The 121,896-nt window shown below is 42.9% G+C and overlaps 2 protein-coding genes across 2 annotated transcripts; both read right to left on the reverse strand.

Moving 5' to 3' along the window:
• Positions 1-12,302: 12,302 nt before the first annotated feature.
• On the reverse strand, positions 12,303-20,781 carry LOC120055126 (adhesion G-protein coupled receptor D2-like). Its single transcript, XM_039003054.1, has 8 exons — positions 20,741-20,781; positions 19,875-20,001; positions 17,649-17,752; positions 16,387-16,489; positions 16,045-16,198; positions 14,960-15,093; positions 14,332-14,447; positions 12,303-12,922 (listed from the first exon to the last, which is right to left on the reverse strand). Exons 1-8 carry the CDS (start codon positions 20,779-20,781, stop codon positions 12,616-12,618), a joined length of 1,086 nt encoding a protein of 361 aa, XP_038858982.1. The 3' UTR covers positions 12,303-12,615.
• Positions 20,782-69,773: 48,992 nt separating this feature from the next.
• On the reverse strand, positions 69,774-114,372 carry LOC120054602 (kinesin-like protein KIF14). Its single transcript, XM_039002073.1, has 29 exons — positions 114,324-114,372; positions 112,834-114,017; positions 112,385-112,639; positions 111,958-112,045; positions 111,752-111,850; positions 111,543-111,595; positions 111,414-111,444; positions 110,604-110,711; positions 109,730-109,846; positions 107,320-107,438; positions 106,762-106,934; positions 106,177-106,324; positions 105,969-106,032; positions 105,334-105,518; positions 104,364-104,466; positions 104,079-104,236; positions 103,760-103,907; positions 102,797-103,088; positions 102,239-102,332; positions 101,826-101,967; positions 101,366-101,472; positions 98,599-98,702; positions 96,533-96,763; positions 87,706-87,893; positions 83,537-83,689; positions 83,105-83,227; positions 74,420-74,494; positions 71,044-71,185; positions 69,774-70,733 (listed from the first exon to the last, which is right to left on the reverse strand). The coding sequence occupies exons 2-29, from the start codon at positions 113,901-113,903 to the stop codon at positions 70,345-70,347; spliced, it is 4,959 nt and encodes a 1,652-aa protein (XP_038858001.1). The 5' UTR covers positions 113,904-114,017; positions 114,324-114,372; the 3' UTR covers positions 69,774-70,344.
• Between the last annotated feature and the right edge of the window lie 7,524 nt (positions 114,373-121,896).

The raw sequence follows: 121,896 nt of genomic DNA on the forward strand, positions 1-121,896 counted from the left end.
ATTTGGAATAGTTTTTTGTGTATATTTATTTCTCTACTTTTAAGGAGTAATTATCTAAGAGGTCTTTCTTTTTTTTTTTAAGGGATTAAAAAAGGCGCATATGGCTTTTCGGCCTTTTCATGTGATTGAGCGTGGCAAAGTGTTAAACGTGATAATCATAAAATTTATCAACCACTAGAAAGTGAAACGAGCCGCAATAACGTCGCTGCCTCAGCCTCTCGTTCCGCGCGACTCTCTCAACTCCTGGTCGGCTAACCCCTTTAATCTAGCCTACTAATGAGTCCAAATGACACAGGCTTGACGTTTTCGAGATGGTGTTAGGGCGATTTTCTGCCCCGGCCGGGGCCCTTCTCAAAGGCATTTGATTGGCACATGCTTTCACTTAATGAGGATAATTACTAGGAATAACAACTGGGGAACCACATCTGCTCAGTGTAACGTCGGAGCAAAGGGAGGTGGTGGTGCCCCGATCTGTCAGAGAGAGAGAGAGAGAGAGCGCACTCTTTTTCCCACCTTCAGCGGCATGGGCCCATTCTAACACAAACCCTACCTCCTCCCTTCTCCTTCCTTCCCTACCTCCTTCCACCCCTCCCTTCTTCTTCCCTCCCTCCAGTCGACAATAACCAGATTAATAGGAATCAGCATGTCGTTGTAAACACTCATTAGGGCCAGGCGGCGCGGCGGCGCGCGGAGGAAATGACACAAGATGCCGGGTTGTGTCTGTGTGTGTGGCTCACCCTGTCCTGTGTGTGTGAGAAAGCACAGCATGGCCATGGGAGGAAGGGCAAAAGGCCAAAGGGGCTGAGGCTGAGTGACATCCCCTTGCCTGCCGTTGTTCTCTCTGTCCGCGACTCCACGCCGTGCTTGCTTTACACAATGCTGCTGTAACATTGAAACAACAATGCTGTAACGTTTGAAATAGCCAGGTAGTTCCCTGGGCAATCTTTATGCGGGAAAAAATTCTAAATGCATAGCATCCCTTTTCAGTGTAAATTCTTAGATAAACCGACAGACTGAATTTTCCTTTCTCTGTTCAATAATAGCTGTGACATACAATTAAGCTTTCTTTCGAAAAGGAATAATGATTTACAAAGTCAAGGACCCTGAATAATACATTGGTGTTTATTTTGGTTTAATTCACATGCGAGAAAATAAGCGAATAGCTCACTTGCAAATTGGCATGTGTATTTGACGGCCTTTACCCCCCACCCCACTCAGCCCTACAAAATATTTAAAAGATGCCGCTGCCTTGCCCCATGCTGACCCAGTTCTCACTAATTATCTGCAAAGTAGGCATCAAAGCAGGCCAAACAGTCTGCAGCACTTAGATAGATTCAAACCCATTTAAAATATATGACTGCGATGTGGTCGGGCTGAGGGCTCCCCTTTCTAACTAACTAATCCACCAAACCTACCCCATCTTGCTGTCACAGCCAGACGAGCACGTCTGTGTGAACTGTGAGCTCACAACAGGTCGGAGAAGGCAAAGAAGTGGTTGAACTTATAAATAGAATGGTCATTGTTCTGAATGTGTTATTTCAGTGTTGGAGTCGTCGGAGTGGTTCCTGACACTGCTAGGTGGGTGGTTGGCAGGGGGAGGGCAGAGGAGGGGGGGGGGGGTGTTATTATAAAAAGGGTCATGAAGTCAGAGTCAGCTGATCATGTGTTTCGGGTCATGGGCTTGCACTATGGTTTGCTTTCATATGACATAGGCTATTACTAAATTGAGCTGGCAGGTAAATTCTTAAGCAAATAAATGCTAGTGGGCTTAATACAAGAAAGGGTATTTTTTGAGGTGGTGGTGTCGTGAGTAACGGCAGGAATTTAGAATTCTCTCTCCTTTTGACAGGAAGCATATCATTCTCCCCGGCTTATTTTCCCAGCAGCAGCGATATAGAGTCAGGTTTTGGGGTTTTCGCTCGGATGGCGTTTGGTTCAAAATGAGGCCCTTCTTTATTCTTAAATACCACACATTGCTCACTTATGCGCTGCTGGTCTATTGGACTTAAAAAATATATTTTTATGGAATTAACCCAAATGTCATTTTTCAATTGTCAATTGTATTTGTGAGACTTTGACAAGGGTTTTAAGGAGTTGATATTTTATTGCTAACGTTCATTCATAAAACATTCATTTCTTTCCGTAAGAAGTTGTGGAAATGCTATATGAAATGTGTCAGTGTTCTCCTTAGACATAGTGTACAACACTTATCTACTTCCAAAGTTAAGTAACATGAAATGAGACAGAAAAAATTAACAAGAACAAGTTTGAGGCAAATGCACAAAAAATATACTACCGAAAAAAAGCACACTATGACCTAATTGCAAATGCCATCTTCTTAGGAATTCATAGTAAGAGACAACACTGACCTTGAAATCTTGTTTAACATTGTTTTGTGCCGGTAAATAAGAATTTGTTATTAACTGACTCGCCTGGATAAATAAAGAAGCAAGGAATTGACTTTTTCCTCCGTGCCCTTTACCCTGTCCTCTCAGGCACCCTGGATTTTTTGGGATTTATGAACACATTTATGAATACAGTTATTGGACTGATATACGCATGCCCTGTTATTAATGTGCTTGTATGTATTTGACACTACAAGTTCCCTATTACCTGTTGCTACAAAGTGATACCCTAGTACCTGATGCAACATAGTGATACCCTAGTACCTGATGCTACAGAGTGTCTAATGAATGTATACCTATTCAACTATTTATAAATACTTTTTTTTTTTAACTATAATTTGGACCCAGAACTACATATTCATCAATAGTTTATCAAATGCATTATTAATGCTTATTCATGAAAGCTATCATGAAGTGTTACCAAAGGTTTTAGTTTACCCTGAAAAAGTACAGTTGTGGGAAAACAGAAAATATTAGCATTATTAGCATTATTTAAGTTAGCATGTGATGCGAGATATCTCCACACTGAGTAGGGGCTGTGTCTTTGAACTTTACAAAGGCACTGGATACCTAGGGGGATAGTGTTCCTGCCTGCTGCCGTCTCAAACAATTCAACATGAAAAACATTTCCCTGGTAATCTGACCATTGGGCTGTGTGTGTGTTTTTAAATACAACCTTTATTTAACTAGATGTAGATCTAGTTTATTAGACAATTTCTTTAATATTCAGAAAGGATGTTTGCTAAAAAAAAATACATTATGACACCTTTCAGTTTTCTCAATGACATTCAATTCAGCATTGAAAAAAAGGCGCAAGTTAAAGTTTGTTCCACCTGAGCGAGTCTGACCACAAGTCAGAGACCACTATGATGACACACCAAAGGCATTTGATTAATTATTTTTGTCTTATTCTAATGCAGGGGTGTCAAACTCATTCCACGGCGGGCCGAGTGTCTGCGGGTTTTTGATTTTCAATTAAGACCTAGACAACCAGGTGAGTGAAGTTCCTTACTAATTTGTGACCTTAATTCATCAATTAAGGACACTCGGCCCTCTGTAGAATAGGTTTGACACATGTATTCTAATGCCCCTTAAGTGGAAAGTTATTCAAAAGTAACTGAAAGTAATCAGATTACGTTACTGGGTTAGGTAATCTAAACTTTTGGACCGGTAACTAGTAACTGTAACGGATCACATTTAGAAAGTAACCTACCCAACCCTGTGTGTGTGTCTACGCAGGGGAGACAGAGGAAAGGTGTGTGTGTGTGTGTGTGTGTGTGTGTGTGTGTGTGTGTGTGTGTGTGTGTGTGTGTGTGTGTGTGTGTGTGTGTGTGTGTGTGTGTGTGAGACACTGCCCCGGAGAGGCTGGAGAGTTCATGTGAGTTGACTGACTGGACAACTGCCTGGAAAGCTGGACTCCTGTTTTTGTTCCTTGTCGTGCGCTGGGATTTAAAATAACCAGTCTCCCCTTTGTCTGAGGTGGGAAACGGGGAGTTGACGGGAGTTGGACACACACACACACACACACACAGAGAGAGAGAACATGACCCAGGCCCACTCCCAGGGCGCCCCCGATGGAGGTATCTTGGCATCCACACGAGTGAGCGTACGCATGGCCCAAAAATTCCGGGCGGATCGGGGATTGCTAGTGTGGGGGGGACTGAAGCATGACACACAGCTGCGACAGCTGAAAGGAGTGTAAACGGCCCCCTGATCTCCTCCTGGGCCACAACCACCATTAATCAGAGACAATCACCAGCCAGTGGACTGGGGGGTCAACTCAATTGAATCCATTTGAATCCACTCAATTCAGAGACATGGCACCAAATTCACTTCATGACTAGAAAATTATTAGAAATATCTTGTTTATGAGTTGTATTTCAAGTTCATGTCAAGGGCAGAAATCAGAGGATGACACAAAATTCTGTCCGTGACTAGAAAATCCTGAGCAATGGTCCATTGTGACTATGCATTTTTAGTTAATATCGGAAAAGTGGGCAGAATTTAAGACGGAACCTACCCCGATCCTGCACAAGTGTAACTCCTAGAGATACAGGCCCAGGGCCCACTGAGTAACAATGCCACAAGCAATGTCCAGTTCTTTCAGTAGGCATTCAGAGGCTTCATAAGCACTAAATATAATTAATAAGCAAAGTTAAACTACATAAGGGATGATAAAAAAGTTCATTCCACCTGGTGCTTTGCCCAATGTGGCATTATGACCCTTCTGCCACACTTAATAGACTATATCATGACGTTTGCGTATGAATGAAAAATCATTATATGCCTTATAAAGGGTTTATAAAGCCTTAACACTTATTTAAAGTGTCAAGTCTCTTTCGACAGCCCTAGAAGTCGGGCAGAAGGGAAAGTTATCATCCCTGCCTACAATTACCCCAGTCAAAGGCTTAGCTCAAAGGGCCTGTCAAAACAGCCACAATGAGTCAAACAATCAGTCAAAACAATGTCAAAACAACCCGTCAAAGGAAAACGTGAAAAAAGTCACATTCAATAAATAGAGAAACATTCTTGAAGTTTTGAGTTTTAGAGTTTTAGTTAGAACCTCTTGAGTGTCTAAAAACGCTATGCTCTTATGACTATGTCTTTGGCCCAGGTAGACACTCTCTCACACACACAAAATAAAAAAAGTCCTTCCAAAAAGCCCAAAGCCCTGATTCCTTACTACTAAGACTGTGTTTATACAGGCAGCCAATTCTGATATTTTTTTCCACTAATTGGTCTTTTGACGAGTCACATCAGATCTTTTCACATCAGATCTTTTCAGAGCTGATCTGATTGGACAAAAGACCAACTGGTTAAAAATTTATCAGAATTGGACTGCCTGTGTAAATGCTAAATTGGCTAAAATTCATATTTAAAAATAAAAAATAAAAAAAATGTAATTTGTTCCATTGGCTTCTAAAATGCCATTTGGACAGCCAATGTGTATAGAACCAGTATTGATGAATTGATTGGGTGTCATCTTTGACTGAGCAACAATCATGTTATGGTAAAGCACAAATGATATTGATTCTTTCGACACCATATGGCTATTCAGAAACCTCATCATGACAAATGACAATATATTATATATGACACCACATATTAAATTAAATATAATTTTGACAGAACGCCCAGGGAATACAACATATTTTAATCAGAAAAATAAGATGTTAGGTTTAGGAAATATCTATTATCTCAAATATCAGAAAGTAGCCTTTTTAAACATGCTAAAACTTAATTCCACAATGAATCAATTACATCTCATAATTAGATGAGTTTATCAAATCTATTCCTTCAGCATTAAACACGATTAAAAAAAGTAAACCGTTTCTGAAGTGCTGTTGAATGCGTTTGGAATTACATTTCTATCCAGAAACAGACTATTAATTTCAAAGGAAATGTAAATGCTATTGTCATCATCAGCAACTTCTAATTAAAAAGCTTGACAAGAAAGTGCACAAGTAAAAACAGTTACTGATTTCATCATATTCTCCCCACTATAATAGTAAGAACTTGAAGGACTGAAATTACACTGCCCTCTTGTGGTTCAAAACCAGACATTTTAAATGCCTTATAACCTCTGCTGCACAAAAACAAAACCTTAAAACACCAACAACTTTAAAAGCAACAACTATTCTTTAACTAATATTGTAGTTTCCTCTACACTTATTAACAATGAGCAAACTCACAAAGTTCCAACTTCCAAACCCCAGCCCATTTGTTTTCTCTCTCCCTTCCTCCCCTCTCTCTCTCGCTCCCACTGCACTCAAAAAGTTATTGATAGTTAGAAGTTATGGGCTAATAATACGACGGACAATGCATGGCCAGGAGCCCATTATGCCCAGGTAATGGATAGCAGGGAGCTATTGAATGACATTGCACGGAGATTGGATGACGGAGGGTCGGCGATTTATGGCCAAGTGAAGCCCCCCCTCCATGCTATTTATTTCCAGCTTGATAAGAGAACAGATGAGGCATGGTGGTATTTATGGTCCACAAGTTCATAAAGACGGCCAGGAAGGAGTTAAAATCCTCTCATATTCTAGGGATATACACTACATGACCAAAAGTATGTGGACACCTGCTCACCAAACATCTCATTCTAAAATCTTTGGCATTAATATGGAGTTGGTCCCCCCTTTGCTGCTTTAACAGCCTCCACCCTTCTCGGAAGGCTTTACACTAAATGTTGTAACATTGCTGCAGGGACTTGCTTCCATTCAGCCACAAGAGCATTAGTGAGGTCAGGAACGGATGTTAGGCGATTAGGCCTGGCTCGCAGTCAGCATTCCAATTCATCCCAAAGGTGTTCAATGGGGTTGAGGTCAGGGCTCTGTGCAGGCCAGTCAAGTTCTTCCACACCGATCTTGACAAACCATTTCTGTATGGACCTCGCTTTGTGCACAGGGGCATTGCCATGCCGAAACAGGAAAGGGCCTTCCCCAAACCAACAAAGTTGGAAGCACAGAATCGTCTACAATGTCATTGTATGCTGTAGCATTAAGATTTCCCTTCACTGGAACTAAGGGGCCTAGCCCGAACCATGAAAAACAGCCCCAGACCATTATTACCACCAAATGTTATCATTGGCACTCTGCATTCGGGCAGGTAGCGTTCTCCTGGCATCCACCAAACCCAGATTCATCCATCAGACTGCCAGATGGTGAAGCGTGACTCAACTCCAGAGAATGTGTTTCCACTGCTCCAGAGTCCAATGTTGGCAAACTTTACACCACTCCAGCTGACGCATGGCGATTTTACGCTTGTGTGCGGAAGCTCGGCCATGGAAACGAATTTCATGAAGCTCCCGACGAACAGTTCTTGTGCTGACATTGCTTCCAGAGGCAGTTTGGAACTTAGTCGTGAGTGTTGCAACCGATGACAGACGATTTTTACACGCTGCGTGATTCAGCACTTGGCAGTCCCATTTTGTGAGCTTGTGTGGCCTACCACTTCGCGACTGAGCCGTTGTTGCTCCTATACGTTTCCACTTCACAATAACAGCATTTACAGTTGACCAGGGCAGCTCTAGCAGGGCAGAAATTTGACTAACTGACTTGTTGGAAAGGTGGCATCCTATGACAGTGCCACGTCGAAAGTCACTGAGCTCTTCAGTAAGAACATTCTACTGCCAATGTTTGTCTATGGAGATTGCATGGCTGTGTGCTCGATTGTGGACACCTGTCAGCAACGGGTGTGGCTGAAATAGCCGAATCCACTAATTTGAAGGGGTGTCCACATACTTTTGTATATATAGTGTATGAGGGAGTTTGGTGGCCAATTGATACTTTTTTGTCTTTATGTGTAATTTGGTTATTGTAGGACTCTCCCACTACCTTAATTCAGATGAATGGGACATAATGAAATATCGATGAAACTATTCGATATACTGTACTGTAAAAGTAAATGTACAGTTAACCAATTTTGTCCCATGTTTCATGAGCTGAAATAAAATATCCTAGAAGTGTTCCACACGCACAAAAAGCTTATTTCTCTAACATGTTGTACACAAATGTGTTCACATCCCAGTTAGTGAGCATTTCTCCTTTACCAAGATAATCCATCCACCTGACAAGTGTGGCATATCAAGAAGCTGATTAAACAGCATGATCATTACACAGGTGAACCTTGTTTCTCTACTATAAACCACCTCCAATGTCAATTTAGAGAATCTGGCAGTATGTCCAACCGGCCTCACAACCGCAGACCACGTGTATGGCGTTGTGTGGGCGAGCGGTTAGCTGATGTCAACGTTGTGAATAGATTGCCCCATGGTGGCGGTGGGGTTATGGTATTATGGACAATGAACACAATTGCATTTTATCGATGGCAATTTTAATGCACAGAGATAACGTGATGAGATCCTCAGGCCCATTGTCGTGCCATTCATCCACGGCTTTCACCTTATGTTTTAGCATGTCGCAAGGATCTGTACACAATCCGTATAAGCTGAAAATGTCCCAGTTCTTCCATGGCCTGCATACTCACCAGACATGTCACCCATTGAGCATGTTTGGAATGCTCTGGATCGACGTGTACGACAGCGTGTTCCAGTTCCCACCAATATCCAACAACTTCGCACAGCCATTGAAGAGGAGTGGGACAACATTCCACAGGCCACAATCAACAGCCTGATCAACTCTATGCGAAGGAGCTGTGTCACGCTGCATGAGGCAAATGGTGGTTACACCAGATACTGACTGGTTTTCTGATCCCCGCGCCTTCCTTTTTTAAAGGTATCTATGACAACAGATGCATATCTTTATTCCCAGTCATGTGAAATCCATAGATTAGGGCATAATTCATTTATTTAAATTGACTGATTTCCTTATATGAACTGATAAAATAGAATCTGAAATTGTGGCATGTTGCGTTTATGTTTTAGTTCAGTAGATTATAATATATACCAAGGACCAATTACATGGTATAGTAAATACAATCGGAACCAATGGGTGCTTCCAAAAATGGAGCAAATTTAGAATCTACCAAACAATGTTCTGTTGCTCTTAATGCAAAACATCAAACGAGTCAAAAAGAACAACAACAAAACTGACATATCAGGAAATGCTAGGGTATAAAACCACACAAAGATACACACATATATGCGCACATGCACACAAACACACACGCACACACTCCCAGATGTTGCAGTGAAAAAAGAACAAAAAAATGGTCTGTGAGCTAGTTTTTGGTGTGGAAGAAAATGCATGATCGCGTTTGCTCGTTTGTTTATCACGGTCGGTTAATGTCTGTCAACAACAACAAAAAAAGAGAGAACAACAACACTGTAAATACTCAAACAATCTTGTCAAGCACCCAATAGGGGGGAGAAGTGCGATGAAAAAGGCTTGTCAACATTATCTGTTTTATTGATTTAACAGTAAAGGCAAGCAGCTTAAGCGTTACGTTGCTTTGGCCACCCCACTGAAAATACAATAGCCACAAATAAAAAAACGTCCTTAAAACGTCCCTTTTTATCACATGCCGGAATCACTTGAGGTTTTGCGTGCATTATTATGTATTTCCTGCATTTCATCATCTTTATGGGAGGCCATTAGAATTTCATAATGTTCAAGTAGGTTTTTCCTCGCCAAGAAATCAATGTCATTTGAACGAGGATATACTGTAGTTAGATACATCTCCAGCAGAACTGGAGAGCAATATAGGCCTATGTTATGCATCAAGTAGTCACTGATGACACCAAATTAAAATGTATCACAAAAAGTGGGTGCAAAAAACGTGGAAGATACATCGAAAAACTTGCAAAAACAAGATAAATGGTTTGGCTCCCAAGATTTTTCTCCAAAGCCTGAGCCTTGCTTGCATTACGAGAGAGAGAGAGAGAGAGAGAGAGAGAGAGAGAGAGAGAAAGAGAGAGAGAGCTATGCAAGAGAGAAGAGAGGAAAGGGGGCACCACATGGGCCTGGAAATCATCAGGAAAACAGATGAATCCATTTTAAATTGTACACAGGGGACGTCTATTTTCTTCATGTTCCAGTGGAAAAGACCGGGCCGAAAAGACTCTCAGTACAATTAGAAGATCACAGAAAGCACTCAGGATGTTTCCTCTGCACTGGGCCTAGTGCTGAGAACCGTCTCTGTGACTCACCGAAATTGTGTTGACTTCCGTCCCCTCGCCCATCAAACAAATACGATACTTCCTAAAAGACTAAAAACAGAGCGATGGCGACAATCGAATCAAAGACTCAACTCTAGCCTCGGATTCCAAACAGCTTACATCAATAGCTGGCATTCCAGCTGGATACGCAAATTCCCAACAAAGCAATTAATACTTTCAAAAATGCTTTCTATATGTATGATAACTTCTTGTTTCACCGGATGTCCACCCTCTGAAGTCGTAATTCTTTGATAAGAATTCAAAGCATACGGAGAAAATATCTAGTATATAGTGATCTATGACATTTTCAGCTTTAACAGTCCCAAAATACTGAACAATATACTTGAAAGACATACTTGAGGAATTATGCAATGCATGAGTGACACTCTAGTTGAAGAGCAATAATCGAATAAGTGATTAGGCCTGTATACCGAATAACAAGGTATATCTAATAAGGGACAACACGCTGAATGCCAGGTCACGGTTAGCAACGGGGGACTAGTTTTCTGCATAGCAGGGGTGGTCTGGCCCTATTCTCTACAGTCAAAGCCTTTAAAGCAGGGACGATTACGGAATTCAGGAGCAGCTGGCTATTATAGGGCCCCAATCGCCACACCAACTGACACAGAGTGCCCCGTCACTTCATTAATTCCTCCTCAGGCGAGGGTTGTTGACCAGTCTGACCCCACACAATAAGCAGTCATTTGAAAAATGTATATATTCCCATTTGGATGGCCATTTCATTTATTTAGTTTCATTTCTTTATTTAGCATTGATAGAAGTTGTTCAAAAGGTACTCACTCACACGGTCACATAAAAAAATCTGTACTTGACTGGTGAATTACAAAAAGGTGCAGGTTAGTGCTATTTATTGCCGTATTTAAGATAGACACGATAAACATGGGCTGGGACTTTTGGTGCGATAAATACAGACAGTGATTATGTGTAGGATGATTTTCTCAAGGCATGATGACCGCTAACATTGAATCTAAACCGCAAACATGCCTATTTTAATATTACACAGGCAGTTAAAAACACTGTCCTGACCAGAAAGTTGTGCATTTGTTACCTGTACCTGAGCAATTCAACTGTATATGTTATCTTGGTAATGCTCCAATTATGTCACGAATATAGACATAAAAATATTATAATTACTCTGCTATGCGGTCACGTGAATAATACGATGTTAAAGGAGTCATGTTGCATGTTAGTGAGGTGAACGAAGCTTGAAGGACTCGAATTCATTTCTTCATTCAGTTTGCTCTATTGCTTATAGCAGGGCTCAGAGGAAAAACTATGAGGAAAAGTTGTTTCTATGGCTCTACTTTACTGTTAAAGTTGAAGCCGTCCATCAAAGCTATGTTACTCCACCCCAACTACTAAGATAGCCTGCATTAATTATTGTTATGATAAAAAATGTAATTAGATGTGGGAGAAACATAACTATTTATAGTTAGAAAGAGAGAGGGCTTTCTTAATGATCTGACTCGGGCTAAATCTCTATTGATTTCTTGTTAAATATACGGCTCAATTAAAGATACAACTGATTAAAGATGACTACAAATTGCCAAGCGGGATGTGAGTAGTGTGAGTACTGCACACCAGGGTAGACCGCATTCTGAGCATTACATTATTCTCCCTCTCTCTGTCCTATTTTCACAGGCAAGCAAGATAATTAAGTTACACTGGAATTAATGTTTTCATGTGAAAACCGATATTTCTCAAGTTGATGTTAATTATGGGTCGGAAGTAAAATGTAGGCTAACTCCTGGGTACACTGCTGAGATAAAACATAAGAAAATACGTATTCATGTTTTCAGAATGTTGTATGTGTCATATTTATGAAATGTAATGAGAAAAATACCTTATTTCACTGTTTAAAAAAATATTTGATTTACATGACTACTGAATCCAATATCAAAAACATGATACGATGGTGTAAATTTGACTGAAATTATGTAAATTGTTCACTGTAAATAAAATACTTAAATAAAATAACATAAACATGTTTTTTTACAGCTGAATTTTTTTTTTTTTTTTTTTTAAACATTAACACAATTGACAATCAAGATGCCATCCTGTAAATTCTGTAGTAGCTCATGAAACCATTTTGTAACTTTCACTGAAAAACAGAAGCACCTGTTTAACACAAGCAGAGTGCTACTCATTTCCTGTCAAAGTCAAGCTTGTCTACAACAAACACAAACTGAAACCTTGAGAGTTTGTTGCTCTCTTTCAGAGTCAGAATAAGAGAATCACGAGAATGCATAATAGTCAAATGCTTTCCGATAAAAAAAATTAAACGATGGGGGTGTTTTTTATGGTAAAATGAGAGTCCCTAAAAAAAAAACGTATTTGCCACAAATACTGATTGTGTCCCCTTTTTAATCTCTGAGATTGGTTCTAATACACCACTCCATTCACTCATAGCAAAACCAGAGGCCTTTCAAAGAACAACGGTCTCAACTGAAACTTGAGCCACTTCCATCTCTATTGGTGGTTAGTGGTCTTGCAATCCTTGTTAATTCTCCAATCAACATCTACAAATCAGTATGTCCCTCTACTGGGTAGGCCTCCATTGAAATAGGCCTATAGCGAATAATCTACACATCCGAATACGGTCATACGTGTATAACACCGAATTGAGGGAGAGGAAGAGAGAGAAAGAGGACAACAGAAAGACAAAGAATGAATGAAAGAGTGAGAGGAAGAGAGAGAACACAAAGAGACAGAATGATACGTTTTTTTAGATAAGTGAAAGTATGTGGCCAGTACCTGCAGTGAATTGAGAAAGATGAAGATGTAGGCCATGACTATGGAGAAGGGCACCAGGACGCCACAGAGCCAGGTCAGGCCCAGGATTGGCAGTAGCACCAGCACCGCTTTCACTGCAGCCCTGAGAGAAAGCAACCACAAGCCAATCGACACAAATTGAAGGACTGGGCACCATGCTAGTAGACAGTTTCCCCATTACCCACCCTATCCAGGCACCTCACACTGAAACTCCCCGTCCATTCTGGATCGGATCAGTGCGCAACGCTATGGGCTTGGTTGGACGTGGTTGGCTCCCTACTGGGCCAAATAGGGCAGGTTGGCAGGAGGGTCGACCCAAGCACAACAGGGGCGGCTGGTTAGTCTCATATTGTGACAATTTCCACACTAAATCGCTCCCTAATTCTGTTTAGGATGAAATTACCTTCCAGTTCAGGTGACCGCTAAACCGCACCAGCTGTGGGGCTGGCGAGGGCTCTAGTTTATTCAGCGGAGGAATGTGTTTAAGTTTCCACTCTGGCTGCCATCGGGCTGGCCCGGCTGACGCTCAACACCAACATTGATATTCCTCCTCCACAGAGTTGTTATTGTGACCAGCGCAGCTGAATTGCAGGAAAAACATTTACACGTTGAAATGATTTCCACTGATAGATTGTAAACAGCACTTCAGTGAATGAATAATTCCACTCAAATTTCACACACTGTATCCTATACAAAGGGAAAAGGAAACAACAAAGGGAAATACCAACACACCATACACTTTACTCTACCTCACCTCTTGCAGTTTAGTTCAAATCTTGCAAACGCAGTTAATACACTGAGTATATCAAACATTAGGAACACCGTGCTAATATTGAGTTGCACCCCCGCCCCTTTTGCCCTCAGAACAGCCTCAATTCGTCAGGGAATTGGACTCTACAAGGTGTTGAAAGCGTTCCACAGGGATACTGGTCCATTTTGACTCCAATGCTTCCCACTATTGTGTCAAGTTGGCTGGATGTCCTTGTTTTTGATACACACAGGAAACTGTTGAGCGCCTTGAACCTACTACCATACCCCGTTCAAAGGCACTTACATCTTTTGTCTTGCCCATTCACCTTCTGAATGGCACACATACACAATCCATGTTTCAATTGTCTCCTCCCCTTTATCTACACTGATTGAAGTGGATTTAACAAGTGACATCAATAAGGGATTATAGCTTTCACCTGGTCAGTCCATGTCATGGAAAGAGCAGATGTCCATAATGTTTTGTAAGACAAAAAAAATGCAGGGAGGCATCATATACATAGAGTTATTTGCATAAGAGATTATAATGCCTCATACATGCTTATAACAAGTAATAAAGTATTATACCTGCTGGCTTTATGCACAATGTTAAAAACTAATTCTAACCAGATTACAAAACCAACCTCAAACCATGGAACTTCTGCAAAGACATAGAACAACTACATTAGTATTGTCTACCACCTAGTAGTAGTCCATTCCAGTGGCGGTGACTGTAATGAAAGTACGCCCCTGTGTGGCGCATACCTGATCTGCTCGTAGGCCTGCTCCACAGGACTAATATCCATTGCCAGCATGACGGACCTCCTCTTGGCTGTGGAGATGGTGATGACCACCACCCGCATCAGAACCATGATATTCACCTGATGAGAGGACACACACACACTGTCGGTTAGACAGAGACATACAATATATTCACATACATTTCGACAGTGTAAACGCAGTACATAATTGGTTAGAACGTGCAAGTCATGTGAGAGGTCACTGTTTGTATTCAGAAGGCCTACTGTATCTAAGACATTGTTTTGTCATCTGTTAGAGTTAAATTAGTCGAATTTTGGGGGGGGGTAATAATTAGGGCTGGCAAACGATAAAAACATTAAACATTGCGTTAACTCGCAGGATTTTCTCAAAGTGAGCTATAATTCAAGATTTTTCATGACGACTTCTTGATTTTGTCTAATGTAACGGTTAGCAAAATTAGGTCAATTGAGAAAGAACAATTTATTTAACCTTAATGTCAACTTGTTTTTACATGGCATTGTAGATTTTAGCTGCATAGATTATGTATTTGGGATGTTTTCGGTGTATTTTCAATGCTTTCAGACAATGCAATGCGAGCAAAAAAAATGTGTGTGTGTACACGTGTTCTCACCATAATTATGAAAATGACAGGGCCTGCGAAGCCCCAGATGACCCCGTTCTGCACACTGAGCCAACAGTGGCCATCAGCAGAGTACTTCCCTGAGGCAGAGGCCAGGGTGATGGTGACTATCAGCACTGGCAGACCTGGTAGGGAGGGAGGGAATGAGAGCTAGAGCAAGAGAGATCAGTTCTTCCTGTGTGTGTGTGTGTGTGTGTGTGTGTATATTTTCTGTATGTGTGTGTTTGTGTATGTACAGTCAGGTACATCATTATTTGCTCTATAAAATAAATAATACAAACACTGAGCTATATTGTATGCTAAAACAAATGGGAAATTATATTATTTTAAACTATTACAATTGCTCAGAGAAAGATATTTTGTTTAACAAGTAAAATCTCAAACGATGGGGGTCAAAATTATTTGCACCCGTTTTTAATACTCCTGCACCCTCCCCTTGCGAGGATAATGGCACAGACTTTTTCATGAGATTGGAGAACACGTTGGGAGGGATCTTAGACTATTCCTCCATACAGAATCTTTCCAGATCCTTGATATCCTTCGTCTGCACTTATGGACTGCCCTCTTCAATTCAAGGACATTTTAGCCAAACACCTGGTTGCCTCTGCCAGGAGGCTGACACATGGCCACAAGTGGATTTTCCAGCAAGACAATAACCCCAAGTATTAATCAAAATCCACAAGGAAATGGTTAATTTACCACAAAATCAACATTCAGTCTCCGGACTTGAACCCCATTGAAAACCTGTGGTTTAAACTGAAGAGGGCAGTCCATAACAGCAGATGAAGGATAGGAAGAATCTGGAAAGAAATATATATTTCTCAGAGAAATTGTGTTAGTATAAAATAATATAATTTCCCCATACAATATAGCTCAGTATTTGTATAATTTATTTTATACAGTCTTTTTTGCTCATATTTATCAAGGGTACCAATAATTATGGAACTGACTGTACAGTATATGTACAGTGTATGTGTACAGTATGTCTGCTGGGGAGAATGGGATATGGAAAAGACATTGTTGCTCAATGGACGAATAAGAGTAATCTTCTTCTCTCTTGTTCTTCTGTGTCATACCCCAGCCAATGAGGTAGTAGTACTTCATGTGTTGGTCCTCGCTCAGGTTGACCGCCACCACTTTGCTCCAGAGAAGCAGTCCTTCCACCAGCATCCAGCTGAAGGCAGCCATGAAGAAAAGGTGCAGCAGGGCCGCCACCAGGGTGCAGGCCACCTGACAGGGTCAAGGGTCAGATAAACAACACGGCAAACCAATACGCTTTGTAAGAGGATACGTCACAAAATGTGGAGCCACCCTATCCGTTTCAGAGGTAGCGGTTTCCTAGCAAAGAGAGGTGCCGTAGCTAACTGACTGTAACGTTAATTATTTTGCACCACAGTTAGCCAAGATGGTTAGCCTACCTTGTTGTTGACAGCTGAGCCACTGCAGAGAAGGACTATCTGGGCACAGGTTAGCGCAATGAACAGGTTCCTGTGGATAGACGTCCTATCCGATTTGGGAATGCTGGACAGAATCAAAAGATTTAGTGTTGAAAACATTTATATTTTAACAGGACGGCATAACAATAAAACCCCAATCAACTATCTTTGCAATAATTACACATTTCACATGTATACTTTCAAAATGTCTGAGAAAGAAAGTAATAGCAGCAATAGAATGGCTTTAAAGGCTCACTCTGTGATTTCTCCAACCACATCCACAGCTTTATAGCAAACCAAGTGTGGGTCTGTCATTTTGTTGTTATTCAAATGAAGTAGGGGCGAATAACCAGCCATCTCTTGTTTTCATCTGTGTGCCATCGGGTGTGTCTGGGATGATTTAGGTGTGACTGGCTCATAAATCTCCTTGTCTAGTAGCCTATTCCCGCTATTCCCAACAACAGCCGATTGACCAATCGGCTATTCCAAATCCCATGCTGATTTGGATCTCCATTGATGAGTTAATTTGCTGCCCTTTAATGCCACCATAAACCTTCAGTGTGTGCTCACACACAGACACTACTAATAACTAGATTAGCACTGTTAAATACTTCTAAAAACAAAGCATCAGTGATGACTAGGCAGGATTCCGACCATATAAATATAATTACTAGAAGGGACAAAGTCCTTGAGATCATGACAATTTTACTTGAAACAAATGACATTGACTTGAATGGGAAATCCCATTCTAGTAATTGTATCTCTATGATTCCAATGGTATGTTGTTGGCTGGTTTTACCAGGGTTGGGGTCGATTCCATTTCAATTCAGACAACTCTTCATTGGAAATAATGAGAAAGTTGTTCAATGAATCTCCTGAATTTAATAAATTCAAATGGAGTTAGAAGCCCGAACTCTGGATGTGGCAACTTACTGTTGAGAAGTTCTGCTGTTAAATCAGGTTTAATTGTGAATGTAGCTACTGATGGATTGCTTTTAATGGGGCTTGCTTACAATGTTTGTTTTCTCTTACTGTCTTTAAGTAAATGTTGTTTGCTTTTGCATGGCTAAAATATCATATTCCAGTGAGTGCTGACTAAGAAATGGGCCATGCTGGCTTTGGAGGATGAAGCTAAGTTAGAGACCAAATGTCTCCAATGAGGCCATGTCAAATTCTTCCCAGTTTCACAGTGGTGGTGTTTTTTCTAAAGTAGCAGCTAGGCGACTGGCTAATAAAACACTCACTCCAGCACGGTGAACAGCATCAAGGTCACCACCAGCGCGCACAGAGAGGCCCCAGAGCCGATAAACGTCAGCTTCGTCAAAATATCCTCCTCCTCCTGAGTCCACTGGGGAGAGAAAGGGAGAAAAGCACACACACGCATACACACAGTAGGACAAGCCAGTCAAAACACAGTCAACACACAAGTCTTGTTATCATCCACTGAGTACTGATCACTAGGAACGAGTCTATATTATAGCTGATTAACTCCTACATGGCCTGAGGCCTATGGTTCTCCATACTAACAGTGACATCTACTGGGCAATGTGGCACAATACGAGTTTGCAACAGTCTGATGGCAATAAGTGCAAGTGACTGACATTAGATGAGCTTGATTTGAGGAATACTTGACACAACAAATAATACCCTACTAAGCAGAGCAGAGCTGAACTAAGCTGGCCTGGCTACAAATCCACCAGTTGCTGGAGTTGTGCGTGCATGCATGCATGCGTGTGTGTGCATGTGTACAAAATTCTTTGATGAGATATCAGAACTGAAACATAACACTACCACAAAGTGTGCAAAGCTCTCATCAAGGAAAAGGGTGGCTACTTTGAAGAATCTCAAATATAAAATATGTTTTGATTTGTTTAACAGTTTTTTGTTTACTACATGATTCCATATGTGTTATTTCATAGTTTTTACGTATTCACTATTATTCTACAATGTAGAAAATAGTAAAAATAAAGAAAAACCCTTGAATGAGTAGGTGTGTCCAAACTTTTGACTGATACTGTAGTGTATGTTGTTGCTTTGACAAAGTCTTTCTGAAGATTATTATTTATACTGAACAAAAATATAAATGCAACACGCAACAATTTCAAAGATTTTCCAGAGTTACAGTTCATATATTGAAATCAGTCCATTTAAATAAATAAATTAGTGCCCAATCTATGGATTTCACATGATTGGGCAGGGGTGCAGCCATGGTTGGGCATAGGTCCACCCACTTGGCAGCCAGGCCCACCCACTGGGGAGCCAGGCCCAGCCAATCAGAATTAGTTTTTCCCCACAAAAGGGCTTTATTACAGAGAGAAATACTCCTCAGCACCTCCTCTCCACCCACCCTCAGACGATTCCACAAGTGAAGAAGCCGGATATGGAGGTCCTGGGCTGGCGTGGCTACACGTGGTTTGTGGTTTTGAGGCCGCTTGGACGTACAGCCAAATTCCCTAACACTACGTTGGAGGCAGTTTATGATATTAAAATGAACATTCAAATATCTGGCAACAGCTCTGGTGGACATTCCTGCAGTCAGCATGCCAATTGCACGCTCTCTCAAAACTTCTAACATTTTTGGCATTGTGTTGTTCGACAAAACAGCACATTTTAAAGTGGCCTTTTATTGTACCCAGCACAAGGTGCAACTGTGTAATGATCATGCTGTTTAACCAGCTTCTTGATATACCACACCTGTCAGGTGGATGGATTATTTTGGCAAAGGAGAAATGCTCACTAACAAGGATATAAACAAAATTTGAGAGAAATATTTGAGAGAAATAAGCTTTCTTGTACGTATGAAACATTTCTGGGATTTTTTATTTCAGCTCATGAAACATGGGACCAACACTTTACATGTTACGTTTATATTTTTGTTCAGTGTATTTGATGTGATTAGGGATTAATTTCAAGAGAACAAAAAAAAAGTCAACCCTGTTACATAAACTGAACTGAAACTGTTCCTTTTAAAATATATTTTTTCTAAAGAAACATTGAACATCTAGTAGTCAAATCACAGTGTAAAAACAGGTGAGCTGGTTCTACTCTTTTTGACAGTTTTCTGGTGTTTTGTGGTGGAAAACTGAGTGGGTTGAGCGTAACACATCAACCCTATTACCCATAGATCGACAGGCTAGAAATGTTTTAACAATAACAAAAATAATGTGAAGCTTGCATTCAATTGCCCTTCCCTGATTCACACAACAAGCTTCCATTCTGCCTGTCAAAAGGGGATTTATGGCTGATTTAAGATGAAATCGTCAACACTGTTACGGTCAATATTGTTACGGTCAACCCTGTTATTTTATTTATTTTATGTTATTTATTTTACCATCTTGAGATGGTAAAACATGTTTTTTATAAAGTTGAACGTACTCTTTTTGCCAGAATGTTAAAATATTTTTTTTTCCTCACCAAGTTACACTACTCAAATGGCATGTAATTGGTGGAACAACCATGCTATTCATTACCTTGGACTCCATGTAATTCATCAGGACGGCGAAGTTGGTGGTGTGGTTACAATAGCAGGAAGTGACATCAGAGCTCGTGTGAGTCACCCTGCAACCTTCGCTGGACCAGCCGTTGGAATTCCCAATCCTGTGGCACAAAAACCCAGAAATCAATATGACACAAACACGCACGCACACACACATACATACATATAAAACACTACGCAACGTTATGTTATGACTTATCGCTACTGACATGTACTCTAGGGACGTCTGATTTAGCTGCACTGTGTGGTCATACTTACATTAGGGTGAAATTCCAAAACACGCAAACAGGCGTGACTCGCTGCGAATACTCCACCTAGAACAAGAAACAGATGTTTCTCACCCTCTTTCTCTCTCAGTCTCTCTCCTCGCACCCTTCGACAGGACGCGCCAAAAGCAACACGGAATCGGGCCAGGGAACTTACTAGAAAGACCTGGGCCAACTCTTTACTTTGTGAATAGATGTCAAATCAAAGACACGTACTGTATTGTAGAGTTTCTATAACAATGTTATGTTTCCCTCAACCATTACTTCACCCTGTTCCCAACCACCTCCAACCACTGTAAAAATGACCATGATTGGTTTGAATTGCACCATTTGTTAGTGAAACCCAAAGATTCTGGGGTTCTTGAGAATCTGGCAACCCCGCCTAAGAAAAACTGTAGGAGGAGAACCACCCACTAGACACAATATATACACATCAACGTTACACCACACACCCATACTTAAGCTCTTACAAAATCGGAACATATTGTACGGATTGGAATTCGTTACATCCTAAGAATTGCAGGAAATATTTATTTTTTTGCAGGACATAACATTTCACACTACTGAGCCGAACCAAGCCAAGCCGCACTGGCTGGCCTGGTTACTCATCACCATAGTTGCTGGAACAGAGCTGGAAAGGACAATGTGAAATGAAAATATCCAAGCCAGTAAGTACTCTATGGTTCAGGTTGGCCCTATAGTGTGAATCAGCATGCAGGCAGTAGTCTAGTGTGTAGCAGTGGGCTTTATCCCCTTCATATATAGTAATGTGTATGTCCCAAATGGCAACCTATTCCCTATAGAGCAGTACTTTTGACATGGGCACATAGGACTATAAAGGTGCACTATAAAATAAATAGGGTGCCATTTGGGATACGGGATACAGACATTGATCTTACCACGTGCGAGGAGGACAAAGTATAGTGGATGGCCACTGGGATGTTCTGGGCCTTGGAGGGGTCTCGAACCGTGGCTGAGATGACTGCAGTGGCCAGGCGACCAGGGAGGACACTGCGGGGAGCAATAATAGAGTAGATGTTACCTTTAGGCCTTTCCTTTCATGTGAGCTTGTTGGCAACCAAAATCAGATCTTATCCGATTAAGATCAGATCTTATCCGATTAAGATCAGACTACCTGAAGTGTAAAGTATAAACATTTTATACATTTGTGGGAATACATATGATCCAATAATGTATTCCCTTTGTATTCTCCATACTGTATGTAGGTGTAGCATTTTAATTCCCCAAAAGATCTGGAGGATCTGAAAAGTTGACCATAATTATGTCAAAGCATGGTCATTCATTGTATTGGATGACATTCTCTACTATGTCAAATTGGAGGTGTAAGGAAACCATACCCTGTGTTTTCACTCTGGTCTTCTGGAGAAATGTCCTGCTCCATCCTAGACTGGATCTCCATGAGATGGCTGTAGTACGTATGGATGAACATCACTTCCTTGTGACCTGCCAAACAAAATGGGTGATAAAATAAATGTCATCATAAAATACAACACTGATAACACTGATGCGAGTGTTAGTTAAATGAGTCTCCCGCTATTCCCGTTCAAACCGGAAGACCAGTGAAAAAAAATCTGACATGATTACACCACTATAAATGGAGAAATATACACATTAATCTAACGATTTCTTGTTGTATTTGTCGCAATTTAACCAACTCAAAGTGCTCTCGAAGTCACCACACTATTTCGTTGATGTAGCCTAGTTTTAACAGGCCTTTGAAGCATTGTTGTCCAACTAATAAAATATTATGGGGTTAATACGGTCTAGTGAAAATTACATTCGCTGTAGCCTAGCTTTGACTGAACGATGCAGCTTGGTCCTTTTCTCTCTCCTTGTTCATTGCTATTGGGAGAATTTGGGAAGGTTGTGGCTGTTTTTACTTTGCTTACTGTGGTGATTTTGTCAGAGGGAACATATTTGATTTTCCGCTAATCAAAGAGATAAGCTGTAGCGGATAGCACCATGGATAGCACTACGGTTAATCAATTGCCCGCAAATCTAAACCCGCCGCGAATCATGTGCCATTCTAAGGTAGGCTATGTTTTACATAAAATCTAACAATTTACTTATTACCATTCTTTATCATTCGTTAGCCTAAAAATCTATGGTAGGCCTTTTCTAGCAATAAAGTATATGATCATCTCTGAAGGTTTTGTTTTTAAAAACGCATTTAGTCACAGCATAAAATAAATGAAATGTGAGCTCTTGGCTACACAAACATTGACTATATAATAAAATTCAATAAACAAGTGAAGACCCAGCCATTATTCTTTTCCATTCTGACTTTTATTCAGGACAGAAAAACGAACATTTTCATAAAACTTGCTTCTTCAATTTGAGGTTTTTGCGTTATTTTTCAACATGACAAACAGACTTGGTCAGAAACAGAGTAAGCCTAACTATGTGTAAGTAGGCCCAACTGTAATTGTAGCTGACTGATTCTCAAGACCAGCCAAACAAACGCAGAATAACAATCTACACACAAACTTGAACTATAGGCTACGTAAAATAACCTGGTGGCCCTACCCTGTAGCAAACAAACAAACAAAACAATTTGCATAGGATATAGGCCGCACCTGTTCAACTAAAAAGTGTTCTGCTGAAATGGGCTCTCAAAAAGCACAGACTGAGAAAGCACTCTCGGCCTCCTCAGAGGTGGCCTAGATTGTGGCTATCGTGACCGGTTGATTGTTGGTTCAAACAGGCTACATTTCTTGACTGGATTTTCAGCGGCTTGGTTTTGCATGCGGCCTCGTTGGCATAAATTTTTGTAAAGCTTTGCCACACAGACGGTCTTTTTTTAATTAATAAAAGAAGGTAGACCTATGAGAAGGGTGTAATTGCTAGAGGTCGACCGATTAATCGGAATGGCCGATTAATCGGGGCCGATTTGAAGTTTTCATAACAATCGGAAATCTGTATTTTTGGGCGCCGATTTGCCGATTTCTTTTTTTTTACACCTTTATTTAATCTTTATTTAACTAGGCAAGTCAGTTAAGAACACATTCTTATTTTCAATGACGGCCTAGGAACGTTCTGCCTTGCAGAACGACAGATTTTTAACCTTGTCAGCTCGGGGGATCCAATCTTGCAACCTTACAGTTAACTAGTCCAATGCTCTAACACCTGATTACATTGCACTCCACGAGGAGCCTGCCTGTTGGCGAATGCAGTAAGCTAAGGTAAGTTGCTAGCTAGCATTAAACTTATCTTATAAAAAAACAATCAATCAATGACTGTCATTGCTCCAATGTGTACTTAACCATAAACATCAATGCCTTTCTTAAAATCAATACACAAGTATATATTTTTAAACCTGCATATTTAGCTAATAGAAATCCAGGTTAGCAGGCAATATTAACCAGGTGAAATTGTGTCATTTCTCTTGCGTTCATTGCATGCAGAGTCAGGGTATATGCAACAGTTTGGGCCGCCTGGCTCTTTGCGAACTAATTTGCCAGAATTTTACGTAATTATGACAACATTGAAGGTTGTGCAATGTAACAGGAATATTCAGACTCATGGATGCCACCCGTTAGATAAAATACGGAACGGAATAAACTTTTTGTTTTCGAGGTGATAGTTTCCGGATTAGTCAAAGGTATATGGTTTAGAGAGAAATAGTCGACGCGTTATAATTCCTGTAACTACTTGCGGCTGAATTTGAAAGGGGTTCCTTCGTTATTTTACCGTTCATGTCTTCCATAGAGAATGTCTTGATCTACTTCAAATAAGGTCTGTGTTTCGTGCAGGCTTAAACCGCGTCGACGTTTTGATACCCGTGTAAATCTCACTAGGATAAGGTAACGTTTGTCAACATATTTTCATAAATCGACTCTACAATTTTTTAAATCTTTGCTTATATTTAGCCAATATTGATCAGAGTTACCTTGTCCTATGGATATCTACACAGTTATAAAATTGGCACGGTGATGTAAGCCTACACGAAACACAGACCTTATTTTAAGTGAATCTAAACATATCCTATGCAATAAATGAAGGAACCGCTTTTCAGATTTTGCTAGGTGTCATGGGAATTATGACTCGCACTTTGGTTGTCAATTCTTACCATGCCCATTATTAAAATAGGATTTCCTGCATATAAAAATTAAGGTTTTTGTTTTCAACATTCATCACAGGTAACTTAAACTCTATTTTTACTCAAACAGTTGAGAGTATTTGTCTCCTAAGCAGACTCTTCAGTATCATTGTCACTTCAGAGCTGTGTGAGTGTATTTATGTATTATATTAAGTTAAAACAAAAGTGTTCATTGTTCATTCAGTATTGTTGCAATTGTTATTATTACAAAAATGTGTGTGTGTATGATATATATATATATTAAAAAAAATTAAAAATAAAAATTAGAAATCGGCCGATTAATCGGGATCGGCTTTTTTTGTCCTCCAATAATCGGTATCGGTATCGGCATTGAAAAATCATAATCGGTCGACCTCTAGTAATTGCATCTCACAATTCGGAGCGTTACTGCATGTGGTCATTCCTACATCTGCAGGAACCCCTCTTTATACTTGTCACGAGAATTTTCAATGCCAATGATGATAACAATCACTATAGCTTTGACCAATTGCCCCTAGGTTGTAAAGCTAGGGTTAATAAGAATTAGGCAAAGACTCAGATTCTGCAAAAGGTTCGTTGTAGTTTATTCATGAGAGCTCTAAAAATCATATAATGCGCATAGGCTTTTATATAACTCCTACAAGCGCCTACAAGTCTACAAGCGCATCTGTTCCTCCCTGGGTGGAGGAACTTTATCTCCTGTCCTTGGTCTCACAGTACCAAAACATGTCTGTTGTCAGTTCCTCTTTATCACACACAAACATAATGTTCCCACTGTCTCACAATATTCTAGTATTATGTCTAAACACATTGTCTAAGCTTCTGTAACTATTAGGGTGAAATACTTTTGTCATTACTCTTAATGTCATTCAGATTCTCTTATTATTACTTTAAACATATAAATTCCCTTATCAATACTTCTATTGGTCCATTTTTAACTTCTCTAGGACAGGAGGCAGCATTTTCACATTTGGATGAAAAGCATACCCAAATTCAACTAAGATATGAGTATTGTTAGTAGATTTGGATAGAAAACACTCTGACGTTTCTAAAACTGTTTGAATCATGTCTGTGAGTATAACAGAACTTATTTAGCAGGCGAAACCCCGAGGACAAACCTTTCAGATAATTCTTTTTTTGAGGTCACTCTCTTTTCAATGGATTTTCATTGGGAATACAGATTTCTAATTGACCTGCTTGCAGTTCCTACCGCTTCCACTGGATGTCAACAGTCTTTAGAAATTAGTTGAGGGTTTTTCCTTTGTGTAATGAAGAAGTACGGCCATTTTGAATCAGGGTCACTTAAAGTGTCCTGTTAGATAGAGGCGCGTGACCAGAAAGCATGCTACAGATTGTTTTAATCCTGTATTGAACACAGATCATCCCGTCGTCAATTTTATCGATTATTTACGTTAAAAAATACCTAAAGTTGTATTACAAAAGTAGTTTGAAATGTTTTGGCAAAGTTTACAGGTAACTTTTAAGATATTTTGTTGATGTCAAATAAAATGTCAAATAAATTGACATTTTGGATATATATCGACGGAATTAATCGAACAAAATGACCATTTGTGATGTTTATGGGACATATTAGAGTGCCAACAACAGAAGCTCGTCAAAGGTAAAGCATGAATTATATTTTTATTCCTGCGTTTTGTGTCGCGCCTACAGGGTTGAAATATGCTTATCTCTCTTTGTTTACAATGGTGCTAACTCAGATAATAGCATCGTTTGCTTTCGCCGAAAAGCCTATTTGAATTCTGACATGTTGGCTGGATTCACAACCAGTGTAGCTTCAATTTGGTATCTTTCATGTGTGATTTAATGAAAGTTTGATTTTTATAGTAATTTGAATTTGGCGCTCTGCATTTTCTCTGGCTTTTTGCCAAGTGAGACAGATTTTTGGATATAAATATGAACTTTACTGAACAAAACAAAACATACATGTATTGTGTAACATGAAGTCCTATGAGTGTCATCTGATGAAGATCATCAAAGGTTAGTGATTCATTTTATCTCTATTTCTGCTTTTTGTTACTCCTCTCTTTGGCTGGAAAAATGGCTGTGTTTTTCTGTGGCTATGTACTGACCTAACATAATCGTTTGGTGTGCTTTCGCCGTAAATCCTTTTTGAAATCAGACATGTTGGCTGGATTCACAACAAGTGTAGCTTTAATTTGGTGTCTTTCATGTGTGATTTCATGAAAGTTTGATTTTTATAGTAATATATTTGAATTTGGCGCTCTGCATTTTTACTGGCTTTTGGCCAAGTGGGACGTTAGCGTCCCACATATCCCAGAGAAGTACACAAAGGGAGGCGGGGGCGCTCCAGTACAGTAGGTGGCGGTAATGCACCGTAACGTTGGATGCCAACCGTCGATAAACCCCACAGAAGATAAGTCGGAATGACAACAGTAGCAGTCACAGTAACAACAGGTAGACAGTGTCCTTCGCCCCCAGAAAACTCAGATAATACTTTTATTTCCCCTTGGACCCACATTTTAATCGTATTGACAATCAGGGGAAATCCAGAAAATCAAAAGTGTCACACAAGCATGAAGATGGCGTGCTCAAAGGGGGGGGGGTGTTCATGCAGGAACCAATGGGATGCACAGGCCGCAATCACACTATTGAGGCTTACCGATAGCTCAAAAGTTGGAGCCAATTTTGTTACCGTATTAACTGTATTTCACGGTCGTGTGTACAGTTTCAGCATAAACAATGCGTGAGCTTTGAATTCATGGTGACTTTGTGTAAGTATATACGGTAGGCTACAATAACACACACACCCCTACCCTGAGCGTTTATTATTAATCATGCAGATAGCAGAGCAGAGAAGGCTGTATGAAGACAGATTTAGACATTACATAGTTCCATTTCACGTCACGCTGTTCATAGAAATAATTTATTATAGTTAACTGGTTTCGCACAATTATTTATCCCAGAAAAAGGGAGTGGGTTTGGGCGGGAAATCCCAGTAAATCTCGATAAACCGGTTCTCGCCATTGACATTAGAACCGCCATAGGCCAATGACCACTGACGTTTGATTTTGTAAATAAAATAAAAACGCCCTCCAAAAAATGTCCTGCTCCTTCCCTGAATTGTCCTGTTTGTATTTTACACTGCTCATTTGTCAGAATTTTGATATCACAAACAGAAAGGTATTTAGAGCCATTTTACACTCATCAAAAATATAAACACAACGTGCAACAATTTCAAAGATTTTACTGAGTTACAGTTCATATTAGGAAATCAGTTAATTGAAATTAATTAGGCCCTAATTTATAGATTGCACATGACTGGGCAGGAGTGCAGCCATGGGTGGGCCTAGGAGGGCACCCTCTTCGGAGCCAGACCCACCCACCCAGGCCCAGCCAATCAGAATTAGTTTTCCCTCACAAAAGGGCTTGATTACAGACAGAAATACTCCTCAGCAGCCCCCCCCCCCTGCACGTGGTTTGCGGTTGTGAGGCCGGTTGGACGTACTTCCAAATGTCCTAAAACGACGTTGGAGGCAGCTTATGGTAGAGAAATTAATATTCAATTATCTGGCAACAGCTCTGGTGGAAATTTCTGCACGGCCCCTCATTTTTTTTATTGTCCCCAGCACAAGGTGCACCTGTGTAATGATCATGCTGTTTAATCAGCTTCTTGATATGCCACACCTATCAGGTGGATGGATTATATTGGCAAAGGAAAAATGCTCACTTATGACCCACAGGGAATATGATGAAAGAAATAAAAGCTGAAATAAATAATTCTCTCTACTATTATTCTGACATTTCATATTCTTAAAATAAAGTGGTGATCCTAACTGACCTAAGACTGGGAACTTTGACTAGGATTAAATGTCAGGAATTGTGGAAAAACTGAGTTTAAATGTATTTGGCTAAGGTGTATGTAAACTTCCGACTTCAACTGTACATTTTACTTTGTAAAGAAGCTGTTATGGAACTGTTTTATTTACTATAACTCTATTACTAATCAAATGTATTGTAAGGGAAACGAAAACATGCTACATGTTGCAGTAGGCCTTTAGAATAAAGCTAAACATATCCTTGACTCTATCCAGCGAAGCAAACGATGCCAGCCCACTGAATGAATGACAAATGGATGGAATGGGAGATAATTGTGCAAGTTACTTCACAATCTGATTTAAATAAGGCCTACCTGAATGATGAGGGTGAAGAGGTTGATTAAATTTAGAACAACAATAGTGTAATAATGAGTTTGTGTTATGCCTATTTATCAGCGTTGGCACTCATGTTAATAATTTGACCGCGCGCCTTGCGGGTTGATACCATTCTCTTTCACGTTTTGACAGCATTGAAAATACTGCAGAATTTAGATTTGGAGCCGGATGGAGGATCAGATATTGAGCTTGAAAACGACCTTGCTGATGAAGAGTCTTCATCTGATTCTGATTTTGACTTCGGTGAGACAGGAGTCTGGGAGGGATGGCACGGTTTGGGTGGAAAAGAGTGATGAGTTTATGTGACATGCAAATGTCGCAGTGCATCAGAGATTGTACTGTTGCTCATGTGCACAAAAAAGGAAACAGTATGTGGGACATGTCTAAGGATGAACTGTAAGCATGTATTGCACTCTTGTATGCCCAGGGAGCGTACGGCGGAAAGAGCATGGATGTAGAGGAATTTTGTTCTGATAGTTTTGGGGTGGACTTGTTTTGGGAGAGACCATGCCACACAACCGCTACAGAGAGGTTATGCGACACCTGCAGCAGGGGCACACAAAACAAGGCCCATGAAAACTGTGTGCAGTGCAACCGATTTGTTTGTGGGGCTTGCTCACACAAAGCCTCGAAGCTGTGTGCTGACTGTGGAAACGAAGCATAAAGAGAAGACGAGATTGATTAACGCGAAAAAGGCACGCAAGTGTCCGATACAATCCAAAAAATTGTGTTTTTATATCTTGTCATGAATATACAGTATTTCCACAAATATTAATTCATGCAATTCCTCCTTCACAATTGTTCATGCACTGGTGCTTTTGTTTAGGAATACTGCAAATCATTTCACCTGTGTACCTGGCTGGTTATATTATTATTATATTTTTAACTTCTACTTTGTCAAAAGAAGCTGTAATTGGACTTTATTAATTACTATAACTCTATTACTAATCGAATCTACAAATAAAGTTGATCAAATGGATTACACTGTAATATTTTTATTGTAAGGGAAACAAAAATAGGCTATAGGCAACGTTCTCTAGCGGTTCTAGAGTTAAACCTTAGTGTGAGTGTCTGTGTGTGTGTGTTCATCCGCATGAATGAGTGTTACCCAAGTCATGTAGTCTCTGGACCTCCGTGTCGGGGATGAGCAGCTCGTCCTGGCCACTACCGCTACTGTGGCCGCCAAACACTGACGGTTTAAACACACAGCTGCAGCTCATCTGGGACAGCTTCCGTGCCTCCACGTGAACATCTGGGGACAAAGGACATACAGGGAAATTGGACTCCTATAAAGTAATACAGGAACATTACAGACAAATTGGACTCGTGCTAAAATATGGAATTGTTTTAAGATGATCATAACAAGGATCATTTAGCTATTTGAGGTATCAAAAATATACAGTGCCAGTCAAACGTTTGGACACACCTACTCGTTCATGGGTTTTTCTTTATTTGTACTATTTTCTACATTGAAGAATAATAGTGAAGACATCCAAACTATGAAATAACACATATGGACTCATGCAGTAACCCAAAAAACTGTTAAAACAACTCAAAATCTATTTTAGATTTTCGATTCTTCAAAGTAGCCACCCTTTGCCTTCATGACAGCTTGCAAACTTTTGGCATTCTCTCAACCAGCTTCATGAGGTATTCTATCGTGTTGTCGTTTCTATTGTAGCATACAGTATGTATGTATGGAGCATAAATTATTAACAGTTTTATTCACAGTACTGGTGAAAAATAATACTTTCCGATAATTGCATAGATTTTAATGGACACCTATGATGTGTGTAAAATACTTTTTTGAAGGTTGTACTGATTATGATGAGATAAGGCTCAGCTATTTGCCAGCTATGTGTTGCTCCATGTAACGTCCTGACCAGAGTTCTTATGTGTTTTGCTTGTTTAGTGTTGGTCAGGACGTGAGCTGGGTGGAAATTCTATGTTGTGTGTCTAGTTCGTCTGTTTCTATGTTCAGCCTGATATGGTTCTCAATCAGAGACAGCTGTCAATCGTTGTCCCTGATTGAGAATCATATATAGGTGGCTTGTTTTGTGTTGGGGATTGTGGGTGGTTGTTTCCTGTCTCTGTGTTTGTGTTCTGCACCAGCTAGGACTGTGACGGTATGTTCTTTTGTTATTTTGTATAGTGTTTTTGTTTTGTCCATTAAATTCATTATGTCAAATTACCACGCTGCACATTGGTCCTCTGATCCTTCTCGCCTCTCCTCGTCTGAGGAGGAGGACGAAGTAGACTGCCGTTACAGAACCACCCACCAAACCCGGATCAAGCAGCGTGAGAACGGGCAGCAGCGACAGCAGCAGCGGTACCAGGAGGAATGGTCATGGGAGCAAATATTGAACGGAGAAGGACCCTGGGCTAAGGTTGGAGAATATCGCCGCTCTCGGGAAGAGATGGAGGCAGCTAAAGCCCAGGAGCGGTGGTATGAGGAGGCAGCACGGAAGCGTGGCTGGAAGCCCGTGAAGAAACCCCAAAAATTTCTTGGGGGGAAGCTAAAGGGTAGTGTGGCGAAGGTAGGTAGGAAACCTGCGCCCACTTCCCATGCTTACCGTGGAGAGCGGGAGTACGGGCAGACACCGTGTTATGCGGAAGAGCGCACAGTGTCTCCTGTACGGGTGCATAGCCCGGTGCGGGTTATTCCACCTCCCCGCACTGGGCGGGCTAGAGTGAGCATTGAGCCAAGTGCCATGAAGCCGGCTCTACATATCTGGCCTCCAGTACGTCTCCTCGGGCCGGTGTACATGGCACCAGCCTTACGCATGGTGTCCCCGGTTCGCCAACACAGCCCAGTGCGGGTTATTCCACCTCCCCGCACTGGACGGGCTACGGGGAGCATGCAACCAGGTAAGGTTGGGCAGGCTCAGTGCTCAAGGGAGCCAGTACGCCTGCACGGTCCGGTATATCCGGCGCTACCTTCCCGCTCCAGCCCAGTACCACCAGTGCCTACACCACGCACCAGGCTTCCAGTGCGTCTCCAGAGCCCTGTTCCTCCTCCACGCACTCTCTCTGTGGTGCGTGTCTCCAGCCCAGTACCTCCAGTTCCGGCACCACGCACCAAGCCTCCTGTGCGTCTCCAGAGCCCTGTACGCACTGTTCCTTCTCCCCGCACTCGCCCTGAGGTGCGTGCCCTCAGCCCGGTACCACCAGTGCCGGTACCACGCACCAGGCCTATAGTGCGCATCGAGAGTCCAGTGTGCCCTGTTCCTGCTCCCCGCACTAGCCTTGAGGTGCGTGTCTCCAGTCCGGTACCACCAGTTCCGGCACCACGCACCAGGCCTACTGTGCGCCTCAGCAGGTCAGAGTCGGCCGTCTGCCCAACGCCGCCTGCACTGCTCGTCTGTCCAGCGTCGTCTGAGCTGCCTGCCTGCCCAGCGCCGTCTGAACTGCCTGCACTGCTCGTCTGTTCAACGCCGCCGGCACTGCTCGTCTGTCCAGCGCCGTCTGAGCTGCCTGCCTGCCCAGCGCCGTCTGAACTGCCTGCACTGCTCGTCTGCTCAACGCCGCCTGCACTGCTCGTCTGCCCAGCGTCGTCTGAGCTGCCTGCACTGCCTGCCTGCCCAGCGCCGTCTGAGCTGCCTGCCTGCCCAGCGCCGTCTGAGCTGCCTGCCTGCCCAGCGCCGTCTGAGCTGCCTGCCTGCCCAGCGCCGTCTGAGCCATCCGTCTGCCCAGCGCCGTCTGAGCCATCCGTCTGCCCAGCGCCGTCTGAGCCATCCGTCTGCCCAGCGCCGTCTGAGCCATCCGTCTGCCCAGCGCCGTCTGAGCCATCCGTCTGCCCAGCGCCGTCTGAGCCATCCGTCTGCCCAGCGCCATCTGAGCCATCCGTCTGCCCCGAGCCATCAGAGCCGTCCGTCAGTCAGGAGCCGCTAGAGCCGTCCGTCAGTCAGGAGCTGCCAGAGCCGCCAGCCAGTCAGGAGCTGCCAGAGCCGCCAGCCAGTCAGGAGCTGCCAGAGCCGCCAGCCAGTCAGGAGCTGCCAGAGCCGCCAGCCAGTCAGGAGCTGCCAGAGCCGCCAGCCAGTCAGGAGCTGCCAGAGCCGCCAGCCAGTCAGGAGCTGCCAGAGCCGCCAGCCAGTCAGGAGCTGCCAGAGCTGCCCTACAGTCATGAGCTGCCCTACAGTCATGAGCTGCCCTCCAGTCATGAGCTGCCCTCCAGTCATGAGCTGCCCTCCAGTCATGAGCTGCCCTCCAGTCATGAGCTGCCCTCCAGTCATGAGCTGCCCTCCAGTCATGAGCTGCCACCCAGTCATGAGCTGCCACCCAGTCCGGAGCTGCCACCCAGTCCGGAGCTGCCACTCAGTCCGGAGCTGCCACTCATCCTGAGCTACCTCTCTGTCCTGAGCTACCTCTGTCCTGAGCTACCTCTCTGTCCTGAGCTACCTCTCTGTCCTGAGCTACCTCTCTGTCCTGAGCTACCTCCTAAATCATGTGGGGGCCTTGGGGAGGATTCTTAGGCCAAGGTCGTGGGCGAGGGTCGCCACTCAAAGGACGCTAAGGAGGGGGACAAAGACAGTGGTGGAGTGGTGTCCTCGTCCACCGCCGGAGCCGCCACCGCGGACAGATGCCCACCCAGACCCTCCCCTTGAGTTTTAGGGGTGCGTTCAGGGGGCCGCACCTAAGGGGGGGGGGGGTACTGTAACGTCCTGACCAGAGTTCTTATGTGTTTTGCTTGTTTAGTGTTGGTCAGGACGTGAGCTGGGTGGGAATTCTATGTTGTGTGTCTAGTTCGTCTGTTTCTATGTTCAGCCTGATATGGTTCTCAATCAGAGACAGCTGTCAATCGTTGTCCCTGATTGAGAATCATATATAGGTGGCTTGTTTTGTGTTGGGGATTGTGGGTGGTCGTTTCCTGTCTCTGTGTTTGTGTTCTGCACCAGCTAGGACTGTGACGGTATGTTCTTTTGTTATTTTGTATAGTGTTTTTGTTTTGTCCATTAAATTCATTATGTCAAATTACCACGCTGCACATTGGTCCTCTGATCCTTCTCGCCTCTCCTCGTCTGAGGAGGAGGACGAAGTAGACTGCCGTTACACTCCATGTTTGTTGACATTATACAATGCATTCTGGGTGTCACATAAACGTCTGTTAGACCAAAGATGTTATATAACGAGGTGAAGTAGACAACACACCCCCTTCAAAACAGACCAAACTCATCTTGTCTCCTCTTCTTGTCTCCCAAAGGCACTGCATCTCAGTGCAAGAGGCGTCACTGCAGTCCCTAGTTCGAATCCAGGCTACATCACGTCCAATAGGGTAGCGCACAATTGGCCCAGCGTCCTCCGGGTTTGGCCGGGGTAGGCAGTCATTGTAAATAAGAATTTGCTCTTAACTGACTTGCCTAGTTAAATAAAGGTTAAATAAAAATTTAGAAACCTTATCTTTGGTTGACGCAAAAAAACTAAACATGGTGGCACCCACACACTACCCTTCATCGGATTACTTTTGTTTTTATAAAGTGTTTTACTCAATTATTTCGATCAGTACTCTGAGCTCACCCGTGATATGATGAATTGTAAATAGTAATTGCTATTAGCTAATTCATATTGGGGTTTCTGTCAGCCGAGAGTTAGCTAAATATGAACGCTTGTGTTACGTCAATCTTTCCTAAATTAGCACTAGGACTAATGTAGCCTACATTTTCTGGTTTGGATGATTGTGAATGTCTGAACATTACATCCAAAAATAACCTGGTCACAATCAGGACATAACTTTGTGAGGACTGTGTTTGTGCAAAATGTTTCTGTGAAAAAACAGTGTGGCCAGCTCAAACGCGGACTGTTGCGTCAATCGAAACTGGACGTTCTAAATAAGCATTCTAAATCACACTGGTTTGAGCGTACGCAGCAGGGACCACTAGGGTTGCACATTTTGGGAAATACTAAGAGGTGGAAACTTTCTGTGGAAATTAACGGGAATAAATGGGAATTAACGGGTATATATGGGAATTAACGGAAATAGTTGCAACTTAATATGAATACCATTTAAATGTTATGTTTTTTGCATTGGATATATTTACCATATCATATGGAGACAGAAACATAAACATTTTACCTTATCATAAGTAGACATATTTGCAAATAATTAAATCCTTCTAATAGAAATTTTAAAAACGATTTAGTTATGAATTGAACTTTAATGAAATGAGTTGACTCTTCACATGGGATGATTTCACTGAACAACAATAGAAAGGGAATATTGAATGATCCGCAATGATCCATCGCATTTCCCAAAAACGTTTTCAACATACATCTGTCTAGAAACTAAAGCTTTGGTTGTCTTCCTCTCAGGCTTCCATATCTTCTCCCTGGACCTCCTCAATGTCTACCTCTTGAACATCAGACTCTGAGGCCTCATCTTCACTGTCACTTTCCAACCTTGTTGGGATGGCTCGTTGTCAGGCTCAAAAAGCCTCAGATCCACAAAGTCCCTTCCACCAGGTGGCTGAGGAGATATGTTGGCACGACTGCCATATTGCATCTCCATCCCAAAGCCCTTGCTTGGAAGTGTACTTCGCCAGACTGCCAAGAAGCTTGCCCTCATCCAGGCCAAGGTGGCGAGACACGGTAGTGATGGCACCATAGGCCTTGTTGATCTCTGCACCAGACAGGATGCTCTTGCCAGCATACTTGGGGTCCAACATGTACGCTGCGGCGTGTATGGGCTTCAGGCAGAAGTCTTCACGCTTTTTGATGTATTTCAGAACTGCAGTTTCCTCTGCTTGGAGCAACAGTGAAGTGGGCAGGGCAGTATGGATTTATTCTCATACATCTGCAAGCAGAGTGAACATCAGACAGGATGGCATTGTCTCCCTCAATCTGTGCAATGGCTACTGCTATAGGTTTCAGGAGTTTCAGGCTGCTTACCACTTTCTCCCAAAATACATCATCCAGGAGGATCCTCCTGATGGGGCTGTCCATATCGGCAGACTGTGACATACATGACCATTTCTTGGAGAGACTCCTTCCCCTCCAGGAGACTGTCAAACATTCACTGTTATAAGCTAACTTTTTGACGAATTTAAGCAAAATTCCCCAAATTCCTGGGCTTAACTTCCCATGGAAATATTCCGGAAATTTACCAGAAAGTTTCCGACACTTTGGACCACAATAGAATGATCACACCCGTTTGTTGGTACGTGTCAAGAGAGTTTATCTATACTTTCCATAGCTGTCTATTTACCAACACAAACTGACGCTGGCACTAAGACCGCACTCAATGAGCTGTAAAGGGCCAAACGCAAATAGGAAAATGCTCATCCAGAGGTGGCGCTCCTAGTGGCTGGTGATTTTAATGCAGGGAAACTGATATCCATCTTACCTCATTTCTACAAGCATGTCACCTGCGCAACTAGATGCAAAAAAACTCTAGATCACCATCACTCCACACACAGAAACACATGCAAAGCTCTCCCTCGCCCTCCATTTGGCAAATCTGCCAAATAATACTGTCATCCTGATTCATGCTTACAAGCAAAAAATCTAACAGGAAGTACCAATGATGCGCCCAATGTGGAAGTGGTCCGATGAAGTGGATGCTAAGCTACAGGACTGTTTTGCTAGCACAGACTGGAATATGTTCCGGGATTCATTTGACGGCATTGAGGAATTTACCACACCAGTCACCAACTTCATTAACAAGCATGCCCACATTCACATCGACGGGGATGTAATGGAGCGTGTCGAGAGATTCAAGTTTCTTGGTTTCTACATCACTAAGGATCTATCACGGTCCACACACACCAACACAGTCATTAAGAGGGCACGAAACACCTCTTCCCCCTAAGGAGGCTGAAAAAATTTGGTATGGGCCCTCAGATCCTCAAAAAGTTATACAGCTGCACCATTGAGAGCATCTTGACTGACTGCATCACCACTTGGTATGACAACAACTTGGCATCATTCCGCAAGGCGCTAGTGAGTACGGCAAAGTAAATCACTGGGGCCGAGCTTCCTGCCATCTTGGACCTCTACAACAGGCGGTGCCAGAGGAAGGCCCAGAAAATTGTCAAAGACTCCAGCCACCCAAGTCATAGACCAGGGGTTAGCAAACATTCTTGGCCCACAACCCCATTTTGATATCTAAAACTTCTCTGAACCCCAACCATGTGAAAAATGGTACACTTTACGTACAAAGGTTAGTGGACACCCTTTCAAATTAATGGATACGCCAATTTCAACCACAAACAGGTATATAAAATCAAGCACACAGCCATGCAATCTCCATAGACAAACATTGGCAGTAGAATGGCCTTACTGAAGAGCCCACCTTTGCAACAAGTCAATTCGTGGTGGAAATGTCTAGGCATAACAACGGCTCAGCCGCAAAGTGGTAAGCCACACAATTCCACAGAACGAGACCGCCGAGTGCTGAAGTGCATAAAAATCGTGTCCTCAGTTGCAACACTTACTACCGAGTTCCAAACTGCCATTGGAAGCAACATCAGCACAATAACTGTTCGTCGGGAGCTTCATGAAATGGGTTTCCATGGCCGAGCATCTCGCACACAAGCTTAAGATCACCATGTGCAATGTAAAGCGTCAGCTGGAGTGGTGTAAAGCTTGCCGCTATTGGACTCTTGAGCAGTGGAAACAGGTTCTCTGGAGTGATGAATCACGCATCACCATCTGGCAGTCCAACGGACAAATCTGGGTTTGGCGGATGCCAGGAGAACGCTACCTGCCCCAAAGCATAGTGACAACGGTAAAGTTTGGTGGAGAAGGAATAATTTCTGGGGTTGTTTTTCATGGTTCGGGCTCGGCCCCTTAGTTCCAGTGAAGGGAAGTCTTAACACTACAGCATACAATGACAATCTAGAAGATTCTGTGCTTCCAACTTTGTGGGAACAGTTTGGGGAAGGCCCTTTCCTGTTTCTGCATGACAATGCCCCCGTGCACAAAGCGAGGTCCATACAGAAACGGTTTGTCGAGATCGGTGTGCAAGAACTTGACTGGCCTGCACAGAGCTCTGACTTCAACCCCATCGAACACCTTTGGGATGAATTGGAACGCCGACTGCGAGCCAGGCCTAATTGCCCAACATCTGTGCTCGACCTCACTAATGCTCGTGGCTGAATGGAAGCAAGTCCCCGCAGCAATGTTCCAACATCTAGGGGAAAGCCTTCCCAGAAGGCTCTGAAAAATGTGAGGTCAAATCATGATGCCAGTGACCTTTAGGTCAGAAAGTCGGAGCTCTAGAAAGAGGTCCAAGTTCCCGAGTCGGAGTTCTCGGAGTTCCCAGTTGTTTTGAATGCAGCATTAATGCTCAGAGGGAGACGGCAGGGTATTCCCTTTGAGTCAGGAACCAAAAATCCTCCATAGTGACCAGTGAATGCATTCGGTCACATGACAGCTCGATCAGCTGTTCGTTTTCACTTACCTGCATGTCAACTGAGCCAGGATCACAATTAAACGGATTGGGAAGTAGGTCCCAAAGTTCTGTTCCAAGCATTGGAAGTGAGCAGTCATCACTCGTGTGGGACACTTACTGATGCTGTTGTCCGTTAGAAACATGCACAGCCTAGGGAAGGGGGCATGGTTCGCTTTTGAAATACTCTCTCCAATAAGAATTCTTCCCTCTGAATCCACTGATTCGGTCACTCATCAGTATAATATTTTTGTCTTTCCCCTGCATGCTTGTGTTCAGTTCGTTCAGTTTTCCAAATATGTCTGTTACATAGTCAAGGAAACACATTTTTTTTCATTACACAAAAAGTGTTTTTTTGGGGGGGGTTTTTTACATCTATTTTGAATGACAACAGTTCCTCTCTCAATGCGAAAAATCTTTCAAACACTCTCCCTCAATAATCACCAAGCCTCAGTGTGCAATAGAACACTGTCATGCTCTGATGCCATATCTCCACATAGTTTAGCTAACAGGCGTGCGCGCAGGGGATGTGGTTTGATGAGTTTAATAATCAAAGTTACCTGCTGCAGTACAGCGGCAAGAAAAAGTATGTGAACCCTTTGGAATTTCCTGGATTTCTGCATAAATTGTACATAAAATTTGATCTGATCTTCATCTAAGTCACAACAATAGACAAACACAGTGTGCTTAAACTAATAACACACACATTATTGTATTTTTCATGTCTATATTGAATACATAATTTAAACATTCAGTGTAGGTTTGAAAAAGTATGTGAACCCCTAGGCTAATGACTCCAAAAGCTGGAGTCGAATCAATGAGACGAGATTGGAGATTTTGGATAGAGCTGCCCTGCCCCATGAAAAAAAACTCACAACATTTTTGTTTTCTATTCACAAAGAAGCATTGCCTGATGTGAACCATGCCTCGAACAAAAGAGATCTCAGAAGACCTAAGATTAAGAATTGATTCCTTGCATAAAGCTGGAAAGGGTGACAAAATTATCTCTAAAAGTCAGTCCACAGTAAGACAAATTGTCTATAAATTGAGAAATTTCAGCACTGTTGCTGCTCTCCCTAGGAGTGGCCGTCCTACAAAGATGACTGCGAGAGCACAGCGCAGAATGCTCAATGAGTGTCAGCTAAAGACATACAGAAATCTCTGAAACATGCTAACATCTCTGTTGACGAGTCTACAATACGTAAAAACACTAAACAAGAATGATCACAGGTCCAGGAATGGCTGAAGAATTGCAACATTTCCCTAGAACTAACGTTGCAGATAGCAATACTGGGTGATTTGAAAAGTCATAGTCAATTGATCAATATTTAATTTACAATCTGTAGATGACAATAGAAAGGTTCAGTTCTTTTGTGAAGCATTACAGCACAGTTGAAAAATATATGGCAAATAGAAAGAGATAGATGGGAGGGGTTGAATGGAGCTGAAGTGTGGGACTAATAACAAAAAGAAAACAAATGTAAAACATACAGGGTCTGTAAAATGTATATAGGTTCAGAAATGTTGTGAAATAGCACAGTTACAAATAGAAATTAAACTGGACAGACATCAGAAAGGAAGGCCAGGACTAAAAACAAACAAAATATATTTATATTGTAAAATAGATTGTGTCTGTAAAATGTGTATAGTATGCAAACTCAACAAAAAAAGAAAAGTCCTCTCACTGTCAACTATGTTTATTTCCTGCAAGACAGGAATGTCAGTGTTATGCCATGGCCAGCGAAGAGCCCGGATCTCAATCCCATTGAGCAAGTCTGGGACCTGTTGGATCAGAGGGTGAGGGCTAGGGCCATTCCCCCCAGAAATGTCCGGGAACTTGCAGGTGCCTTGGTAGAAGAGTGGGGTAACATCTCACAGCAAGAACTGGCAAATCTGGTGCAGTCCATGAGGAGGAGATGCACTGCAGTACTTAATGCAGCTGGTGGCCACACCAGATACTGATGTTACTTTTGATTTTGACCCACCCTTTGTTCAGGAACACATTATTCCATTTCTGTTTGTCACATGTCTGCGGAACTTGTTCAGTTTATGTCTCAGTTGTTGAATCTTGTTATGTTCATACATATATTTACACATGTTGAGTTTGCTGAAAATAAACGCAGTTGTCACGCCCTGACCTTAGAGAGACGTTTTATTTCTCTATTTGGTTAGGTCAGGGTGTGATTTGGGGTGGGCATTCTATGTTGTCTATTTCTTTGTTTTTGGCCGAGTATGGTTCCCAATCAGAGGCAGCTGTCTATCATTGTCTCTGATTGGGAATCATACTTAGGCAGCCCTTTTCCCACTTTCTGTTGCGGGATCTTGTTTTTGTTAGTTGCTGGTTTAGCGCTATAATACTTTACGTGTCGTTTATCTTTCTTGTTTTTTTGGTGTTCTTTTAATAAATTCTAAATGTACGCCTACCACGCTGCACCTTGGTCTCATTCCGACGACAGCCGTAACAGAGGACGTTTCTTAATTTGCTGAGTTTATATATTTACCCCAAAAATATATGGGGGATTTGAATTGATGCAGACAATTACATTAATGGAAGCAACAATCTATCCACAATATTAAAGCTGATCCACCCCCTTAGAACACCCCCCCCCAAAAAAAAAAAGAATGGTGTTCATGGGAGGACACCATGGAAGAAACCACTGCTGTCCAAAAAAAAACATTGCTGCACATCTGAAGTTCGCGAAAGAGCACTTGGATGTTCCACAGCGCTACTGACAAAATATTCTGTTGAGAGATTAAACTAAAGTTGTGTTGTTTGTAAGGAACACACAACACTATGTGTGGAGAAAAAAAGGCACAGCACAGCATACCAACATCAACACCTCATCCCAACTGTAAACTATGGTGGAGGGAGCAGCATGGTTTGGGTTGGTTTGCTGCATCAGGGCCTGGACAGCTTGCTATCATCGACGGAAAAATGAATTCCCAAGTTTATCAAGACATTTTGCAGGAGAATGTAAGGCTATCTGTCCGCCAATTGAAGCTCAACATGAGTTAGGTGATGCAACAGGACAACAACCCAAAAGACAGAAGTAAATCAACAACAGAATGGCTTCAACAGAAGAAAATATGCCTTCTGGAGTGGCCCAGTAGGTCCTGACCTCAACCCAATTGAGATGCTGTGGCATGACCTCAAGAGAGCGGTTCACACCAGACATCCCAAGAATATTGTGGAACTGAAACAGTTTTGTAAAGAGGAATGGTCCAAAATTCCTCCTGACCGTTGTGCAGGTCTGATCCGCAACTACAGAAAACGTTTGTTTGAGGTTATTGCTGCCAAAGGAGGGTCAACCTGTTATTAAATCCAAGGGTTCACATACTTTTCCCACCCTGCACTATGAATGTTTACACAGTGTGTTCAATAAAGACATAGCAAATTATAATTGTTTGTGTGTTATTCGTTTAAGCACTGTGTTCGTCTATTGTTGTGACTTGGATGAAGATCATATAACATTTTATTAACACTTTATGCAGAAACCCAGGTAATTCGAAAGGGTTCACATACTCTTTCTTCCCACTGTATATCTGTGCTTACCTGCTGCAGAGTTCTGTGCTCAGCTCTTTTGCTGCCAGTTGCTCTCGGTATCAGACAATGTGTCCATATGGCAGAGGGAGACACATTCATAACTAGAGTGCAGAGGCCTACCCGCCTACCCGCCGTCCCGCTATAGTTGGAGTCACATCTGTGCAAAAGCCCACCATTCAACCCCATGGAATCTGTATTTCGTCAATATAGGCGCACAGCACACTGAACATCCCCTGTGCCCTTCCGTGCTCGAGAATCGTGAGACAGAATAATATGTCCTCATGAATAGCATACCCCGACATGTATAGCAAACAAAAGACAATACATGGGCATCTCGGCCCTCACAGCTAACGTCCATTTGGAGAGCATAAGCTGGGGAGTTTTGAGTCGTTCAGTCAGTTTCCTCTTGAATAAGATTTGAATTGATTGCTAGCAATATAATAAATTATTCATTCAACAGTCTTCTCTGACAAGGTATTGATGTGAGTTTCTGTGCCTCCGCCTCCCCACACAATGTTTTCACCATATCAATTGCGGCCGGTAGTATCAAAGTCTCGGCCATAGTGTGTATTTTCATAGCGTAGCGGGCCTAGCCATTCACCATGGGAATGATTCAAGTGCAATGGTCAAGTGCAGCCTATTTCCGTGATCTAATGGCGCTCTCTGGTTGAATGAAGGAATGTTTTAGTTTAAAAAAAATGTATTTAGATTTTTAAGGTTAACCACATTACAATGATTTTAAGAGACAAAGACGATACTATATAATTTTTTGGTATATATATATTTTTTCTCTGGATTTTGGAAATTGTCCCGCAACCCCATTTTCATATCAGAAGACCCCATATGGGGTCGCAACCCCTAGTTTGAGAACCCCTGTCATAGACTGTTCCCTCTGCTACCGCACGGCAAGTGGTTCCGATGCACCAAGTCTGGAACCAAAAGGACCCTGAACAGCTTCTACCGAAGCCATAAGACTGTTAAATAGTTAGTTAAATAGTTAACCTTATATCTTCCCGGGACTATCTGTATTGACCCTTTTTGCACAAACTTATTTGTATTCATCACAAACACTGCTGCTACTGTTTATTATCTATCCTGTTGTCTATTCACTTCATTCCTAGTTATATGTACATATCTACCTCAATTACCTCGTAGCCAAGTTATCATTACTCATTGGGTATTTATTATTACATGTTATAACTTTTCTAATAATTCTCTATTTTCTTTCTCTCGGCCTGTGACGAATACAATTTGATTTGATTCAAACACTATACTCCCACAGACTGAGCCATCAGATACCACTGTAAAGTGAACTCCCTTTTCTTTGTCATTTCACCTCTATTCTCTAGTTGGTTAGCGTCTATCTGAAGTTCCCAGTTCTATCTCCAGTTCTTATCTGTTCTTATCAGTTCTTATGTTAATTATATTCTTAATAAGACATAATTTCAAAGATCTTTAGCAACACTATAAAAAAAAAGATGCAAACAGTATCATTACCTATGTTTTCCGTGGAGAGTGTGAAGCTTTTCCACTCTGCAGATAGCACATCTGCTAAAGCTCCAGTCAGTTTATCAATGCTCTCCACCACAGTGAATGGTCCCACAGTCGCCTGTATGGGGGGGGAAAAAAAAATATATATATATATTTGCATTTGTGTGAAACATAAACATATTACTGAAATTGGATTTTCTGGTTGAAAACTGGTCATGTAACCAGAATACAACAAACTGGTTTCTGTTACAATCAGGTAATGACATATTTTTTCACGACAAGATCAAGTCATGAAAAATACATAATATTCCTGTTGTTTTGTGGTCAGATTACAACTTCCTTATAGAACCAGTTCCTTATAGAACATAGAAAAATTACACATATAAATAGAAACTTCACATTCATTGTAGAGTTAAGACAAAAGTGTTAAAAAATTATTACGACCAGTATACAACCTGACCATAAAATCATTAAATACGTAATTGCAACCAGTTCTGTTTGCTGGTTTAATACATTATATAAACGTGTGAACACTGAAAACGTACAACGTCCTCCGGCCGACCTAGCCACTGGGCGGCCATCTTAGGGTCCAGGATGAGACTGGCCAGTTTCAGGTAGTTGGTGGCAATGGACACCATGGCCTCGGCAGAGTCTAGGCCCTCCTGGGCATGGTTGACCTCCTGGGTGGTGGTGGTGGTGGCCTCCAGTTTCATCATCTCGGTGAGGTAGAGGACATCGGTGGACGTGAGGATGTCCGGACTGGCCTCCAGGACCCTGACCAGCACGGTGGTCAGTCCGCTCAGCGACACCAAGTCTTTCTCAGACGACGCGTTCATGCTCATGTCCTCAATCACCTTGGTGAAAAACATGGTGGTTTTAACCATAGAAATAGATTAACTATTAGAACATTAGAGAACTTTGACTTGAATGTGAATGTCTATTGGGATTATTTACAGTGCATTTGGAAAGTATTCAGACCCCTTGACTTTTTCCACTTTGTTACGTTACAGCCTTATTCTAAAATAGATTAAATATTTTTTCCCCCTCATCAATCTACACACAATACCCCATAATGACAAAGCAAAAACAGGTTTTAAGACAAAAACATTTACACAAGTTTTCAGACCCTTTACTCAGTACTTTGTTGAAGCACCTTCGGCAGCGATTACAGCCTCAAGTCTTCTTGGGTACGACGCTACTAGCTTGGCACACGTATATTTGGGGAGTTTCTCACATTCTTCTCTGCAGATTCTCTCAAGCTCTGTCAGGTTGGATGGGGAGTGTTGCTGCACAGCTATTTTCAGGTCTCTCCAGAGATGTTTGATCAGGTTCAAGTCCGGGCTCTGGCTGGGCCACTCAATGATATTCATAGACTTGTCCCGAAGCCACTCCTGCGTTGTCTTGGCTGTGTGCTTAGGGTCAATATCCTGTTGGAAGGTGAACCTTCGCCCCAGTCTGAGGTCCTTAGCGCATTGGAGCAGGTTTTCATAAAGGATCTCTCTGAACTTTGCTCTGTTCATCTTTCCCTCGATCCTGACAAGTCTCCCTGCCGATGAAAAACATTCCCACAGCATAATGCTCCACCGTAGGGATGGTGCCAGGTTTTCTCCAGACGTGATGCTTGGCATTCAAGCCAAAGAGTTCAATCTTGGTTTCATCAGACCAGAGTATCTTGTTTGTCAAGTTCTGATAGTTCTTTAGGTGCATTTTAGCAAACTCCAAGCGGGTTGTCATGTGTCACTTCCTGAGGAGTGACTTCCGTCTGGCCACTCTACCATAAAGGCCTGATTGGTGGAGTGCTGCAGAGATGGTTGTCCTTCTGGAAGGTTCTTCCATCTCCACAAACTTATTTCATTTAAGAATGATTCCTCATGAAGCTGGTTGAGAGAATGCCAAGAGTGTGCAACGCTGTCATCAAGGCAAAGGGTGGCTACTTTGAAGAATCTCAAATATAAAATATATTTTGATTTGTTTAACACTTTTTTGGTTACTATATGATGCCATATGTGTTATTTCACAGTTTTGATGTCTCCACTATTATTCTACAATGTAGAAAATAGTAAAAATAAAGAAAAACCCTTGAATGAGTAGGTGTGTCCTAACTTTTGACTGGTACTGTACGTATTCACAACCCTTAGCTATGACGCTCCAAGTTGAGCTCAGGTGCATCCAATTTCCTTTGATCATCCTTGAGATGTCGCTACAACTTGATTGGAGTCCACCTGTGGCCAATTAAATTGTTTGGACATGATTTAAAAAGAAAAACACCTGTCTATATAAGGTTCCACAGTTGACAGTGCATGTCAGAGCTGAAACTCCAAGGAACTGTCTGTAGAGCTCTGAGATAGAATTGTGATGAGGCATTTATTTGGGGAAGGGTAAAAAAAACATTTTCTAGAGTGTTGAACGTTTCCAAGTGCACAGTGGTCTCCAGCATTGGGAAATAAAAATAAAAAAATGGAACTACCCACACTCTGCCTAGAGCTGGCCGTCTGACCAAACTGAACAACCGGGCAAGAAGGACTCTGACAGAACTACAGAGAGTTCAGTTCCTTGGCTGATATGGGAGAACCTGCCAGAAGGACAATACTTCACTTCCCCAATCTGGGCTTTATTGGAGTGGCCAGACTGAAGCCACTCCTGAGAAAAAGGCACATGGTATTGTGGAATATATAATCAAAGGGAAGAGAGACCAGATTCTTTCAAACAACACTTTATCATAAGAAAAAAAAATATGCAAAAATGAAGCAATCAACATCACCAAGAATGGTTCAGAGTTGAAAGCTTAACAAACATAGCCGGGTCTCTGCTTTTACATTTACATTACATTTAAGTCATTTAGCAGACGCTCTTATCCAGAGCGACTTACAAATTGGTGCATTCACCTTATGACATCCAGTGGAACAACCACTTTACAATAGTGCATCTAAATCTTTTAAGGGGGGGGGGGGGGGGGGGTCAGAAGGATTACTTTATCCTATCCTAGGTATTCCTTAAAGAGGTGGGGTTTCAGGTGTCTCCGGAAGGTTCTCTCTTTTATAGAGAAAATACATACAACCCCTTTCTGTATATGTGGCAGTCAGCGGATAGTGTGCAAAAGGTAATTAGTTAGCACATTCACAACAGCAAAACACTATAATGTGCTCCTTTCTGCAAGTTTCCATACATGTGACTTTCTGTAGATAGTAAACCCACGGGATGTCACATGCTGCGGCCGCACCCAAGCGGACCTTAGTTATACGCCCAGTCTTATGACTAAGTTGCACAAAGACAAGGTTGTATCAGGTTAGAAAAACACCAGCATATAACAAGATCATTCTTTAAACAGTAAAACATGGGATAGAATGACTAATTATGTATTTTCCACGATAATGACCGCACGCCTGGAGTTGCAGGTGGAACGCTGGAATGGCTTCAGAACAAGAATGTGAAAGTCCTTGAGTGGCCCAGCCAAAGCCCAGACTTGAATCCCATAGAAAATCTGTGGATAGACTTGAAGATTGCTGTTCACCACCGCTCCCCATCTAAATTAACCCCCTAGAATCGATGTCCATGCCCCAGTGGAAATCTAATTAGCATAGACCGAGAGCGGTGTTTGTCAGACCATGAGACATCCCGAAAATCGGTCTTCTTACTAAATTGTCTGTAGCGTCCGAATGTTTTGGTCTACGAGCCCCACAAACGTCTTGAACTCGTCTGAAGTCGGTACAGCCGATCTGCCAACTTCTGTCTGTAGTGTTCGAACAGTTTGGCCTACACACTAATATAACCCATCTGTGGAAAGGTGATACTCTAAAGAACACGTACATTTCAGTTGTTTTGCTCTAGGATGCCCACAGGCCACACAAGACTCGTCTGAAGGTCCCCTGGTACCAAATGAAAACATTTATGGAAGTATATATGGAGACTGTTTAGTTCCAAAAATAAGGGGTTAAACACATGTAAACACATTTCTTTTGGGGGGGGGGACTATCTGTTGTTCCATGTAGTGAATCTGTTATTCAATGCGTTTGTATGGGCTAATAGCAGTAAAGGTCAAATAAAAATGTTAATTAAATAATTTGTTTATATATTTTTTGATACTTCAAGGAGTCTTACAATTCAAAATCAAATAGCAAAATGATCCTTGGTATGACCTTCTTAAAACAATTCCACATGGATTAGTAGAACCATCCCCGGCTTAGACTGTAATGGTTTAACAAAGCTTGAGAAAATCTGCAAGGATGAATGGGAGGAAATCCTCAAATCCGGGTTTGCAAAGCTGATACAGACCCAAGACAACTCAGGTGTCTTTCGCCGCCAAAGGTGCTTCTACAAAGTATTGACTCGGGGGTGTGAATACTTAAGTAAATTTGATATTTCTGTACTTCATTTTCAATAAATTAGCAAACATTTCTCAAAACATGTTTTCACTTTGTCATTATGGGGTATTGTGTGTAGATCAATGGTCTGACTACTTTCTGGAGGCACTGTATGTTGCTTCTAACAAAGTTGGATCTGGGTTGCTCAGTGTGTCACCATCTTTAACTGCGATTTTGCCACGATTTGAGATCCACAACAAATTTCTGCGATCGCAGATAAATTCTAACGCCGTATGCTCTGACCAAGACGTCGTAGGTCGCATCATGAAAGTGGATGAATGAAATGCGACTATGCGTCTTCCACTCTCCCGATATGCATCTTAGGTCCCGGTTATTTTTCTGACATGCCAGAAAATGTCTTGTGAAGTGATAGGGGTGCTACGATGCGACTTGCAATTATAATTTGCCCACGATGTGGAAATTTTGTCTGGGACAGCAAAAATCGTGGCATAAGACAGCTAAAATAGTACAGTCTGTGCAGGCCTACTTGTGCAACTTGTCCTACAGCCACACAGAGTAGGAGGCGGGCCCTGACACATCTGGAAATCGCAGGTCAAGGAGGGGACTGGACAGGTCGCAATGTTATCAAACTCATCTAATGTGAGCACATCGGTTGCAGACTTCAGGACGACATGATTATGTAGAGTGCTCCAACTATGTAAAGATTTTTAGCGTCGTCTATGCCTAGTTGCATTGCATCTGACTGTATTCAATGTCCAATCAGTGAGCAAGTTTTTACTTGACTCGTCATATCATTCCGTTCGGAACTCAGACCCAGTATTCATGTCAACACAGCTGTCAGTGCTGCTGCAAACTACAACAAAAGAGACATGCCATATAGGAAATGTATAAATAATTCTAGTCACCATGGCAAGTCATGGTTTATGTACATGGTCTGGAGGTCAATACATTTCATTTTAAAAGTGAACCCAGACCTTTCTCTCTCCAGTTTCAACTGAAATTGTCCAACATGAACTGCTTGGTTAGCTAGCTAGCTTGATAAAACATGGTTGGCAAATAGGCAACATTTTGGTTAGCTAGCTAAAATATTCAGCCAGTATTTTGTCTATATCAATGATGTTCCAATTACCAAGCGTTGGTTGTGTTGTAAATATAAATGGATGCACTCATATAAACAACTATATCGGAGTGGTGCCAGTTGTTCACACTGGCTAGAATGGTCAGACACCTGATCTCACCTCCTCCCCCCTGCCTTCCATCTTTGAGGACATGCATTTCCATTGTTGGAGCAGTCTATCTTGTCAATATAACAGAAAACCTTTGGTGTGACACATGCTTCAGGTTGTGTCCCAAATGCCCTTTATAGTGCACTACTTTTAAGCAGAGCCCTATGGACCCTGGTTAAAAGCAGTGCACTACATAGGGAATTGGGTGCCATTTGGGACGCATCCTAAATGGCCCAGGGGAGATGCATATTAATTCTGCCATTGGCTTGCAGTTGTTGGACGCAGAATCCGGACTGATGAAGCTGCATTTGAATGGCGTGAAACTAATAGGCTACAGCTGGGTGAACCTTCCAATTTACAGGGTTGGTCAAGAGCATCCTTGCTCACCTTACTGAAAAACGCCGTCTTGGGAAAGCCGAAGATGTCCAACTCCTCTAGAATAAAAAAAGTGAACAAAACAATGTTAGCATGAGATATCTCAGGATATACTGAATAAAACATAAACAACCCCCCAGAGTTGATGTCCGTGCCCCAGTGGAAATATAATTAGCAGAATACAAAAATCCCCATCAAAATCCTTTTGTTTAAGCTAGAGATATCGTGTTTTTTTTTTGCATGGGCTGCGTCTCAAATCACTTCATCCGCATCTATGCTGGAAGGTGGTGTGGCTACAGTACAGTGGTGTTTGTCAGACCATGTGACATCCCAAAAATCGGTCTTCTCACAAAAACATCTGTAGCGTCCGAATGTATTACCACTCTACAGACAGATGAGACTCTCCCAAACACAATGGTGTTCTCCGTTTTGCTCTACTACCCCCACAAGGGTCACGGGACTCGTTTGAAGTCGGTGCCGCCGATCAGCCAACTTTTGTCTCTAAAGTCGGAACAGTTTGGGCTACACACTAATAATGAAACGTGAGACTCTCACGAACACATTTTGCTCTAGGATGCCTAAAATCCTGATATTTATTATATCTCTCAGATATAGGACAGACAGTTTCTTTTATTGACTGTTGATCTGTTTTGTCATGTATGAATCTTTTCTTCAATGTGTTTCTATGGGCTAACAGCAGTAAGGCCAAATTTAATGTTTCATCAATTAATTGTTTTATATACTTTTTTTGATACCTAAACAGGTCCTAAAATTCGAAATCAAATAGCTAAATGATCCTTGGTATGACCATCTTAAAACAACCCCCCTCCCTTCTCCCCTTCTGACTTAAGGGGCAATGAGGGACTGGTACAACCATCCTTTGGTACATCCATAACATGTAAATGCCTCATGAGCTTAATTCAACTGTCCAATCAGAACCCCAAATATAAGCTTGTTTTATTCCATGCCAAGTAAACAATGTAACAAACACTGTATAGCTTCAAAACATGGCTAACACTATCATTTTGATCTTATGGATGGTCAGTCCTTGTGTCCATAGCTCTGTCTATCAATTACATTTCTCCAGCCTCATCACTCAGTTTACCAAAACAAGTGGCGGGCTGACCACTTTGTTGTTCGAATCCTGGATTGCCCCTTTAAGATGACTGGATAGGCGAAAGCAAGGTATCTACAGAGGTAGACTTAACTTAACCAATTATAGATTAGTGATTACCTAAAGGATGGAATGACTTGGGTCTGTTTGAATGGGTGCAACGTTATTGAATGTCCAGATATAAATGTATTGTGTAAAACAAATATTTGACAGGTAGAATAGGGAATCCTGCTAGCTCTATTAATCCCATTTATATAACGTTCTAAACATATCACCTTTCTGAACACATCCTAGGTTTAATTTTGAAAGTACCCAAGCAGGGCCATTTAGTTTTTTATTACATTGGCACCATAACATAACAAGAGTCTATTTGAGACAGGTGACGCTTGACTTTCAAAAGATGTATCTTATTTTACATAGGATGTTGTTTAATCCAAAGACAAAAACATGCACTCCCCCTTTGATTGATTTGAGGTGATTTAGAAATAATTAGATCATGTTTCGATGACATTTAACTGTTATCAGTGAGCGATCACCTTTCTCAAACTGGCAGACGGCACCTCTCTGACTGTCACAAACGTCTAAGCCCCAGCCTCCACTCAGGGGGTCAAAGGTGACACACTCCCCAGCCTGAGGTGCATCCACCACCTCAGAGAAGTTGTGATATGGCACCACATCTGAATCCAACAGGGAGTACAGGAACTCGTCGGCCAACTCACTGCTGTTAGCTAGTAAGGAAGAAATAACAGAAAAAAACAGGGAGCCAAAAAGATAAGGAATGTCCATTGTACATCAATCAATCAAATGCATTTTTTAAAGACCTTTTAGAATCAGAAGATGGCACAAGGGCTTTACATTAAATTGTCGAGGGTTGCAAACTTACAGTAACTTTACAAAAATTCTCCGGTTTTCCAGATATCCAGGTTGGAGGATTCCTAGAATCAGGAAGGATTGACCAAGGACGAAATCCTCCAACCAGGAATTCTGGAATATAGCCCTAAAACCTGTCCTTTACCCCAAACAGCAAGCAAAAGCAGTAGCACATTGTCCAGGAAAAACTTAGTAGAAGGAAGACAAGTGTCTAACTCAAGGCAAGGCAATTTACCATGTCCTTAAAAACAAGCGCAAAAGTGACAATCTTCCCAGCGCTAACGGGAAGATAAGTCCCACAAAAAGCAGGTCTTAATGGTAACGCACTTGATTTGGCATGAATTTTGAGAGCGGAAAAGCAGACTATCCAGCCATGACACACAGTGCCCATGGAAAAGACATGTCCTCTTAATCAAGGCTGGTTTAGCAGCATCGCACAGGTGAGTCTTTTTGGCCTACGTGTGCACACAGTGCCATGGAACAAGACAAGAGATATATGATATCATGCTTCTGACCCCATCCTGTGTAGAAATATGGTTGTTGTTTAAAAAAAACAGATTTCTTGTTTCCCATTTCATATCAGGCCCTCCTCTACCCTTAACCTAGGTCTAGGCTACTAAGGCTGGTTAAACAGCAACGTGTTGTTTCTTCTTTATCCTTGCCTTGCAAAGTAGCATATCCATAAAGGTGTTTAGTCAATGTGCCTTGAACAGAAAATATACTGCACATCCTTAAACATACACACATACGGTGCATTCGGAAAGTATTCAGACCTTTTGACTTGCCACACATTTTGTTATGTTACAGCCTTATTCTAAAAATGATGAAATTGTTTTTTTCCCTTCATTACACACAATACCACATAATGACAAAGCAAAAAAACAGGTTTTTATACATTTTAGCAAATTTACGAAAAATAAACTGAAATATCACATTTACATAAATATTCAGACCCTTTACTCAGTACTTTGTTGAAGCACCTTTGGCAGCGATTACAGCCTCAAATCTTCTTGGGTATAACGCTACAATCTTGGCACACCTGTATTTGGGGAGTTTCTCCCATTCTTCTCTGCAGATCCTCTCAAGCACTGTTAAGTTGGACGAGGAGCGTTGCTGCACAGCTATTTTCAGGTCTCTCCAGAGATGTTCGATTGGGTTCAAGTCAGAGTTCTGAATGGGCCACTCAAGGACATGCAGAGACTTGTCTCAAAGCCACTCCTGTGTTGTCTTGGCTGTGTGCTTAGGGTTGTTGTTCTGTTGGAAGGTGAACCTTTGCCTCAGTCTGAGGTCCTAAGTACTCTGGAGCAGGTTTTCAGCAAGGATCTTTCTTTACTTTACTCTGTTCATCTTCCTGCCACTGAAAAACATGCCCTCAGCATGATGCTGCCACCACCATGATTCACCGTAGGGATGGTGCTAGGTTTCCTCCAGATGTGATTTTTGGCATTCAGGCCAAAGAGTTCAATCTTGGTTTCATCAGACCAGAGAATCTTGTTTCTCATGGTCTGAGTCCTTCAGGTGCTTTTTGGCAAACTCCAAGCATGTCATGTGCATTTTACTTAGGAGTGGCTTCCGTCTGGCCACTCTACCATAAAGGCCTGATTGGTGGAGTTCTGCAGAGATGGTTGTTCTTCTGGAAGGTCCTCCATCTCCACAGAGGAATTCTGGAGCACTGTCAGAGTGACCATTGGGTTCTTGATCCCCTTCCTGACCGAGGCCCTTCTCGCCTGATTGCTCAGTTTGGCCAGCTCTAGGATGAGTCTTGGTGGTTCCAAACTTCTCCCATTTAAGAATGATGGAGGCTACTGTGTTCTTGGGGACCTTCAATGCTGCAGAAATGTTTTGGTACCCTTCCCCAGATCTGTGCCTCGACACAATCCTGTCTCGGAGATCTACGGACAATTCCTTCGACCTCATAGCTTGTTTTTTTCTCTGACATTTTTTATTTTATTTTTTTCACCTTTATTTAACCAGTTGAGAACAAGTTCTCATTTACAACTGCGACCTGGCCAAAAAAAAGCAAAGCAGTGCGACAAAAACAACAACACAGAGTTACACATAGGATAAACAAACAGAGTCAATAACACAATAGAACAATCTATATACAGTGTGTGCAAATGTAGTAAGATTAGGGAGGTAAGGCAATAAATATACCATCGTGGTGAAATAATTACAATTTAGCATTAACACCGGAGTGATAGATGTACAGATGATGATGTGCAAGTAGAGATACTGGGGTGCGAAAGAGCAACAACAAAAAAAACAATATGGGATGAGATAGTTGGGTGGGCTATTTACAGATGGGCTGTGTACAGGTGCAGTGATCAGTAAGCTGCTCTAACAAACATTTCGCTACACTCGCATTAACATCTGCATGTGACAAATAAAATGTGATTTGATGCTTAAAGTTAGTGAGGGAGATATAAGTCAACATACACGACATACACTGTCAACTGTGGGACCTTATATTAAACAGGTGTGCGCCTGTCACGACTCCGACCGAGGCAGGCTCTCCTTCCCGTTCGGGTGGCGCTCGGCGGTCGTCGTCACCGGCCTATTAGCTGCCACTGATCCTTTTCTCCCCCTCCTTATGTGTTTATTGGTTACACCTGTTTTGTATTAGGTTTGTAATTAGTTGGGCTTATCAGTCAGCCGGCCCGCCCGTTTCTTTGTGCGGGATTGTTAGTTGGTAAGAGTGGTGTTTGTTTTCGATCTACGTTGTATCTGGACTGTTTTCGTTCCCCCCCGTGTCTGGGGTTGTTTTATGAGAACATCCAGTGTATAGAAGGGTGGCCTAGTTTCTCAGTGTTCATTAAAGAACATTTGTTATTGCACCTGCTGTTTCCTGCACTTGACTTCGCACTCCGACACCCAGTCCTTACAGCGCCTTTCCAAATCATGTCCAATCAATTCAATTTACCACATGTGGACTCCAATCAAGTTGTAGAAACATCGAAAGGATGATCAATTGAAACAGGATGCACCTGAGCTCCATTTCGAGTCTCATAGCAAAGGGTCTGAATACTTTTGTTAAGGTATTTCAGTTTTTCTACAAACCTGTTTTCGCTTTGCCATTATGGGGTATTGTGTGTAGATTGATGAGGATTTATTTTTTATGATATCCATTTTAGAATAAGGTTGTAATTGTCACGTTCTGACCATAGTTCTTGTGTGTTTTACTTGTTTTAGTGTTGGTCAGGACGTGAGCTGGGTGGGCATTCTATGTTGTGTGTCTAGTTTGTCTGTTTCTATGTTTGGCCTAATATGGTTCTCAATCAGAGGCAGGTGTTTTGTGTTGTCTCTGATTGGGAATCATATTTAGGTGGCTTGTTTTGTGTTGGGGTTTGTGGGTGGTTGTTTCCTGTCTTTGTGTTCGTTTCACCAGAGAGGACTGTTTCGGTTTGCCACGTTTGTTATTTTTGTATTGTTGTAAGTGTTCAGTTTTGTTTATTAAACATGTTGAGCACTGGCTACGCTGCGTGTTGGTCCGATCCCTGCTACACCTTCTCTTCTCGTGAAGAGGAGGAAGGCTGCCGTTACAGAACCACCCACCAAACTCGGACCAAGCAGCGTAGTAACGGGCAGCAGCGACAGCAGCAGCAGCGGCCCATTACACAGGATTCTTGGAATTGGGAGGACGAGTTGGATGGAAAAGGACCCTGGGCAGAGCCAGGGGAATATCGCCGCCCCAAAGCTGAGCTGGAGGCAGCGAAAGTGGAGAGGCGGCGTTTTGAGGAGCTAGCTCGGCAGCGTGAGCAGGATCTGGGTTATACCACTTGGGAGGAAATAGACAGGTGGTCGGTCGACCCAGGGAGAGTGCCGGAGCCCGCCTGGGATTCTATGGAGCAATGTGCGGAGGGATACCGGCGAATGAGGTTAGCACGACGGCGCGGTAGGGGAGTGTGGCGAAGTCAGGTAGGAGACCTGCGCCCACTTCCTGTGCTTACCGTGGAGAGCGAGAGTACGGGCAGACACCGTGTTATGCGGAAGAGCGCACGGTGTCTCCTGTACGGGTGCATAGCCCGGTGCGGTACATCCCAGCTCCACGTATAGGCCGGGCTAGATTGAGCATTGAGCCAGGTCCCATGAAGCCGGCTCAACGCATCTGGTCTCCAGTGCGTCTCCTCGGGCCGGTGTACATGGCACCAGCCTTACGCATGGCTTGCACCAGGCTTGTTTTGTGTTGGGGTTTGTGGGTGGTTGTTTTCTGTCTTTGTGTTCGTTTCACCAGAGAGGACTGTTTCGGTTTGCCACGTTTGTTATTTTTGTATTGTTGTAAGTGTTCACAGTTTCGTTTATTAAACATGTTGAGCACTGGCTACGCTGCGTGTTGGTCCGATCCCTGCTACACCTTCTCTTCTCGTGAAGAGGAGGAAGGCTGCCGTTACAGTAATGTTAACAAAATGTGGAAAAAGTCAAAGGGTCTGAATACTTTCCGAATGCACTGTATGCGCCTACCTGCATACTTCATTTAGCTTCTTCAAGTATCCATACCCATCTCCAGAGAGAGCATCTCATCCAGTTACCAAAGTAAACTTACAAACTTATTTCAGAAAGAAAACGCCACGTGGAAATATGTTTAACCATTTATTAAGCAATGGATAATGCAAGTCTTGGCAATATAGGCTCTGCTCCATCAGGGTAGCTCACTGCCCAAGCAAAGCATCAATATAAAATAGCCTACAGGCAGTGAGTGCGGTAAGCTATACCAATCCCCCCGGCAGGAACACAGAACCTTACAGGTAGAGGCTGGGGTGATGGTGGGAACAAGAAGCCAGCACATAGTAGCAGGAAGTGGCAGCAGGATGAGTGAGCAGACGCGGTCAGCTTAAATAGACCGCCAAATAAGGTAGACCTGATTGATACTAACCTCTAATACAATAGATGCCATCTCAGCTGATGTGTCAGCCTGAGGAGGGGCACTCAGGTTTATTTTCTGAGCTGGCTCCGCTTAATTTAAATGATTCATTCCTATAATGCAGTATCAACGGTAGGCCTAGGCTATATTTTGCATATTGAGAACCTGCCTCACACATACAATACATTTTACGAGAGCCTAGTATTTTTATTTTAGGAGAAGTGCGATGAGTAAAGATATGTACGCTAGGCTTTTAAAGCCAATTACAACCATATTGACTGCCAACACTCCAAACATAGGCTATTGAGCAAACACTGGATGTTCATTTTTCTTTTACTAGTACTGAGCTTTTAGAGTGCTGTTTCAGTTTCACCCCCCACAGAAAAACTATAAAATAAAATGACTGGCATTACTGCTTATCACTTATTAACCATAATGTATTCACATTACTTTACTTTAATAAAATATTTTAAATGTTGTGTATATTACATTTGTTTTAGGCCTATTTGAAGACTATTATTTCATTCCAAGTCATCATCTCATCTCTATAGAACTGTTGCCTATGCCCTCTGACACAAATCACTTTTTTTTTTTTTTTTTTTTTTTTTATAAATAGTTCTTCAAAGTAAAAACCACATACTTTTAAAACTGCTGAATACAAACTATCAATCTTAGATCATGTATTTTCAGGTAGAGATACCTCACGAAGCAACTGCTCTTTATCCCTTTCAATTGCGAGTTCTTTCTGTCTCTTCTCCATCTCAGAACATACAAGTAGGTGCGCAATGGATTATGGTCATTGTAGTTATTTACCATGTTTTCTGTGCTAAACTATGTAGAATATTGGCCTGTTGGAAACTACACCTCCCTACTATATCTCACAGTTCAGGCTTGATCTGATTTATCGCTAGATAAACTGCACATTGCACTCAAAAAACAAAAAAGAACGAAATGGAATGAAAATAATTAAACAACTAACAGTCAATTAGTTGTTTGAAAAAATTTAAATAAGCAAAATTTCAGTTAAATGCTCAGCACGATTTTTTACTGTTGCTATTACTCGTTACTGTGGCCTATACTATTTAATGAACTGTAGTATCAATCCACAATGGACCAGGACGAGAATAGTCCACGCCCCCAGCTGAATAGGAGTTGATGAAAATGCAAAGACAGTCAATAACCTACAGAACTTGAGACAAACGCATGCACTATTAAGCCATGGAATGCGTTGATTGGCCAGTCAGTGGCCAAGCCCTTGTCACACCTACAACTTGTTTATTAATCAAAACCCAGCCCTTTCGCGCCACCATCAATTATTTCACTCATAATTCCAGCTGTGAAAATAGCAAAAATATTTGACACACCCCCAGACTTATAGCTCTACCACCAACGCTTAGATTTACCATTGAATTAGTAAGTAAGTAGTGTTGCATGAGCCTTGGATTGTGCGAGTCGAAACGGCTCATAGGGCAGGAGCCTATCTCCTGTTTCTGTAGCGTGAGGAAGCTTGATGTACACCCCGTGGGACAGGACACCGGTCTATCGCAGGGCCTTACCCCCAATCTATCTCCTAAATGCTGAGTGCCAAGCAGAGACGCATCAGGTCCCATTTTTCAGTCACAACCTTCCATACTCAGGGCGGACACCCTAACCACAAGGACATTGCGTTAGGTTTGTTAAAATAGAGTCCCTAGAGAGGAACTAGGGTCAGAGGGGAGGTCCCATCCTCTTCTGGCTGTGCAATGGATATGCAATGCTTTTAGGAAGTAAAAAAGTTGATAGAAAGAGAAATTGAGTGCACTCCTAATGTGCTGGGTTTCACATGATGTCAGAATGAGTCAACATTCTTAAATGGCCCGATAAGGAACGGAAGGAGGCTGTACTGTCTGGGTCTGATATATATATGGAGATAGAACATCTGCCTGTGTGTTCTCCTTTGTTGCATGCCAAATGGCACCCTATTCCCTATATAGGGCACTACTTTTGACCAGGTTTGGTCAAAAGTAGTGCACTATGTATGGAATAGGGTGCCATTAGGGACCCTATTCCCTACGGTCTCCATAACGAGAGCCCAGGCAGCTGAGACGGCGATGTCATAAAGGAGAGTTTGTTTTGAAGGGTGGGATTCATTACCACGCACATGAAATATTTACAACCATTACTGGGCTGAGTTTGCCAATTACTACTTGCCAATCTGCTCCCCTATTCATGAAGGAAGAGGGGGCTGCCGGAGAGACAGAGAACCTCCAAATGCAGGCTCTGGAACTCATAACGGGTATAAAAAAAGAGAGAGAGAGAGAGCGAGTGCGAGAGCGAGAGAGAGAGAGCGAGAGAATATGCTGGGACAGCCCAGACTAGCTCCAGGGGTAGTCCGCTTTAAATCAAGCATGTCCGCCCACGTGGTCCTTACCTTGGCACGGCGAGTCTCCCCAGAGCCTCTTCAGGGAGGACTCAACTTCCAGGACTGTGGCGCTCCACTTGAATACCAGCCCGGATGAGGCGGGAGAGCACTCTTTTTCCATGGTGTGGATTTCGCTGTCGTTCAACACCCGCTCCCAAATGTGCAGCTGCGTGAGACTACCCGAGAAGGACTCTGCGCTCTTGAACGAGCCCCCGAACGAGTCCTGCTCCTGGCCCAGGATGAAGTGGCCATCAGGGCCCACGTCACCTGCGCTGTACAGGCTGTCGCCCCGGTTGACCGGGCGGCCGTTGGCAAACAGGGCCCAGTGTCCGCCGTGGCGCGACCAGCTCACGCACAGCGAGTGCCAGGAGCCATCATGGCGGAAGGCCTCCTGGTAGGGCCCGTGCATGCCATGGACCAGCAGAGCCAGCTGGATGGGCTGGCCCTGGATCAGCCTGGCGCGGAGCTGGAACTCATTAATGAATGACTGGATGGAATAAGAAAAGACAGTGGAAAATCCGTAGCAGGTCGGATCGAAGCGGACGCGGGTGCAAACGGTCACTTCGCACATGGCGGGGAACTTGTGCAGGAGGCGCGCGTTCTTCACGTCGGATCTCCCATCAAACTCCAGGATAAGGGTGTCGGCGGAACCTTTGCGTGGTGGACAGAGAGAGAACAGTCACATTCATTATACAACTTGGACACAGACATAAAAGGGAAGGAACGATATTACGCAACTCCAATTGTGGTCAAATGTAGGTTGCAAACACTTATTCACTAGACTGCAGGATAGTAAGGCCAATGGCCATGTCCTCAGTCCAATTTAAAATGTCTGCACAAAGACTAGAGGCCGACCGATTAATTAGGGCCGATTTCAAGTTTTCATAACAATCGGTAATCGGCATTTTTGGACACCGATCATGGCCGATTACATTGCACTCCACGAGGAGACCTCTAACAAAGACTCTACTGTGAGACAGAGAAGGTGCTGAAATCTTAAAACTGTCAAATATGGCAATGACTGAACTCACTCTTTAAGTGAGTCATGACTTTCCTGCCGATCCACACGGGGTGGGTTATGTTCAGGGACTTTAAGAAGGTGGTGAGCTCTCGGTTCTCGAAGGTGTTGGATACCGTGGCTAAGGCCCCCGAGCGCTGGCTACAGAGGTGTCCGGCCCCATGCCACGGTAGCCTGTCGGGTACGTACTCGTAGTAGGACTCGTCGTATGTGAACATGGTCCTGCTCTCCGACGTCAAAGCTGTATCTGCCCAGAGAACACAAAGAGTGGTTGAGGAGAGGAGCGAGATCATGTTCATTAGGGTACCAAAGGTTTTGAAGCCTTTTGCCAAATAAATCAGAAAATAAGCTTTTCTCATTGAACCGGTCCTTACCGTTCAAGTCCGTTTTCACAAAATGGAAAGCTGTCGGAAACGAGGAGGCACTATCTGAACTTGTCCAAAAAGAAAAGCAATTCCCCCCCATTGCAATAGGTTTTCTAACATTTTGCTACAGTGTGCCCAAATGAACATGACCCTGGTTAACAACGGAGCTCACTATCTAGGAAGTTGTATGCACTGCTAGGAAATACAGGGACTTATAGTGGCTGTCGTTGCACTATGGCTTTCTTGGGCCGCTGTTCAACCATATTTTTGGTCAACAATGCCCATTTTGCATTATCTCAGCATAGTGGGAGATTAATGACAGGAAAATGGCAACTGCTGGACGTACAGTATAACTGAGACCACATGCTCAATCAAATCAAATCGTATTTGTCACATGCACCGAATACAACAGGTGTAGACCTTACCATGAAATGCTTACTTACAAGCCCTTAACCAAACAATATGGTTCAACCCCAATTAAGTGCGGTGAAGTCATGAGTTCTTACAATTGTACGAGAACTCAAATAATAACTATAGGTTATAACTTTGTCATACATGCCTTGTAAGTTACAGTTCATGGTGGCTGTTATGCAACGTTACTACCAGCTTTAACTCAGAATATATCACTTACATGTCAACAGATTAAAGACTACTTACCTGATGTACAGTGATGAAACCAAATCTACGGAATAAAACAAAACCTAGGTTATTGTATTATCATTTGATTCCTGACATTTGATGTCTTATCTAAATCGCTATCAAGTGGAAAACTGGGGACCCCTACTATAAATAGGTATATAAATACATGTTGTAGTAAGAATAATATTTGTGCTTGTGAAGTAGCCTATGATAAAGAAAATGTGTCCATTTAGGTGTTTTAAAACAACGTATGGTGTACACTAGTGTATTTATGGTCTGAGTAGCCTGACCATGTCTATGTTCCCTCAGCCGTATGGTCCCTCAAACTTATGCTCCCTCAGTTCCCACAACCCTATGCTCCCTCAGTCCCCACAGCCCTATGCTCCCTCAGTCCCCACAGCCCTATGCTCCCTCAGTCCCCACAGCCCTATGCTCCCTCAGTCCCCACAGCCCTATGCTCCCTCAGTCCCCACAGCCCCATGCTCCCTCAGTCCCCACAGCCCCATGCTCCCTCAGTCCCCACAGCCCTATGCTCCCTCAGTCCCCACAGCCCTATGCTCCCTCAGTCCCCACAGCCCTATGCTCCCTCAGTCCCCACAGCCCTATGCTCCCTCAGTCCCCACAGCCCTATGCTCCCTCAGTCCCCACAGCCCTATGCTCCCTCAGTCCCCACAGCCCCATGCTCCCTCAGTCCCCACAGCCCCATGCTCCCTCAGTCCCCACAGCCCTATGCTCCCTCAGTCCCCACAGCCCTATGCTCCCTCAGTCCCCACAGCCCTATGCTCCCTCAGTCCCCACAGCCCTATGCTCCCTCAGTCCCCACAGCCCTATGCTCCCTCAGTCCCCACAGCCCTATGCTCCCTCAGCCCCATGTTCCCTCAGTTCCCACAGCCCCATATTCCCTCAGTTCCCACAGCCCCATGTCCCCTTAGTTATATCTTCTAAACCCGGGGTCGGCAACCCAAATGAAAGGAAGAGATATTTTTCAACTTCCAGTCACCAGTGATTCAATACTAGGCAGGGCAAACACGTTTTGGTGATTTCTGGTATATCATCAAAATAATTCAATCAGGGCATGTTTTTGGACTCATTCATTCGTTTTTACACGATTAAGTACAATACCATTGAAAATGAATGTTGAAAATGATGCTGTCGCTGCTTCCTGTTACCAAGATTTTGATAAACACCTCAATGTCAAAACACAGTATTAAAAGGGGTGGGTGGGGGGGGTGCACTTTTGAAACTACCACAACTCAAAAACCCACATGGAAACTAGAGATATTTTTTACATCATGAATAGATAGATAGATGACAACCTGCAGAACACAGTCAGCTACTGTACATGTTGGAATGTTGCATTTTGATACGGGGGGGTCACAAAAACAAAAAGAAACACAACACTGTTTTGTCAACCACTCATCGATTATCACGTTGAAATCAATTGCACGAGAGGGGGAGATGAGGTTGCACCTGCTGTTAAAGCAGCTCAAAACACCACATGGAATCTGGGAATAATATGTACATCACTGGTTAGAGGACAATTTGTAAAAGACAGCTAGCTACATTTAAGTGTTGCATTTTGTTTCAAGCGGGTCGCCAACGCTGTAAGTGTAACGCAACACTTTCTTTGTTAATCACTTCCATCGATATCACGCTGAAATCAATAGAACAGGGGGCAAACATTTGGGGTGTAGCGCTGTTTAAACTAACACTATTCAAAGGCCACAGAGACATTTTGAATTACCTATACATGGTTGGTTAGATGAGAACTTGTAGAAGGCTTATATCTATATTTTGGAATGGCAGATGTTGATTTCAGGAGGCTGCCATCACGGAAAAGGGAACACACCATTTTAAGTCATAGTTTGACTGTCAAATCCGTGTATTGGTGTGTGGCCAGCGACTTTTATAGAGAGATCATCCCAAATTTTCAGTGCCATTGGAGAGTTCGAAAATGAACTGCGTGCTAAGAAAAGGCAAGGTAGTAACACAAACTGTCCACATTAGTGCAATATACATTGAACAAAAATATAAATACAACGTGTAAAGTGTTGGTCACATGTTTCTTGGGCTGAAATAAAAGATCCCAGAAAGGTTCCATATGCACAAATATGGAACATTTTGTACTATGCTCACTTTCAAATTGTGACATGATCGTGAGGTTTCAAATCTTTACCAAGGTGTACAAAAAGTGTCATGTAATTAGAGAAGACAAAAAATTACGAGGACTTTATGCAATGTTTTAAGAGCAAATTATAGTTGATCCAATGAATGAAACCTCTCCTTAGAATAGGTTGTGATATGGGACACCTCTAACAGCATTGAGTGAGCTACATACAATACAGAAAGTTGTTGCGCCTTCACCTACATTTACGATTCATGCAAGATTATGAACAGTCAACATAAAAAGACAGCTAAACAAGAATGAGAAGATATTCCACAAATAGTTACAATCCACTGCAGTACAATTCAATTACTGTATACAAATTTTATCAAAGTACTTTACAATCACAAGAAATCCCAGGATGACAAAATAAATGATACCTAACAAAAATATAAACGCAACATGTAAAGTGCTGGTCCCATGTTTCATGAGCTGAAATAAAAGATCCCAGAAATTGTACATATGCACAAAAGCTTATTTCTCTAAAATTGTGCTGAAATTTATTTACGTCCCTGTTAGTGAGCATTTGTCCTTTGCCAAGATAATCCATCCACCTGACAAGTGTGGCATTTCAAGAAACTGATTAAACAGTATGATCACTAAACAGGCATACTTGTGCTGGGGACAGTAAAAGGCCACTCTAAATGTGCTGTTTTGTCACTACACTACCGTGAAATTGGCATGCGGACTGCAGGAATGTCCACCAGAGCTATTGCCAGAGAATTTAATGTAAATTTCTCTACCATAAGCCGCCTCCAAAATCGTTTTAGAGAATTTGGCAGTACATCCAACCGGCCTCACAACCACAGATCACGTGTATGGTATCATGTGGGCGAGTGCACAACGTTGTGAACAGAGTGCCCCAAGGTGGCGGTGAGGACAGTATATGGGCAGGCATAAGCTACGGACAATGGCTAGGTAGAGACTTCAGCTTTCTCCTCATACAGTACCAGTCAAAAATTTGGACACACCCACTCATTCAAGGGTTTTTATTTATTTTTACTATTTTCTACATTGTAGAATAATAGTGAAGACATTAAAACTATTAAATAACACATATGGAATCGTGTAGTAACAAAAAAAAGTGTTAAACAAATCAAAATATACTTTATATTTGAGATTCTTTAAAGTAGTCACCCTGTGCCTTGACAGCTTTGCACACTTTTGGCATTCTCACAACCAGCTTCACCTGGAATCTGATGCAGCACTCCATCACTCTCCTTCTTGATCAAAAAGCCCTTACACAGCCTGGAGGTGTGTTGGGTCATTGTCCCACTAAGCTCAAACCAGATAGGATGGCGTATCGCTGCAGAACGCTCTGGTAGCCATGCTGGTTAAGTGTGCCTTGAATTCTAAATAAATCACCAACAGTGTCACCAGCAAAGCACCTCCACACCATCACACCTCCTACATACTTCAAGGTGGGAACCACACATGCGGAGATCATCCGTTCACCTACTTGTGTCTCACAAAGATACTGCAATTGGATCCAAAAATCTCAAATTTGGATCCATAAGACCAAAGGACAGATTTCCTTTAGTCTAATGTCCATTGCTCGTGTCTCTTGGTCCAAACAAGTCTGTTCTTCTTATTGGTGTCCTTTAGTAGTTGTTTCTCTGCAGTAATACAACCATGAAGGCCAGATTCACGCAGTCTCCTCTGAACAGTTGATGTTGAGATGTGTCTGCTACTTGAACTCTGTGAAGCATTTATTTGCGCTGCAATTTCTGAGGTGCCGTTAACTCTAATGAACTTATCCTCTGCAGCAGAGGTAACTCTGGGTCTTCCTCTCCTGTCGCGGTCCTCATGAGGGCCAGTTTCATCATAGCGCTTTATGGTTTTTGCAACTGCACTTGAAGAAACATTCAAAGTACTTGAAATTTTCCAGATTGACTGGCCTTCATGTCTTAAAGTAATGATGGACTGTAGTTTCTCTTTGCTTAATTGAGCTGTTCTTGCCATAATATGGACTTGGTCTTTTACAAAATAGGGCTGTATTCTGTCTAGAGGTCGACCAATTAATTGGAATGGCCAATTACGTAGGGCCGATTTCAAGTTTTCATAACAATCGGTAATCGGCATTTTTGGACACAGATTATGGCCGATTACATTGCACTCCACGAGGAGACTGCGTGGCAGGCTGACCACCTGTTAAGCGAGTGCAGCAAGAAGCCAAGGTAAGTTGCTAGCTAGCATTAAACTTATCCTCTAAAAAACAATCAATCTTAACATAATCACTAGTTAACTACACATGGCTGATGATATTACTTGTTTATCTAGCTTGTCCTGCGTTGTATATAATCGATGCAGTGCCTGTTAATTTATCATTGAATCACAGACTACTTCGCCAAACGGGTGATGAATTAACAAGCGCATTCGCGAAAAAAGCACTGTCGTTGCACCAATGTACCTAACCATAAACATCAATGCCTTTCATAAAATCAATACACAAGTATATATTTTTAAACCTGCATATTTAGTTAATATTGCCTGCTAACATGAATTTCTTTTAACTAGGGAAATTGTGTCACTTCTCTTGCGTTCTGTGCAAGCAGAGTCAGGGTATATGCAGCAGTTTGGGCACCCTGGCTCGTTGCGAACTGTGTGAAGACAATTTCTTCCGAACAAAGACCGTAATTAATTTGCCAGATTTGTAAATAATTATGACATAACATTGAAGGTTGTGCAATGTAACAGCAATATTTCGACTTAGGAAAGCCACCCGTTAGATAAAATACGGAACGGTTCCGTATTCACTGAAAGAATAAACTTTTTGTTTTTGAAATGATAGATTCCGGATTTGACCATATTAATGACCTAAAGCTCGTATTTCTGTGTGTTATTATATTATAATTAAGTCTATGATTTGATATTTGATAGAGCAGTCTGACTGAGCGGTGGTAGGCAGCAGCAGGCTCATAAGCATTCATTCAAACAGCACTTTCCAGCATTTGCCAGCAGCTCTTCGCTGACTTCAAGCCTATCAACTCCCGAGATTAGGCTGGCAATACTATAGTGCCTATAAGAACATCCAATAGTCAAAGGTATATGAAATACAAATGGTATAGAGAGAAATAGTCCTATAATTCCTATAATAACTACAACCTAAAACTTCATACCTGGGAATATTGAAGACTCATGTTAAAAGGAACCACCAGCTTTCATATGTTCTCATGTTCTGAGCAAGGAACTTAAACGTTAGCTTTTTTACATGGCACATTTTGCACTTTTACTTTCTTCTCCAACACTTTGTTTTTGCATTATTTAAACCAAATTGAACATGTTTCATTATTTGAGACTAAATTGATTTTATTGATGTATTATATTGAGTTAAAATAAAAGTGTTCATTCAGTATTGTTGTAATTGTCATTATTACAAATATATATATACACTGCTCAAAAAAATAAAGGGAACACTTAAACAACACAATGTAACTCCAAGTCAATCACACTTCTGTGAAATCAAACTGTCCACTTAGGAAGCAACACTGATTGACAATAAATTTCACATGCTGTTGTGCAAATGAAATAGACAAAAGGTGGAAATTATAGGCAATTAGCAAGACACGCCCAATAAAGGACGGGTTCTGCAGGTGGTGACCACAGACCACTTCTCAGTTCCTATGCTTCCTGGCTGATGTTTTGGTCACTTTTGAATGCTGGCGGTGCTCTCACTCTAGTGGTAGCATGAGACGGAGTCTACAACCCACACAAGTGGCTCAGGTAGTGCAGCTCATCCAGGATGGAACATCAATGCGAGCTGTGGCAAGAAGGTTTGCTGTGTCTGTCAGCGTAGTGTCCAGAGCATGGAGGCGCTACCAGGAGACAGGCCAGTACATCAGGAGACGTGGAGGAGGCCGTAGGAGGGCAACAACCCAGCAGCAGGACCGCTACCTCCGCCTTTGTGCAAGGAGGAGCACTGCCAGAGCCCTGCAAAATGACCTCCAGCAGGCCACAAATGTGCATGTGTCAGCATATGGTCTCACAAGGGGTCTGAGGATCTCATCTCGGTACCTAATGGCAGTCAGGCTACCTCTGGCGAGCACATGGAGGGCTGTGCGGCCCCACAAAGAAATGCCACCCCACACCATGACTGACCCACCGCCAAACCGGTCATGCTGGAGGATGTTGCAGGCAGCAGAACGTTCTCCACAGCGTCTCCAGACTCTGTCACGTCTGTCACATGTGCTCAGTGTGAACCTGCTTTCATCTGTGAAGAGCAGAGGGCGCCAGTGGCGAATTTGCCAATCTTGGTGTTCTCTGGCAAATGCCAAACGTCCTGCACGGTGTTGGGCTGTAAGCACAACCCCCACCTGTGGACGTCGGGTCCTCATACCACCCTCATGGAGTCTGTTTCTGACCGTTTGAGCAGACACATGCACATTTGTGGCCTGCTGGAGGTCATTTTGCAGGGCTCTGGCAGTGCTCCTCCTTGCACAAAGGCGGAGGTAGCGGTCCTGCTGCTGGGTTGTTGCCCTCCTACGGCCTCCTCCACGTCTCCTGATGTACTGGCCTGTCTCCTGGTAGCGCCTCCATGCTCTGGACACTACGCTGACAGACACAGCAAACCTTCTTGCCACAGCTCGCATTGATGTGCCATCCTGGATGAGCTGCACTACCTGAGCCACTTGTGTGGGTTGTAGACTCCGTCTCATGCTACCACTAGAGTGAAAGCACCGCCAGCATTCAAAAGTGACCAAAACATCAGCCAGGAAGCATAGGAACTGAGAAGTGGTCTGTGGTCACCACCTGTGGAACCACTCCTTTATTGGGGGTGTCTTGCTAATTGCCTATAATTTCCACCTTTTGTCTATTCCATTTGCACAACAGCATGTGAAATTTATTGTCAATCAGTGTTGCTTCCTAAGTGGACAGTTTGATTTCACAGAAGTGTGATTGACTTGGAGTTACATTGTGTTGTTTAAGTGTTCCCTTTATTTTTTTGAGCAGTGTATGTTGCTACGAAGGTTCTAACGATGAACTTAGCCTTAAGAAGTTTTTGGGAAACCAGGCCCTGAACCGTTCTCTCCATATATATATTCTAGTGAGTCTGCTGATACACATATTTTAAAAAGTACACCAAATTCAAAGGGATGACTTTAGATACATGTACAGAATCCCATATTGAATGAAAACTCCACAAGAAAATATGTTGGCCTGCAAGTGGGAGGGTTTTCAGCAGTTTAATTCAATTGTTTTCAGAATGTGCATGGGAACCACACCTGCATAAGGTAAATCTGAATCTGAACTACTGAGAAGGGTGTAGGAATGGCATGCATAGGAAAGGCGTACATTTCCTAAGTCTGAATCGGGCCCATATTCCCCAATATTGATGCCAATTATGATGGAAATTTATTCAGTGGGTACTGAGGGAACATAGGTCTTAAGGAACATTGGCTTGAGGGAGAATAGGGCTGAGTGAACATGGGGTGGATCCTTCATAAAATCAGAGCGACAGTTCAATAACACATTCTTTCAAATATAAAACATGCCCTAAAATAATGAAAACAGTGCACTTACAAGTAAATTGGGGTATAATATCCCAAACCACTGCATCCTTTGAAATGGAAGCCAATGTGAAATTGTTAGTACGGTTTTGGGAAATGATCCATCGATAAAGGCAATCTAAATCAACTTAATTTAAGGTTGCACTAAAAGGCACAAACTACATGTCCAAATATAATCATTGAATTCTCACTTTAACATTTAAGTTAAAATGACTAACAGTACTTTACACCTACCTGAGATTGGACACTATCCGTTAATACTCAAAGTTTTCGTGCGTTTTCTTTAGTTCACCTCCATCGACATTTCGAAAGCGTCGTGTGATTTTAAAAGACTTTCATCAATTAATCCTCCTGTGCGACATTTTCTCAACAAAACTAATTACCAAAAACAAATCGGTCGTTGTTTGTAACCCAAAGTAGTCATTCGATTTACACTTCATGAATTTGAGGGAACCTCCTAGGTGACATCAGATTTTATGAAGTGATGCAAAGCCTGAGCGCGCGAAGGGTGGGTGTAAAAAGCATGGAGCCGTTTCAAGCTCTGCTGAGAGAAAAATAACGAACTTACTCACAAGCTGTTGCACAATATGCATAAAAGGAGACCAAAATATGCATGTATGGAGACCAGACGAAAAAGCTAAACAAAAAAAGTCCAGAAATATTCATTTATTATGCTCACTTTCAAATTGTGACATGATTGTGAGGTATCAAATCTTTACCAAGAGATACAAAAAGTGTCATGAGACAAAAAAAAATGACAAGTACTTTGTGCAAGGTTTATAGTTGAGTGCAAATTATAGTTGATCAAATGAATGAAACCACTCAGAAAAAGTTGTGATATGGGACACCTCTAACAGCATTGAGTGAGCTACATACAATACAGAAAATTGTTGCGCCTTCACCTACATGTAAAAATAATGCAAGATTATGAACAGTCAACATAAAAAGACACCTAACCAAAATGAGAAGATATTGCCCAAATAGTTACAATACACTGCAGTACAATTAAATTACTGTATACACATTTTATCAAAGTACTTTACAATCTGAAGAAATCCCTGTCTGACCAAATAAAGTATACTGAACAAAAATATAAATGTAAAGTGTTACGCACAAAAAGCTTATTTCTCTCAAATTGTGCACAAATGTGTTTAAATCCGTTAGTGAGCATTTCTCCTTTGCAAAGACAATCCATCCACCTGACAAGTGTGGCATATGAAGAAGCTGATTAAACAGCATAAATCGTTACACAGGTGTACTTTTGCAGGGGACAATAAAAGGCCACTAAAATGTGCTGTTTTGTCACCCAACACAATGCCACAGATGTCTCAAGTTGAGGAGCATGCAATTGGCATGCTGACTGCAGGAATGTCCACCAGAGCTGTTTGTTGCCTGGGAATGTTCATTTCCCTACCATAAGCCGCCTACATTGTCATTTTAGAGAATTTGGTCGTACATCCAACCGGCCTCACAAGCGCAGACCACGTACCGGCCTCACAAGCACAGACCACGTGTAACCACGCCAGCCCAGGACCTCCACATCCGGCTTCTTCACCTGCGGGATGATCTGAGACAAGCCACCAGGACAGCTGATGAAACTGTGTTTTTTCACAATTGAAGAATTTCTGCATTAACTGTCAGAAATGGTCTCAGGGAAGCTCATCTCCGTATCGTAGTCCTCAACGGGGTCTTGACCTGACTGCAGTTTGCTGATGTCAACGTTGTGAACAGTGCCCCATTGTGGCAGTGGGGTTATGGTATGGGCAGGCATAATATACAGACAACGAACCCAATTACTTTTTATTGATGGCAATTTGAATGCACAGAGATACCGTGACGAGATCCTGAGGCCCATTTTCATGCCATTCATCCGCCGCATTCACCTCATCTTTCAGCATGATAATGTTTAGCCCCATGTCGCAAGGATTTATGCACAATTCCTGAAAGCTGAAAATGTCCGTGTTCTTCCATGGCCTGCATACTCACCAGACATGTCACTCATTGAGCATGTTTGGGATGCTCTGGATCGACCTGTACAACAGCGTGTTCCAGTTCCCGCCAATATCGAGCAATGTCGCACAGCCATTGAAGAGTGGGACAACATGAGGCAAATGGTGGTCACACCAGATACTGACTGGGTTTATGATCCACGTTCCTACTTATTTATGGTATCTCTGACCAACTGATGCATATCTTTATTCCCAGTCATGAGAAATCCATAGATAAGGGCCTAATGAATGTATTTCAATTGACAGCTTTCCTTATATGAACTGTAACTCAGTAAAATCTTTGAAATTGTTGCATGTTGCGTTTACATTATATTTTTGTTCAGTGTATACATCTGGGGTTTTAGTGCAATTGGACAGAAAGACCTTTGATGTACACTCATTCTCTTTGTTGATTCTTTCTATTAATGGCATTGAGCCTGTAACCTTTAACATCAATCATCTGGGTCGTGTTCATTAGAGCACACTGTAGCAAAAACAATTGCAACGGAAACCGAAAACATTTGTTCCTCATTGGACAAGTTCAGATTGTACTACCTTCCCATTTCCGTCAGTTTCATGCCTACTGAACAAGTACCTGATCAGCTGATCAACCCCCTGCACATCAAACCCAATGTGCATCGTCATTAGATGAAGACAATCCTGAAGAGAGAGAAACAATCTTAGGGGCTCCTCTGTTCCTTCCCATGTCGGAAGCAACCAGGGTCCCCTCCTTCCCCTGACCCCTTTCCCGTGTGCTCTTCTCTGAGCCAGAAGACCCCCTCTTCTCTTCAAGGCCCTTCGTGTTGAAGGCGGTACTCAGGGACTGCAGGGCAGAGTGGAGCTCGTCCCGGGCTGCCATGACAGTCTCCAGGCAGGGCAGCTGTAGGCTAGATGATGTGGTGGCCAGCCCTGTGCCGCCCCTGGGGAGGCCGTTAATGACTTTGTCGATGGTCTTGGAGGAGGAGGAGACAGCCTCTCGGCAGGTACCGAGGCTGGAGTCACTGCTTTTACCTGGTAAAGAGTTAAATACATGCATTTCACTTCTCGTTTGACTTCTTTGGGTTCCTATAGTGGCTAGAACCTAGCTTTCCTGGATGATTAGACTAATGATGGGTAGATAATAGAAACACATATGTTTACAGTTCCGTAATATTGCTAAAATCTATCAATCAAAGTTGAAGTCACAAAAGAAAAAAGGACAGGGAAATGAGAGGAAATCAAAAAGGAAGCCATTTAGGTCAGTTAAATGACAGGCATTATGTTTTTGTAGCAATGCTGAGGAAACGGTGGCCTTGCTTCTCATAGGCCAGACAGTCAGTACCTCGGAGGGCGAGAGAGAGAGCAGCGTGAAGCTGCCTGATTGCCTGGTTGAGCTGGAACAGCTTGGCTGCGGTGTTCCTCACTCTGTGGAGCTGTGAGGGATCAGGGTCCTCAGCTCCCTTCTTGGAGCCTTCTTCCCTATCCTGTAGACAGACAGACAGACAGACAGACAGACACACACACACACACACACGTTACAGTTGATGTCATTGGAAAACACACACACGTTACAGTTGATGTCATTGGAAAACACACACACTTTACAGTTGATGTCATTGGAAAATGGTGCCTTTCCAAGGGGATGAACCCTTTTCCTCACATACTGTAGCTAACCCTATTAAACCCTTCCTCCATACATTAGTTGTGCAGAACTACTGTTGATTCCAACCAAATACTGTCTCACTACAACGGTACAATTACAAAACGTGTGACAATTTCAGGTCAATAATTATTGCCACCCTTGATAAAGATGAGCAAAAAAGCATGTATAAAATAAATACTGAGCCATAATGCAGGCGCCAAAAGAGTTATATTATATTATACTAGTACAATTGCTCAGAGAAAGAGATTTTGTTTAACAAGTAATAAAAAAATAAAGATAGGGCTACCAATAATTTTGAGACCTGTTTTCAGGAGCACCCTACCGTTGCGAGGATAACGACACTGACTTTTTAAAAAATGTTTTAAGAGATTGGAGAACACATTGGGATGGATCTTAGACAATTCCACCACACAGAATCTTTCCAGATCCTTGATATCCTTCATCTGCACTGCTCTCTTCAACTCAAACCACAGGTTTTCAATGTGGTTCAAGTCTGGGTGTGTGCTTGGGGTTATCGTCTTGCTGGAAGATCCACTTGCGGCCAAGTCTCAGCCTCCTGGCAAAGGCAACCAGGTTTTTGGCTAAAATGTCCTGGTTAAGTTCATGATGCCGTTGTCCTAAACAAAGGCCACAAGACCAGTGGAAGCAAAATAACCCCATAAAATCGTACGTATTTTAACGTAGGCATGAAGTACTCTTCTGCACATCCTTCCATTTTTCTACGCCAAACCCACCACTGGTGTGCAAAGACCTACATTTTCACGTCAACAGACCATAGCACCGTGGAGTATGATAAACGACATTGGCACCGGTGCTATGGTTAGTTTCAAAACTATGAAATAACACATAGAATCATGTGGTAACATACCAAAAAAATACGTTTTAAACAAATCAAAATATATGCCAATTCATCCCAAAGGTGTTCGATGGGGTTGAGGTCAGGGCTCTGTGCAGTCCCAGTCAAGCTCTTCCACACCAATTTCGACAAACCATTTCTGTATGGACCTCGATTTGTGCACGGGGGCATTGTCAGGCTGAAACAAACTGTTGCCACAAAGTTGGAAGCACAGAATCATCTAGAATGTCATTGTATGCTGTAGCGTTATGATTTCCCTTCATTGTAACTATAGGGCCTAGACCGAAGCATGAAAAACAGTAACAGACCATTATTCCTCCTCCACCCAACTTTACAGGTAGCGTTCTCCTGGTGTCCGCCAAACCCAGATTCATTCATCGGACTGCCAGATGGTGAAGGGTGATTCATCACTCCAGAGAACGTGTTTCCACTGCTCCAGAGTTCAATGACGGCAAGCTTTACACCACTCCAGCCGACGCTTAGCATTGCTCATGGCGATCTTAGGCTTGTGTGCGGCTGCTCGGCCATGGAAACCCATTTTATGAAGCTGCCGACGAACAGTTCTTGGGCGAACAATGCTTCCAGAGGCAGTTTGTAACTCGGTAGTGAGTGTTGCAACCAAGGACAGACGATTTGTACACGCTACGCGCTTCAGCACTCGGCGGTCCCTTTCTGTGAGCTTGTGTGGCCAACCACTTCGCGGCTGAGCCGTTGTTGCTCCTAGACGTTTTCACTTCACAATAACAGCACTTACAGTTGACCGTGGCAGCTCTAGCAGGGCAGAAATTTGTTGAACTGACTTGTCCTATGATGGTGCCACGTTGAATGTCACTGAGCTCTTCAGTAAGGCCATTGTACTGCCAATGTTTGTCTTTGGAGATAGCGTTATGTAGTCTAAATTAGCCTAGCTAATGTTAGGTATCTGGCCATCTTAACTAGCTCCTCTCGGTTTGATGCAGTCAAGAAAGGTACTATGTAATCAGATGAGATGACAAATAACTAGCGATAAATGAGTCTACCAGTGCGAGTCGACTGTTGCCATGCTGCCCCCTCCCTGCTCCCATCGTCACTCACATTTGAGCTGCTGCCCTGCTAATAAAGTAGCTCCTCCTACTAATGTTATAGCATTGTCGAGTTAGGTCTTTTTCTTCATGTTCTATCGTTCAGACCCCTACTCTCAAGTCAGGAAGATTTTGAGAGCTGGCGTCAGCCAGACAAGGTTGCCTCTGCCAGGGGGCTGAAACTTGACAGCAAGATGATCTTCCAGCAAGACAATAACCCCAAACACTAATCAAAACCCACAGAAATGGTTCAACAGACACAAAAAGCTAAACATTACAGTCTCCGGACATGAACTCCATTGAAAAGCTGTGATTTGAATTGAAGGAAGTCCATAAAAGCAGGCAAAGTATATCAAGAATCTGGAAAGATTATGTATGGAGGAATAGTCTAAGATCCCTCCCAGCATGTTCTCAAATCTCATAAAACATTTAAGGAAACATCTGTGTCGTTACGCTCGCAAAGGGAGGGTGGTAGAGTTTTGAAAACTGGTGTCAATTATTTTCACCCTTATCTTTGTTAGATTGTTTTATTAGTTGTTAAACAAAAATGTTCTTTACGCAATTGCATTAGCATAAAATAATATAATTTCAATTTTTCTTTGAGCATACACAGTATTTGTATAAAAAAATGTGTAACGAGGGTACCAATAATTATGGACCTGGCTGCATCTGCATTTCACTATCATGAAAATACAGTAGCAACAAATTAAACCATGGCTCTCCCAGAGGCCCACAGAGATTCAACATGTGTCTGGTTTTGTTCATCCAACCGCTTTGTTTGAAGACAATGGGGGTGGAGGTCCGGGGGAAAGATGTCCTCTCCTTTGTCCCAATCGCCTAGCGCAGCCGATGATCGACACTAACAAAGGCGCTAGTTTGTGAGTGGCAGATAATGGCAAACAAGCACGTTAACGGTGACTGATGACACTTCATTCAACACATCCATTACCTGAACGATGGGCTCAACGTGAGACTGTGGCGATAAGGCTGACAAGGTTTTTTACAAGAGCCATAAAAGCTGATTCGCACCTTTTAACATGCTGGCTGTGGGAGGGGCTATTAATCTGGAGAGTTTAACCCCATGTAAAGAAAGATAGATGAGGCTGGTTGGGTTTGTTATTGTTCGCCCAGTGCTCACCGTCATGTGGCAGTGGATGTAGCTCTGGAGAGCACAGGACAGGTCCAGCATCTTCGACTTGAGGCTCTGCAAAACCTGCCGGAAACATAGACCAAATGGTATCTTGTTTGGAGACTGATACTTGATAATAGAGACAAAATAGAGGCATTCGAAAGAAACAATCCAGAATATCATTGCGAAATTATTTATCCTATGCAAATCATTGATGCCATTCATGGCTTTAAATGAAAAAAATTTACTTAACTTTTTAACATAACATTTCTCTGATGCCAAAACCTCAAGAATCCCTCTCAAGGTATACTACCGTTCAACAGTTTGGGATCACTTAGAAATGTCCTTGTTTTTGAAAGAAAAGCACATTTTATGTACATTAAAATAACATCAAATTGATCTGAAATACAGTGTAGACATTGCTAATGTTGTAAATGACTATTGTAGCTGGAAATAGAATATTTTTTTATGGAATATCTACATAGGCCCATTATCAGCAACCATCACTCCTGTGTTTCAATGGCACGTTGTGTTAGCGAATACAAGTTCATCATTTTAAAAGGCTAATTGATCATTAGAAAACCCTTATGTAATTATGTTAGCACAGTGGAAAACTGTTATTCTGATTAAAGAAGCAATAAAACTGTCCTTTAGACTAGTTGACTATCTGGAGTATCAGCATCTGTGGGTTCGATTACAGGCTCAAAATGGCCAGAAACGAAGATCTTTCTTCTGAAACTCGTCAGTCTATTCTTGTTCTGACAAACGAAGGCTATTCCATGCGAGAAATTGCCAAGAAACTAAAGATCTCGTACAACATTGTGTACTACCTTCCCAGAACAGCGCAAACTGGCACAACCAGAATAGAAAGAGGAGTGGGAGGCACCAGTGCACAACTGAGCAAGAGGACAAGTACAGTGGCTTGAGAAAGAATTCACCCCCTTAGCATTTTTCCAATTTTGTTGCCTTACAACCTGGAATTAAAATAGATTAAATTGGGGGGTTTGTATCATTTGATTTACACAACATGCCTACCACTTTGAAGATTGTTTCACAAGAAATAACACAAAAAAACTGAAAACTTGAGCGTACATAACTATGAACCCTCCCAAAGTCAATACTTTGTAGAGCCACCTTTTGCAGCAATTACAGCTGCAAGTCTCTTGGGGTATGTCTCTATTAGCTTGGCACATCTAGCCACTGGGATTTTTGCACATTCTTCAAGGCAAAACTGCTCCAGCTCCTTCAAGTAGGAGGGGTTCCGCTAATATACAGCAATCTTTAAGTCATACTACAGATTTAATTGAATTGAGGTCTCGGCTTTGAGACTAAGCCATTCCAAGACATTTAAATGTTTCCCCTTAAACCACCCGAGTGTTGCTTTAGCAGTATGCTTAGGGTCATTGTCCTGCTGGAAGGTAAACATCCGTCCCAGTCTCAAATCTCTGGAAGATTGAAACCGGTTTCCCTCAAGAATTTCCCTGTATTTAGCGCCATCCATCATTCCTTCAATTCTGACCAGTTTCCCAGTCCCTGCCGATGAAAAACTGCTGCCACCACTATGCTTCACTGTGGGGATGGTGTTCTCGGGGTGATGAGAGGTGTTGGGTTTGTGCCAGACATAGCGTCTTCCTTGATGGCCAAGAAGCTACATTTTAGTCTCATCTGACCAGAGTACCTTCTTCCATATGTTTGGCGAGTCTCCCACATGCCTTTTTTTATTTTTTTATTTAAGCAATGGCTTTTTCTGGCCACTCTTCTGTAAAGCCCAGCTCTGTGGAGTGTAGAGCTTAAAGTGGTCCTATGGCCAGATACTCCAATCTCTGCTGTGGAGCTTTGCAGCTCCTTCAGGGTTATCTTTGGTCTCTTTGTTGCCTCTCTGATTAATGCCCTTCTCGCCTGGTCCGTGAGTTTTGGTGGGCAGCCCTCTCTTGGCAGGTTTGTTGTGGTGCCATTTTCTTTCAATTTTTGTATAATGGATTTAATGGTGCTCAGTGGGATATTCAAAGTTCTGATATATTTTTTAAAACCCAACACTGATCTGTACTTCTCCACAACTTTGTCCCTGACCTGTTTAGAGAGCTCCTTGGTCTTCATAGTGCCACTTGCTTGGTGGTGCCCCTTGCTTAGTGGTGTTGCAGACTCAGGGGCCTTTCAGAACAGGTGTATATATAGTGAGATCATGCGACACTTAAATAAAGTCCACCTGTGTGCAATCTAACTAATTATGTGACTTCTGAAGGAAATTGGTTGCACCAGATCATATTTAGGGGCTTCATAGCAAAGGTGGTGAATACATATGCACTAGAGGTCGACCGATTAATCGGAATGAACGATTAATTAGGGCCGATTTCAAGTTTTCATAACAATCGGTAATCAGCATTTTTGGACACCAATCATGGCTGATTACATTGCACTCCACAAGGAGACTGCGTGTCAGGCTGACCACCTGTTATGCGAGTGCAGCAAGGAGCCAAGGTAAGGTGCTAGCTAGCATTAAACGTAACTTATAAAAAACAATCAATCTTAACATAATCACTAGTTAACTACATATGGTTGATGATATTACCAGTTTATCTAGCTTGTCCTGCGTTGCATATAATCGATGCGGTGCCTGTTAATTTACCATTGAATCATAGCCTACTTCGCCAAACGGGTGATTTAACAAGCCCATTCGGGGAAAAAAGCACTGTCGTTGCACCAATGTGTACCTAACCATAAACATCAACGCTTTTCTTAAAATCATATATATTTTTATATATATATTTTTAAACCTGCATATTTAGTTAATATTGCCTGCTAAAATGAATTTATTTTAACTAGGGAAAATGTGTCACTTCTCTTGCGTTCTGTGCAACAGAGTCAGGGTATATGCAGCAGTTTGGGCAGCCTGGCTCGTTGAGAACTGTGTGAAGACTATTTCTTCCTAACAAAGACAGCCAACTTCGCCAAACGGGGGATGATTTAACAAAAGCGCACTTGCGAAAAAGACACAATCGTTGCACGAATGTACCTAACCATAAACATCAATGCCTTTCTTAAAATCAATACACAGAAGTATATTTTTTTAAACCTGCATATTTAGTTAAAAGAAATCCAGGTTAGCAGGCAATATTAAACTAGGGAAATTGTGTCACTTCTCTTGCGTTCATTGCACGCAGAGTCAGGATATATGCAACAGTTTGGGCCGCCTGGCTCATTGCGAACTAATTTGACCGAATTTTACGTAATTATGACATAACATTGAAGGTTGTGCAACGTAACAGGAATATTTAGACTTATGGATGCCACCCATTATCTTTCAGTGAAATACGGAACGGTTCCGTATTTCACTGAAAGAATAAACATTTTGTTTTCGAAATGATAGTTTCTGGATTTGACCCTATTAATGACCTATGGCTCGTATTTCTGTGTGTTATTATGTTATAATTAAGTCTATGATTTGATATTTGATAGAGCAGTCTGAGCGGTGGTAGGCAGCAGCAGGCTCGTAAACATTCATTCAAACAGCACTTTCCTGCATTTGCCAGCAGCTCTTCGCTATGCTTGAAGCATTGAGCTGTTTATGACTTCAAGCCTATCAACTCCCGAGATTAGGCTGGTGTAACCGATGTGAAATGGCTAGCTAGTTAGCGGGGTGCGCGCTAATAGCGTTTCAATCGGTGACGTCACTTGCTCTGAGACCTTGAAGTAGTTGTTCTCCTTGCTCTGCAAGGGCCGCGGCTTTTGTGGAGCGATGGGTAACGATGCTTCGAGGGTGGCTGTTGTCGATATGTTCCTGGTTCGAGCCCAGGTAGGGGCGAGGAGAGGGACGGAAGCTATACTGTTACACTGGCAATACTAAAGTGCCTATCAGAACATCCAATAGTCAAAGGTATATGAAATACAAATGGTAGAGAGAGAAATAGTCCTATAACTACAACCTAAAACTTCTTACCTGGGAATATTGAAGACTCATGTTAAGAGGAACCACCAGCTTTCATATGTTCTCATGTTCTGAGCAAGGAACTTAAACGTTAGCTTTTTTAAATGGCACACATTGCACTTTTACTTTCTTCTCCAACACTTTGTTTTTGCATTATTTAAACCAAATTGAACATGTTTCATTATTTATTTGAGGCCAAATTGATTTTATTGATGTATTATATTAAGTTAAAATAAAAGTGTTAATATAGTATTGTTGTAATTGTCATTATTACAAATAAAAATAAAAATGTTAATGTAAAAAAAATATATATATACAGTATATATTTTTAAATGGGCCGATTAATCGGTATCGGCCTTTTTGGCCCTCCAATAATCGGTATCGGTATTGAAAAATCATAATCGGTCGACCTCTAATATGCACGCACCACTTTTCCGTTGTTTATTCCTTATAATTTTTTAACAAGTTATTTTTTTCATTTCACATCACCAATTTGGACTATTTGGTGTATGCCCAACACATGAAATCCAAATAAAAATCAATTTAAATTACAGGTTGTAATGCAACAAAATAGGAAAAACGCCAAGAGGAATGAATACTTTTGCAAGGCAGTGAACATTAGAGCGTCTAGTTTGAGAAACAGACGCCTCACAAGTCCTCAACTGGCAGCTTCATTATATAGTACCCGCAAAACACCAGTCTCAACATCAACAGTGAAGAGGCGACTCCGGGATGCTGGCCTTCTAGGCAGAGTTCCTCTGTCCAGTGTCTGTTCTTTTGCCCATCTTAATCTTTTCTTTTTATTGGTCAGTCTGAGATATGGCTTATTCTTTGCAACTCTGCCTAGAAGGCCAGCATCCCAGAGTGCTACCTAGAAGGCCAGCAACTGAGCTGGCCTCTTGCTCAGTTGTGCACCGGGGCCCCCCACTCTTTCTATCTCTACTGCAGAGATAGCCTGCAAAGTTCTGTCATACTTACCAGGTCTATGCCCAAACACTTCTAATTTTAAAAATGAATCTCTCCAGAAATAAGTATCTCACTGTTGACGCCTATTATAGACCCCCCTCAGCTCCCAGCTGTGCCCTGGACACCATATGTGAATTGATTGAAGATAGATGGGGGGCAGAGTTCGTTCTGTTAGGTGACCTAAACTGGGATATGCTTAACACCCCGGCCGTCCTACAATCTAAACTAGATGCCCTCAATCTCACACAAATTATCAAGGAACCCACTGGTACAACCCTAAATCCTTAAACATGGGCACCCTCAGATATCATCCTGACCAACCTGCCCTCTAAATGCACCTCCGCTGTTTCCAACCAGGATCTCAGCGATCACTGCCTGCATCCGTTATGGGTCCACGGTCAAACGACCACCCCTCATTACTGTCAAACACTCCCTAAAACACTTCTGTGAGCAGGCCCTTCTAATCGACCAGGCCCGGGTAGCATGGAAGGATATTGATCTCATCCCGTCAGTATAGGATGCCTGGTTGTTCTTTAAAAGTAATTTCCTCACCATCTTAAATAAGCATGCCACATTCAAAAAATGAGGAACTAAGAACAGATATAGCCCTTGGTTCCCTCCAGACGTGACTGCCCTCGACCAGCACAAAAACATCCTGTGGCGTAACGCACTAGCATCGAATAGTCCCCGCGATATGCAACTTTTCAGGGAAGTAAGAAACCAATACACACAGTCAGTTAGGAAAGCGAAGGTTAGCTTTTTCAAACAGAAATTTGCTTCCTTCAGCACTCATTCCAAAAAGTTTTGGGACACTAAAGTCCATGGAGAATAAGAGCACCTCCTCCCAGCTGCTCACTGCACTTAGGCTAGGAAAAACTCACCACCGATAAATCCACGATAATCGAGAATTTCAATAAGCATCTCTCTATGGCTGGCCATGCTTTCCTCCTGGCTACCACAACCCCGGGCAACAGCTCCGCACCCCCCGCAACTACTTGCCCAAGCCTCCCAGCTTCTCCTTCACGCAAATCTAGATTGGAGATGTTCTGAAAGAGCTGCAAAACCTGGACCCGTACAAATCAGCTGGGCTAGACAATCTGGACCCTTTCTTTCTAAAATTATCCACCGCCAATGCTGCAAGCCATATTACTAGCCTGTTCAACCTCTCTTTCGTATCGTCCGAGATTCCTAAAGGTTGAAAAGCTGCAGCGGTCATCTCCCTCTTCACAGGGGGTGACACTCTAGACCAAAACTGTTACAGACCTATATCCATCTTGCCCTGCCTTTCTAAAGTCTTCGAAAGCCAAGTTAACAAACAGATCACTGACCATTTCGAATCCCACCGTACCTTCTGCTGTGCAATCCGGTTTCCGAGCTGGTCACTGGTGCACCTCAGCCACGCTCAAGGTCCTAAACGATATCATAACCGTCATCGATAAAAGACAGTACTGTGCAGCCGTCTTCATCGACCTGGCCAAGGCTTTCAACTCTGTCAATCATATTCTCTCTGTCAATCATATTCTCAATCGTATTCTTATCGGCAGACTCAACAGCCTTGGTTTCTCAAAATGATTGCCTCGCCTGGTTCACCAAATACTTCTCAAATAGAGTTCAGTGTGTCAAATCGGGAGGGCCTGTTGTCTGGACCTCTGACAGTCTTTATGGGGGTGCCACAGGGTTCAATTCTCGGGCGACTCTTTTCTCTGTATATATATCAATGATGTCGCTCTTGCTGCGTGTGATTCCTTGATCCACCTCTACGCAGACGACACCATTCTGTATACATCTGGCCCTTCTTTGGGCACTGTGTTAACAAACCTCCAAATGAGCTTCAATGCCATACAACACTCCTTCCGTGGCCTCCAACTGCTCTTAAACGCTAGTAAAACTAAATGCATGCTCTTCAACCGATCGCTGCCTGCACCCGCCCGCCCAACTAACATCACTACTCTGGACGGTTCTGACTTAGAATATGTGGACAACTACAAATACCTAGGTGTCTGGCTAGACTGTAAACTCTCCTTCCAGACTCACATTAAGCATCTCCAATCCAAAAATAAATCTAGAATCGGCTTCCTATTTCACAACAAAGCGTCCTTCACTCATGCTGCCAAACATACCCTCAAAACTGACTATCCTACCGATCCTCGACTTCGGCGATGTCATTTACGAAATAGCCTCCAACACTCTACTCAGCAAACTGGATGCAGTCTATCACAGTAATTGTAATTACTTCGCTACTATGGCCTATTTATTGCCTTACCTCCTTACTCCATTTGCACACATTGTATATAGATTTTTCTATTGTGTTATTGACTGTACTTTTGTTTATCCCACGTGTAACTCTGTGTTGTTTATTGTCGCACTGCTTTGCTTTATCTTGGCCAGGTCGCACTTGTAAATGAGAACTTGTTCTCAACTGGCCTACCTGGTTAAATAAAGGTGGGGGAAAACATTTAATAAAAACGAACAACAGTTTTCAGCTGTGCTAACATAATTGCAAAATGTTTTTCTACTGATCAATTAGCCTTTTAAAACGATAAACTTGGATTAGCTAACACAACGTGCCATTGGAACACAGGAGGGGTGCGTCACTTGAGTGGGTTGAGTCACTGACGTGATCTTCCTGTCTGGGTTGGCGCCCCCCCTTGGGTTGTGCCGTGGCGGAGATCTTTGTGGGCTATACTCGGCCTTGTCTCAGGATGGTAAGTTGGTGGTTGAAGATATCCCTCTAGTGGTGTGGGGCCTGTGCTTTGGCAAAGTGGGTGGGGTTATATCCTTCCTGTTTGGCCCTGTCCGGGGGTATCATCGGATGGGGCCACAGTGTCTCCTGACCCCTACTGTCTCAACCTCCAGTATTTATGCTGCATTAGTTTATGTGTCGGGGGGCTAGGGTCAGTTTGTTATATCTGGAGTACTTCTCCTGTCTTATCCGGTGTCCTGTGTGAATTTAAGTATGCTCTCTCTAATTCTCTCTTTCTCTCTTTCTTTCTGGGAGGACCTGAGCCCTAGGACCATGCCTCAGGACTACCTGGCATGATGACTCCTTGCTGTCCCCAGTCCACCTGGTCGTGTTGCTGCTCCAGTTTCAACTGTTCTGCCTGCGGCTATGGAACCCTGACCTGTTCACCGGACGTGCTACCTGTCCCAGATCTGCTGTTTTCAACTCTCTAGAGACCGCAGGAGCGGTAGAGATACTCTTAATGATCGGCTATGAAAAGCCAACTTACATTTACTCCTGAGGTGCTGACTTGCTGCACCCTCGACAACTACTGTGATTATTATTATTTGACCATGCTGGTCATTTATGAACATTTGAACATCTTGGCCATGTTCTGTTATAATCTCCACCCCTCATAGCCTGGTTCCTCTCTAGGTTTCTTCCTAGGTTTTGGCCTTTCTAGGGAGTTTTTCCTAGCCACCGTGCTTCTACACCTGCATTGCTTGCTGTTTGGGGTTTTAGGCTGGGTTTCTGTACAGCACTTTGAGATATCAGCTGATGTAAGAAGGGCTATATAAATACATTTGAAATTTGATTTGATGGTTGCTGATAATGGGCCTCTGTACGCCGATGTAGATATTCCATTAAAAAAAACAAAAAATCACCAGTTTCCAGCTACAATAGTCATTCAACGTCTACACTGTATTTCTGATCAATTTGATGTTATTTTAATGTTATTGATGTTACTTTCAAAAACAAGGACATTTCTAACTGACCCCAAACTGTTGAACGGCAGTGTATATCAAAACAATTCCTATAGAGAAGTCATATAGACAGTGAATACTAAATGGTGGCTAAGTACCGGAGTCCTGGGATAGGCCAGCTGCGCATCTCTCAGCATCTCGTTGGAGATTGTCAGACCCTCTTCCAGGAGAGAGTGCACCCCTTTACAAGTCCCCTCCAAAAGAGACAGGGCCACAGACCGCTGGGGAAAGAGAAACGACAAACAACTTTTGAGTGACGCTTTCTTGACCCTCCGCAAACCAGCATGATTAGCCACGCTCACCTCAAGTTATATTTAGGATGTGTGTGTCACTGGGTCCTGTTATATCATTATTTTGAATTGAGGGGAGTGGAGATGAAGCATCCAGGCAGGATACATCATGGCTTCGTTATTTCCACCAAAGCACCACAAAGCCTTCATGCCCAGTATCTTATCCATTCTCAATCAATATGAAAGGCAGTATATGGTGAGAGTGTGAGTGTGAGTGAGAGACAGTGTGGTAACATTTACCTTGCCTGTGGCCTCAGAGCCCAGCTCGGTCAAATGGAGCTGGGTGGCGGTAAGCGCGGCCAGGTGGCTGATGACCAGCAGTGCCGTGTCCAGACACTGACCACTCTTCCTGTGGGCCTCGGTCACCATGGACGAGATCTCAGAGTCACAGCCCTGGTCACAGCCCACGGGAATTGGATGTTAAATAACGTAAAATAATATTTGAATAAAATGTAAAAAACACTTGCACTTGTCTTTTCCTACTATCACTGACTTTGCTGATAACTACTTTAATAAGGCAACATTTATTTAATATGATTGAAACGTGGTTGTCTTACTTAGCCAAAGTAAAATTAATGCACTAACTGCAAGTCGCTCTGGATAAGAGAGTTTGCTCAATAAAATAAATGTACTCATACTATTTGTGAATGCGAAGTTATATTGTATTTGAATAAATACATAAATGAACTAGGGAAAAAAGCTTAAAAGGTTAATGACTTTCAAATGAAAAAAAAAATGTAACGTTTAAAGACATACAGTAGTGTGAAAGGAGGGTGAGACGGGTGGAAAAGGTGGTTTAATTTGTTTTATTGCTGCCACTGGTTAGGAATGTTAGATTGTGCAGTACATACAGTGCCTTCAGAAAGTATTCACACCCCTTGACTTTTTCCACATTGTTGTGTTACAGCCTGAATTTATAATGTATTAAAGATATTTTATTTGTCACTGGCCGACACACCCCACCATGTCAAAATGGAATTACGTTTTTAGAACATGTTACAAATTAATTCAAAATGAAAAGCTGATATGTCTTGAGTCAATAACTATTCAACCTGTGTTATGGCAAGCCTAAATAAGTTCAGGAGTAAAAATGTGCTTAACAAGTCACATTACATTGTACTTACTCCACAATACTAACCTAATTGAGAGGGAAAAGAGGGAAGCCTGTACAGAATAAAAATATTCCAAAACATGCATCCTGTTTGCACAAGGCACTAAAGTAATACTACAAACAAATGTGGCAAATTTGGGGCAAATCCAGTAGAACACAGAGTACCACTCTCCATATTTTCAAGCATAGTGGTGGCTGCATCGTGTTATGGGTATGCTTGTAGTCGTTAAGGACTGGGGAGTTTTTCAGGAAAATACATTTTATAGAATGGAGCTAAGCACAGGCAAAATCTTAGAGGAAAACATTGTTCAATCTGCTTTCCACCAGACACTGGGAGATGAATTAACCTTTCAGCAGGACAATAACTTAAAACATAAGGACAAATCTACACTGGAGTTGCTTACCAAGAAGACAGTGGCTGTTCCGGAGTGGCCGAGATACAGTTTTGACTTAAATCTACTTGAAAATCTATGGCAAGACCTGAAAATGGTTGTCTAGCATAGTGCTTGAAGCATTTTGAAAAGAATAAATGAGCAAATGTTCCACAATCCAGGTGTGGAAAGCTCTCAGAGATTTACCCAGAGAGACTCACAGCTGTAATTGCTGCCAATGGTGCTTCTACAAAGTATTGACTCTTTGGGTGAGAATACCTATGTAAATAAGATACGCATTTCATTTTCAAAAATGTCTAAAAACATGTTTTCACTTTGTCATTATGGGGTATTGGGTGTACAGTAGATAGGTGAGAGAAAAATATATATTTAATCAATTTTGAATTCAGGCTGCAACAACAAAATGTGTAATGAGTCAAGGGGTATGAATACATTTTGAAGGCACTGTATACCGCCACTAGTGACTAGTGTGGGCTGGGTGGTAACCTTGCGGTTAAGAGGTTGGGCCAGTAACCAAAATGTTTCTGGTTTTAATCCCCTAGCTGACTAGGCGAAATCTGTCGATGTGCCCTTGAGCAAGGCACTTAACCCTAATTGCTCCTGTAAGTCGCTCTGGATAAGATTGTCTGCTAAATTACTAAAATGTAGTGAAGGTCTTCACACACACCTTGCACAGTCTTCACATTTTGCTGCCTTAAAATGTCATCTCAAAAGGGAATATATTTGATTGTTTTCCTAGCTATCTACACAACCTAGTCCAAATTTTCAAAGTTAAAGACAAGGTGAAGATGTTTTGAAGTGGATTTAACAATAATGTGGAGTGAATGCAATGTTATTGCAGAGACTGGGAGACTAGGGAGTTTGTCAGGATCTAAATAAATATGAAAGGAACAAAGCCCAGATAAAAAGTAAGCGGAAACCTTGCCTCAGCCTTCTGAATACCTAACCGTGGGATAGTTATTTTTCAGCGGGACAATTACACACATGTGTATGTCAAAGACACACCAGAATGGCTTTCCAATATGTTTTGAGTGTTCCTGAAAGGTCCAGTCTCAATCCTGACTTAAACCTGCTTGAAAATCAGAGACACGGTTTGAATATTGTTCTCCATCAATGACTCCCTACCAAATGTACTGACCTTGAGCGATATTTACACAATCAATGGATATTATATGTTGCCCTAAGACTTGTGCAACGCTGGAGTAGGTTGTGTACATCGGTAGCATTCCTTAAAACATAGTTTTAAGGCAGCAAAATGTAAAGACCATGCAAGGCATGTGTAGACTTTCATTAGGCACTGTATAATATACATTCATTCATGTTGGACTTGAGGCTGAAGGTTGATTTCCATACGAGGAGTCAAAACAGCTCAAAGCTAAAACCCCCGTCAATCAGTGAGGTGAATTTTGATGAGCCAGTGAGGTGTCAACCCAACTCGATTGAAAAAGATTTTCCTTTTGCAGCGTTTGTGTCTTTTCAGTTTAATTGGGATAAAAACTGATATTTCTAGAATATCTTTACTGTAATTCGCTATGACATTACTTGCAGTAAACTAGTCAACAATGTATGTGTACTGTACATACAGTGCCTTCAGAAAATATTCAGATCCCTTTCCCACATTCTGTTACAGCTTTATTCTACAATTGATTAAATATAGATTTTTTCCCCCTCAATCTACACACAAAACCCCATAATGACAAAGCAAAGACAGGTTTTAAGAAATTGTAGCAAGTGGATCCTGTTTCCATTGATCATCCTTGAGATGTTTCTACAACTTGATTGGAATCCACCTGTGGTAAAATCAATTGATTGGACATGATTTGGAAAGGCACAAAGCTGTCTATACAAAGTCCCACAGTTGATAGTGCATGTCAGAGCAAAAACCAACTCCACTTGGAGTTTGCCAAAAGGCACCTAAAGACTCTCAGACCATGAGGAACAAGATTCTCTGGTCTGATGAAACCAAGATTGAACTGTTTGGCCTGAATGCCAAGCGTCACATCTGGAGGAAACCTGGCACCATCCCTACAGTGAAGCATGGTGTTGGCAGCATCATGGTATGAGGATGTTTTCAGTGGCAGGGAGACTAGTCAGGATCGAGGGAAAGTTGAACAGAGCAAAGTACAAAGAGATTCTTGATGAAAATCTGCTCAGGACCTCAGACTGGACAACGACCTTAAGCACACAGCCAAGACAACGCAGGAGTGGCTTCGGGACAAGTCTCTGAATGTCCTTGAGTGGCCCAGCCAGAGCCAGGACTTGAACCCGATCGAAAATCTCTGGAGAGACCTGAAAATAGCTGTGCATCGATGCTCCCAATCCAACCTGAGAGAGCTTGAGAGGATCTGCAGAGAAGAACAAGAGAAACTCCCCAAATAAAGTTGCCAAGCGTTATACCAAAGAAGACTCGAGGCTGTAATCGCTGCCAAAGGTGCTTCAACAAAGTACCGAGTAAACGATCTGAATACTTATGTAAATGTAATATTTCAGTTTTATTTTAATACATTTGCAAAAAATTCTACAAAACCTGTTTTTACTTTGTCATTATGGGGTAAAATGATTTAACCCATTTTAGAATAATGCTGTAAAGTAATCAAATGTAAAGGGGTCTGAGTACTTTCCGAATGCACTGTAGGTGTGATTGAATGTTTTTGGTGCATAGGTCTATCTGGATGTTGTACATTCACATACAGCGGCTACTGTTTTGAATATACCGTGTTCAATAGTTTCAATGCTCCGATGTGTCCTTTGTGTACCTTTTGGAATGTAATACTTTAGCCAACCTATATTTCTCCAGGTCAGTTTCATAAAGATAACATCTCTTTTTCAAGACAGTCCTCGTCCGATACATTGTTAATTCTATTGTCTGATGTATTTAATTTAAAAGTGCTGACGGAAATGTCTACCTGGATGAGAAGCTGAAAGTAACCACCCATTCTCTTGACTTGGGTCTTGAGCTCCTCTGCGACGGTGTAGAGGGGTCCGGCTCTGGGCTTGACGCTGGCCACCCACTGCATGGTGATAAACACGGCTCTCTCGATGGCCGAGGTGGCCTTCACCAGCTGTGTCGGAGCCTCAGCCTCTAACACAAACACTGGGACAGAGACAGAATAAGGAATACATTACAACAGGTCAATTTAGTATTTTCAAAATGTCATGCGGTGTACAACTTAGCAAAACTTTTTGCACCAAAAACAAGAGTTTATTGGACGAATTTAGATGGGTCGTTCCCTGATTCTTCCCGTTTGGTTCCTAGTGAATAAACGCTGGTTATACGTTTAAAAGTTAATTATTTTCAAGTAGAAGGCAAAAGGGTACGTTCTTCACAATATCAGTATCAAAATACTACCAAGATACTTGGTAGTCAATATTCCATGGCAAAAAAGAAAAACAGAGTCCTTTACTATGAACCTGCTTCATAGTAAGGCTCTGGCCCAACCCATCGGTTTGTGTAACCAATCAGAACGGTTTGAATGTGTTCGCATTCGAGAAGTCGTTGTGAGGCGATCATATCCAGACTCATCGTGGGCGTGGTGTTTGGCCATAGCAATGTGGTTGTGTAGCCAGGCAAACCTCTTCTATGGACGCAGCAGGAATTTATATCTGATGTTTAGAATGTTCTCATCAACAGCACAGCATCATGTCACTCCTCCTCCTTTACTATCAATTAGCCATGTGCGGAATGTCAGTCACCCATTACCCTATGGCCAATCAGCACAGCTAAATAATGCAACTTTACCACACTTGCTTAAATAACCTATAGGCATAGTATCTACGCTGCAATAGTCTATGTGCCGGGGGACTAGGGTCAGTCTGTTATATCTGGTGTCCTAGGTGACTAAGTATGTGTGCTCTCTCCATCCCCCCCTCCCGGAGGACTTGAGCCCTAGGACCATGCCTCAGGACTCACTGGCCTGATGACTCCTGGCTGTCCCCAGTCCACCTGGTCGTGCTGCTGCTCCAGTTAACTGTTCTGCTTGCGGCTATGGAACCCTCACCTGTTCACCGGACGTGCTACCTTGTCCCGGACCTGCTGTTTTCGACTGCTTCTCTCTCGACCTCTGAATGCTTGGCAATGAAAAGCCAACTGTCATTTACTCCTGAGGTACTGACCTGTAGCACCCTCTACAACCACCATGATTATTATTTGACCCTGCTGGTCATCTATGAACATTTGAACATCATGAAGAACGATCTGGCCTTAATGACCATGTACTCTTATAATCTCCACCCGGCACAGCCAGAAGAGGGCTGGTTCCTGCCTTTCTTTTTTCTAGCCACTATGCTTCTACAGCTGCATTGCTTGCCATTTGGGGTTTTAGGCTGGGTTTCTGTATAAGCACTTTGTGATGTCTGCTGATGTAAAAAGGGCTTTATAAATTCATATGATTTGAATTTGCATACTGGTGCAATAATCAACGTGCTCTCGGCTCACCATTGGGAATACATATTTTGATGCATTTAAATGACGGTTTACTCTTGTTCCCTCACGTCTTACAGCAAACGTTTCAACGCCGACCCTCCACCTCCAGCAGCTGAAGGTCCGTCATTGGAACCTTTTTCTCCCAGTGGGATGGTTTCGATGCCAGCTGCCCCGCATAGTGCTACCTGCATACTAGAATCTGGCTCTGATGATCAATGACGAAGTCCTTCCCCAAACTCTTTTAATAAAATGTTAATACTTGCATCTTGTCTCTGTTGTTAATTCAGTTTAGCCTGCCCTCGACTGAACTGAGTATAGTGACTAGGGTTGGGAAATATTACGATAGTATCGTCTATCGACGATGTTTGACAGCCATTGTCGATGGTGAAGACATTGTGATGTGACAGACGATGGCTTAGCCTATTTGAACTTGACTGGCACCGCGTAGTAGCCTAAAGAATGGAGTTGGGCAGCAGACGGCAGGGCAGCATACAAGTGACATTCCAAGTAATCTGCCTATTCCTATTTGCTATAGCGCATTTCAATAAATAGCCTATTATATAAGCCTACAGAACGCAAGAGGAATGTAGGCTAGAAAGACCAGATAATTCTACCAAAGCAGCGCAAAATGTCCCGTCATAAAATTTTGTTTCTCGATTTCTGTCAGATGCATGGGCCTTAAAATAGCCTAAACCTATACATTTTTATAACTGACACTCCCTAACTATAGTGTTCAGCGGTAAAAAAAACAACAACAAAAAACAGCTATATTCCCTTGTCTCTCCAATCAATATGAATATGACTTTGGGCTTTCATCGTTTTATGCATGCTTTCTCTACCGATCAAACAATTAGAATAATTAACAGTTCCATCTCAAAAGTAGATTGAACAGCTCAAAAACATAAGGAAGCCAGGGGACTAATAATGAGTAAGGACAAACAATATCAATAGCCTATAGAAAAATATAATGACAAGTTTAAGATTATTAAAAAATAAATAATCTGTGCGAGGAGTAAGAATCCCTCCAATAACCTATCCTCCTACCATAAAAGCTTTAAGACAAAATAAAGTTACGAACAGAAGTCTATTTCCAAATGTCCTATTTTTAATATTATTACCTTTAACTAGGCAAGTCAGTTAAGAACAAATTCCTATTAACAATGACGGCCTAGGAACAGTGGGTTAACTGCCTTGTTCAGGGGCAGAATGACAGATTCTTAACTTGACAGCTCGTGGATTCGATCTAGCAACCTTTTTGTCCCACCTGGACAAAAGGAACACCTACGTGAGAATGCTATTAATTGCCTACAGCTCAGCGTTCAACACCATAGTACCCTCAAAGCTCATCACTAAGCTAAGGATCCTGGGACTAAACACCTCAAAATGCAACTGGATCCTGGACTTCCTGACGGGCCGCCCCCAGGTGGTGAGAGTAAGTAGCAACACATCTGCCACGCTGATCCTCAACACTGGAGCCCCTCAGGGGTGCGTGCTCGGTCCCCTCCTGTACTCCCTGTTCACCCACGACTGCATGGCCAGGCACGACTCCAACACCATCATTAAGTTAGCAGACGACAACAGTGGTAGGCCTGATCACCGACAACGACGAGACAGCCTATAAGGAGGTCAGAGACCTGGCCAGGTGGTGCCAGAATAACAACCTATCCCTCAGCGTAATCAAGACAGAGGAGATGATTGTGGACTACAGGAAAAGTGGACCGAGCACGCCCCCATTTTCATCGACGGGGCTGTAGTGGAGCAGGCTGAGAGCTTCAAGTTCCTTGGTGTCCTCATCACCAACAAACTAGAATGGTCCAAACACATCAAGACAGTCGTGAAAAGGGCACCACAAAACCTATTCCCCCTCAGGAGACTGAAAAGATTTGGCATGGGTCTTCAGATCCTCAAAAGGTTCTACAACTGCAACATCGAGAGCATCCTGAATGGTTGCATCACTGCCTGGTACGGAAACTGTATGGCAACTGCTGCATTTTACTATTTTTCTTTACTTATCTATTTACCTAATACATATTTTTTTAATTAAAAATTGAACTGTTGGTTAGGGCTTGTAAGTAAGCATTTCACTGTAAAGTCTACACCTGTTGTATTCGGTGCACGTGACAAATAAACTTTGATTTGAATACAAAGTGTTATGTTTGGGGGCAAATCCAACACATCACTGAGTACCACTCTTCATAATTTCAAGCCACGTGGTGGCTGCATCATGTTATGGGTATTAGGGAGTTTTTTTAGGATAAAAATAAACAGAATAGAGCTAAGCACACGCAAAAATCCTAGAGGGAAAGCAAACTAAAAGCAGGTTTTCAACAGAGACTGGGAGGCCAATTCACCTTTCAGCAGGACAATAACCTAAAAAAACAAGGCCAAATATACACTGGAGTTGCTTAACAAGTCGACATTGAATGGTCCCGAGTGACCTAGTTACAGTTGACTTAAAAATCGTCTTGAAAATCTATGGCAAGACTTGAAAATGGCTGTCTAGCAATGATCAACAACCACGGAGGTTTTTAATTTTAATAACCCTTATTTTACCAGGAAAGTTGACTGAGAACACATTCTCATTTACAGCCATGGCCTGGGGAAAAGTTACAGGGGAGAGGAGGGGGGATGATTAGGTGGCCATGATGGTATGATGGCCAGGACACCGTGGTTAACATCCCTACTCTTACGATAAGTGCCATGGGATCTTTAGTGATCAGAGTCAGGACACCCGTTTAATGTCCAATCCGAAAGACGTCACCCTACACAGGGCAATGTCCCCAATCACTGCCCTGAGGCATTGGGATATTTTTTTTAGACCAGAGGAAAGGGTGCCTCCTACTGGCCCACCACTTCCAGCAGCATCTGGTCTCCCATCCAGGGACTGACCAGGAGCAACCCTGCTTAGCTTCAGAAGCAAGCCAGTAGTGGGATGCAGGGTGGTATGCTGCTTGAATAATTTTTATTTAAGAATAACGTGCAAATATTGTACAATCCAGGAGTGCAAAGTTCTTAGAGACTTACCCAGAAAGACTCACAGCTGTAATTGCTGCCAAAGGTGATTCTAACATGTATTGACTCAGGGGTTTGAATACTTATCTAATGAAGAGTTTTATTTTTCATACATTTTTTACAAATGTTATAATTTCTCTTCCACTTTGACTGAGTATTTTGTGTAGATCGTTGACAAAAATGTATTCATTTTAATCCCACTTTGTAACAAAATGTTTTTGAAAAGTCAAGAGGTGTGAATCATTTCTGAAGGCTTAAACCTGCAATTTCTGGAGAGCCAAGCACTGACAAAGACTACTATAGGTGTATAAGACCAGGGTCACATTCATGATTAATGGAAGAGAAACTTACAGTACTCTCAACATTGACAGTGAGATATACTTTAACCTAAAACCCTGGGGACGGTTGCACCAGCTGGGCATAAAAAAGTTGGTCTTACATGCTTGGTCGGGCGTTGCGCTTCCGACTTTGGGATCAGAATTTACATCTATTGCACCAACCAAAAATAAGACTAGTCATAGCTAAGTCCGGCGTAAGCAATGCGCGTTCATGAGATTTGATGCTTCATAATGATGGTTGCTAGGCAGCGCCCGTTACTAGGGTGTTACCATTCTTACCATACAAACTTCGCGAGGAATGTTCCATCACTTTGCAAAGCCCAGCACTACGCATGCACGTTTTCTTAACCACAACTGGATGGATCAATCAATAATTACTGTGGAAATGAAATGACCAAAATATTGGAATAAAGTACGCAAATGAAGTAATTTATCATATTGTTGCTTAATGAAACTCTTAGTTATCCAATCGTTTTAAATACTTTCAAATCAAACTATTTGTCACGAGCCGAATACAACAAGTGTATACAACCTTACCGTGAAACGCTTACTTACAAGCCCTTAACCAACAGTGCTGTTGGAAGAAAGAGTTAAAATATTTACCAAATAAACTAAAGTAAAAAATTAGAAAAAATAACAATAAAATAACAAGGCTATATCCAGGGGGTACCGGTAGAGTCAATGTGCGGGGGTACAGGTTAGTCCACAGGGGTGAAGTAACTATGCATAGATAATAAACAGCGAGTAGCAGCAGTGTACAAAACAAATGGGGGAGGTCAATGTAAATAGTCCGGTGGCCATTTGATGTTCAGCAAGTGTTCAGCAGTCTTATGACTTGGGGGTAGAAGCTGTTGAGGAGCCTTTTGGTCCTAGACTTGGTGCTCCGGTACCGCTTGCCGTGCGGTAGCAGAGAAAACAGTCTGAGACATGGGTGACTGGAGTCTGACAATTTTTTGGGCTTTCCTCTGACACTGCCTATTATATAGGTCCTGGATGGCAGGAAGCTTGGCCCCAGTGATGTACTGGGCAATTCGCACTACCCTCTGTAGCACCTTATGGTCAGATGCCGCGCAGTTGCCATACCAGGCAGTGATGCAACCAGTCAGGATGCTCTCGATGGTGCAGCTGTAAAACCTTTTGAGAACTTGAGGATCTGGGGACCCATGACTCATTTTCAGTCTCCTGAGGGGGGAAAGGTGTTGTCGTGCCCTCTTAACGACTGTCTTGATGTGTTTGGACCATAATAATTTGTTGGTGATGTGGACATCAAGAAACTTGAAACACTCGACCCGCTCCACTACAACCCAGTCGATGTTAAATGGGGGCCTGTTCGTCCCGCCTTTTTCTGTAGTCTACGATCAGCTCCTGGAAGTCCAGGATCCAGTTTCAGAGGGAGGTGTTTAGTCCCAGGGTCCTTAGCTTACTGATGAGCTTTGTGCGCACTATGGTTTTGAACGCTCAGCTGTAGTCAATGAGCAGCATTGTCACATAGGTGTTCCCTTTGTCCAGGTGGGAAAGGGCAGTTTGGAGTGCGATTAAGATTGCATCATCTGTGGATCTGTTGGGGCGATATACAAATTGGAGTGGGTCTAGGGCAGGGTTTGAAAATGTCAGTGAAGACACTTGCCAGTTAGTCCGCGCATGCTTTGAGTACATGTTCTGGTAATCCATCTGGCCCAGAGGCTTTGTAAATATAAAGGTCTTGCTCACATCAGCTACCGAGAGCATTATCACACAGTCATCCAGAACAGCTGGTGCTCTCATGCATGCTTCAGTGATGCTTGCCTCGAAGGGAGCATTTAGCTTGTCTGGTAGGCTCGCGTCACTGGGCAGCTCGTGTCTGGGATTCCCTTTGTAGTACATAATAGTTTTCAAGCCCTGACACATCCGTGGAGTGTCAAAGCCGGTGTAGTAGGATTCTTAATCCTGTATTGACGCTTTGCTTGTTTGATGGTTTTTCTGAGTGCATAGCGGGATTTCTTATAAGTGTCCGGATTAGTGTCCCGCTCCTTGAAAGCGGCAGCTCTAGCCTTTAGCTCGATGCGGATGTTGCCTGTACTCCATGGCTTCTGGTACGGTCACTGAGGGGACGACGTCGTCGATGCACTTATAGATGAAGCCGATGACTGAGGTGGTATACTCCTCAATGCCATTGGATGAATTCCGGAACATATTCCAGTCTGTGCTAGGAAACCAGTCCTGTAGCGTAGCATCCACGTCATCTGACCACTTCCGTATTGACGGAGTCACTGGTACTCCTGGTTTAGTTTTTGCTTGTAAGCAGGAATCAGGAGGATAGAATTATGGTAAGACTTGCCAAATGGAGGGCGGGGTAGAGCTTGTATGCATCTCTGTGTGTGGAGTAAAGGTGGTCTAGAGTTTTTTCCCCCCTCTGGTTCCTCTGATTTGTTTGCCTGCATTAAAGTCCACGGCCACTAGGAGCACCGCTTCTGGATGAGCATTGTCTTGTTTGCTTATGGCCTTATACAGTTGGTTGAGTGCGGTCTTAGTGCCAGCATCGGTTTGTGGTGGTAAATAGATGGCTACGAATAATATAGATGAGAACTCTTGGTAGATAGTGTGGTCTACAGCTTATCATAAGGTACTCGAGACTTCTTTAATATTAAACATCGCGCACCAGCTGTTATTGACAAGTAGACACACCCCCACCCCTTGTCTTACCAGACGTAGTTTCTCTGTCCTGCCGGTGCATGGAAAATCCCGCCAGCTCCATTTTCTCTGCGCCGACTCAGTGAAACATAAGATATTACAGTTTTTAATGTCCCGTCGGTAGGATAATCTTGATCGTAGGTCATCAATTTTATTTTCCAATGATTGCACGTTGGCCAATAGAAAGGATGGCAGTGCGGGTTTACTCACTTGCCTACGAATTCTCAGAAGGCAGCCCGACCCCCGACCCCTTTTCTTCACACAAAATCACAGGGACTTGGGCCTGTTCATGAGAAAGCAGTATATCCTTCGCATCGGACTCGTTAAAGGAAAAATCTTCTTCCAGTTTGAGGTGAGTAATCGCTGTTCTGATGTCCAGAAGCTCTTTTCGGTCATAAGAGACGGTAGCAGCAACATTATGTACAAAATAAGTTACAAACAATGCAAAAAACTAACAAAATGGCACAGTTGGTTAGGAGCACATAAAACAGCCATCCTCTCCGGCGCCATTCTACTAAAGCAATAGCCGTGTGTGGTCAACTATAATTTCAGCACCGCTATGATTGGGACAGCGTTATAGCGCTGCTTTGAAACAAGCCTGGGGACTCGTCTAGTTCGTTCGTCTAACAGTGTTATCAGAACATTTTGCAAGAATGTTATAGCCTACACTAGCGTATAAGGTGTGATAATTTCTCTCGTCATTCACATAGTAGCCCAGGCTATATCCCCGACTAAAAGCCCTTGTCTTTTAATCAAAGTAATTTTGATTCACCGAATCTCTGTCTGGTTATTTGATCTCTGGCTGGGCAAATAAGTGGAGGAGGCAGCTCCTCTATTAGTTTGCTAATATCTGATCAGAGACATTCGGCATGCTATAATGTAGCATAAATCAAGTGTATTATTATTTTGCTAATGACTCGTGCTTAGGCAACTCAAAAAGCCCACGGAGTTTGTGAAATATGAACACGAGACTTGCATCCTTTCGAAAATATAGATTGCTATTATTTTCTGTGCATATCATGATGAAGATTCCAATTTAACACCACACGCCTGCTCCCTACTAGGTGTAGAATCTACGCCTAGGCGTAGCTTGTATTAAGGTTTACGCCCAGGTGGGGCAACAGGTATAATTTTTAGGTCCAGCGTAGAGCACATTTTACATTGGACATAGATGTACAACCCACTTACAATCACATGGTGCAACCGGCCCCTGGTTTTGCAAGCACATAACCTACTGAGCCATGGAACACTGAAGCATGGAACATTGTGAATTTTGAGATGCAGACTTACCACTCTCCTGACAGTCATCGTCCAGGCCATCGTACAGGCCGGAGATGGTCGTCACGGCTGTGTACACACAGTAGAGGTCAGAGCTCAGCCTGTCTGCCATGCTCTCCTCGTAGCTGTGACACCAGCGCAGCTGGCCCACCATCTGGCCAATCAAATGTTTGCAGATCCCCGGCAGGGTGGAATCTAATGGGCTGGGGTGCAGCGAGGGCGGTTTGGCCACACCCATCAGACCTGGAACAGAGACAGACAAGTTGGCCAAAATAATTACGTGAAATATGAAGGAAACTCCACGTGGACTACGAGAGCTAGAACTGTAGGCCTACAGTGGCTTGCGAAAGTATTCAACCCCCTTGGCATTTTTCCTATTTTGTTGCCTTACAACCTGGAATTAAAATCGATATTTGGGGGTTTGTATCATTTGATTTACACAACATGCCTACCACTTTGAAGATGCAAAATATGTTTTATTGTGAAACAAACAAGAAATAAGACAAAAAAAAATGAAAACTTGAGCGTGCATAACTATTCACTCCCCCAAAGTCAATACTTTGTAGAGCCACCTTTTGCAGCAATTACAGCTGCAAGTCTCTTGGGGTATGTCTCTATAAGCTTGGCACATCTAGCCACTGGGATTTTTGCCCATTCTTCAAGGCAAAACTGCTCCAGCTCCTTCAAGTTGGATGGGTTCCGCTGGTGTACAGCAATCTTTAAGTCATACCACAGATTCTCAATTGGATTGAGGTCTGGGCTTTGACAAGGCCATTCCAAGACATTTAAATGTTTCCCCTTAAACCACTCGAGTGTTGCTTTAGCAGTATGCTTAGGGTCATTGTCCTGCTGGAAGGTGAATCTCCATCCCAGTCTCAAATCTCTGGAAGACAAATAGGTTTCCCTCAAGAATTTCCCTGTATTTTGCGCCATCCATCATTCCTTCATATCTGACCTGTTTCCCAGTCCCTGACGATGAAAAACATCCCCACAGCATGATGCTGCCACCACCATACTTCACGGTGAGGATGGTGTTCTCGGGGTGATGAGAGGTGTTGGATTTGCCCCAGACATAGTGTTTTCCTTGATGGCCAAAAAGCTCAATTTAAGTCTCATCTGACCAGAGTACCTTCTTCCATATGTTTGGGGAGCCTCCCACATGCCTTTTGGCGAACACCAAACGTGTTTGCTTATTGTTTTCTTTAAGCAAAAGCTTTTTTCTGGACACTCTTCTGTAAAGCCCAGCTCTGTGGAATGTACGGCTTAAAGTGGTCCTATGGACAGATACTCCGATCTCCGCTGTGGAGCTTTGCAGCTCCTTCAGGGTTATCTTTGGTCTCTTTGTTGCCTCTAATTAATGCCCTCCTTGCCTGGACCGTGAGTTTTGGTGGGCGGCCCTCTCTTGGCAGGTTTGTTGTGGTGCCATATTCTTTCAAAATAAATTTAGCATTGATTTAATGGTGCTCAGTGGAATGTTCAAAGTTTCAGATATTTTTTATAACCCAACCCTAATCTGTACTTCTCCACAACTTTGTCCCTGACCTGTTTGGAGAAGTCCTTGATCTTCATGGTGCCCCTTGCTTGCTGGTAGCCCTTGCTTAGTGGTGTTGCAGACTGGGGCCTTTCAGAACAGGTGTATATATACTGAGATCATGTGACACTTAAATAAAGTCCACCTGTGTGCAATTTAACAAATTATGTGACTTCTGAAGGTAATTGGTTGCACCAGTTCTTATTTAGGGGCTTCATAGCAAAGGGTGAATACATATGCACGCACCACTTTTCCGTTTATTATATTTTAGAATTTTTTTAAACAAGTTATTTTTTTCATTTCACTTCACCAATTTGGACTATTTTGTGTATGTCAATTTCATAAAATCCATTTAAATTGCAGGTTGTAATGCAACAAAATAGGAAAAACGCCAAGGGGGATAAACTTTTGCATGGCACTGTATTTTTTTTACACCTAATGTTATACCATTCTTTCATTTCTATATGCAGTAGCCTGGCAAAGAAACTAAAAGTTCTTCAGTGTCTTACACACACACACACAGGACCGCACAACACAACACACATACCAGAGGACTGTGAGGTGTTACTGTTAAGAAGGCTTTGAATAGGGTGCACTCGGATTTCGTAGAGACGCCCTGAAATCCTCCTGCTCTTCAACAGGCTTCTGCTCCTATAATGATGGGGAACAAACAACAAAAAACACACATTACTAATGTGTCTTGGAATGGATCACAACAGTCTAAAACAGCATTGCCTCATCAACTTCCACTGATGTGAAAGCAAATTCATGTCTGATAGGCACCGCGCACCAGCTACATTTCATTCACCTATCCTATGTTATCATATCAGTGCAGATGAAGGAGAGGAGACAGGAGCAGAGGAGAAGAGAGGCCATTTCCAATAATTGAGAGCCAAACATTGTCGGCAGAATGTGAGTGTTCTCTCAGGCAGCGTCCCGATTTCCCACACTTGTACACTCCCGTCAATGGTGAACTCCCTCCATCTAAGGCTTACAGAAAATCCAAAGCTTTTAAAATCCATGACAGGGAGTGAACACGTCGGGAAAAGCAGGGCTACGGGAGACAGAGACACACACAGCCAGACCGACAGAGATAAACAGGGCACTAGCTGTGGCTGCTAGTGGGTTCAGGGTAGACTCCAGACGATTCAGGTGAGAGTGAGTAGCGAGAGAGACCGAGATGGTTTCCATGTTTCCTTTGGCCTCCTCTCCTTCACCGCAGGCACCACCAGGCCCATAAACATAGCCAACAAGAAAAATAGCGTGGGGAAAAAAGTTGCCATGAGGGGGAAAATTTGGGAAATGTTTCTGTGTGGTTATTTCACACTGAGGTGAAGAAAAATGACACATTGACTTCCAGGATGTGCCAAGTAGTAAATCAACAGAGTGGAAATATCAATACGAGCGCCGTAGAAGAAAAAAAAATACCCAACATGTTCCATATGTTCAACGAATGATAGTTTTCTATGTTCACTCTCAAGTGAGCTCAAAAACACGGTTTTCCACATTCATCATATTCAACTTAGTTCTGACACATTTTTGCATGTGTTTGAGTTCAATTGAGGAGGATAGAGAGAATGAAGAGTAGAGACTAGGTTTGTGTCCCAAAATGGCACCCTATTCTGTACACAGTGCACTATTGTTGACCACAGCCCCATAGGGCCTGGTCAACAGTAGTGTACTACAGTGGGGAGTATTTGACACACTGCCGATTTTGCAGGTTTTCCTACTTACAAAGCATGTAGAGGTCGGTAATTTTTATCATAGGTACAATTCAACTGTGAGAGACGGAATCTAAAACAAAAATCCAGAAAATCACATTGTATGATTTTTAAGTAATTAATTTGCATTTTATTGCATGCCATAAGTATTTGATCGCCTACCAACCAGTAAGAATTCCGGCTCTCACAGACCTGTTAGTTTTTCTTTAAGAAGCCCTCCTGTTCTCCACTCATTACCTGTATTAACTGCACCTGTTTGAACTCGTTACCTGTATAAAAGACACCTGTCCACACACTCAATCAAACAGACTCCAACCTCTCCACAATGGCCAAGACCAGAGAGCTGTGTAAGGACATCAGGGTTAAATTGTAGACCTGCACAAGGCTGGGATGGGCTACAGGACAATAGGCAAGCAGCTTGGTGAGAAGGCAACAACTGTTGCCGCAATTATTAGAAAATGGAAGAAGTTCAAGATGACGGTCAATCACCCTCGGTCTGGGGCTCCATGCAAGATCTCACCTCGTGGGGCATCAATGATCATGAGGAAGGTGAGGGATCAGCCCAGAACTACACGGCAGGACCTGGTCAATGACCTGAAGAGAGCTGGGACCACAGTCTCAAAGAAAACCATTAGTAACACACTACGCCGTCATGGATTAAAATCCTGCAGCGCACGCAAGGTCCCCCTGCTCAAGCCAGCGCATGTCCAGGCCCGTCTGAAGTTTGCCAATGACCATCTGGATGATCCAGAGGAGGAATGGGAGAAGGTCATGTGGTCTGATGAGACAAAAATAGAGCTTTTTGGTCTAAACTCCACTCGCCGTGTTTGGAGGAAGAAGAAGGATGAGTACAACCCCAATAACACCATCCCAACCGTGAGGCATGGAGGTGGAAACATCATTATTTGGGGATGCTTTTCTGCAAAGGGGACAGGACGACTGCACCGTATTGAGGGGAGGATGGATGGGGCCATGTATCGCGAGATCTTGGCCAACAACCTCCTTCCCTCAGTAAGAGCATTGAAGATGGGTCGTGGCTGGGTCTTCCAGCATGACAACGACCCAAAACACACAGCCAGGGCAACTAAGGAGTGGCTCCGTAAGAAGCATCTCAAGGTCCTGGAGTGGCCTAGCCAGTCTCCAGACCTGATCCCAATAGAAAATCTTTGGAGGGAGCTGAAAGTCCGTATTGCCCAGCGACAGCCCCGAAACCTGAAGGATCTGGAGAAGGTCTGTATGTGCAGTGCTGCATTGTGTGCAAACCTGGTCAAGAACTACAGGAAACGTATGATCTCTGTAATTGCAAACAAAGGTTTCTGTACCAAATATTAAGTTCTGCTTTTCTGATGTATCAAATACTTATGTCATGCAATAAAATGCAAATGAATTACTTAAAAATCATACAATGTCATTTTCTGGATTTTTGTTTTAGATTCCGTCTCTCACAGTTGAATTGTACCTATGATAAAAATTACAGACCTCTACATGCTTTGTAAGTAGGAAAACCTGCAAAATCAGCAGTGTATCAAATACTTGTTCTCCCCACTGTATATAGAGAATAGGGTGCCATTTGGGATGCACATTAGAAATTACCTTCTGCGCGAGAAGGAGGAGGCGGTTGAGGAAGCCGATATATCTTGCTCCCACTCATCATTGGGGTCGTAAAACACATCGTCATCTTTACAGGCGCTGCTGTCCCCCTGGGGAAGGAGAATAAATGACTGCTCAGTTTAACCCCAGTCTCATTTATTCAGCTTAAATGAGAAATTACAGGAACGGAGGATGCCCCTCATGCGTAAACAAGCGTTTGGTAAATTAGGTGTGCACCGGGCAAAATCCACAAAGGACGGACTGACTGTTCCACTGGTTGAGTGCGAGACAGACAGGGTGGGAGAATGCAGTCTAAATCGACCTGATCGTGGTATGATAACTACCAACTAGATTAACCAGAGAGCATCCACATTTCAACAAAAAAATGCACCAAACACAGCTCTTTAAATTCAGATGGACAACATATGCATTAGTAGCAAGGAATAACTCAAATGTTACTGACCTGGTCGAGTTCCCTCATGGCGGCCAGGTTGCTCTGGAATTTCTCCAGAGTCCAGAAGGTGGAGATGCCCAGTTTGGTGTTCTGCACCTGGACCTGCAGCTCTCCCTTTCCCCCTCTGCCCTCCTTCCAAGACCCCTCGTGTCTAAAAACAAAGTGAAGATTGAGATTAATCTAAAAAGGAAGAGAAAGTGATGACAAGGGATGATATATAATGCGGGGCTTTCTTACGAAAGAGACCTTGGACTCAATGAGATCCCACCCTGCCCAAATAAAAGGTGAAATAAATTAAATAAAACAAGTGGGAGATCATTTCCTGATAAGATGGATCTACAGTAAGATCTCAATATGCAGCAAAACAAAGGACTATTTCATATAAAATGGAATCTAAAGATTTTGATTCTCTCCACTTGTACCTGCTGAAAACGGTGTTCTTCATGAGTTTGCCACTGATCTTGTTGGATTCCTCGATCATCAGAGACAACTTCATGGCGTCCCACTGTGGAGGGACTTAAGACAACAGACCACAGAGCATTAGTGTATTTTCTAGGGACAAAACGAAAGCAAACAGAACCAAACTGGGAGGGATGTACCCGAGTTTGTCCAATAGAAACTCTCGTTTCCTTTGCAAAAAGTTTTTCTACAGTTTGCTATGGTGTGGACTAATGAATACAGGCCAGGTCATCAGAACTGTAAATAGCTACAACACTAGAACCATGCTGTGACGTAATGGAAACGACACTTATCTTTACAACACAGCGCTAGCTATTAGTTAAACCTTTCCTATTACTGTATTTACATTGTTGTCCGATCTCATCTCTGATTCATACACTTCACACCTGGTTTGTAATCATTTGTGCACATTGTTGCAACGAAAATTTAAGTTTTTCAATTGTTCAGGTAGTCCATCCTAGTTTCGGTCCGTTTCCTCGTGAATACAACTCAGAAGATGAAAATTCCCAACAATGGTTTACCGTTTTTCAGAGTCTGGCTTCCTTTCTGCGCCACTTTCCTTTGCATCTCCTCAAGATCTTTGCCGATCTTCCTCTTCTCTGCCTCGAGGGCCTCCACCACCTTGGCCTGTCGGACACCGTGATCGGCCATGGCCTGCCGTGTGGCCTGGGCCTCCATGTGGAGGCGGAGACGTGTCTTGTGCGTGTCCACTTCCTGCTCCAGCTCCACCTTGGCAAACTGCAGCTCCTCCATCTTGGAGACCACCCGCTGCTGGTCCATCTCTTGACACCGCTTCCTTTCGCTCTCCTCCTCCTGGGGGAAGGAAAGCACCATTGTCAATGAGTAAAAGGTCTTAAAAGGCCCAATGCAGTCGTTTTTATATATCAAATCATTTCTGTGTAACAATTAAGTACATTACTGTAATAGATTTCCATGAAAAAAGAGGGCAAAAATAGCTTTTTAGCAAAAAACTATTTCTCAAGCAAGAATTTTGCTAGGGCTGTCTGGGAGTGGTCTGAGTGGGGAAAACTGAAAACTAGCTGTTATTCGTTGAAAAAGTTAATGGTCTATTAACCAATTTACCGCATGGTGATGTCACAACAGAAAGCTGAAACCTGTGCAGATTGTATTTTCAAACAGCATAAAAGGATTATAGAAGGATCCAGACACTTTTTTTTACTTTTCTATGCAGAAAAAACCCTGCCGTGGTATCCCTATGACTACAAAATGTTACACCGAGTGACTATGCCGAATAAGTAGCCAACACTTAAAAATGTGGTGCGTCTGATTTAGCTGGTCATTGGTCAATTCAGTAGCCCTGACATTACACCGTTACACCAAATCACTCACTTTATACAAGACAGTGAAGACACCATGGTACTTTACATAAGGTCTTATGTGAACATGAAGGCAGTGGCCGAGATTTGTCAGCGTTATCATTCACACATTAGTCCTACATGTCCGTAAAGCCATGGTTGGCGTACCAGTTCTCTCTCCAGGGCTTTGATCCTGTTCTCATACTGAGTCTTCTGGTCCGACAGCTCCTTCTGGGCCATCTCTTTGGCCACCTGGATCCCCTGCATCATCTCCTCTTTGGCCTTCAGCCTGGCCTCCTCGATCTCCTCTTCCAGTCTAGATAGAAACAAAATGGCCGCCTAGTTGCATTAACAAGTTTTCGAACAAGTGCAGTATTGCATCATCTAAAAATATTTTCACCCAGTACCCATGGGACTTTCAGTTATTCACATTGACGTGTGACAGGAATCCTATCGCAATCGTTTCTGAATCTTGGGGTCAACTCACTGTGCTCTTTGCGCGGAGAGCAGCTCATTTTTGGCAAACTCAAAGTCCTTATGGCCATCGCCGTCGCCCGTCCAGCATGACACGCGTTTCCCAGACTGCACCTCTGCCGGGTGGTTGAAGCGGAAGTAATGGTCCCCGCCCAGGATCACCCTGTCACCCTAGAAACCACAGAGATATATAAAATAAAATAAACGTGAGTGATTCATGATTGAGCTCACAGTCAGGTTTCTAATATTGTGCCTTGTGCTTTTTATTATTCATTGTGTGTGTGTACACAATACGTACATGATGCAGGACAGTGGTCTCAGATACCAGGTTCCCGTTGACAAAGGTCTTGGCGTTTTCCATGGGGATGATGCTGATTTCACCATTCACATTGGAAATGACACTGGAAAGGCACAGTTTAGTCAATTCTAGCCATAACGCAACTGAAACCATACAAGAATGACAACAAAAGGACACTGGAATAGGTGTTTCCTATTAAATAACCTGGAGAAGAAGAAAAAAAAAAAATCTACGGACAGACGGAAGGACCGACAGGTCAAGAACGACGACAAAATGACACTGGAATAAAGTTGTTTCATGTCAAACAAACATTAAAATATAAGCAAGTGACAGACAGGACTCATTAGTAGGCTAAACGAGGCTGTGTGTAACTCTGTTGTTTTTGTCGCAGTGCTTTGCTTTATCTTGGCCAGGTCGCAGTTGTAAATGAGAACTTGTTCTCAACTGGCCTACCTGGTTAAATAAAAGGTGAAATAAAAATAATTAAATATTTCACTGGTCATCCCCAAAGCCAAAACTCCCTTTGGCCAACTTTCCTTCCAGCCCATCCAACCAACTACCTACCTCATCCCCATATTTGTTTTTCTGCTCTTTTGCACATCAGTATTTCTACTTGCACATCCTCATCTGCACATCTATCACTCCAGTTTAAATTGCTAAATTGTAATTACTTCGCCACTATTGGCCTATTTATTGCCTTACCTCCTTACTTCATTTGCACACACTGTATACAGATTTTTCTATTGTGTTATTGACTATGTTTGTTTATCCCATGTGTAACTCTGTGTTGTTGTTTTTGTCGCACTGCTTTGCTTTATCTTGGCCAGGTCGCAGTTGTAAATGAGAACTTGTTCTCAACTGGCCTACCTGGTTAAATAAAGGCGATTAATTTTTTTTATTTAAAATGGTGCTTCCCCTTTTTAAAAGACGCTACTTAAAACCAAAGAAGAGGTGGGTCAGTTCTCCTCACCAGTGGTGGTCTGCGATAAGGGCCCCAGACAGCTGGATGTCGTGGGTGGACTCTGACTTGTGCTGGCCGACCTTGGTCTGTCCCTCCTTAATCATGTATAACAGCATCTCCGACAGCTGCGGGTCCTCGTTCAGGTTTACCAGGTTGGGCAGCCGGTTGTCCACCTTAAACGTGATGCCTGCTTTCTGAGAGGGAGACAGGGAGAGGGAAGCAGACAAATATAGGAAGGAATTGACTTTGAAAAAATGTACAACTAATATTTTTTCGATAGACAATTTTTTTAATAAAACGTGTTAAAGATATTTTAAGGATATTTCTTGCTGAAACCCTCATATTAAACACCAATGGTATTCACTAAGTTGGTTTATATCTAGGATAACAGCCTTTTCATTATTATTTGATTACTTTACATGTGATAAGGCCACAGAGGGCCAGACATAATTACAGACACCTGTGATAATCTGAAGTACACAAAAAAGCCACAAGAAGTCATCTGCTGAAATAAAAACATGAATGTTAGCAAAATTCTGGTACTTTACTGTTAACTTAAAAAGTTTTGAGTAATATACCCTCCCTTTGCAACCCTAGTAATGAAGCTAAAGGTCATTTTCCACTTATAACCAACTAAAACTGACCTGTAATTCTTTGGTTTCCTCACGTTTGCGTTTCTCTGCCTGCTCCAGCTTTTCTCTCCACGCTCTGACAAGAGGTAAAAGAATCCGATTAAAGTAACAAACCAAGACTAAAACAGTTGTTCGGACCCATTTTCATAATTTGCTACCTAGATCACAGACCCTCTCTGGTACTAGTGCCTAAGGTGTGTGGAGGTTGTATGGTGGTCACCTGTGGGCCTCGGCCATCTCCCTCTCCTGCTGGGTTAGCTGGCTCTTCAGAGCTAAGATCTCCTGCTGGAAGAGGTTAATTTTCTCCGGCTCGATGCCCTGAGAGCTCATTTGAGCAGCCCGCAGCTTCTCCACCTCAGCTTTCAGCTCTAGTAAACAAAGATGCACACGACATAGTTTGTTAAATTGCCACCAAAAAAAGAAAAGTGAGGAGCCATTTTGTATGAGCTTTTGTTCATAACAACCACATGTATGATGTCAAAAGACAACGTATTCTTGCAACCTACCCTTTAATACACATACTATGGTGATAAAGCACAGAAGGTAAATGATCTCAATCTCTGCACCGTTTCCCCTTCCCTGGTCAAATAAAGTATTTGCAAATGTGGCGCAGCAATCTCCTTTCAATAATACCTGCATGACAATTGACTTAGCCCCCGTGTAAAAGTGACAGTGTATAAATATGTCCCGAAGGCAAGGTTAGAGCCGGACTACCTAATTCAATCTGGTGATGAATAGATAGGAAAAAGGGAGCGAGAAAGACAGAGAGATGGGCGGTGGCGTGGCGAGGGAGAGCGAGGCTGACCTCTTATGAGCTTGGCGTTGGTGTCCTCGTTGACCTTGGCCACGTTGATGATCATGCGGGCCTGCTTGGCGTACCGCAGCGTGCTCAGGCTCTCCTCCACGTTGCTGCCCGCCGGGCTCAGGGTGGCGATCATGGCCGTCTTGGAGTTTCCACCCAGGCTCTCCTTCAGCAGCCTGGACACACGGACGACATTCAGTTTACCTCTCGACAAAACTACTTACTTCACAAACTTCTGACTTTACCAACCTCTCGCAATTTCATAAGGATATCTTGTACAGGTACTGGCATTGCCAGCAACACAAACCATTATCTTTTCCCCACATAGTTTATCAATGTTAAATAGTACCAATGTATTCTATTGAGGAGTGTAAATCTCAATATCTCCTCATTCTCATTAGTTTCAAAAGCTTGATGAAATATGTTTGTAGTTTACAATACTGTGGTGTGGCAAGGTAGGGGGTCGATTCCATTTCAAATCTCTCAAACTTGATTATAATGGAATTTAGCCCATCCAAATTGTTTGTATAACAAGCATTCAACTCTTGAAGTTTCTCTTACCATGTGAGCACAGAGTCCCTGTAGGGGGTGAAGACCTTCCTCTTGGTCTGGGCCTGCTCTGACAAGGCAGAGATCACCTTCCCCAGGGTCAGCAGCGACTTGTTGATGCTGGCACCCTCCTGGGATACAGGAGAATAGGATACAGTTAGGCTGGATGGATTTGATAGAGAGAACAGATTGGCTCCAATTTGACTGGTTTTGAACTTTGCAAAAAATAAATGACAAATAGTGGGAAATGTCTTTCCGAGGAAATTCACTTCCTAATATATGATAGGCTATATTTTACGCTCCGACATTGACTGGAAATAAATATTGATAACACATTTATTTGTCTATACCTGCAAATCGTGATTTGATATATAAAAACACAAATATTAATTTCCAAAGTTTGCTGCTTCAGTGTCTTTAGATATTTGTCAGATGTTACTATGGAATATTGAAGTATAATTACAAGCATTTCATAAGTGTCAAAGGCTTTTATTGACAATTACATGAAGTTGATGCAAAGAGTCAATATTTGCAGTGTTGACCCTTCTTTTTCAAGACCTCTGCAATCCGCCCTGACATGCTGTCAATTAACGTCTGGGCCACATCCTGACTGATGGCAGCCCATTCTTGCATAATCAATGCTTGGAGTTTGTCCGAATTTGTGGGGTTTTGTTTGTCCACCCGCCTCTTGAGGATTGACCACAAGTTCTCAAATGGGATTAAGGTCTGGGGAGTTTCCTGGCCATGGATCCAAAATATCGATGTTTTGTTCCCTGAGCCACTTAGTTATCACTTTTGCCTTATGGCAAGGTGCTCCATCATCCTGGAAAAGGCATTGTTCGCCACCAAACTGTTCCTGGATGGTTGGGAGAAGTTGGTCTCGGAGGATGTGTTGGTACCATTCTTTATTCATGGCTGTGTTCTTTGGGCTCACTCAAAATTGTGAGTGAGCCCACTCCCTTGGCTGAGAAGCAACCCCACACATGAATGGTCTCAGGATGCTTTACTGTTGGCATGACACAGGACTGATGGTAGCGCTCACCTTGTCTTCTCCGGACAAGCTTTTTTCCGGATGCCCCAAACAATCGGAAAGGGGATTCATCAAAATAAATGACTTTACCCCAGTCCTCAGCAGTCCAATCCCTGTACCTTTTGCAGAATATCAGTCTGTCCCTGATGTTTTTCCTGGAGAGAAGTGGCTTCTTTGCTGCCCTTCTTGACACCAGGCCATCCTCCAAAAGTCTTCGCCTCACTGTGCGTGCAGATGCACTCACACATGCCTGCTGCCATTCCTGAGCAAGCTCTGTACTGGTGGTGCCCCGATCCCGCAGCTGAATCAACTTTAGGAGACAGTCCTGGCGCTTGCTGGACTTTCTTGGGCGCCCTGAAGCCTTCTTCACAACATTTGAACCGCTCTCCTTGAAGTTCTTGATGATGCGATAAATGGTTGATTTAGGTGCAATCTTACTGGCAGCAATATCCTTGCCTGTGAAGCCCTTTTTGTGCAAAGCAATGATGACGGCACGTGTTTCCTTGCAGGTAACCACGGTTGACAGAGGAAGAACAATGATTCCAAGCACCACCCACCTTTTGAAGCTTCCAGTCTGTTATTCGAACTCAATCAGCATGACAAAGTGATCTCCAGGCTTGTCCTCGTCAACACACACCTGTGTTAACAAGAGAATCACTGACATGATGTCAGCTGGGCCTTTTGTGGCAGGGCTGAAATGCAGTGGAAATGTTTTTGGGGGATTCAGCTCATTTGCATGGCAAAGAGGGACTTCGCAATTAATTGCAATTCATCTGATCACTCTTCATAACATTCTGGAGTATATGCAAATTGCCATCATACAAACTGAGGCAGCAGACTTTGTGAAAATGTATATTTGTGTCATTCTCAAAACTTTTGGCCACAGCTGTATATTCAAGGAAATTAACTTCCTAAATATATGATAGCTAGGCTATAATTAGGCTCCGACATTGACTGGAAATAAATATTTATAACATTTATTTTACTGTGTGCAAATCGTCCCGCTCATAAAAGTAAATCAAAAAGTATATCGAGTCAAGTGCAAATGTCCGCTCTCCTATTCCGCCCAAACCTTGCTCTTTCAAACTACGTCTAGCCTATTGGGTGATATATTAGGCTGTCTGTATTGCGCTATAAAATAGGCCACGTGAGAATCTCTAGTATTTAAACCTATTTCTCAGGCTATTGTGGCACATTTTGATCTTGCCTAGGGTGGCAAAATTGCTGGGCCTGGTGCTGCAAAGCGAGCTGCATCACATAGGCTACACCTAAAAAAAACATTTGCTGGACTGCCGTCGGGTTCAGGACCAGTTCTTGCAGGAGCGGGTGGGAGTCGGACAAGAAGTCAGCGAGAGCGGGATGAAGAAATCAAGTCCAACTACCAGTGCTTACCCTGAGGCGGTCTCCGCTGGTCTGGGCTGAGGAGCAGCGTTCGCTACCGGCCAAGTCCACCAGGTTGATCCTGCTGGTGATCCTGTGGTCATGTTCTTCCCCCTCCACAAACTCAGTCTACACAGACAAAGGGAGAACAGTCACACACACACGAAACATACAAGTAACTGACAAAATAATGGAAACACTTGAGTAAATGACAGATACAAAGTAGGTGTTATTTGAGCAATTAACATCCCATCATGCTTAGGATCATATATAAAAATGCTGGGCAGGCCATTATTTTAGGTACCATGGTTAAGGTCCCATAGGATGACAATGCTTCCATCCACAGGGCAAGAACAGTCACTGAATGGTTTGATGAGCATGAAAATTATGTAAACCATATGCCATGGAAGTCTCAGTCACCAGATCTCAACCCAATTGCACACTTATGGGAGTCTCTGGAGCGGCGCCTGAGTGTTTTCCACCTCCAAACACAAAATGATGGAATTTCTTGTGGAAGAATAGTGTTGTATCCTTCCAATAGAGTTCCAGATACTTGTAGAATCGATGCCTACGGTGCATCGAAGCTGTTTTGGATTGTGGTTGCCTTAAGACCCTTTATGTTGGTGTTTCCTTTATTTTGGCAGTTAGCTGTATGTGTGTATTCAAACAAAAAAGAAGAAGCGCGACACACAAATGAAACAAATGTGCATAAAAACAGAAACACGAAGAACCACAAACACAAAGGACACAAGACAAACAGACCCAGATCGTCATCAGAAGAAACAAATAATTGGTCATCAGTGTGTGGATAATATGCGTTTTAGATGCACAAAGTAACGCTAACAGCACACACACACAAACAAAGAGACAGGGCGGGGAGGTTCACCTTGGTCTGGGTCATAACCAGAGTAAATACGGAGTGGGATCGGGAGCTCTTGTCGTTCATCCCCGTGGCTGCAGTGGCTCGCTGCTTGTTCCCAAGCTCCAGCCAACCCTGGTAAGAGTGTGTATTCACCACACATTTACTAAGCAGTGTTCAAAAGTGGTAAGAAGAGCTCGCTACATATCATGGACGGGTTCAGCAGGACACGTTTTTGGAACGTTCAGATAGAAATATGCCATGTAGACAGACATGCCTTTCTGTCATGTAGAGTAAGGGATCACGTCAGCTCTATTAAATGGCATTTATTGTAGTTTTTTAACCCCTTATTTCTCCCCAATTTCGTGATGTCCAATTGGTAGTTACAGTCATGTCTCATCGCTGCAACTCCCGTACGGACTCGGGAGAGGCGAAGGTCGAGAGCGGTGTGTCCTCCGAAACACAAACGAACACAATGCTCACTTAACCCGGAAGCCAGCCGCACCAATGTGTCGAAAGGAAACACTGCACGCCTGGCGACAGTGTCAGCGTGCACTGCGCCCGGCCCGCCACAGGAGTCGCTAGTGCGCGATGGGACATGGACATCCCTGCCGGCCAAACCCTTCCCTAGCCCGGGCGACGCTGGGCCAATTGTGTGCCGCCCTATTGGTCTCCCGGTCGCGGCCGGCTGCGACAGAGTCTGGACTCGAACCCAGTGCCTTAAACCACTGCGCCACTCGGGAGGCCATTAATGGCATTTCTATCCGCAACGTTCAACAATGTTTGGCAACTGAACGTGGCCCAGTGTTAAGAAATTGTGTCTGCAAAGCAACTTACCTGAATGTCCGCATAGGAGCTCACCACGTTCCTGTGAGCAAACATATAGTCAGTGAGTGAATCCATCAGACTAGCAATCCATCATTACATTTAACAAGGTAAAAATGGAAAAAGAGTAAGTTTGCTCACGTTGTCAGCTCAGCAACGTAAGGCCCGTTGACTGGATGTTCCCTCACCCTTAACTACAAAAACAGAGCATTTGGTCATTACTAAGCTCATTGATGTAAAATGGCATTGAGAAACAACACAGATCATAGGGCCACTCAATAGAAATGGCAGGATTGAAAAGTCATGTTTCAATTCATATCGGTTGTCTTTAGGGAGTTTGTCCTACTCACAGGCCACCTCTTTTGGTTTTGTTCATCCCTGGCAATGAGCAGGTCATGGATTTTCTCATTGTACACCTCAAAGTAGCTCATCTCCAGATGACATGTCACCTGTAATACATCAGCCACATGAAAATGCATTGCATGATAACTGAACAGAGTCAACAATATGTGCAACTTGGTAGGAATATTATCTGAATTAATAGCTAATAGGGTACCTCCGGATTATCAACCACAGACAGCCTAGAGAAGAGCTCCTCGCAGAATCTTGGTGTTACACCTGCCTCTTCCCCAACACCCATCATACTGCAGGAGTGTAACAGAAGAACATATAGTCCAATTGAACATATGGATGCAACCACAGTTTACTAGGCTTGCTTCACAAAGGAACATTACATTAGACCAGGGTTTCCTAATCTTAGCCCTGGGTGCACGTTTTGGTTTTTGCCCTAGCACTACACGGCTGATTCAAATAACAAACTCATCTTCAAGCTTAGATTTTTTTTGATTCAGCTGTGTAGTGCTAGGGCAAAAACCAAAACATGCACCCAGGTGGGGGCCCAGGACCGAATTTGGGAAACCTTGCATTAGACCAATACATTATACGATTTGAGTGTTTCTTAAAGTTGTGAGAGTGAGTCTTACGTGTAAGACTTCCCAGATCCAGTTTGGCCATATGCAAACAGACAGGTGTTGAAGCCCTCAAAGGCCCTCTCCAGAAGTGGCTTTGCTAGTTTTTCATACACTGTCTGCTGGCTGGCAAAGCCGGGGTCGCTTTTGTCGACGGAACAGAAGGAGAAGTCATGCGTGAAGGAGTAGCTCTGCTTGGTGTCTGGATGTTGGACAAGAGTCTCCTGGTTATCCATGAAGATCACCTGCAATGCTTTCTCAGTCTTCTCCCTGAATATGAATGAAAGGCAGATATTTCATTGTCATTATTAACATCACTGTTTATGAATAACTGTAGAAACAAATTAGTAGAATACAAGTTCACAGACAGCAATATTTATGTCAAACAATAGAGATGTAGTTAGAGCTGGCTGAACGCAATTTCAATGAACAATTAATCACAAGCAGATGCTACATATTTATACCTGGTGTTGAATGGCCTCATTCTGACCGCAACTGTCACGGCACTGTTCTCCATTTTCAGGGTATCCTGTTCGTGCTTTAGCATCGCACTGGGTGGGAGCAAAAGCTCGGTGGAGAAGGTAGGCGCAGGAGTCGAGGACCTAGCCATGGTCAGGTCACTATGGATTGAATACTTTCTCACCTGCCCTGGCAAGTTGGAGGTCACGTTCGCTCTTTGACTACTGACCAGAAACTTGTTAGTATGGGGAGTTGCAACAGGCTTCGCAGCTTCCACAGTCACCTGTGCGTGCGTCTTCGGCCTCTCTAGGCCTACCGTTTTTACTGACACCACTTTTGGGATCTCTTTCCCAGCCAACCTCTCAAAGGCATCCTTCTTTGCTGTGATTTTCTCGAATGGAGTCTTTTTTGTGGGTGTTGAAAAAGTTCTGGTATGATCCTCTGGTTTTTTCACATCTACTTTACCCGGGGCTGCTGGCTGTTTTGGTGCAAATAGTTTGACTCCTTTAGCTGGAGTGTTTAAAAGATGAACAGCTTCTCTTGATTTACTTCTAGATGAGCTGTCCCTCAGACTGAATGACCGCAATACAACTGCACTAACAGGCGTTCGAGGGTTTGATTCAGAGAGAACTTTGGAATGATGAGAGTCGGTACCGCTGACCCAGTGTTGTCTCGAGCTCTCTGTTGTTTTGCTGGTGTCATTACTTGCGCTTTTGTCAATTGAACCTGTCCTGGTTCTGCGTTGCAACGTGAGTCTTTTCTCGGGTACCGGTGTCGTATTCTGAGTGATTTCCATTGTATTTTCACTCATCACTTTGTCGCCGTTCGTACCCGTTTTCCTCTGTAGACGCCCTCGACCGGGGGTGCCATTCCTCTGACCTCCGGTTTTTGACAGCGCAAAGTTCAAATAGGTCGTGTTTATCTCCTTGGTTTTATCCAATGTCAATAATTTCGTATCGTCCCCTTTGATCATTCCTCGCGCAGCTTTTTGGTCTTTCGTGTCAGGAACCATTGATGTCAAGACATTGTCATAAAAAGCGGTGTGCTTCTTCAATGGTATCGAATATAAAGACATGGCTGAGTTTATTTAAAAAATAATAATAAATATATTAAAATCTTTCGTCAATTCCAAAAGAAAAATGTTACCAACGTTATCTGTAGACAAATCAATGAAAGTGCACATCTTCCCCTGCAAAAAGTTTAAAGTTAACGTTAGTTGTATTAAGAAATTGATAATTCAGACATGAGCTGGCTAGACAACAATGCATACGGTTGTATTTGGTCGTTCAGTTGGTGTACGACGTTAGCTTAGCTAGCTAAGTTAGCCAGCTAACGTTAGCTAACTGTCCAGAACACATTGCAAAGCTGAAAATGATAATCTGATCAGTTTACTTATTAAACGTGAAACGTTAATATAATTCGGACATTCACAATTATATTTGCCAGCTACTTCTCAAAACAGAAGAATTTAACAATTTCTTCTGAGTTTGTTTACCATTTCAGTGGTTGACATCTCTTCCACGTCTGCCCCGCGTCGATTTCAAACTCCTATCAGTGGTGTGCTATTGGCTAGACACAAATTACGTCACCGTCCACAGCAGAACAAAATAAAATAAATGCAGAGCCTGTGTTTGAAAGGTAGATGGCAGTATTTCCACGCTTGAGACTAGATCCAACATCTAAACAAAATGCACAACTACACTACATGACCAAAAGTATGTGAACACCTGCTTGTCGAACATCTCATTCCAAAATCATGTGCATTAATATGGAGTTGGTCCCCACCACTCTTCTGGGAAGGCTTTCCACTAAAAGTTGTAACATTGCTGCAGGGACTTGCTTCCATTCAGCCACAAGAGCATGCGGAAGGTCGGGCACTGATGTTGGGCGATTAGGCCTGCCTCTCAGTCAGCATTCCAATTCATCCCAAATGTGTTCAATGGGGTTGAGGTCAGGGCTCTGTGCAGGCCAGTCAAGTTTTTCCACACCGATCTCGACAAACCATTTCTGCATGGACCTCACTTTGTGCACAGGGGCATTGTCATGCTGAAACAGGAAAGGGCTTTCTCCAAACTGTTGCCACAAAGTTGGAAGCACAGAATTGTATAGAATTTCATTGTATGATGTTGCGTTAACACTTCCCTTCACTGGAACTAAGGAGCCTGAACCATGAAAAACAGCCCCAGACCACTATTAATCCTCCACCAAACTTTACAGTTGGCACAATGCATTGGGGCAGGTAGCGTTTTCCTGGCATCCGCCAAACCCAGATTCGTCCATCGGACTGCCAGAAGGTGAAACGTGATTCATCACTCCAGAGAACGCGTTTACACTGCTACAGAGTCCAACGGTGGCGAGCTTTAAACCACTCCAGCCAACGCTTGGCATTGCGCATGGTGATCTTAGGCTTGTGAGCGGCTGCTCGGGCCATGGAAACCCATTTCATGAAGCTCCCGCTGAACAGTTCTTGTGTTGGCATTGCTTCCAGGGGCAATTTGGAACTTGGTAGTGAGTGTTGCAACTGAGGACAGACAATGTTTACGCGCTACATGCTTCAACACTCGGCGGTCCCGTTCTGTGAGCTTGTTTGGCCTACCACTTCGCGGCTGAGCCGTTGCTACTCCTAGACGTTTCCACTTCACATAAACAGCACTTACAGTTGACTGGGGCAGCTCTAGCAGGGCAGAAATTTGATGAACTGACTTGTTGGAAAGGTAGCATCCTATGACGGTGCCTTGTTGAAAGTCACTGAGCTATTCAGTAAGGCCATTCTACTGTTTGTCTATGGTGATTCCATGGCTATGTGCTCAATTTTATACACCTGTCAACAACGGGTGTGGCTGAAATAGCCGAATCCACTAATTTGAAGGGGTGTCCACATACTTTGTATATATATATCGTGTATATTATCATATTGCATGTAAAAGAGGGTCAAATCCAAATGACAACTCAATCAAGTTTTCATATTAATTTATTAAAAAATGACAAATTACCCAGATATAAACACAAAGTAACTATAACAAGTGCATCTGTCGAACTGTTTCTATCTTTTTAATCTCCTGTTGTGTTTCCAGATGATGTCGAGGAGGTTGGTCTTGGTGACCAACGACATCATCCTCTCTACTTTACGTGGCTTTCTGCTTCTCCTTCCTCTGCTGCTCGTGGAGGTGAGGCGAGTTGAGGAGCTGGGGGGGGCAGCTGGGAGCCTGTGGGCTTCACCCAGTTTACCACCTTCAGGAACAGACACTTGTTGATGTTGTTGACCAACGTGAAGGCAGTGCCCCGGTGGCCCAGTCTGCCTGCTCTGCCCAGCTGTGAGGAAGGAGTGACAGGACACCTAAAATGGCTTGACACCACTGAATGAGTGGCAACACACACACACACCTGTAGACTATACTATACAAAAACTATTCTGTGCAAGATGTTCCCGCCAAGATGCAAGAAGGATTGTCTCAAAAATGTATAAGACAAAAACACATCAGATTTTCCCATGCACAACAGTTGCAAATTCACCTACCTGATGAACATACTTGTCCATGTTGGGTGAGATGTCAAAGACCACCAGTTTGACGTTGACCAGTTTGAGCCCTCTGCCCAGTACGCCAGTGGACCTTCAAGTAGACCCTGAGAACAGAGTACAAAACATATTAAAGGTATAATACTCTTTATGGAAGTCCACTTGCTTTGCCTTGCTTCTCTTTTTGAGCCATAGTAGCCAGATCTGGGCCGTATTCATAAAGCATCTTATAGTAGGAGCGCTGATCTAGGATCAGGTCCCCACTATCCATGTAATCTTATTAATTATGCTGTAAAAGGCTAAACTGATCCTAGATCCTAGTGTGTATGGTTTTGACCTAGGGAAACATATCTAGGGAAACCCATTGATCATTCAACTGAATACCCCTCCCTTGGGTCTTGTTCATTAGGGCACGCAAAAGAGAATGTTTTGAAATGTTTTGCAAAGGAAAATGAAAATGTGTGTTTCTTATTGGACCAGTGCAGGCACTCACTCCCTGTTTCAGTCAGTTTTCTTCTGTTTGGTGCCTAATGAACCAAAGGCTGCCATTGGCCTCACCTTGAGGATGCGGTTGCGTTCCCACTGGGTCTTGTCGGAGTGGATGGCCACCGTGTTGAGGCCCATGACCTACTTCCCGGCTCACATAGCAGGTCTGCCCCCAGCTTACAGTCTATAATCACCACCACCGGAGGCTGGTACAGTTTCCCATCCTGGGCGCATACAAGATAAACACACAGGTCAGTGGTGTTATACAAAATATGATGGCCATCTCCGTCTCAAAAACATTTCTTCCTACATCTAAGGAAGAGTTGATTTATTATGCTTGTTGATGTATTATGCTGATGTTTCACCCCTCTGTGCATTTACTATAAGCCATCATGAGTAATGTAAGTGGCTTGAGATAAGACAGTCTGCTAAAACCTACAAAACTAAACCTATAAAAGAACATGATAATTACATTTTATTTCAGAAATTGTTGGATAACAGGTAAAATGCAGGAGTGCCAAGTCAATATCCCCCTGTATAGCAAAAAAAAGTCTGATTTACTGGGCAGTAATGCAATTTCTCCAATGGGTTTATGAAAGCACAGCCTCTTCCTGCTCCCTGCCTTGTATAGATGGTATAAACCGTTGCTTAGTTTCCTCGAGTGAGGTCATGGCTAAGGCTCCACCCATTTCCTCTGGAAAGGGGGGCGGGGCTGCAGTGATGGCTTTCTAAATATGGGCCAGTGAGAGAAGTCTTTAAGAGCTTCAAATAAAATTTTATTTGTCACATGCGCCGAATACAACAGGTATGTAGACCTTACAGTGAAATTCTGACTTACAAGCCCCTAACCAACAATGCAGTTTTAAGAAAATACCTCCCAAAAAAGTAAGAGATAAGAATAACAAATAATTAAAGAGCAGCAGTAGAGCAGCAGTAGCAGGGGGGGAAATTCCAAATAGTCTGGGTAACCATGTGATTAGCTATGTGATTAGCTGTTCATGAGTCTTATGGCTTGGGTGTAGAAGCTGTTTAAAAGCCTCTTGGACCTAGACTTGGCGCTCCGGTACCGCTTGCCGTGCGGTAGCAGAGAGAACAGTCTATGACTAGGGTGGCTGGACTCTTTGACAATTTTTAAGGCCTCCCTTTGACACCACCTGGTATAGAGGTCCTGGATGGCAGGAAGCTTGGCCCCGGTGATGTACTGGGCCGTACGCACTACCCTCTGTAGTGCCTTGCGGTCGGAGGCCGAGCAATTGCCCATACCAGGCAGTAATGCAACCAGCCAGGATGCTCTCGATGTTGCAGCTGTAAAACCTTTTGAGGATCTGAGGACCCATGCCAAATCTTTTCAGTCTCCTGAGGGGAATAGGTTTTGTCGTGCCCTCTTCACGATTGTCTTGGTGTGCTTGGACCATGTTAGTTTGTTGGTGATGTGGATGCCAAGGAACTTGAAGCTCTCAACCTGCTCCACTGCAGCCCAGTCGATGAGAATGGGGGCGTGCTCGGTCCTCCTTTTCCTGTAGTCCACAGTCATCTCCTTTGTCTTGATCACGTTGAGGGAGAGGTTGTTGTCCTTGCACCACACGGTCCTCCCTATAGGCTGTCTCATCGTTGTCTTTGATCAGGCCTACCACTGTTGTGTCATCAGCAAACTTAATGATAGTTGTTGAAGTTGTGCCTGGCCGAGTAGTCATGAGTGAACAGGGAGTACAGGAGGGGACTGAGCACGCACTCCTGAGGGGCAGACGTCTTGTTGCCTACCCTTACCACCTGGGGGCAGCCCGTCAGGAAGTCCAGGATCCAGTTGCAGAGGGAGGTGTTTAGTCCCAGGGTCCTTAGCTTAGTGATGAGCTTTGAGGGCACTATGGTGTTGAACGCTGAGCTATATTCAATGAATAGCTTTCTCACATTGGTGTTCCTTTTGTCCAGGTGGGAAAGGGCAGTGTGGGGTGCAATAGAGATTGCATCATCTGTGGATCTGTTGGTGCGGTATGCAAATTGGAGTGGGTCTAGAGTTTCTGGGATAATGGTGTTGATGTGAGCCATGACCAGCCTTTCAAAGCATTTCATAGCTACAGACGTGAATGCTATGGGTCGGTCGTCATTTAGGCAGGTTACCTTAGCGTTCTTTGACACAGGGACTATGGTGGTCTGCTTGAAACATGTTGGTATTACAGACTCAGACAGAGAGAGGTTGAAAATATCAGTGAAGACACTTGCCAGTTGGTCAGCGCATGCTCGGAGTACACGTCCTGGTAATCTGTTTGGCCCAGCGGCCATGTGAATGTTGACCTGTTTAAAGGTCTTACTTACATCAGCTGCGGAGAGTGTGATCACACAGTCATCCTGAACAGCTGATGCTCTCATGCATGTTTCAGTGTTACTTGCTTCGAAGCGAGCATAGAAGTTATTTAGCTCGTCTGGTAGGCTTGTGTCACTGGGCAGCTCTCGGCTGTGCTTCCCTTTGTAGTCTTTAATAGTTTGCAAGCTCTGCCATATACGGCGAGCGTCGGAGCCGGTGTAGTACGATTCAATCTTAGTCCTGTATTGATGCTTTGCCTGTTTGATGGTTCATCGGAGGGCATAGCGGGATTTCTTATAAGCTTCCGGGTTAGAGTCCCGCTCCTTGAAAGCGGCAGATCTACCCTTTAGCTCAGTGCGAGTGTTGCCTGTAATCCATGGATTCTGGTTGGGGTATGTACGTACAGTCACTGTGGGGACGACGTCCTCAATGCACTTATTGATAAAGCCAGTGACTGATGTGGTGTACTCTTCAATGCCATCGGAAGAATCACGGAACATATTCCAGTCTGTATTAGCAAAACAGTCCTGTAGTTTAGCATCTGCTTCATCTGATGGTCCTGTGTGGCTCAGTTGGTAGAGCATGGCGCTTGCAACGCCAGGGTTGTGGGTTCATTCCCCACGGGGGGACCAGGATGAATATGTATGAACTTTCCAATTTGTAAGTCGCTCTGGATAAGAGCGTCTGCTAAATGACTTAAATGTAAATCTGACCACTTTTTTATAGACTGAGTCACTGGTGCTTCCTGCTTTCATTTTGCTAGTAAGCAGGAATCAGGAGGATAGAGTTATGGTCAGATTTGCCAAATGGAGGGCGAAGAAGAGCTTTGTACGCGTCTCTGTGTGTGGAGTAAAGGTGGTCTAGAATTGTTTTCCCTCCGGTTGCACATTTAACATGCTGATAGAAATTGGCTAAAACTGATTTAAGTTTCCCTGCATTAAAGTCCCCGGCCACTAGGAGCGCCACCTCTGGATGAGCGTTTTCCTGTTTGCATATGGCAGAATACAGCTCATTGAGTGCAGTTTTAGTGCCAGCCTAGGTCTGTGGTGGTATGTAGACAGCTACAAAAAATACAGATGAAAACTCTCTTGGTAGATAGTGTGATCTACAGCTTATCATGAGATACTCTAACTCAGGCGGGCAAAACATTGAGACGTTTACAAATATGCATAGGCCCCCGACCCGTGTCTTACCAGAGGCTGCTGTTCTGTCCTGCCGATAGAGTGTATAACCCGCCAGGTGTATGTTCTTAATGTCGTCGTTCAGTCACAACTCAGTGAAACATAAGATATTACAGTTTTTAATGTCCTGTTGGTAGTATATACGTGCTTTCAGTTCATCCCATTTATTTTCCTGCAATTGAACGTTAGCTAGCAGAACGGAAGGCAAGGGCAGATTAGCCACTCATCGCCTGATCCTCGCAAGGCATCCTGATCTCTTTCCGCGAAACCTACGTTTCCTTTTCCAGCGAATTACAGGGATCTGGGCCTGGTTGGGTGTCTGTAGTATATCCCTCGTGTCCGACTCATTGAAGAAGAACTCCTCGTCAAATTTGAGGTGAGTAATCTTAGTTCTGATGTCCAGAAGCTCTTTTCGGGCATAAGAGACGGTAGCAGCAACATTATGTACAAAACAAGTTACGAACAACGTGAAAAACAAAACAAAATAGCATGGTTGGTTAAGAGCCGATAAGACGGCAGCCCTCCCCTCCAGCGCCATCTCAGTCCTCACACAGCAGGAATGACAATTTTTCAGACTTAATAACACTCCATTCCGAGAGTGTCTGCTTTATGACACTATACAGAAATTACTGACCAATCCGGAATACTTAAATTAACATTAAATAAAATCTACACCAGGGTTGGGTTCATGAGGGCACGCAACGGAAAACATTATAAATAATTCTGCAGACATGCCCCTCCCAGTTTCAGTCTATTTTCTTCTGTTTAGTGACTAATGAACATGACCCAGTACACTGAAGAAAAAAATATATAAACACAACATGCAACAATTTCAAAGACTTTGAGTTACAGTTCATATAAATAGTTAATTTGAAATAAATTCATTAGGCCCTAATACAGTGGTTCTTAAACTTTTTCAGCCTGGAACCCAAATGAGAAATTCTATGTTTTCCTGGGACCCAAACTTAGGAAAACATGCAACTATACGTAAATATTGGTACATTGCATTGCCCTTATACGTAAAACAAATGCAATATAGACAAAACCAAATAACAATGAAATTAAATATACATTCATGTTTATTTTCCCCCATTAGAAACACTCGTACATATCTGTCTAGGTTGGAACTGTTGCTGTTAAAATACAATACATATTTTTTATTCTGAACTGGAATAAACTGATTGATCACATCACACAGATGTAGACCAGAAAACACACACACAAACACACACAGTCCTAATGAGAGGTGTGTGGCTGGTGGAAGTTTTCAACAAGCATGTCTATTTTGGGCACAGTTTTTGACAGTGCAATATTGAGGTCAGGTTCAGCATTGAGACTGTTTCTGTACTTGTTTTTTAAAGTATGTCAGAGTTAAGAACCCTGACTCGCGTAGATATGTGGTGCCAAACTGGATCAGAACATCTACTGCTTTCTCAGTCAGGCAGGCTACAGCAGGAAGCGGCCGATGAGCAACCCAGAACTGTGTGAGTGTGTTTGCCTCAAAAAGCATCTTGCTTCAATAAGTTTATTCCAGTTCAGAATAAAAATTATTACTTGTATTTTAACAGCAACAGTTCCAACC

This window comes from Salvelinus namaycush, chromosome 10 (genome assembly GCF_016432855.1).
Source record: "Salvelinus namaycush isolate Seneca chromosome 10, SaNama_1.0, whole genome shotgun sequence".
Classification (NCBI taxonomy): Eukaryota; Metazoa; Chordata; class Actinopteri; order Salmoniformes; family Salmonidae; genus Salvelinus; species Salvelinus namaycush.

What these genes read in the sequence shown, in the direction of transcription:
- LOC120055126 (XM_039003054.1), bottom strand. Translation starts at nt 20,781, where the DNA reads ATGGTGATGAGTAACCAGGCCAGCCAGTGCGGCTTGGCTTG. An exon ending in AGCCAGTGCGGCTTGGCTTG is followed by an intron (nt 20,002 to 20,740) that starts GTTCGGCTCAGT and finishes TTTGTGCCACAG; the next exon opens with GATTGGGAATTCCAACGGCT. An exon ending in TGAATTACATGGAGTCCAAG is followed by an intron (nt 17,753 to 19,874) that starts GTAATGAATAGC and finishes TTCTCTCCCCAG; the next exon opens with TGGACTCAGGAGGAGGAGGA.
- LOC120054602 (XM_039002073.1), bottom strand. Translation starts at nt 113,903, where the DNA reads ATGTCTTTATATTCGATACCATTGAAGAAGCACACCGCTTTTTATGAC. An exon ending in CTCTCCGCGCAAAGAGCACA is followed by an intron (nt 103,908 to 104,078) that starts GTGAGTTGACCC and finishes GTTTCTATCTAG; the next exon opens with ACTGGAAGAGGAGATCGAGG. An exon ending in GCTCTGAGGCCACAGGCAAG is followed by an intron (nt 83,228 to 83,536) that starts GTAAATGTTACC and finishes CTCTTTCCCCAG; the next exon opens with CGGTCTGTGGCCCTGTCTCT.